Source organism: Podarcis raffonei, chromosome 3 (genome assembly GCF_027172205.1).
Source record: "Podarcis raffonei isolate rPodRaf1 chromosome 3, rPodRaf1.pri, whole genome shotgun sequence".
NCBI classification, from domain to species: domain Eukaryota; kingdom Metazoa; phylum Chordata; class Lepidosauria; order Squamata; family Lacertidae; genus Podarcis; species Podarcis raffonei.
The window spans coordinates 19,231,747-19,375,925 of record NC_070604.1 but is presented as its reverse complement, the minus strand read 5'-3'; the positions used below and the strand labels follow the sequence as shown (position 1 = coordinate 19,375,925).

General features: G+C 44.2%; 2 protein-coding genes across 2 annotated transcripts; both read left to right on the top strand.

The window, feature by feature from the left end:
- Positions 1-45,862: 45,862 nt before the first annotated feature.
- Positions 45,863-68,220, top strand: TMX4 (thioredoxin related transmembrane protein 4). Its single transcript, XM_053380728.1, has 8 exons — positions 45,863-46,121; positions 51,660-51,775; positions 56,252-56,297; positions 57,743-57,871; positions 60,509-60,554; positions 63,747-63,848; positions 66,636-66,693; positions 67,842-68,220. The coding sequence occupies exons 1-8, from the start codon at positions 45,889-45,891 to the stop codon at positions 68,093-68,095; spliced, it is 984 nt and encodes a 327-aa protein (XP_053236703.1). The 5' UTR covers positions 45,863-45,888; the 3' UTR covers positions 68,096-68,220.
- Positions 68,221-72,457: 4,237 nt separating this feature from the next.
- On the top strand, positions 72,458-116,354 carry HAO1 (hydroxyacid oxidase 1). The gene is made up of 8 exons (XM_053380726.1): positions 72,458-73,373; positions 77,429-77,580; positions 99,029-99,284; positions 102,958-103,133; positions 108,718-108,809; positions 114,622-114,780; positions 115,395-115,464; positions 115,985-116,354. The coding sequence occupies exons 1-8, from the start codon at positions 73,237-73,239 to the stop codon at positions 116,053-116,055; spliced, it is 1,113 nt and encodes a 370-aa protein (XP_053236701.1). The 5' UTR covers positions 72,458-73,236; the 3' UTR covers positions 116,056-116,354.
- The last annotated feature ends 27,825 nt before the right edge of the window (positions 116,355-144,179 follow it).

The following is a 144,179-nucleotide window of genomic DNA, read 5'->3' as shown; positions in this document are numbered from 1 at the left end:
AGCCTGGAGATGACCGTCGCATTGATCACTGTGGCCAGGTCGGGGCGGGAAAGGTAAGGGATCAACTGTAATAGATTAATACACAAATGAATGTCAGCTTCAATGTGAGGCATTCATGTGTGTGCGTGTGTGTGTGTGTGTGTGTGTGTGTGTGTGTGTGATGCCCATTGTTATGATGGGGACCAGCCCAAACTCAGCAGCGGATCCTATGTCAGATAGTCCCAGATTCATTCTCTGGCACCTCCAGGTTGGGTTGAAAAGACCCCCTTCTGAAATCATAAAGAGCGCCTGAAATTCAGTGCGGACAAGGCTAAGCTATACAGGCAAGTGGCCTCACTTGGTATAAGATAGGGTTTGTATGGGTAAGATAGATTCCAATGTGTGGGATATTTCAAGTGCAGTCAAAACCAACTATTCATGTATTGCTAGATAGGCACATGATAGCAGCTGAAGCTGCTCACAGAGTTTTCCTGTAAGTTTGTTAGAGGGAACTCTGTTGAGAAACATTCCCACGGTGTCCCAAAAAGGGGAGGGCATAGCTAAATATATTGCCCTACCTGCCTGGGCACACCCTCTTTCTTCTCTTACTCTTCATCTCATCACCAAGCCAGCCGGGTAGAACATCTGCTATATCTAAGCTACAGCTCAGACACCATTTTAAACTAGACTAAAGTGTGTCCTTGTAACTGGATTACCATTTTAAGACAGCCTGAACAAAGCTGCTGTATCTGTTACTCTTCAACATGTATTCTGGGTGAGTAAATGTTATTTTTTTACTTTTTACAAGACTGTGCAATTATTTTTCTAAGGGGGAGAATTGGGGAAATACTGAGGAAAATCAATCTGTCTTAAAGCAGCCTGGATTACTTAAACTATAAAAGGCTAAAACTAGCCAATCTAAGCTTCCTTTTAATCTGCAAAGGGATGACACTCTGTGGAACTCACAAACGCGAGGAAGGAAGGATAATATCTAATAAATGCAGCGCTTTTTTCTGGGGGTACGCAGGGGGTACGCACACCCATAAATATTTTGTGACTCTAAGTTTGGCCTCATTGAGGGGCAGTATTTCAATAAGAGTAGGAAAATGAGTAGGGGAGGGAAACGTATTCTTTTTAGGGAAAAAAGCACTGAATAAATATATCCTCTCCTTGCATCTATTCACATCGCTACTATGTGGACTCATCTGCGTTATCAATCAATCAATCAATCAATCAATCAATCAATCAATGTTATACATGCGTTATAACACCCATTATACATCTGCGCTGTAGAACTGAAATCGGAACTCTGAAATTTTCCATTGTGAGCTTTAGAATGTTTTTTCCCCAGAGCATTTTCATAGCGTTTTTTTAATAGCTGTGTAGATGCAGCCTATGTTCCTACTACGATGGATGGATGGGTGGTGGTGGTAATGGCAGGACCTGTACATTAAAAGGGCTGCTTTGTTACTGAAGGACACGAGATGCAGCATGAGGGGTGGGGTGCCATTTTTCTCCCACGGCAACAGTGTTGCCTCCTGCTATTCATTTATATGGAAGGAAGAAAAGGATACTTGTGACACTCAAGTCCTGTGGCACTTGATGAATGTGCATTGGAAGTGTGGGGCGGCAAGGAGCCCTTCACCTTAGCCGATGAGGCTGTCGGCAGCCAGATATCCTGTTTTAGAAGCTTAAAAGGCTCATGTTGAACCACAACTGTTCTTATCACTGACCATTGGCCATGCTGGCTATGGCTGGTGGGAGTTGGAGTCCAACAATATCATACCCCTCAAGTGCCTAGATTAAATTGGGACATCCCATTTTTGCTGTGCTCTTGGACAGGTCATGTGACTCACGCGGGTCCCAATTTTCCACTGGGACATATTGGAAGATATGCAATATCTGGAGGGCATCAGATTCCCCAAATCTAAGTCAATGGCATCAAGAGAGGATGGAGAGGAAAGAGTGGCTGATTGGAGGTGATTGTATGGGGAATTGGAAACACAATCTATGATTCAGATGAGCCCTTAGCAAGATATTGGCAATAGGCAAGATATTGTCAACAGCATCACAATGGCTCCTTGTGAAGCATTATTGCTTTTACCTTACCACAAAGCACTGGCTGGGTCCTTGCGTCCGCCACCCCAAAGAAATCACTTCCTAAACATTCTCTGCTGAAATGGGAGATAGATCATTAATTTTCAGGTGCTTCTCCTGCCGTGTCAAGAAGGTTCCTAAAAATAGCCCGACGTTGATAACAACAGTTTCATTTGACAAATGTCAGACTTTGCTAAGTGCCTCTCCTTGTAAGTCACAGGGCAAGCCAACATTTTCATACTTGTCAAGTCACACTCTCAAGCTGAAACACAGTGCAGCGAAAGTTGATGGAGAACCACTTTGGCACCTAAGTGCTGGTTATGCAAGATACCAGTATAGGAAAATGAGTGCTGTTGCATATTAGCTTTAACGTTGAAGATGGTGCCATGAATATAATTAAGACTGATGCTTTCATGCTGCAGCTGACACTGTAATGTGGCTATGCCACACAGAGCAATGAATACAGTGCTGCATGCTAGAGCTGAAGGGACTATCAATAAAGAAAAAAGAAAAGGGTCTCTAGTTGCCAGGAGGATAATCCAGAATAACTTGCTTACCTTGAAGAAAGAAATCCCTGGCAGTTCATTCTGAAGAAGGCTGGACTAATTCACCTAATTCTGTCCCATTTTGAATGAGCTCACACCCAGTCATAGGTCCAATCCACCACGTTTTGTGTGGCTTTACTGACAAAAGGGATGGAAAGTCTGCATTTAAACTGCACATTTTGTACACATTTTTTGTGCAAAATGTGGAAAAAAATTATCTACAATTTATGTAAAGTACGTATTTTCCATTGCATTTCCCCATAAAGTGTGCATCTTCTACACACTTTAATGTAACACAGTATTGTTTTTTTCTAGAAAAAGAGGTGCCAGAACTCACCATGAACTCCTCTTATAATGGCAATTGCCCCCACCTGAGAGGTGACGGAACTGAGTTCCGGCTGGAAAAAAGCCCTGATGTAAAGCACATTTCTTTGTGCACACTTTTTGCATTTCAAAATCCAGATAAACTGTGTCAGCTGATTGGGAGTTGCATTCCAATCCACAAGCTAGTTCAGGAGGGTTGGATTGGATGCAAAAAGTGGTACAAACTTTTTATTTGGTTGGTTTTTGCCTTGCTCAGTTCTGAATACTGTTTTGCCTCACCTTTAAACAGAACACTTTGGCTAACATGCTTTCCCCCCATAACCTGGCAGCCCTGCCTTCTTCTTCCACCGGGAAATGTATAGTTTCCCAGGAAAATGAAGCCATTGATGCGAAGCCATTGACGCGTGAGACAGGGAAAGAAAAAGCACTTGGGTATGGTGGAAATCTACAAAGGTCAAAGACCCAAACTGGCCTCTTTGCTGGGGACAGCCCTTATTTCATTATTCAACCCTGAAACAGTGGCGTAGCGTGGGTTGTCAGCACCCGGGGCAAGGTAAGTAATTTGCGCCCCCTAACCCGTGGATTTTAGCACTGATTTTAGCACTGCGAGTGCGAGCACGCCCCCCCCCCCAGATGTTGCGCCCAGTGCGGCCAGCCCCCCCTGCACCCCCCCACGCTACGCCACTGCCCTGAAATATTTAAAAAACAAACAATCTCTCTCCTCCACCAATCCCTTCCATTGCTACACCTTCATTGTTTCTTGAAGGAAAGGTACATTTCACATACAATGCAGTCCTATGCATGTCTGGTCTGAGTATGCACTTCTGAGTTCAGTGGGGTTTACTCCACACCCCACTTTTTCTACTGAAAATCCAGGACACCCTCCTCCACTATGCTGCTGCCCTCTCAGGCCGCCTCAGCCTGCCAACGCCACCTTTGCCAGCCAGGCTCTCTCTCCACCACCTCCATTGCTGTGAGGCCTCCACCTCATCCATAGTTGCCACGATGATGCCACCGCCTCCTCCACAGCCGCCACTGCGAGTGCGCTTCTGGAAGCATGGCCCGACTTCCTGAAATACACCAGCAGCCTTAGCAGGCCTCAGCTCATCCTGAAGGAATTTTCTCTCTCAGCTCCCCAAATTGCAGTGGTAGTTTTTGGGGTCTTAAATTTCAGGAGCACCATGTGTGACATCAACATTCGGCACGCCTCCAAGTCTCACACTCCATTGTAAATCTTTGTTGTTACGTGCTCACTGGTGCCCCCAAGGCTCTGTGCCCAGTGTGACCAAACCAGTTGTGCTCCCCTAAATCCGCCGCTGAAAATTGACTGAGAGAGGTGGCCAGAAGAACCCCAAGAATAGTTTTTGGGGTGATTGCTTCACCTGGTAAGCTGACATGCTTACCCTGATGATTGTGTTAGTGTGTTGCTGAATTCCCCCCATAGTGACTAATAACCACTGATAGCAGAGGCTATACTGGGCTAGGTGAGCAAAATGTCTCCTATGAAGGTATTTATGGTCCCTAAATTTCTGGTCCATCAGCAGCATGTATTCTGATGGGATTGTTTGATGCAGGAGGCACTGGGGAAATAAACGTATGGGCCTTTTATCTTATAGCACTCACCTAGCTAAAATTAATTTTGGTAGTTTCTCAAGTCAAGAAGGATGAGGCGTTCAGAAACTAATTAGAGCATTCCATAAGCAGGATCATATGGAATTCATCTAAAGAAGTGCACAGCTAACTCCTTCCCGATATTATTAAGCATCCTGGTTAGTCTAAGAGATGGCAACTCTTCCGCTGTGCACTTATTAAAGTTTCAGTGTTGCTGACACAACCGAGCAAGCACCCAATAGATCAAGTGCAGAGAGCAAGGCTAGTCCCAGGATATGGCTGGAAGCTTTTCTTCAGATATGAGGAAGTAAAGGATCTGTCTGTGGCTTTCTGCTTCCAGTGACCACTGAGAATGAAGAAAACATGTGTGTGTGAACAGCTTAGCCTGCAGTGCCCTCTTCTGTGATTTGTTCTTACACTGCTATAGGGTTGGGGGTTTTGTTGCTTTTATATGTTACATTAGCCTGATCTAAATCCCATCTATGAGAGAAAACACTTCCTTAACCGGTCCTATTCACACCTTACGTTTTATCAATGCTAATCTGAGATATGTTAAGCACATGCCTGGAAAAGTAAAGTCAATGTGACAGAAACATGCTTACAAACCTGTGTTAAGCAGATGCACACACTCCAGAAGGAGACTTGGGTTGCATGTACAAGCCCAATAGGTTTGCTATGGCATGATGTGAAATTGATTTTCTACTTAGACATTTGGCCCTTTTGTCATTTAATTATTGGGAATTCCACAGCGTAAGACCCTGCGCAGAGGAAATAGAGTAGGAGTCTTTTGTAACACTTGCCTTTTTTTGGTAGGAAAAATAAAAAATAATAATAAAAAAAGATTTAGCAGAGGATTTTTTTTTAATTATAAAGCTGGTCAAAGTTGGCTGAACCATTAATGTACCCCTCACATCTATGAGAATAAAAACTGCATGTTTGGCCACTTAACTTGTGCTTTTAATTCTGTTGGGAGCCAGCCAGAGTGGCTGAGGAAACCCAGCCAGATGGGCGGGGTATAAATAATAAATTATCATCATCATTATTATTAACTTATCTATGTAAGGCTTCAGCCAAAACTTAGAATCCTTAATTGTATGGATACAGTGTATTTGGGACATACAACATATTCTGTAGTTATGCATCTCTTCATTATTATTATTATTTGTCTGTGGCACTGGAGTTCCAGATTGCGGTTTATTTTCATTGCACTGGGTGGGATGTTTTAATAATTTGGTTGACACGACGATGCCATGAACAGAGATATCACAAATAACATAACCTAGAGCAGATGATCCTCTCAATAGGAGTTGAGCAGGTTGCCTATTAAAGTAGGTACGTGTGTTGAGTATAGACAGCTGAGGAAAGTGCTACTTAATACCATTTAAAATAATGGCACAGTTGGCTTTCTGGCTCAAGTGCCTGATAAACTGATGAATGATGCTGCATGAAATGGTGGCCATGAAGAAGTAAATTCACCATGAATCATGCTCCACACCATACTGGAGCAAAGAACATTACAGAGCTGATTTGTGAGCTGATGTTGCCCTTTAATGGGGTGTCCATCAAAGTTTTCATAAAATTCATGGCTCCAGCTCACCTCCATTACTGTGTCCTTGTGCCTTCTTCTTGAAAACAACTTGTTTATAATGCTGAAAAAGAGTGCCATAGTGATCTTATGTAGTAAACTGAGTTGGCGCTGGGAACCCATATAACAGGTTTATGAATGGCACATTACATGCTTGGATTGCAATTCCCTCCCTGCAAGTACACTGAGGCCAACGAGGTCTCCAAATTTTTGCACATGCATCACAGAAAGCTCTCTCCTCTGGTGAGACACTAACTATATGGGTGTGTTCTCCATGTTGGAAGAATTCTGAAAATGAAATCTGTGAATCAAGAGCAAGTGTCTGGCACTGAGACATAATCGATGAGCTCAGGGTGGTCTGGGGAGAAGCAAGCAGGCAAGAGCATCATGTTGGGATGGGATGGTGGTAAGAAGAAACCTTTGATCCACGAAGAATATCATATAGTAAAAGGCCAGAGGCATTCCTTTTAGGAATTTTAAATGATGATATTCCAAAAGACAAAACTAATTTTTTCTTATACGCAACGTCTGCAGCAAGAATCCTGGTGGCTAAGTACTGGAAAGGGAATCAGTTACCCACTAGGGGAGAGTGGTTATGTAAGCTTTCAGAATACTTAGAATTAGCCAAATTGACAGACATAAAAGTCAGAAACCAAAAAGTGAAGTAAAAAAAGAATGGGAGTGCCTAAATGAATACCTCAAAAGTCAAGGTTCGAGGACAGAAATCTGGCTGAGTCTGGAATAACCTTGTGAAGTGAAAGGATAAGAAAGAGAGATTTATATCTAGATGTTAGAATAGAGATGATAAGGAAAACAGGAAAACGAGAAGACACAATGAGAGATAAAGGCGGTGCTGTGGGATTGGTGGAAGTCAATGTTTTGCTGTTGTTTTTATAGTGTTTATATTATTAACTTGTAAGATATGGATTTGTGTTGTTGTTTTTTAGTTGTTGTTGCTTTTAAAGTTTTTTGAATGTTGGTTTTTGTGTGTTGTGTATTGTTACTTTTCAATATTTTTCGTGTTGTTGTTGTGTGGAAAATACTAATAAAATTTATTTTTTTAAAAAAGAAGAAGAAACCTTTGAAAGAGCCGAAGAAGCAAGTAAAGGAAATGAATGAGAAAGACAAATCTTTCAAGCAATAACAGAAGGAGGAGCAGAAGAAACTGGATAAATTGAAGGCAAAAGCCGCTGACGAGGGCCCACTTACTGGTGGTGGGATGAAGAAATTTGGTAAGAAGTAGCAGATTTGATGAGACTGTTGTTGTTGTTGTTGTTTAGTCATTTAGTCGTGTCCGACTCTTTGTGACCCCATGGACCAGAGCATGCCAGGCACTCCTGTCTTCCACTGCCTCCCGCAGTTTGGTCAAACTCATGCTGGTAGCTTCGAGAACACTGTCCAACCATCTCGTCCTCTGTTGTCCCCTTCTCCTTGTGCCCTCAGTCTTTCCCAACATCAGGGTCTTTTCCAGGGAGTCTCATGAGGTAGCCAAAGTATTGGAGCCTCAGCTTCAGGATCTGTCCTTCCAGTGAACACTAGGGCAGATTTCCTTAAGAATGGATACGTTTGATCTTCTTGCAGTCCATGGGACTCTCAAGAGTCTCATCCAACAGCATAATTCAAAAGCATCAATTCCTTAGCGATCAGCCTTCTTTATGGTCCAGCTCTCACTTCCACTTCATTTTCATCTCACTTTGATGAGACTACATGGCAAGAAAAGCATTCATTCTTGTTGGGTGCTTGGGGGTAGGATGGATTTCCAGGCTGATGTTGTGGGAAACATTAATTTGAGCACTTTTATACATTTTGTTCAAACAAACTTAATGACTTTTTGTTGTTGTTGTTTTTAAAAAACAACACACCAGTGAGCCCCATCGAATATATCTAAAATAAGATTTTATCCTGGAATTCTCTCAGAGATCCATGCCCTTGTTCTTGCATTTACAAATCTCTCTGCCTGCCGTTACAGTTGTGTCTCACGAGTATGTATCTGTGTCCTCATTAAAAAGTAATGCATTTGGACTACTGCAACGTGATTTTTGTGGTGTTACCCTTGAAAATGGACCAGAGGCTGGAGCTGGTGCAGAATGACACTGTCAGGCTGTTATGTGAGGCAGCAAGATGGGATCACATTACAGTGGTACCTCGAGTTAAGAACTTAATTCGTTCCAGAGGTCCGTTCTTAACCTGAAACTGTTCTTAACCTGAAGCACCACTTTAGCTAATGGGGCCTCCTGCTGCTGCCGCGCCACCGGAGCACGATTTCTGTTCTCATCCTGAAGCAAAGTTCTTAAACCGAGGTACTATTTCTGGGTTAGCGGAGTCTGTAACCTGAAGCGTCTCTAACCCGAGGTACCACTGTACACTATTCTTTAAATCTCTGCACCAGCTGCCTGTTAGCCACCAAGCCCAATTCAAGGGGGTAGTTGTTGTTGTTGTTGTTGTTTAGTTGTTTAGTCGTGTCTGACTCTTCGTGACCCCATGGACCAGAGCACGCCAGGCACTCCTGTCTTCCACTGCCTCCCGCAGTTTGGTCAAACTCATGTTGGTAGCTTCAAGAACACTTCCCAACCATCTCGTTCTCGGTCATCCCTGTATATAAAGCCCTAGACAATTTGAAGCTCAAATGCCTTCCCCAGTATCTGCTGACTCGTGCTTTAAGATAAATGGGGGAGACATTGCTTGTGGTCCCATTGGCATGGCTTTCTCAGTGGTGGCACCAGTCCCGGGAAATTTTGTTGCACCTGCATTGGCAACATTTAGCCACAAACTAAAACTGTATTTGTTTGGCCAGGCATTTGTAATACAACCAGCTGGGAGCCTTAAACAGTTACAGTTTTATTGTCCGCTGTGTTACGTTTTAACCGATGATACAGATTTTGCTACTATTGCTAAGAATATTTTTATCTCATGAAAAGAAGGAAATAGAAAACAATGTAAAAACAGTTAAGCACAATAGTCGTAAAGTAATCATAAGATTTAACGAGATTCACATTACAATATAGCATGCAAGGCTTTATTCTGACAGTTGTTCCAGACATTAATAAACAAAGACCATCTTTCAAAATATTTTTTTTCTTTTCATGAATGGGAGGTGCTGATCAATCCAAACCTTCCCTTACACTGGGATTTTGACTGAGCTGAGAAGAGAAGAAGAGTTTGGATTTGATATCCCGCCTTTCACTCCCTTTAAGGAGTCTCAAAGCGGCTAACATTCTCCTTTCCCTTCCTCCCCCACAACAAACACTCTGTGAGGTGAGTGGGGCTGAGAGACTTCAGAGAAGTGTGACTGGCCCAAGGTCACCCAGCAGCTGCATGTGGAGGAGCGGGGACGCGAACCCGGTTCACCAGATTACGAGACTACCGCTCTTAACCACTACACCACGCTGGCATTCCTCCTCTCAGTTCCACTCACTGAGATGGCCTCCTCCTGAACGTCAAGGTGGGTGGGATCTCCACAGGTGAAGCCCAGCATGAACCCCAAAATGGGGTGTTCCAAAGGCAAGAAAGGGGCAGAACTGAGTTGGCCTAGGGCAGCAGTTTTCAACCTGTGGGTCCCCAGACGTTGTTGGACTACAACTCCCATCATCCATGAGCTCTGGCCTTGCTAGCTAGGGGTGATGGGAGTTGTAGTTCAACAACATCTGGGGACCCACAGGTTGAGAAAGGCTGGCCTAGGGTCTGTTGACCCCCCGAGCTTGTCTCCTTGCCACCTCTGGTTGGCAGCAGACCCACTCTGGGCACCACTGCTCTGCCACTATGCAAAGCTCCATCTGTGGGGTGGTTTCGATGGATTGCACTCTCAGTCCATTTAATTAAGAATACGACTGCCCTCTCTTCAACATTCTTCGGAGAGACCTACAGGTGACCTCCTCTGAAGCTTAAAGTATCTATTTACAAAGAATCTGTAATCCAATATTTGCTGAGGGATGGAATTCTCGAAGCCACTGATATTGTTTCGGGATATTTAGTTGAGATTTTAAAAGTCAAATCTAAAACTATTTAATTTTACTTAATGGTGGCTACAAGGTCTTTTATATGTTTATGTGTTTAATATGTCTGGATTACCAATGTATTATGGATAGGGTTTTTTCCCCTCTTTTAAGATTTCTATTTTCTGAATTATGTCAATAAAGGCTGAATGAATTAATGAATGAACAATACTGTGTCTCACATTTTTCAGTACCAATACAGGGTAGTGATGGGGTTGTGTACATTTCCATTTTTTGTGAGGTGAACTCACAGATTCCCCGGCCCAATATAGATCTATATCTATATCTCTATATGCATACATAAAGAGACACATATATGTCTTATATCTCTTACCTTTGGATTGTCTCACCGAGGTCTCTTGGTAATTATAGGATTGCTTGCTGGTTCTTCTGAAATAAGCAAAGCTACACATAGATTGCTGTCTGTTGCATGCATGGTGTCTGCAGTTACTGCCCCATTCTGATGAATATGGCCAAATCAAACTGGGGGGAAAGTGCTGTACATTGGAGCCCTCAGGGAAGTTTTCTGTATTGCTTATTTACGGTAATTCATTTCTTCTTTGCTGCAGTTATTTACTTTGGAGCATGTATAATTTATATCTAAAATATTGCATTCTTATACTAAGGAAAGCAAGAGAACGACAACATACATACTTAAAAGCTTACAGCTAGCAAAGCCAAACTATAATTGTTCTCAGATGCCAAATTGGGGAAATAATATAATGGCAGAGTACTTACGTGTGAGTTTCAGGAAATAGAACTGACACTATAAACCTACATCGTGAAATGTACCAGTTTTTTGTTTTTTTTCAAATAAAGACTCTCCTGGCCTTTTCTGATTAGAACCCCAATTAATCTGGAGCCCTGGATATAATGCATACATTATAAATGCATTGCACATCTTCTAGACTTTTTGAAAATACATATCGTGCTCGGGATAGAATATATTAAGTTCCTCTCTAATATCACTCAGAATGTTCTTGGACTACAACCCCCATCATCCACACCCAGGGATGGTGGGAATTGTAGATCGAAAACACCTGGAGACTCAAGATTGGAGATGGCTGCTCTAGGTCAGGGTTTCCCAAACTTGGGTCTCTCTAGCTGGACTACAGTTCCCAACATCCCTGACCACTGGTCCTGCTAGCTAGGGATGATGGGAGTTGTAGTCCAAAACCAGCTGGAGACCCACATTTGGAAACCCAGCTATAGGAGGTAGATTTGCATCTTTAAGGACCAGTCACTTAGCTCTGCTCCCCTTCACACATGCACTTTCAACATGGGAACAAAACCACTCACAGGATTGTCCCTGCTCAATCACACATAATCTCCATTACACCACAGAGAAGCAGTGTGGAGGCGACTATGGATTTGTGAAAGCAACCTTTGTTCAAGAGCAAAGCCAAAGGACAGCGCTCCAAAGACTCAGCCTGGACTGCCATGAAGCAGAAAAAGGGGGAGCTATTCCAGATTAAAACCACCATAAAGTTTATTTCCAAGGAGATGCTCTAATGCAGGGCTGGATCCTCCTTCACATATCCTAACAGGCTACAGAACTGACAGGAACATGCTGTCCACCTCAGTACTGCAGGCTTCAGTCACATGTGCAAATAATATCAATAGATCATATTTATTAACGCTACAACAGCCTCTGTTACATCTTCAGTTCTCCGAAGGAACACAGACCCTGGTTGAGGGTCAAGCTTCGGCTCGGCCTGTAACAATATGATATTACCTTCTCTGCCCTTGAACTGTGGTATTAGTTGGATTAGAATAGATTTAATTGGCTATTGTGCTTGAGGCCTACCCAACCTCTTTACTGAAAGAGAGTCAAAGCAATAAATGGATAGGGGGTGGCAGTGGCAGAATGATACAAATAAAAATTGCTTGTTTTGGAGGGATGCTTTTCTCTTAACAGAACTCCTGTCCCCGGCTATATTTAATGAAGGTGCATTTCAGCTGTTCCCGTAAGAGTGGGAAGAACATTGTGTAATGGAAATGGGCTCAACAGAAAAGGTTGCAGTCATTATATGAGGTTTTTAAAAATTCCCAAGAAATCTATTTAAACGTTAATAAATTGAGGCGAGGGCTGACACAGGAGCAGTGTTACAATGCAATGTTACCAGCTATGCAAAACTGCCATCTACGCTTCTCCCTCCCTGCCCCTGGTACATATTATTGATTTTTAAATTACATTGTCTTTTTATTACTTTTTTTTCAAAATCTGTCACTGTAAGGACTGACACAAAATCTAATCAAAACGTAAGGAAACCATCCATTTTATCCAGTTATTCAGATAGCTGGCAGCCAACACGAGCCGCCCCTGGTCCTGTTTATACAGTAATGAGATCAAGCGGTGAGTTGTATATTGGAAGCAATATGTATCTGAATAGAACACCTGTTTAGGGATATGAGGAAGACCCAACGTGGGAGGAAACAAAATGACTGAAAATCATTTACCGTATGAACCTATCCTTGGATTGCACTGGCTGGATGAAGATGGAGTGGTTACTAAATCACCCCATGAACCAGTGGAACATAGAACTTCATTAACGTGTGACCCCAACATTCTGGATCCCCCCCAACTGAGGCCAAAGTTTTGTGCTAAAGTTTCATGGCATTTTGTGCTGCAAATCCCGCATTTTGTGCTGCCCCCCCAAACCAAGTAGTTGACAAAGCAAAGCAGCGTCACAAGTTAATGCCCCAAAAATACAACCTTGTCCAATTGACTCCAAACCAATTGCCAATTAGTCCAAAAGCAGATAAGATTAGACTGCTGAAGCAAAGGAGTCTGGCCCAGAGCAGGCAATGAATGGGAGAGTCTTCTTATAACATGTAAAGGTAAAAGGTAAAGGACCCCTGGACAGTTAAATCCAGTAAAAGGCGACTATGTGGTTGCGGTGCTCATCTCGCTTTCAGCCTGAGGGAGCTGGCGTTTGTCCACAGACAGCTTTCTGGGTCATGTGGTCAGCATGACTAAACCGTTTTTGGCACAACAGGACACCATGACAGAAACCAGAGTGCATGGAAACACCGTTTATCTTCCCACCACAGATGTACCTATTTATCTACTTGCACTGGCATGCTTTCAAACTGCTGGGTTCGTAGGAGCTGGGACAGAGCAATGGGAGCTCACCCCATCGTGGGGATTCAAACCACCAACCTTCTGATTGGCAAGCCCAAGAGCAGGGGTAGGCAACCTAAGGCCCAGGGACCAGATGCGACCCAATCACCTTCTAAATCCGGCCCGCGGATGGTCCAGGAATCAGTGTGTTTTTACATGAGTATAATGTGTTATTTTATTTAAAATGCATCCCTGGGTTATTTGTGGGGCATAGGAATGCGCTCTTTTTCTTCTTCAAAATATAGTCTGGCCCACCACATGGTCTGAGGGACAGTGGACCAGCCCACAGCTGAAAAAGGTTGCTGACCCTTGCCCAAGAGGCTCAGTGATTTAGACTACAGCGCCACCTGGGTTTAGTGTAAACTGAGCTGAACCCCTCTGAAGAACTGCAGGGTGTCGATACAATAAAATGCAACTCCACATCATTATTATAGTGGGAGAACAGGCAGTAGAGAGATTTGGTATCAAAATGTGATATTTCTTGTGGCAGATTATATAGTGCGTTCCCCTGTGTGAAGGTCACTGTACAAGATTGCATTTGAACCATGGCTATCTTGACATTGGCCATGTGCCAAGGCCCAAAGTGTCATGTTCAGGGCTTCAGCAAATGCAGAGACGCCTCCTCCTTTATGCGGTACCCGGCCCCCCCATGCTTCTTAAAAAGAACACCAAATAACTCCTGTGTGCTGGAAGCCTTCGAAGCAACCACAATAATGCAATCCTAAAGAAGTGCAGTTGGAACACAAAATTGGTCAAGCCCCCGAAAGAAACATTTGTAATAATCCATGGGACACTTTGGATCCTGGCCATTTTGTTTTATTTAAAATAAATACATTTTTATTTTTTATTTTTGCATGATGTCTTAACCATTAGAGCATTTTTGTGTTTTAATAGGCAAATCGCAACACAAGTAAGCATTAGATTTATAATGTCTTGAATGGTTCTGATTTCACAGAAACACATGTGAAAGAAATTCTACCAAGGCTAAATTATTTTAGCAGCATGAATGCTGGTGCAATTATTTTAAGAGCATTTACAACTCTATAAAATGTTGCTAAAATAATTTCATGAATGACTCACGTGTTTATGTGTATTTAAATGAGACAAACATTTGCTCAAAATACATTTTTAATGTCATTAAAGAATGACAGAAGTTACTGTCAAATCATCGGCTAACTGTTCAGGAACAGAGAGCAATAAGCGGGAACAAATCAATTCTGTTTTTGGTCCATTTCAATGAAAGTTGGGAACTCTGGAAAAGAAATATACAACCCACTGCCCATTTTAGGAAGAATCTATCAGTGTATGGCATAACTTTGGGAGCCTACCATATATGAATTAGGAGAGTGAGAAAATTACATAACATCAGGACCAGTGACATAACATGAGACAAGCAGTACTTGTGATGATATATTAGCACTCATTCCTGTAGTCTTGGCTAACATCCAAAAGGGGATTAAAATGGAATAGGCAGAGTTCAATTAGATATTTGCTTCCCGATCTTTGTTAAAAGTTTAGAGAAGGTCTGAGGTGAACTCTCTTTCATAAGTCTGTTCTTCTGAGTTTTACTCTGAGGACACATTTGAGTGTACATCTTTCTTAAGCGAACAAAATCTAGGCAAAATTTTGTTGTACTCCCATTCAGATGAATGTGATCACTGGGGCTTAAAGAGAGTTTAACTCAGTTCTGGTCTAGCTGGTTCAGGATCTCAGGATGATTTGTATAACTAGTCCAATAAAACATTTTTATTGCCTAATAACCTCTTAGTGGCAAGGAAGAGATGTTGTGAAGGTCAGCACTTTGCCATAGCACAACGTTAAAGAAAATTTAGACATTTGCACAGAGATGTGTTCCGTTCAGTGAAAAATCATACCTTTATTACAGCATGGTTTTCTTGGGTTGATGTTCATACTGTTTTAAGAATCCTGAGGAAAATCCTACAAGCTCAAGCTCAGCTCCAATTTGTCGTCTCAAGGCACAATCAGCTTCCCTCACTGGGCCAGCACAGCCATTAGGCAGAAGGAGCTGCCTGCCTCAGGTGGCAGATCCTGATGATAGGGGAGTGGACAGAGCTAAGTGTAGATGGCCCTGTGCCCCCTAACCTAGCCTGTACCCTCAGGTTCACTAAGGACACTGTGTCAAAACAGTAGCACAAGGGGTGAAGTGAAATTGAGTAGCCCCACTACCCAGCCCCACTGCTTACTTACCTGAATGGGGTCAGTGGGAGCCCCCTCATAGGCCTGGTAAGCAGCAGTAACACCTGCGTTGGAAAGGCAACTCAGCCCCACCACAAACACAGCTACTGCTGATCCATCAAAGTAAGATTGATCTGCCCACTGGTTGGCATTTGTACATGGAACAGGAGGAGGCACCATATTGCTCTTCACCTCAGGCAACAAAATGTCTTCAACCGGTTCTACTCTTTTCCTGTCTTCTTCTCTCTTAAGCACACATGCGCACGCACACTGTCTGTGTTTACTTTGGGCTCACGCATTCTCCCTCCCCTCTTTTCTCCCAATGTGAAGAACACAGAGGTGGTAACACATGTCTAAGTTGTGTTCCACCTTTGCACCACTTCAGACAGCACCGCAGGGCTCGTCCACAGAGAGAGATCTACCTATTGAAAAGATCTACCATGCAAGCTAGACCTTTCCATTGATGTGCTAATTCTTCTATCAGCAGGGCATTTTTTGTATGGATCATCACTGGGCGAGGGCTGCAGATCAGTGGGTCAATCCGCAGAATCTCTGGCTAGAACTGGAAAGGGACCTTGTCTAACATCCTGGAGAGCTCCTATCAGTCAGTGTTGACAATACTGAGCTAGATGGACCAGTGGTCTTCCTTGGTGTAGGAAGTTCCTAGGTAAGTCCTCATCTGAACTGGTACTGGTACCACTCAGGTACAGGTTTGCCACCAGCTTGTCCAGGCCAAAGATGCCATTGAAGGGCTCTGAAATTCTGCTGGAAGTCCCTCCTGCAAGGCAGCAGTCCTTCTACAATTTAAGCAATGTTTTTCATCCTTGATGAAATATAAAAGGTAAAGGGACCCCTGACCATTAGGTCCAGTCGTGGCCGACTCTGGGGTTTTGGCACTCATCTCACTTTACTGGTCGAGGGAGCCGGCATACAGCTTCTGGGTCATGTGGCCAGCATGACTAAGATGCTTTTGGCAACCAAAGCAGCGCACAGGAACGCCGTTTACCTTCCTGCTGGAGTGGTACCTATTTATCTACTTGCACTTGACGTGCTTTCAAACTGCTAGGTTGGCAGGAGCAGGGACCGAGCAATGGGAGCTCACCCCGTCGCGGGGATTCGAACTGTCAACCTTCTGATCGGCAAGTCCTAGGCTCTGTGGTTTAACCTACAGTGCCACCCGTGTCCCTTTGATGAAATATAGATTTTTAGAATTAACTAATTAATCTGTTTGGTTTCATTATGAACCATGTATCTAACTACTCTGAACTCTGGCTTGTTGGCCTGCAGCTAATATCCTCCCCCTGCAACCCAGTTTTTGTCATGGTGCACCATGAGTCAGAGTCTGGGTTAGTGGTCCCAGTTGTGTGTTTCTTGGGTGTATGTGTATAGTTGCATATAGCGCACCTGATAACCCTGATGCCTCCTTCCACAGATTCTTATGACTCCCATGGAGGATTGGAGGATACTGTTGTTTTAATACTTTATTTATTGCTGGATACTTTGGGTGAGGAGGAGGAACTGCCAGACAGTGATTGTGTTGCATTTATATATCAGACAAGACATGTTTATTTGCGTGGAGTGCTTCCATTTCCAAGCGTTGGTTCAGATGTTGAGTCACAAAACAAAATAACATTCAAGTGGCATATGACTCAACAATCGCCATTAATATGCTAATTCAGACACTTGAGTGTTGAATTGACATTTGAATCAACATGTTGAAATGAAATGTTTCATTTCATCAACAATCCCAAAGTGAACATTTCATTTCCATATGTCAAAATATCTGGGTTTTTGTTGGAAATGTTAAAATATTCATTTTTGTACATTGACAAGTCAAATATTTTTGGCACTTTACATTTGAGTTTAATATTACAGGTTTTTGTTTCAGACTGACAAGGAAGTTTGAACTGTTAGAAAGCCTTTCAGAAGGATGATGGGATCAATTCTGTTTTTCGAACGTCTTTCATATATCTGCAAATGTTTTCTTTTGCTGTGCTTTCCTCTCTTTTTGTTGTCGCCCTTTACATTGTCATCATCATTCGGAACATTTTGACATATCAAGTTGTCTTAATTGTTCTGTTGCTGGTGAACCATGGCATTGATCACAAAGCCAGGTAAATTAATATGTCTATAAAATATATGAATTATAAATACAAAATCAAACATTACAAATTAAAGGTAGAACTGGGATCCACCCTCCTCAGAGGAAACAGCCCCAGGCACAGACACTCTCTCACATCAGGAAAAGGATTTGATTGTGGAAACACTTCCTCAAACTTGTTAGCAGAAGTTCCGTATTCCTCCTCATAGAGCTACGATTCTCAGAGTGGTTTAACAGCCAATCTTTCTTGCCCCTGGGGGAACTATAGCTCCGTAGGGGAGGGGGACATGGCTCTCCTCAGAGCATGCTTAACAAAGTACAGCTTCCATAATTCTTTGGGGAAAGCCATGGCTGTTTAAAGTGGTGTGATACTTCTCTAAATGCATGGTGCAGGTGTTTCCTTCTGAGTAGGAAAGGCAAAAGGAGTCCTCTCCACCATACACTGAAATGCAGAACCATAAAAAAATATATGCTTAATCTAGCTTAACAGCTTCTCTTAGCACACATAGACATCTTACAGCAGCCAGAAAGGGGGCAAAGTTATGTTTTCTCACACTGAAGTGTCTAACTGACTTATATACAGTGGTACCTTGGTTCTCGAACACCTTGGTACTCAAACATTCCGGCTCCCAAACACCAAAAACCTGGAAGGAAGTGTTCCAGTTTTTGAATGTTTTTCGGAAGCCGAACACCCAATGCGGCTGTTTCCGGGGCGCCTGTTCCAATCGGAAGCTGCACCTTGGTTTGTGAACGTTTCGGAAGTCGAATGGACTTCCAGAACAGACTAAGTTTGAGAACCAAGGTACCACTGTACCGCTTTATGAATACAGACAATATAATACACCTAAGCTTAGCATCTACTATAAACCACTCGCTAAAAATGCCTAATAGAAAACAGCGTTCCATTATTAAGGTAAATCTGAGAATTATTTTTTAGAAACGTAATCCTTGGTATTTTAGAAGCTAATTGCCTGTTTCGGAAATGAAAAATGATTTACCAGCAGCAGTTGTGTGTTCCACTGATTCTATGGCAGTGATCAGTGCTAAATTATTCTTCTGAAAACAACGGCACATGCTGCAAGACTGGGTTTTTCACATTTTGCACCCTTTCTGTTTTAGTGCAGGACAACAACAAAATTCTTTTAACCACCACAACAAAAAACAAGGCCTATTAAGCTAGAAGAAGAAGAAGAAGAAGAAGAAGAAGAAGAAGAAGAAGAAGAAGAAGAAGAAACCCTTTCAAAGAAATAAGTAAAATGCCGGCACATAATAGCATAGCATATCACAGCCCACTGTCAGAAGCTGTTCTCTAATCACAGAATTCATGTACAGAAGTGTAAATGATAAAGTAGACAAGGAGAAACCAGAACTATATAAATCTGTCACAAATGGGCACAAATGAAGGGAGCTAAATGCAAGCAGACTGTAAATACATTCACATAACAGCCTGTGGCAGGGGGGGAAAAGTTTACCAAGAGAAAAAGGATTGCAATAAAAATGGCAGGGTGCCTTTATCCAGCAGTCCTTTCATCTTGATCTATCTCCTGCTTCTTCACTGAAATCCTCGAAAATATTGCACTGAATGTACTGCCTTTCAAAGAGGAAGTAGATGTTGCATGCGGCCCCAGCAGCTTGCATCGATATCAAGAACAGAGAATCTTCCCGTGTGCTCTTTTAGGCAACGTTAACTCCCACCTCTTCATATTGCTTTCTTTGCACTTCACTGGCACACCTTTGTAATAATTTGTGATCTTATAAACAACCCAAAGAGGAAGAATCGATCAGTTTAGAAATAGTGAACTTAGATTCCTGGGACGTTCTATTGAAAGGAGATATTGTGCCTGAGTGGATCATGGGCATGTTATCAATTGTGAATGGCTTCCATGGGGCTATCTTGGTTATCAATACCTGGCAGAAAACGGCATGTATGCCAAACAAAGGAGATGCAGCAGAGTAAAGACACATCACATTATTAGTCTTCATTTCTCCTCGGAATACAAAACAGTCGGCAAACAGTGCTGTCACCACCGTACCGTTAAAACAAATGAAAACATCTGCAAAGCACTGCTTAAAAAGCCAGCACTGAAATAATAAGTAACCCAGCATAACATAACCAACCCAGCCTGTAACACCATTTCTATAGGTTTGAATTAGGCTCCCCTCCAAATCCCTTTTACAAAGGGCTGGGAAGGAGGGATTGGACTGAATAGAGCAGGCATAGGCAGACTCAAGCCTCCAGATGTTTTGAGACTACAATTCCCATCATCCCTGACCACTGGTCCTGTTAGCTAGGGATGATGGGAGTTGTAGTCCCAAAATATCTGATGGGATGGAGGACAGAACTGTGTGTGCTGCATAGTCCACCTTGTGTCTAGTTTAAATGCTTTAAAACCTAGCCTGTGTGGAGGACGTTGTCCCATTGCCAGCCTTGAACTAAGATTCAATTGCCAATACTGGTCAGCTTCTATATCAGCATGTGCCATTTTGCCCTTTGCCTCAGGTAGCAAAATGTATTGAGCTTGGCTTGCAGCTAAAAATTGTCAACAGGCCCATCTAACACACCAAACCCTTTTTCTAAGGCATCTCTGGGTTCTGTTAGGATATTTCCGTTCCACCTTAAAAGGGAGCAGGCTGTGAGTCACAGAGTCTGCGTATTTCCTGTTTCACAGGATGTTTCTGTTGTGTCTTTGCTTTCGTTTCTCTTGTTGCCTGAGCATACCGAAGCAGGCAGTCATGTTTTTTTCTTTGTTCTGCCCAACGCTGAATAAACTTGGAAAAATGCTCTCCTGCTGTGCATCTTTCGCTGTGTGAATTCTGCTGATAGAGTGTGCACCAGCCTAAGAATGTGGCAATACCGTTTCTGAGGTTTCGTGTCGCTAATTGCTGATACTGCCTGTTTACGGGAGGTCGATGGATCGTCCGGCAGCCGGCTTGGGGGCTATGATGGACTTTGCCTCCCTGGCAGTATCCCAACAGGTCCAACTGCACCCCACAATCAAATGCACAGACACAGCTGCTTTCCTACCCATGGAATCTTTTTTTATGGGTGATGTCTGAGGGAATTTGGAATCATCTGCTTTCACTGGACAAGAAGGCTGCAGTGTTTTCTCTGGAACTTCCCATTGGCTTGTTCGTGGAGGAAGAGGATGTGATATATAAGAAGGTTTTGAAAGGTAAGTGGAGACGGCAGTTTCAGTGAGAGAGGGGCTGCATTATAATTCTTCATGGTTGCTCCCTAGGCAGACGACCTGTGAGGTCTATGGCAGGAGTAAATTAATCTCCCCTGGAGTGTATGCTTGTCCAAAATTGGAATTTATACCTTTGAAGAAAGAAATGTATGCCTCCAAAAATTTATCTCTTTTTGTCAGATTGTAAGTGATAAAAATGACAAGGGCAATGCATGTACAACTCATCTGCAATGGGTGATGTGATTTATACTTTCCCTGCTGAATGGAACTATGATTATTAGCATTAATCTCAAGGGGCCTCTCAGGCAAGGGAGTCTGAAGTGATGAGCATGTGGAGAGTTCTAGAGTTTTGATTTCTTCATGTTTCATAGAGGGCGAATTTAAAATGGCAGAATTTCTAGGCCTGGATAAGAGTCATTGAATCGAACAGCCAGGAAGGGCTGAGAGCACAGGGAGCCATTCATAAACAAAAATATTAACAACAGCGACAGGCTCTGGCTCAAGCAAGATGGCATACACCAGGGCTAGCCAAGGGGTGCCCTCCAAATGTTTTGGACTACAATTCCCATCAGCCCCTGCAAGCATGGCCAATGGCCAAGGATGATGGGAGTTGAAGTTTATAACATCTGAAGGGCATGGGTTTGCTACCCCTGATATGCACAAACACTTCCTGGGGGCAGGGGATAAGCTCTAGCTAATTTGAACCAGAGAGAGATCCTTTCCTTGAATGGGGGTGGGAGGAACCCTCACAAAATGAAATACGAAGGATGAAGGAAACTTTATCACAGATCCTGCTGTTCTATTGGAAAAAAATCTCCATTTGGGAAGGATGTGAGGGTTTCTACTGCCACACCTCGCATTTTTGCTTTCTGGTGCTGCCTGTTCTCTCCTTTAGCTTTTTCCTGGCACAATCAAGTTAGCCAGCAATCCAAGCCCTATGCTTCTAGGCAGTCTTCACCAAACATGGTGTCATCCAGCTCTGTAGACTCCAATTTGTTCCAGGTTACATCCACAGCCTCTATCATTGAAAGCACTCTATGATGCCACTTTAACAGATATATTGGGAAATGTAGTCCATTAACGATGCTTAGAGCTGGCAGCCCTTCACTGAGCTAGTTCGCAGCATCCTTAACAAACTACCCTTCCCATAGCCCTCATAGGCGTTGCTTTCAAATAAGTTTGAACGGAGCCACTACCTGTGGGGTCCTATATGCAAAGGTCATGATCCACCTGGAAATTTTTAAGTGCCATTCTGAAAGGAGTAGAAGCTATTATTTTAGGTCTTTTTTATGTAAGCCATTAAAAACCATTATCATCATCATCTTTGTCATCTTCTTCATCATCATAGTTTTCACTCTTCTGAACTGCTGTTGCTCCTCTCAACTTTCCTGAATAAAAATGCAACATGAGGCATCAGCCGTTGAACCTTAGTGACTTTTCCTGTTTTCAATCCATCGTCATGACCCATCAAAACCGAAATTTGCAGAATCAATGCTCCCTGCATGAGGAAATGAGATGAACAAGCCTTTCCTCCACCTTCCATCCCTTTACTGCCCAGTGAATCAGCAAGTGTTTGCTGTTTCACTTTGCAGGCTTCCTGCTACCCCCCCCCCCCACTCCCCTCCCAAACATGAAACAGATGCTGCGATAAGAGGGAGCAAGTGAGGCTTTGTGTGAAGTGCAGAGAGCGATCAACTTTCAGGAGGCTCCTGTGCCCTGACGTTGTGAAATGTCCACATTGCAAGAACGAATCTTTCGGCCGTACGGAAATCACAATTTTATATCTAAAAACTAAACTGTGGCTTTTGGTTTACGCTTCCAGTCAGGAGCCTCGTTTAGGAACTATGTAGACCTCTTTGCCATTAAGGTGTCCTGGCTGTTGTGTGACCTGCTTTTGTGTTCCCAATCCCAGGACCCAAAACAGCTGAGAACCCCTGCTGTAAACACATTATAGATAAGGAAACCTGCCCCCCTCTCTCAATGCGATAATAATTCCAGCTGGAGATTAAGTCTTGGTGCAGTTGAAACTGACCTGCTTTCGTGTGAAATGCAGCCTCATAATTTCACGAAAATATCCTTTAGGTGCCAGTAAGCAGAATGCAACAGTGAAGGAAATGGAATGCTGTACATTAGTGACTGCGCATTTCTTTCCAGCTAATGCAGGCTGCATTTCCCCTTTGTTATTATTCAGACAAAATAAAGCAGGCAGGCAGGCAATACAAGGATTAGATGTTGACCTTTATATTTCAGGGTTGTTGTTTTTCATCCAAGGTGTCAAATATGAAGAATGTAAGGATGTCTCAGTTCCCAGGAGTTTAGACTCTAATACTTTCAGTAACTGGCATGTGGAATGTGACCAAGAATAGACTTGGGTTAAATGCCTCTTCCATTCATTGGCTGAATTCAAGGTCAGGGCTGAGGTCATTAGCAGGACACAGTAGGAAAACCTGCTGCAGATGTCCTTAGCATCTGTTACTTAAGGACAAACAATACATTTTGGTCTAAAGCCTCTCTGCTCTTTAATCTAATCGAGGAGGAATGCTAGGAAATGATATAAAATGTTTTGAAAATCTCAGCCCCCTTCCACTTCTCTGGCCTAAACATGAATCAAACACAGTGAAAAACATTGGTCTGTACTGAGTAGCCCGTTACAACACTGGTTTTCAGCTGGTAGATTGCACCCTGAGCTGCAGTGAGCTCAGTCTTTCAGACAGACAGACAATTCAGGGATAAAAAGACTAGGAAAGAAAGAGAAAGGCAAGCGACAGAAGGATGGATGGAGCAAAGTTAAGATTAATGCATAAGTGGCTCTTGTGGAGTTAGAGCTAGGCAGAGAATATTGACTTACTTCAAGCATAGTATTCCTAACACTAACCTTTGACTTAACATTACACCAGGGATTGAGAACATGATGTGACTAGACTCCCAACTCCCATCAGCTTGAACCAACAGGCCAGTGGTCTGGGAGGGACATTGATTCCCCATCCCTGCTTCACACAGTCCTAGCCCCTCCAGTAGGCATTGTGTGGTGGAGGAGAAGACAGCTTCCAGTCTCTTCCTCCACAAACCTTGAAGAAGAGATGATCTCCACTCTGCTCAGATGCCTGCTCACATGAGGGCCTTATTATCATGGGAGGTAAAAGCATATGAACAGCCAGGGCCTCCTTGCAACTGAGTGCCAATGTTGGACACCTAGCTCAAGTGTTCTTTGAAGACCATGATTGAAGCACCTCCTTCTGCCAGCATGGTGTAGTGGTTAAGAGTGGTGGACTTGTGAATGTAAGAAAGTGAAAGGCTTCTGGGAAATGATTTATAATGAGATGAAAAAGATGTTGAAATACACATCTATGAAAAAAACCAGAAGCATTTTTACTTGGTATTGTAGGCACTGATATTAAAAGACAAGATAAAAAGCTGTTTTTATATGCGACAACTGCAGCAAGAGTATTATTGGCACAGAAATGGAAGCAGGAATAACTACTGACAAAAGAAGAATAGCAGGTGAAATTGATGGACTACGCAGAATTGGATAAGACGACAGGGAGCATTTGAAACCAGCAGGACCAGAAATTCTTGAAAGATTGGAGTAAATATACGAGTTATCTGAAAGACAATTGTAACCAACTGACTACGCTTGTAGGACTACAAGATGTTTTGTAAGGAGAACTATATGAAATATTGCAGAAAAGAATTATGAGAATGGATTTTAAGTTGTGGGTTATTAAAAGTAATAGTTAGGATAACAAATGTAAGATTAAGAGATGAGGTCTGAAAATCATCAGACATGGTTGATGGAAGTCTCAGGCTAAAATAGCCAAAATGTTGCATAAGATGAGATGAGATGTTCTGTTTGGAAAATATATTTAAAAACTAATAAAAATGTATATTAAAAAAAAGAGTGGTGGACTCGTAATCTGGTGAACCAGGTTCACTTCCCCCCGCATGCAGCTGCTGGGTGACCTTGGGCCAGTCACACTTCTCTGAAGTCTCTCAGCCCCACTCACCTCACAGAGTGTTAGCCGTGGGGGAGGAAGGGAAAGGAGAATGTTAGCCGCTTTGAGACTCCTTCGGGTAGTGATAAAGAGGGATATCAAATCCAAACTCCTCCTCCTCTTCTTCTTCTTCTTCGCAGGAGCAACCACCTCATCTTTTAATGGATTAGGGTATTACGTGGTTCAGTAATATATAAACCAGGACACCAACGTTAGCAAAGAGAGTCCAGTGTGTCTCTACACTGAATCCAAGTGCAAAGCATTTGTAGCATTAAGTAATATACACGTGTGGATTTTGCCTTGTGATATTTTTGAATTGCTCGCAATTATGCCAATTTTGCCATTCAATTCTCTCGATAAATCTTAGAGCACAACTTCCTACTTAAAAGGTAAAGGTAAAGGTACCCCTGCCCGTATAGGCCAGTCTTGACAGACTCTGGGGTTGTGCGCCCATCTCACTCAAGAGGCCGGGGGCCAGCGCTGTCGGGAGACACTTCCGGGTCACGTGGCCAGCGTGACAAAGCTGCATCTGACGAGCCAGCGCCGCACACGGAAACGCCGTTTACCTTCCCGCCAGTAAGCGGTCCCTATTTATCTACTTGCACCCGGGGGTGCTTTCGAACTGCTAGGTTGGCAGGCGCTGGGACCGAGCAGCGGGAGCGCACCCCACCACGGGGATTCAAACCGCCGACCTTTCGATCGGCAAGCCCTAGGCGCTGAGGCTTTTACCCACAGCGCCACCCGCGTCCCTAACTTCCTACTTACTGTGCATAAATTTAAGATTCTGTCAATGGATGCTCAGAGGAGTATACCCCCTCCCTTTTGTTTCCTTCGCTAAAGGTTTAATTTCACAAGGGTGACTAGCAGTTAACATGATAGGACTGTCATAGCTGAGATGACAGTGCATCACAGTGAGCTCCTGTCAGCAACGAACTGTCCAGCAAAAGAAAAACAAATCAGCGCTGTCACTTTCTAAGCAATTAGCTTCACCACTGAAAGCCAACCATCACGAGTAGCATTAGCAGCAATGAAGCTTGCACACTGCAACAAAGCCATATACTCTGGCAATTGTGTATGCTGGAGGAATGCCAAAGAGACCCAGAGGCAGCAGCTGAAAGCAGCTAGCAATTGTCTATGTTGAAAAATATTTGGCAATATCCCATATGATACAAGCATCATCTACCTATCTATTGAGCCATCTTAATCCTATATGGAGCTGGACCATAAAGAAGGCTGATCGCCGAAGAATTGATGCTTTTGAACTGTGGTGCTGGAGGAGACTCTTGAGAGTCCCATGGACTGCAAGAAGATCAAACCTATCCATTCTTAAGGAAATCAGCCCTGAGTGCTCACTGGAAGGACAGATTGTGAAGCTGAGGCTCCAATACTTTGGCCACCTCATGAGAAGAGAAGACTCCCTGGAAAAGACCCTGATGTTGGGAAAGATTGAGGGCACAAGAAGAAGGGGACGACAGAGGACAAGATGGTTAGACAGCGTTCTCAAAGCTACAAACATGAGTCTGACCAAACTGTGGGAGGCAGTGGAAGACAGGAGTGCCTGGCGTGCTCTGGTCCATGGGGTCACGAAGAGTCGGACATGACTAAACGACTAAACAACAACAATCCTATATGGCACATTGGTAGAGGAGCCCATGTGGATTATGGGAATTTTAATACTGACTCATAGTATGGGTGACTCTGTATGATGGGTCATATCATTGGCTTTTCTATTTGTCATTCACAACTGTGAGTTGTATTGAGCAAGAATCCATTGTTGAGTTGGATCTAGATCAACAGAGCAGTCCCAACTATAGTTACCCCTATTCCAAACTCTGTTAAGGAGGGATTTAACCAGGCTTCCTCAACCTCGGCCCTCCAGATGTTTTTGGCTTACAACTCCCATGATCCCTAGCTAGCAGGACCAGTGGTCAGGGATGATGGGAATTGCAGTCTCAAAACATCTGGAGGGCTAAGGTTGAGGGAGCCTGGATTTGACTAAACCATTCTTTTTGCTGGATAAGTTCCACTGGGTTGCCAGCTCATATGACCAAGCTGAAAGAGGGTTTGAGTCTCTCCTTGACCTGTCCGGCCCCTTCACCCACAGAATTTGGGGGGTGTTATACCAGCGTAGGTTACACTGATTTAGGTTCTCCTAGCTGAGATTCCTTGAGCTGCAATGAGGGACATACAGGGGCAAAGCCTTGGAATAAATTCATTATTACTAAATTCCATTGATTTCAATGTCAGCAAAGACCTGTTGACTTAGTCTGGATCCCACCCAGTAATTGGTTTGAAGCAAGGTAAATTAGCAGGGACTAATGCAATTGTTTCATCTATCCATCTACTAACACTAGCAGAGATGTTCCTCTAAAGGGCTCTCTCAGAAGAATGTGTTGTTGAAACCAGGTACAGCTCTCCTCTTAACCAAACCCAAGGAAGCTGTGAGCTGCAAATCTTCCATGACTCTCCATTCCTAAAGCCATCCAGCAATGTAGTTCCATGATCCATGATGCAACCTTGTAAATTTTGTAGTATCAGGAGTTCTGAACAGCACCATGTAGGTTAGATTATTGCAATGCGTGATACATGGGGCTGCCTCTGAAGATGGTTCAGAAATTTCACCAGGCGCAGAATTCAGCAGCCAGGTTGCTCGCTGGGGCAAGATGTTTTGATCATATAATGCTAATTCTGACCTGACCACACTGGCTGCCAACTAGTTTCTGGGCCCAATTCAAAGTGCTGGTTTTGGCCTATAAAGCCTTAAAGAGCTCAGGACCACAATACCTCAAAGACTGCCTCTCCACATATAAACCTACCTGGACCCTGTGATCATCATCTGAGGCCCTTCTCTGTGTGCCTCTTCCACAAGAGGTCCAGAGGGTGGCAACCCAAGAACAGGCCTTTTCTGCAGTGGCTCCCCATCTGTGGAATGCTCTCCCCAGGGAAGTTTGCCTGGCACTTTCATTGCATATCCTTAGATGCCAGGCAAAAACTTTTCTTTTCTCCCAGGCCTTTGGCTAATTAAACAACCTTAAACTGTGGGTAGCATTGTTTTTGTTTGTTGCCTAGTTGTGTATTTTTGCGGTTTTCTATTGTAAACCACCCCGTCATCCTTGAAGAGCAGTTTAGAAATTTAATAAATAAGTAACTGAAATAAAGGTGTAAATAACGTCAGCTCATTCTAACCACAGTCAAGCATAGTATCCTTCCAAATAAATAAGCAAACAAGTAAAATATTCAGCAGTCTTTAGCACCATCTAGCAACCTTGCAAGGTAAATCACTATCTTGAAAGATCGAAGCCTGAATGTTCATTTTGGGCCTATCAGCTGAATAGCAACATGAAAAGCCCTTTTTCAGAAATAGACAGGTCAACCTATTTCTGGTCAATATCCATTTTGCATGTGAATAATAATAATAATAATAATAATAATAATAATTTATTTATACCCTGCCCATCTTTCAATCCTAAGTCCATGCCAGTTTCTTCAGTGTTCAACCATGAAGCTGCAAAAAATTTTTTTTAAAGAAATCAGCAAATAAAAAATCAATTTCAAATGTATGCTTTCCCCCCTAAAGAAGCACTTGTGTACCCATTTCCCGCTAAAATGTACATTTTATATGCATTTTGCCTAAAACACGTATATAAATAAATACTAACAATAATATCTGTCTGTACTTCTGGCAGTGCTTTTTTTCCTAAAAAAAATAATGTTTAGGTGTACTCTCATTTTGACTCAAGAAAATCACCATTTTATAGTTCAAATCAGGAAAAATAAATATAGTAAATAACAACGAAACTGACCAATCACCATGCTAGATTCCAACTCCTACTTCACACATTAAACACTCGCTTCTGTCTGAGACCCAGGAAACAGCGTGAGAGGAAACGAGGCCTCCAACAGGGGTAGCAACGGAAGTGACGATTCACCGTGCTAGAAAAGAAACTTTTTTAAAAAAAAAAGTTTTTTCTCCCGTTAGAAAAAAGCACTGACTTTTGGTATATAATTTGTGTGTGTGCGTGTGTTTGTGTGCGTAGATACGGGTCAGGATCTAATGAACCACATGCACAATGCGACTCCTGAGCTTGATGTTCAAAAAACAACAGCCCCCTCGTCCACCAGAGAAAATCACTTTTGAAACTGAGGGGATTTTTAAAATGAAGCTTTTAAATTTTATGTAATAGCATGAAGTCCTACCGTTCAAAGTGAAGTGAGGGCAGGCAGGGGAGTCACTGGGAATGCCCCGCTCCCCTGGGTGCCCCTAAAGTACTTCTTTGGCTCTCAGCCAGAGATAGCAAGCGAGGCCGGACTACTGCAAAGTTGTACAGTGTCAGTGGAGTATTTGTAAATGTGTTTCTTTCAAAATCCTGTCCCCTTTTTTATTTTTTCTCTTAAGGGTGCATTTTGATATGATGATGGAGATGCCATTGTGTTTGATGTGAGATGAAAAGGAAAGGGGTGGTTTTTGAGGCAAAGCCTGAGGAGAAGGAAGGAAGGAAGGAAGGAAGGAAGGAAGGAAGGAAGAAAGAAAGAAAGAAAGAAAGAAAGACAAATAGATGGTTGTTCATTTCATTTCAGAGTCTATAGGCCGCTACCTCCATAATCACACTGAGCCAAAGGTAGCAGCCCAGATGGTCATGGTTGATAAAGCTTGCCTGAGGCTGAGGAGCTGTTCTTGCTTACACCACTGAAATGCAGCCTTAGATATTTGGAGCTCAATTGCTTTTATCCCCCCCCCCAATTGTAAACTCTTCAAGTTAAAAGGGTGAAAGCTCAATTTACCAACAATATGTCAGAAGTCCAAGTCAGCTCTCCCCTCCCTCCTGCTTCATCCAACCCAGCCTGAGACTCCTTTTTGATAAAAAGAAAGAAAGAAATCTTTTAAAAAACACTCCGTTCACAAGCTCACCAATCTCATCTTTGCCCATGCAGTTCAAATCAAGGCACAGCAGATCTTTCTTATTAATGCACCCAAATCATGCAGATGTCCTTTTTCTGCCCTCTTTGAAGTGACATATGCTTCAATTTATTTTTAATCTTCTAAGTGATGTTGTAAGGAAAGCCGCCCTGTGCGACATATGAAGTTACTATATATGGTTAGGCTTTTTTTTTTCTCCCCTCCTCCTCCATTGCTCTTGTTCTGGAAAACCCGGTCACTAGAATCCCAGCCATATCTGAAGGCAGACCCAAGAGCCATGCAAAAAGAAAACAGCTTTTAACTAGCAAAGATGCCTTTGGATGCAACTGGAAAGAATAACTGGAGAGCGCAAGACAGGCAATCTACTAAGCATTTGGAAGAAAAACCTCTCACATCTTCCCCTTTTTGTTTTTTGCTGTTCTTTCCCCAAGTTTCATTAGCAAAGCAAGCCCCTTAGTCCTGCTCTACAGAGCAACAGTGTCATCCAGTGGTGATCCAAATAGCTGCACACTTCCAAAAGCCCTATGAAGATGTCGAAAGACAGGCCTCCTGTGTGGCTGTGGTTCTCGAGGAATGACAGCTTGAAAATCAGGTGGCATGACATTCTTGCAGGAATAGTTCACATGCAAGAATTGCAAAATGAGGCCATGTTTCATTTGCTGTGGAACTAAACATGAAGTTGTTTAGTGCATGCTTATTTATGAGTGGGGACGCAGGTGGTGCTGTGGTCTAAACCACTGAGCCTCTTGGGCTTGCCAATCAGGTCAGCGGTTCGAATCCCCACGACGGGGTGAGCTCCCGTTGTTCTGCCCCAGCTCCTGCCAACCTAGCAGTTCAAAAGCACACCAGTGTGAGTAGATAAATAGGCACCGCTGTGGTGGGAAGGTAAACGGTGTTTCCATGCACTCTGGCTTCCGTCACGGTGTCCCGTTGCACCAGAAGCTGTTTAGTCATGTTGGCCACATGACCCAGAAAGCTGTCTGTGGACAAACGCTGGCTCCCTCAGTCTGAAAGTAAGATGAGCGTCACAACCCCATAGCTGCCTTTGACTGGACTTAACCATCCAGGGGTCCTTTACCTTTACCTTCCAAGTGTGAGGATACATCTCAGATGCCTTTTTTTCCTCACTTAGGTTTTTGCATGCATACCCTGATACAACATGCACACATTTCACCATCAAGGTCTGTGTGTATTTTGTCACATTCCTCCATAACTCAGCTATAAAATTAAGTGGGCTTGGATTATGTGCTACCTGAACAAAGAGGAGCATGTGCAATAATAGGACAACATTGTTGATGTGGATCTGATTGGGTATGTTTGCTTTTCTTACATTAAAAAAAAACACTTTTAAAAATTATCTCAAGATCATCTGAAACATTTTGGTTTTCTAACAGCCAAAAGTAACAATCTAAGATCTTTGAGTGGGGAGAGAGGAATTCAATAAAGTGCACTTTATTTATTTTTATTTTTTGAATATTTTTAATTAGGAGTTTCAACATAACAATTTATCAAAAACACATCATCCTCATTCCCCCCCCATTTTTCCCTCCCCCTCCCCAAAAAGGAACACACACACCCCGGACTTCCCTCAGCTCCTCTCTCTGGTTTTTCAGCACATGTTATTCTCTACATGTTATAAAATTGTAAATATCCTTAATTTATCTATCTATATATTACCAATAAAAGGTTTGTGTATGTTTATTCAAAACCCAATAAAGTGCACTTTAAATATTACATTTAAATTTGTAGCTGAATTATTTTCATTACAATATGAGCAAATATTTTAAGTCTCAGTAGCATATACTTCCATTATGTTATTTCAATTTCAAGAAGAAAAGGCAGAAAACTATTAACATACTAAAGAGCTGTGCACATAAATGTACATGTCTCGTTGGGGCAAAATATTTTAGATTTGAGTAGCTTTCTATCCGTTCCAGTAGCCCGATCTGATTTGTGTTGTGTTCATTCCTTGTGCTGCTGAGGGGTTTTATGATACAACGCATTTCCAAAACTGGAAGATTTCCCACAGAAAAATATAATAGTGGAAAACCTTCCATTTTGGAAACAAGGTTTTTGCGTAAGTTTTGCCAGCGAATATTACAATCAGCACCTGCAGCAGTCAAAGGTGGAATTGACTGTGTGTTTGCTTCTTCAGTGTAACACCTGAAGCAAAGCTTTATAGATCACAGCTATATGAGTCACAGTGACCAAAAATGTCAAAGGGTCAAACAGGGCCTTCAATGGGCACACAGTAGCATCTGCTGCAAGTATGCTAGAAAGTTTCTCTCCAAAAAGCAAGGCTTTAAACAGTAGGGAAAACACTGCCACCTATTGGTACATACTGAGCAAAACAACGGAAAATGTCAGAAGCCCACCTGCGTACGTGTATTGTGTTTCTCAAAAGCACCACAGGACTTCAGCTGTACAATAGGATTTCTGCATGCATCTGAAAAGAATGATCCCCATAAATGTGTCTCCTTCGTTGGTCGGAGTCTTGTGTCAATTGCAGGGTCAAATTAACCTTAATAAAATTAGATAGATTTTTGTATTGCAAACGTATAGGAGAGTCTGTAAATTGCCTTCCCTCACCTTTGCTCTTTTTTTGCAAAGCTGCTCACAGGCAAAGGATACAGGTAGAGGAGACACAAAGACCTGGTTGTTGTTTTTTTCCTGAAGAGCTCACAGCATGAGCAGCAGAACGTTGAGACAAATGGAGCAAAATGGCCGCTGGAAACATAGCATCCTCTGAGAAGCGAAGGCTCCGTCAAAGAGGTCGTGAACATCTCCCTAGACTAGATTGGCCTTTCTCCAGCAGAGTTCATAAAACCATCCTATTAAGCAATTGCAGATAAAAAGGATGGGGTCCTTAGGAAGGTTTTCCAGCTTGAACTTGGCCGAAAGGAAAGCGACGATGCAAGATAAAGCCATCTGTTCATCATTCTCATCAGAGTTGCGGTTTGTGCTGAAGACTTATCATCCTTTTACTCCTTATTGCAGTTACAGCTCTGCTCAGGTTTGGCGTACATTGGTGTTCTCTTCCCATCTCCACTTTATTTATTAGTTTATAGAAATATTTATATGCCACTTTTCATTTTTTAAAAAAATCAGAGCGGTTTACAACAATTGTACATAAAACCGTATACAATTTTAAAATCAGAGACCAGCTATTACAGAAGGATATTATCTTAATTGCCAGTGCAAGTTTGTTTTCTTAACATTATCCTCACAAGAACCCTGTGCAGTGGGCTGGACTGAGAGTCAGTGACTGGCCCAAGGTCATCCAAGGTGCATAGCTGTCAACGTTTCCCTTTTTTTAAAGGGAAATTCCCTTATTCTGAATAGGATTTGCTGTTTCCTAGTTCTGCTGGATCTCTCAGCGGCGTTTGATACCATCGACCATAACATCCTTCTGGACCGTCTTGAGGGGCTGGGAGCTGGGGGCACTGTCATACAGTGGTTCCGCTCCTTCCTCCTGGGCCGTGTTCAGAAAGTGGGGGGGGAGATGAGTGTTCAGACCCCTGGGCTCTCACTTGTGGGGTGCCTCAGGGTTCTGTCCTCTCCCCCATGCTTTTCAACATCTACATGCAGCCGCTGGGAGAGATCATCAGGGGGTTTGGGCTGGGTGTTCATCAGTATGCGGATGATACCCAGCTCTACCTCTCTTTTAAATCAGAACCAGTGAGGGCGGTGAAGGTCCTGTGTGAGTGTCTGGAGGTGGTTGGAGGATGGATGGCGGCTAACAGATTGAGGTTGAATCCTGACAAGACAGAAGTACTGTTTTGGGGGGACAGGAGGCGGGCAGGTGTGGAGGATTCCCTGGTCCTGAATGGGGTAACTGTGCCCCTGAAGGACCAGGTGCGCAGCCTGGGAGTCATTTTGGACTCACAGCTGTCCATGGAGGCACAGGTCAAATCTGTGTCCAGGGCAGCTGTTTACCAGCTCCATCTGGTACGTAGGCTGAGACCCTATCTGCCTGCGGACTGTCTCGCCAGAGTGGTGCATGCTCTGGTTATCTCCCGCTTGGACTACTGCAATGCACTCTACGTGGGGCTACCTTTGAAGCCGACCCGGAAACTACAACTAATCCAGAACAAAGCAGCCAGACTGGTGACTGGGAGCGGCCACCGAGACCATATAACACCGGTCTTGAAAGACCTACATTGGCTCCCAGTACGTTTCCAAGCACAATTCAAAGTGTTGGTGCTGACCTTTAAAGCCCTAAACGGCCTTGGTCCAGTATACCTGAAGGAGCGTCTCCACCCCCATCATTCTGCCCGGACGCTGAGGTCCAGCGCCGAGGGCCTTCTGGCGGTTCCCTCATTGCGAGAAGCAAAGCTACAGGGAACCAGGCAGAGGGCCTTCTCGGTAGTGGCGCCCGCCCTGTGGAACGCCCTTCCAGCAGATGTCAAAGCGATAAACAACTACTTGACATTCAGAAGACATCTTAAGGCAGCCCTGTTCAGGGAAGTTTTTAACGTGTGATATTTTTGATCAGGGATCAGGTTCCATGGCAACCCTGTTCCTGACAGGGTCATCGATGACCTGTTCTTGTGCCACACGCTGTTCTTGTGCCACACGCAAGCATATGAAACATGAGTGTGCACGGTGGCTTTCCCAGCAATTTTACTGTATTTTTGGTTTCTATGGAAGCCGCCCAGAGTGGCTGGGGAGGCCCAGCCAGATGGGCGGGGTATAAATAATAAATTATTATTATTATTATAGGATTCCTCGCAAGAAAAGGGAAAAGTTGACAGCTATGCCAGGGAGCTTCCTGACCAAGTGGGGATTTGAAGCCTGGATGGGCAGGTTCAGGTCTGACACTCTTGCCACTAAACTACACTGGGTCTGTGTTTTTAGTTGAGAGATTAGAAGCATAGCTCCAAGCATACAAGGAAAACAGTAGGAAAACACAGGATGGCAGAGAAACTTCATCCGGTTCACATTTAAAGGTGAACTTACTGAATTCCCATTTTCCTAAACAATACGTGAACTCCAACAAAGCCATCCTTTGAAATCCACAATTCTTTGAATTTTGCAATGTGCTTGTCAGGGAACTGCCATCGGAACTAGAGGAGGAGGCGAGGCTCCACAGCGATGCTGGAGAGGGGCCAAGCAGGGAGAGAGGCAGGTCTCCAGTTGGGGAAGAAAATCAGCACAACACCAGGGATAGAGGGGGGCCAATGGGGAAAGCAGAGAGCAGGCTCCGGGACTCTTCACTGGACACCAGCGGGGAGAGCACAGGTCCTCCACTACCCACGCCCTCCCTGCGCAGAAGACTTCCGCGCAGGGAGAGTAGGAGGAGACTGGGCGTCAAACAACTTTTATGTTGGAAAAGGTTGAAGAAACGCCCACTGACGGATTCTGCCAGCGACTGAACAGCCACGGAGTGGATGGCTGTCCAGCGAGAAATGGTTTAACCAGCCAACCTAGCCCAGAGCGGCAGCAACTTACGCACAAGCAACCCCTAAAGCCATTACAGTGCTTTCCCAGTCAAGTAATGGGTACAAAAATGCATATACTGTGGTGAAATGTGCAAATGACAGTAGCATACAGAAAGGCATTATATTAGGGGAAATTGCTTTTCGAAAATGTATATATTCAGAGAAATTTGCACCAAAATGCTAATGAATTTTCATGAGGACTTTCCCCCACAAAAAAAAAAGCAATCGTATGTGGAAATGTAGAGAACCAAACTTAAGATGGGGGGGGAAAGAGAAACTAAAGGCTTATCCACACTTACCTTTCCTCTGCTCTTTCCAGGTACAGTCTGTGCTTTAAAGCTCCATGTCCAATCACTCTTTTCGTGCCCTGGAATTTCCCCCATGAAAACCCACTTTCTAAAGCTCAGTTGGAGCAAACGACAATCCACAGAAGACCTGAATGGATGCTTGTTCTGATTGAGCGCTAAAGAGGGGGTTTTCATGCAGTTCAGTGATTTTTTTAAAGAATAGTTTTATAAGTTGTGTGCCTTACGTTTCTGAGTTTGAGCCTCTTACATGGTTTGGTATGTATTGTGGTATTTTACGCATTGTGACTTGCAGTTATTTTTATTGATCACAGTTTAGTAATTATTTATTGTAGTTGTTAAGGATGAATTTCTGATCATTATTTGCTGATGTTGTGAGAGTTAATTTTATGGTGTGCTGTTATATTGCGTGGACAGGCGGAGTCCCCAGATCCCGCGCGCCCCCCCCCCGTCATGTGGAATAATGACTCAAGACAACATGCTATGGGATTAAATTGGCCACAACTTTATTAAATTTCAAATGTGGGTAGACCTTGGCTCAGGCATTGGGCGTTCTCCCTCCCCAGTCCCCAACCTAGGGAGCATCAGGGTTATCCAGTGGGGGGGGGATGGGCCGGCTCTGGAGAACATATGTTAAAGCAGAGATAGCCGCCCCCGTAACGCCGCCGCCGCAGGGGAGAGCAATGACGACCTTTCGGCGTACGGTCAAAGCCTCCCTTCAGAAACCCCTTTAACGGGGAACCCTGGTATTGCCGCCGCAAAGAGGAAGATGGACAAAAGGATTCCGCCCAAGGCCTGATACCGCCAAAGTTGTGACGTTTTGCTACGGGAAAGGCGAAACCTGCCAATGCAGGGAAATTCCTTTCCGGCCCTTTAACAGCGACCTTAACGTAGCAGCGCCCGCATACCTGTGAAGAAAAGTTAACCTGCAAAACCTGTGAAGAAAAGTTAACCTGCAAAATAAGACATTAACTGAGGGTGGGTAGGGTGGGAGAAGCTCTGGAGCCAAGTGAGGATTCCCAGGTAAGATCCTACCTCTATTGTGTGGGCAGGTAATCCCTCCCCTACCTGGCCTGGTCTCCTTGGCAACGCTTCCCCCAGGTGGGATTGGACAACTGACTGAGGTAGGCGGAGACCTCCAGGTATCCCACCTGAGGGAAGGCAAAGCCAAGCCTATGCTGTTGGAGCCGCTCCAGATCTAGGGGCTACACGCGCCCAATTTCTCTCTCTGTTTTCCCTCTTGATTTGACTGTTCTTCTTCTCCCCCCCCCCACACCTATTCTCAGGTTTTGGGTTTCTTTAATTCCTTTTCCACTCTTTCCTCCTTTCACTCTCTTCAAGATTGTGCAAAGTTTCCTCTTTCCTTCCAGCTCCTTTTGTCTCATGCTTTTACACTGGTAAGCCCAAAAGGAGGAGGAGGATTTCTATATGGTAACGTGTGGGAAGGCACTGAACCGATTTGGAGGAGAAGGGCAAGAAGAGCTTGCTATCCACATAGCAAGGAGGGTACTGAGAAGTATTACTATGCTTGGGAGAACTTGTGTTTTGTGTGTGTGTGTGTTTGTGTGTGTTTGTTTGTGTGTAATGCACTTGGAGGGAAGAGCTGGCTGGAACTCTAAACAGAAGCAGCAGAACGCACTGCAACATTTGGTTGCAGGTCCCATTTGTGACATACCACAGATGAAGTCCCTACTTTGAAGCATTTACCATATAGAAGCATTTACCTTCTCCCAATCCAGAGCTTTTCATACCCTTTCCTTTTTGAAATATACCAAGCATGCCCCCCCAACATTTCTCTGATGAAAAGAGGGACGCCCCATTCGATAATGGTAATTTTATTCTTTCTACCCCACACAACTGACTGGGTTGCCCCAGCCACTCTGGGCGGCATCCAACATGTATAAAAACATAATAAAACACTCGACGTTTTAAAAAAAACCTTCACTGTACAGGATTGCCTTCAGACGACTCGGGAGTCGGAGAACTCCATACCCCTCAACATTTCTCCATTGATAATAGGGACACCCTAAGGAAAAGAGATTAACAGTAATCCTTCAAGTGGGTTGATTGGTTTGGCTATGCGTTGGTTAAGTGGTTAATTGGTGAGCTATGAGATGAAGGGGAGGGTCAGATGCCTTGTCAATCAAAGAATGCCTCGTCAACCAATCCCAGGCATCTTTGTCAATCCCAGCAGCCTTGCAACCAATCCCAGGCAGCTTTGTCAATCCCAGCAGCAGGTATAAAACAGCATGGCCTGGCCTGCGCTCAGGCCACCCAATTTCTCTCTCTGTTTTCCCTCTTGATTTGACTGTTCTTCTTCTCCCCCCCCCCACACCTATTCTCAGGTTTTGGGTTTCTTTAATTCCTTTTCCACTCTTTCCTCCTTTCACTCTCTTCAAGATTGTGCAAAGTTTCCTCTTTCCTTCCAGCTCCTTTTGTCTCATGCTTTTACACTGGTAAGCCCAAAAGGAGGAGGAGGATTTCTATATGGTAACGTGTGGGAAGGCACTGAACCGATTTGGAGGAGAAGGGCAAGAAGAGCTTGCTATCCACATAGCAAGGAGGGTACTGAGAAGTATTACTATGCTTGGGAGAACTTGTGTTTTGTGTGTGTGTGTGTTTGTGTGTGTGTGTGTGTGTGTTTGTTTGTGTGTAATGCACTTGGAGGGAAGAGCTGGCTGGAACTCTAAACAGAAGCAGCAGAACGCACTGCAACATTTGGTTGCAGGTCCCATTTGTGACATACCACAGATGAAGTCCCTACTTTGAAGCATTTACCATATAGAAGCAATTACCTTCTCCCAATCCAGAGCTTTTCATACCCTTTCCTTTTTGAAATATACCAAGCATGCTTCAACCGGTTTAAATCGGTCTGGACAGGTTCCAACCGGTTTACACCGTTTCAAACCGGCATCAACCGGTTCGCACCAAATCTGCTTCAACTGGTTCCAACCGGTCTCGACCGCTTCCAAGAAGCTTGGACCGGTTACGACCGGTCTAGACCGGCTGAAACTTGTTTCAACCGGTTCAAACCGGTTTGGACTGGTTCCATCCGGCTTAGACCGGTCTGAACTGGTTCCAACTGGCTTTGACCAAATGATACCGGCTTCAACTGGTTCCAATCAGTCTAGACCCGTTCCAACCAGCTTGGACTGGTTTCAACCTGCGTCAACCGGCTCCAACCAGTCTGAACCGGTACCATCTGGTCTAGACCAGTTCAGACTAATTTGGACCGGTTCCAAGTGGCTTCAACCGGTTTAAATCGGTCTGAACCGGTTCCAACTGGTCTACACCGGCTGAAACTGGCTTCAACTGGTTCCAAGCAGTCTAGACCGGTTCAAACCAGCTTCAATTGGTTCCAACCGGTCTCGACCGCTTCCAACCAGCTTGGACCGGTTCAAACCAGTGTCAACTGGTCTGAACCGGTACTATCTGGTCTAGACCAGTTAAACTAGCTTGGACCGGTTCCAACTGGTCTAGTCTGGATGAAACCGGCTTCAACCGGTCTGAACCAGTTCCAACCAGTCTAGATGGGTTCCAACCGGTTTGAACCGGTTTGAACCGGTTCCAACTGTTCTGAACCGGGTCCAGACCAGTTCCAACCAGCTTGGACCGGTTACAACTGGTCTACACCGGCTGAAACCAGCTCCAACCAGTCTAGATTGGTTCAAACTGGCTTCAACCAGTTCCAACTGGTCTCGACCGGTTCCAACCAGCTTGGACCGGTTCCAACTGGCTTCAACCGGTCCCAACTGGCTTCAACCGATTCCAACCAGTCTAGACCCGTTCAAACCACCTTGGACTGGTTGCAACTGGCGTCAACCGGTCTGAACCGGTACCATCTGGTCTAGACCAGTTCAAACTAGCTTGGACCGGTTCCAACTGGTCTAGTCTGGATGAAACCGGCTTCAACCGGTTTAAATCGGTCTGGACCGCTTCCAACTGGTCTAGACCGGTTCCAACTGGTCCAGTCGGGATGAAACCGGCTTCAACCAGTTCCAACCAGTCTAGACCAGTTCCAAACAGCTTGGATCAGTTCCAACCAGTCTAGACTGGTTCAAACCGGCTTCAACCAGTTCCAACCAGTCTTGACCGATTCCAACCACCTTCGACTGGTTCAAACCGGATTCAACTGGCTCCAACCAGTCTGAACCGGTTCCAACTGGTCAAGACCGGTTCAAACTGGCGTCAACCGGTTCTAACCGGTCTAGACCGGTTCCAACTGGTCTAGTCCGGATGAAACTGGCTTCAACCGGTTCCAACCAGTCTGAACCGGTTCCAACCAGTCTAGACCAATTCCAACCAGCTTGGACCGGTTCCAACTGGTCTAGACTGCTTCAACTGGTCTAGACTGGTTCCAACCAGCTTAGACCGGTTTCAACCAGTCTAGACCGGTTCCAAATGGTCTAGACAAGTTCGAACCAGCTCGGACCGGTTCCAACCGGTCTAGACCGCCTAAAACCGGCTTCAACCAGTTCAAACCGGTCTGGACTGGTTCCAACCGATCTAGACCGGCTGAAACCGGCTTCAACCGGTTCCAACCAGTCTAGACCGGTTCAAACCTGCTTCAACCGGTTCCAACCTGTCTCGACCGGTTCCAACCAGCTTGGAACGGTTCAAACCAGCTTCAACTGGTTCCAAATGGTCTAGATTGCTGCCCGTCATGCGTTCTACCACCAGAACCAAGCAGAGCGGGAGTCAATTAACAACTACACCGCCGCCCTCCGACAGGCTGCAATGCACTGCGAGTTCCAAGACTTAGACAATGCCCTGATGGATCGAATTGACTGCGGGATCCGGAACATCCCTCTGCAACTGGTGACTGGGGGCGGCTGCCGAGACCACATAACACCTGTCTTGAAAGACCTACGTTGGCTCCCAGTACATTTCCGATCACAATTCAAAGTGTTGGTGCTGACCTTTAAAGCCCTAAACGGCCTCGACCCAGTTTCCCTGGAGCATCTCCACCTTCATCGTTCAACCAGGACACTGAGGTCCAGCTCCGAGGGCCTTCTGGCAGTTCCCTCCCTGCAAGAAGTGAAGCTACAGGGAACCAGGCAGAGGGCCTTCTCACCCTGTGGAATGCCCTCTCATTTGGCTTCAAACCAGTTTGAACTCAACCAGTTCAAACCGGTCTGGACAGGTTCTAACCGGTCCAGACCGGTTCCAACTGGTATCAACCGGTTCTAACCGGTCTGAACCGGTTCCAACTGGTCTAGACCGGTTCCAACAAGCTTAGACCGGTTCCAACTGGTCTAGTCTGGATAAAACCGGCTTCAACCGGTTCCAACTGATCTGAACCGGTTCCAACCAGTCTAGACCAGTTCCATAAACCTTGGACCGGTTACAACCGGTTACGATGGGCTTCAACCGGTTCCAACCAGTCTGAACCAGTTCCAACTGGTCTAGACTGGATGAAACCGGCTTCAACCAGTTCCAACCAGTCTAGACCGTACCAACCAGCTTGGACAGGTTCAAACTGGCTCCAACCGGTTCGAACCGGTCCATACCAGTTCCAACTGGTCTAGACCGGTTCCAATTGGTCTAGTCCAGATGAAACTGCTTCAATCAACAAGCTTAGACCGGTTTCAACCAGCTTCAACCGGTTCCAACTGGTCTGAACCCAATTCCAACCGGTGTAGACCAGTTCCAACCAGCTTGGACTGGTTACGACCGGTCTAGACCAGCTGAAACCGGCTTCAACTGGTTTAAACTGGTCTGGACTGGTTCCAAATGGTCTAGACTGGATGAAACCGGCTTCAACCGGTTCCAACCAATCTAGACCTGTTCCAACCAGCTTGTACTGGTTCCAACTGGCGTCAACCGGTTCCAACCGGTCTGAACCGGTTCCATCTGGTCTAGACCAGTTCAAACTAGCTTGGACCGGTTCCAACTGATCTAGTCTGGATGAAACCGGCTTCAACCGGTTTAAATCGGTCTGGACCGGTTCCAACTGGTCTAGAACGGCTCAAACTGGCTTCAACCGGTTCCAACCAGTCTAGACCGGTTCAAACCTGCTTCTTCTTCTTTTTTTATAATATTTTTATTAAAGAATTTTTTATAACCACAAAAACATAACATTACAGTACAATAAACACAACAAATACACAAACAAACAGAAACAAAAACAAAAAACAAGTACAATTTCAGATCTTAATTTCTTATACCTTTCTTCTCCGACTTCCTCATGCCTCCCTTTTCTGTATTCCAATTTCTAATCAATTATTCAGCAAATCTTCCCTTATTTTAATTTAATTTAATCTTCCTTATTCTCCTTGTCTTATCCATTACTAATAGTAACCATTTATTTTCTAATCCAACATCATTTTAACTTTCATTAATTTTATAATATTTCTTTAAGTAGTCCTTAAATTTTTTCCATTCTTCTTCCGCTGCTTCTCTTCCCTGGTTTCGGATTCTGCTCGTCATCTCTGCCAGGCCCATGTAGTCAATCACCTTCATCTGCCATTCTTCCAGAGTGGGTAGATCTTGTGTCTTCCAGTACTTTGCAATAAGTATTCTTGCTGCTGTTGTAGCATACATAAAAAAGGTTATATCCGTCTTTAACACCCCTTGGCCGACAATACCCAAGAGAAAGGCCTCTGGTTTCTTAGGAAAGGTATATTTAAATACCTTTTTCAGTTCATTATAGATCATTTCCCAGAATGCCTTAATCTTCGGGCACGTCCACCAGAGGTGAAAAAATGTACCTTCCTTTTCCTTACATTTCCAACATTTATTATCAGGCACATGGTAAATCTTTGCTAGCTTGACTGGGGTTATGTACCACCTATAGATCATTTTCATAATATTTTCTCTTAAGGCATTACATGCCGTAAATTTCATCCCGGTGGTCCACAACTTCTCCCAGTCAGCAAACATGATATTATGACCAATGTCCTGAGCCCATTTAATCATACTTGATTTAACCGTTTCATCCTGTGTATTCCATTTCAGCAGCAAATTATACATTTTTGACAAATTTCTAGTGCTGGATTCTAACAGTTCAGTCTCCAATTTTGATTTTTCCACCTGGAAGCCAATTTTACTGTCCATTTTAAACACTTCATTTATTTGATGATAGTGCAGCCAATCTCTCACCTTCCCTTTTAGTTTCTCAAAACTCTGCAATCTCAGTCTGTCCCCTTCCTTTTCCAAAATTTCCCAGTATCTTGGCCATTTAGACTCCATATTTAACTTTTTCACTGCCTTAGCTTCCATTGGCGACAGCCACCTTGGGGTTTTATTTTCCAACAAATCTTTATATCTAATCCAGACATTCAATAGTGCTTTTCTGACAATATGGTTTTTAAAACCTTTATGTGCTTTAACCTTGTCATACCACAAATATGCATGCCACCCAAAAATGTTATTAAAACCTTCCAAATCCAAAATATCTGTATTTTCAAGAAGTAGCCAATCTCTTAACCAGCAGAAAGCTGCCGCTTCATAGTACAGTTTAAAGTCTGGCAGGGCAAATCCCCCTCTTTCCTTTGAATCCGTTAGTATCTTGAATTTAATTCTGGTCTTTTCGCCCTGCCAGACAAACTTAGATATGTCTTTTTGCCACCGGTTCAAACCTGCTTCAACTGGTTCCAACCGGTCTCGACCGCTTCCAACAAGCTTGGACCGGTTACAACCGGTCTGGACCGGCTGAAACTGGTTTCAACCGGTTCAAACCGGTTTGGACTGGTTCCAACCAGTTTAGACCGGTCTGAACCGGTTCCAACTGGCCTAGACCAGATGAAACCGGCTTCAACTGGTTCCAATCAGTCTAGCCCCGTTCCAACCAGCTTGGACTGGTTTCAACCTGCGTCAACCGGCTCCAACCAGTCTGAACCGGTACCATCTGGTCTAGACCAGTTCAAACTAGTTTGGACCGGTTCCAACTGGCTTCAACCGGTTTAAATCGGTCTGAACCGGTTCCAACTGTTCTACACCGGCTGAAACTGGCTTCAACTGGTTCCAACCAGTCTATACCGGTTCAAACCAGCTTCAATTGGTTCCAACCGGTCTCGACCGCTTCCAACCAGCTTGGACCGGTTCAAACCAGTGTCAACCGGTCTGAACCGGTACCATCTGGTCTAGACCAGTTCAAACTAGCTTGGACCGGTTGCAACTGGTCTAGTCTGGATGAAACCGGCTTCAACCGGTCTGAACCAGTTCCAACCAGTCTAGATGGGTTCCAACCAGTTTGAACCGGTTCCAACTGTTCTGAACCGGTTCCAACCGTTCCAGACCAGTTCCAACCAGCTTGGACCGGTTACAACTGGTCTACACCGGCTGAAACCAGCTCCAACCAGTCTAGATTGGTTCAAACTGGCTTCAACCAGTTCCAACTGGTCTCGACTGGTTCCAACCAGCTTGGACCGGTTCCAACTGGCTTCAACCGGTTCCAACTGGCTTCAACCGGTTCCAACTGGCTTCAACCGGTTCCAACTGGTCTAGATCCATTCAAACCGGCTTAAACTGGTTCTAACCAATCTAGACCCGTTCCAACCACCTTGGACTGGTTCCAACCAGCGTCAACCGGTCTGAACCAGTACCATCTGGTCTAGACCAGTTCAAACTAGCTTGGACCAGTTCCAACTGGTCTAGTCTGGATGAAACCGGCTTCAACCGTTTCAAACCGGTCTGGACCGGTTCCAACAGGTTTAGACCGGTTCAAACCGGCGTCAACCGGTCTGAACCGGTTCTAACTGGTCTAGACCGGATGAAACCGGCTTCAACTGGTTCGAACCAGTCTAGACCCGTTCCAACCAGCTTGGACAGGTTCAAACCGGCTTCAACCGGTTCTAACCGGTCCGGACCAGTTCCAACTGGTCTAGACCGGTTCCAACCAGCTTAGACCGGTTCCAACCGGTCTAGACCGGATCCAAGCATCTTGGACTGGTTCCAACCGGCGTCAACCGGTCTGAAACGGTTCCAACTGGTCTAGTCTGGGTGAAACCGGCTTCAACCGGTTTAAATTGGCCTGGACCGCTTCCAACCGATCCAGACCGGCTGAAACCGGCTTCAGCCGGTTCCAACCAGTCTAGACCGGTTCAAACCTGCTTCAACTGGTTCCAACCTGTCTCGACCGGTTCCAACCAGCTTGGACCGGTTCAAAGCGGCTTCAACCGGTTCCAACCGGTCTGGACCGATTCCCACCAGCTTGTACTTATAGTGCCTTATTGGCACGAAGGTGGAGAACAAGTCTAGTACCCACTAAGGAAGAATGGCGGTGTAAACTGTTTGAAGACGCCTGCTTCTTGGGAGAAAAGTGATGACAAACCTAGACAGCATCTTAAAAAGCAGAGACATCACCTTGCCAACAAAGGTCCGTATAGTTAAAGCCATGGTTTTCCCAGTAGTGATGTATGGAAGTGAGAGCTGGACCATAAAGAAGGCTGATCGCCGAAGAATTGATGCTTTTGAATTATGGTGCTGGAGGAGACTCTTGAGTACTTTGGCCACCACATGGGAAGAGAAGACTCCCTGGAAATGACCCTGATGTTGGGAAAGATTGAGGGCACAAGGAGAAGGGGACGACAGAGGACGAGATGGTTGGACAGTGTTCTCGAAGCTACCAGCATGAGTTTGACCAAACTGCGGGAGGCAGTGGAAGACAGGAGTGCCTGGCGTGCTCTGGTCCATGGGGTCACGAAGAGTCGGACATGACTAAATGACTAAACAACAACAACAACAACATGCTGAACTGGCTGGTCTGATGAACAGGATAAGAGAAAACGAAGATGAGGAGGAATATACAAGGAGGAATGGATAATGTTTATTGAATATATTAAGAACCAATATAGACAAATACATAGCTTAGCAGGTCTCGAAGAAATCCAGAAGAGTTGAAATAGATAAGTTTGTAATAGATGACAAATCCAGACGAGTTGAAACACGTAAGAGTTTTTAATAGATGACAAATTGCATTATTGAAAAGATGCGGATTACGTGGACTAGCAGAAAAGGAAAGGAACCAGGAAAAGGATGGAAGGGAAGTCATATGTAGACATCTTGTATTTGGTACGAAGTTGCAAATGGGACACGGGGAGGGAGCTAAAGACGCTCTCTGTTCTTGAAAATGCAAATAAAAACAAATTAGAAGGAAGAAAGCATTGGGTAACAGCACACATGACGCTTCACGCTACCGAAGCCCCGCCTGCCACCAAGGTCACGCAAACGCCGAGACGTCCGGTACCCATGCGCAGCCGACTGGCCTATATACAGCCATGCAAAAAAACATGCCGGGCTAGATCTTCCCTGTTAATTGCGCAGGAGCCTGGTCCTCACAAAGAGAGAGGAGAGGCGCGCTGCTCTTCAAGGCACTCCACCCCCCCTCACTCCAAGCTCGTCGCACGAATAGGCACTTCCGCCACTCGCTTCCCCGCACATGGCGGAGGCCGCCCAATGGCAACCGGAAGGGAGGCTGCGTCGTTGCGTCACTGGAGCGCGGAACTCTACGGGGGTTTTTTTTTGGCGGCGGTTTGATTCCTCCCAAGATGGCGGCGGCTTTCCCTCAGTCGCTCGGCTCTCGCCGCAGCCGCTCAGGCTGGGACGGGACGGCGGGAAGGAGAGCGGCGGCGGCGGCCGCTCCGGCCTTGGTGGCGTTGGCGGCCGCCGTCGCCGCCGTCGCCTCGGCTTCGCAGGACCCCGGCGCGGCGGGGCGGCCAGTGAGGGAGCTGAGCGGGTCCAACTGGAGCCTTCTGCTGCAGGGCCAGTGGATGGTCCAATTGTGAGTCGCGGCGGCGTCGCTTGCGGCTCTCCGGGGGCTCTCGGACTACGACTCCCGTCGGCCCCTGCGCGAGCGCGGGCCTCCGGGGCTAGTGGGAGTTGTAGTCCAAAGCTCCCAGGAAGGGCGGGGCGGGGACACCACCAAGCAGGCTGGTCTCAAAATTGCCCAGTATCGCAATGGAGGAAACTGGACCTTGGTGGGTGGCAGTCGGTGGGTTTGGAGGCTCCCTCCCTCTGGCTCCTTTGGGCTTCACCGGGTACATTTATTTTTTTTACATTGATTAAATTTATACCTGGAGAAAGGGGAGGGCCCCAGTGGGTCATCTAGTCCAGCCCGCTCCCCTGCCCTACAGGGATATTAAGATGCCGGCCCTAATGTGATTCAAAACCATACCAGACCCTTCTTCTAGAGTTGATTCAGACTCTCTGATTGTCTTCTGCAATACAGTTAAGGTCATTTCCTTTTAGGTGGTGTGGGGGGGGGGTGCGCAGGAGGCACAAAGGTTCATAGTTTTCTTGATTTGATGCTGGGGATTAAAACAAGAAAACTATGGAATCCGTCCTGACAAGTCAGCCTGGATAGCTCAGTGGGTTGGAGCGTGGTGCTAATAACGGCAAGGTTGCAGGTTCTGATCCCTGTATGGGATGGCTACGTATTCTTGCATTGCAGAGGGTTGGGCTAGATCAGACACGTCCAACTCCCAAGAGACTGCAATCTACTCCCAGTACTGTATAAAAAAAATGGCAGTGATCTACCTGTTGTCACTGGAGGGAGGAGGAGTGTGTGTGTGGGGTGGGTGGGTGGATGGATGGAAGGGGGGGATTTTGAGCTTTTTGGGGGGGGGAGGCAACTATCGTCAGCAGCAAACTAAAACAGATTGCCCTATTGACGCTTCATAGGGACAGAGTGAGGGGGCGGGGCTTTTAATCCCACGGTTGATTAGGATGCCACAATCGACCAAGATCACTCAGGGATCTACCTGTTGATTGCAGTCAACCGGTTGGACATCGCTGGGCTAGGTGATTCCTTTTCATCCCTTCCAGCTCTACAGTTCTAGGGTTCTAAGAGGTGTCCAACTTAGAATCATAGAATTGGAGAGTTGGAAGGGGGTCCTTTCCACTGTCGAACAGTGTTTACTGTCAGAAAATTATTCCTGATGTTGAATCGGAATCTCCATTCTTGTAAATCCATGGGTTCAGGCCCTAGCTTCCAGAGCAGCAGAAAGCAAACTTGCTGCATCCTGTATGTGACAGCCCTTTAGATATTAGAAGATGGCTATCCTATCTCATCTCAGACTCCTCTTTTCCAGGGTAAACACAACTAACTCCCTCAAAAATGTTCCTCACATCCTGCCCTTCTTCCGGGTTATTTTACGGTGCTTTGTTGGTCTTGTTCTGTTTGCTGGTCACTGATTATCAGGCAACATCACTATCACCTGGTGGTATGGCTTGCGTTTCTTACCTATGCTCCCATCTCAGGGCTGGCCCACTCAGGAGGCCAGGTGAGGTGATGGCCTCAAGACAGCAGCATCCACAGGGACAGCAATTCCCAATTTCAGTCTCACCATCCCACCTGTGTTCCTGATGTAAATCTTCACTCGCTCCTTCTTCCCTGTTGGGGAGAGTGCTCTTTTTGTGGGGATCAATCGTCTCAGGTGCCCAATGTATTAGGCCGGTCCTGCCTATGAATCTTCATGGCATTTAGAGATGTGTACGCCCATGGCTTTTTTTAATTATAAGGATGTCAAATCCCTTCTTAAAGGTAAAGGGACCCCTGACCGTTAGGTCCAGTCGCGGACGACTCTGAGTTGCAGTGCTCATCTCGCTTTATTGGCCGAGAGAGCTGGCATACAGCGTCCGGGTCATGTGGCCAGCATGACTAAGCTGCTTCTGGCAAACCAGAGAGCGCTTGGAAACGCCGTTTACCTTCCTGTCGGAGTGGTACCTATTTATCTACTTGCACTTTGAAGTGCTTTCGAACTGCTGGGTTGGCAGGAGCTGGGACCGAGCAACGGGAGCTCACCCCGTCACAGGGATTCAAACTGCTGACCTTCTGAGCAGCAAGTCCTAAGCTCTGTGGTTTAGACCACAGCGCCACCCGCGTCTCCCATAGCTTCTTAGCTACCTAATAATGCGGCACAGCATTTCTCTTGCCTTGGTAGGCTGGTTGGAGGTGTATTGAAAAAGGAGACACCTTTTTAGGAATTTACAGAAGAGCCCCATTGGGTCGGGCCAAAGGTCCAGCTAACCTAGCATCCCTGTTTCCCACTGTGACACCCAGCTGCTTATGGGAAACCCCTAGACATGAAGGAAACAGCACCCCCCAACATGCTCCCCAGTCATGAGTATTCAAAGGCATATTCTGCCTCTGCTACTGTGAGTAGAAACCATTGATCTCCACATTCTCTCTCTCTCTTTTTCTTTGCATTTAGGGTGTAACTGTATGTAGAGTTTCTGTAGTCATTCTGCCAACTTTGTAAAGTAAATAACTATATCTCTGTATTGCAGATTAGAGGCTAGATGGAGGAAGAAAGGAGGATCTGCAAATGGCCACTTACTTTCTGAATTCATGGCAGAGATTGCTGCTTTAAGAGATCTGTGCTATAACTGGTCATTGAGTACATCTGACTGGGACAGAGAAGGCTGTCTTAGTTTAGGCCATGCAGGCATAGATAACTTTTTAAAAATAAAAATAAAAAGAGAGCAATAGACAGCTTTAAAAATGTTTCAGCTGAACCATTTGCATACACATTTTCTAGAGGATGTCTGTTAGCATGGCAGCTGGTAACTCAAGCACAGCTTCCTTTTCCACATTTTGGGCCTTCATAGGATGGAATCTAATTTGTATGGAAACTGCTGAAGTGTTGTAAAACCACTTGTCAGAAACTGCAAGACTGTCAATCTGCTTACAGCTCTGGTTGATTTAAAAAATAAATTAAAAAAATTGAATAATAGCAATTCAAGAGAGGGATCCACTACAGTTTAAAAGCAAAAAAATATTGTGTGAGAAGCCACTCGTTCAAGAACTTAGCTGTTTTCTAGCAAAGAAATGACAACCACATCTGAAGAAATGTGTTTTATGAGTATAGAGAAGGTATGGCCCCTTTGCGGTTTTCCTGCTTGAATCAGGATCTATAAACGGAATCTAGTTAGACTGCCCAGAGTTATATTTTTGTATAACAGTTTTTAAGGCACTGAAAGTGGCTGTAGTTTGGAATCCAAAGTTTGCTGCAGTTGTCCTCTAAATTTGTCTTTATTCCTAGATGAACAGTTATTAGAAAGTGTGTGCAACACAAACGCTGCTATTAAATAGCAGTAAATCCTTTGGTAAACCTGAACTCATGTTAGTTTACGTTGTGCACAAAGAGGATATTGACAGGCATGTTCTTTAATTATTTATTTTATTATATTATAACAGAATAGTTGGCCTTAAGGGGACGTTAGCATTGGCCTCTGTCCAGCAGCATATTATCCTGACACTTTCTGCATGGGTAGGGAGCTTCAGATGTTAGCAATTTTGGTGGGATATACACTGAAGAAGAGGAATTTGGAGGTGGGAACTGTCTAATTCAACGAATGTAAAGGAAGAATCGCAAAATGGTGAGGCATAAAAATGTTCAGTGCAACATTAATATCCTTAAGTTGAAAGGTTAAAATTGGGAGCACACTATTCTCAAATTCTTTTTCATTCAAAGGAATATTTGCCAAGCTCTTTGGCCAAAAGGTTTCTCAAAGATCAATAACAAAGACATTCTCAGCATTCAGGGTTACAGTCTAAAAGACATGAATTTGCTTGTTCAGCTTGCCTCCCACAATGGTACTCCTACCAAATCACTGTTGCTGCTGTTGATACACAATGGTAACTATGGTTGAAGGTCAATCCAGGCGAGACTGGAGCAATTCATAAGCGTGTGTTCTCACTCACACACTTTCTCAATAGTTTGCTTCAAAGTAGAAACCCTCCTTGCTAGAGCACACAGCATGTACGTCTGCAGCAAAGCATGTTGCAGGTGTGTTTGTGGATGCCACTGATCTATATTCTGGCAGTGTGTAGCTGAGAGCATGCATGCGCTCTCATTTATTTCCCAGGTCTTGTTTCACCTTACCCCACCACCAGCCCATCATGTATTATCCAGCTGCACATTACTGAGCATATGAGGATTTGGTTGGGCTCATGTCACCCAGCAGCCCACTTGGCCCCAGATACATGTTATATAAACATCAAATATTGAAAAACAAAATATCCTATACGAGCAACAAACAAACCAATAAATCAGTAGAAACTAATAATAATAATAATAATAATAGCGTCTGAAACAAGTGTTGACATTTTGGGTCTGGAAGAGAGCCCAGGCTCTGGGTCATCATCATAGAAATAGTCAGTTGTCTTGGATGCCGATACAATGACCTAGAAATAAATTTCCTATCCTTTATTTTCTGGAAATTGCAAGAACTGCATGGGGAGTGTGTGTAGAGGAGGAAGGCAGAGAAAGTTATGTTTCTGTTTGTTTAGTTTAGCTTGTGTAGTTTGCTTACCATATACCTTTCATCCGTCAAGACAAAGTGGCTTACATTAAAAGATAAAAATACACCAAAACAAGAATTTTAACTATCGTTCTGTTATGTACACTAGATTCAGCCACAATGGAAACAATTAGAATACAGCAACTTAGTTTAAAAAATCCAATAGATAGCTTTTGATATGTGAGAGGCAGCTGCTAACAGTCTGAAGATGGGCAAATAGGGCTCCAAGTGTATATTCATCAAGAGGGAGATTTGCAGTCTTGCTGCCTCCAATGAGATAGCCCTGTTCTTGTGCCTGCCTGCTGGATCTCGTTTTTCAGGCTGGGGAACCTGGATGTTGTTAGACTCGATTCCCATCATCCTCAGCCTGGCCAATGGTCAGTGATGACGGGAGATCTGGTCCAGCAATAGCTGGAGGGTCACACATTGCCCCCCTTTGTGCCAGTCTTATATGAATGGACACCACAGCTGAGCTTAAAAGGCCAGCCAGGTTCATATGGGACTATTTCTGAGGTGGCCTGGTCTAAAGCCATTAAAGGCAAACACCAGGGCTTTGAAACAGGCCAGGAAACAAATGGGAAATCCATGCAGGTGATACAAGACTGGAGTTGCTTGCTTTCTTGCTTCTAGTGCCAGGAAGCATTTTGTGCCAGGTGGAAGTTTTAGGACTACTTTTAAAGGCAGCAAACATGACAATAACCTACTCTGGAGTAACGTGGCGGAAATATACAGACAGCTCCCAATTTACGTGGGGGTTATGTTCCAAAGCACTGTGCGTTTAAGTGAGATCATGTATATTTGAAACACCCCACTCCACCTTGTTTTGTGGCATTTTTGTGATGTTTTCAGGGCCACTTCCGGGTTTGGTGTGATGTAGCGCACACATTGGACATGCCTAAATTGTTCTCTGCCTGTGACTGATATTCCTCAGGGAATTTCCCATTGGTCATACATTGCAGACTTTCCAGATATGGAAATGTGTGCAGTCATTAAATCATGTTGTCACTTTCCTTAGCTATGCCCCTTGGTGTCCCGCTTGTCAAGAGATGGAATCGGCATGGGAGGCTTTTGCAGAAAACAGCAAAGACCATGAACTCAGTGTGGGCAAGGTGGATGTCACTCAAGAACCAGGTAAGCCAAAATTATCTTTTTAGTGGGGAACTTTAATACAAATATATTTACATGCTTGTTTTCAATAGGGTATTCCTTGTGCATTGTTAATTTGTGGAACTGAAAATCCAGCATTTCATGTCAAATTCTAGACGTTACTTTTTCAGCAGGTGTGGCGAACCTCTGGCTGCAGACATGGGTTCCCATCTGGTCTAGGAGGGTGTTTTCCCCAAACCACAGCTGCCTTTTTTGTCATATGTGAGGCAGATTGAATGAATGAATGAATGAATGAAACTTCATTTGCATCAGCCATTGGCCATAGCAACAAAAGAACATTGTGATATACACAGAACAAAATAAAAAGCCGATTATATAAAACACAGTTTAGGGTCCTGAATCAGCCGTCAAATAGTGGACCTTATTCTGATTGCTCCAGCTAAAAACCTTGCAACCTTTGCTGTCCTCTGTTCCTCTTGATCTGCCAGGAGAAAGGACACTGTGGCAGTGGTTGGGCGACCCAGAATGGACAATAAAAGAGGGGTGGTAATCTTTGTAAAGGTCTTTGTAAAGATTGCACGCCAGGAGGGCATGTGCCAGTGATTCGGTACTGCCATCTCCGCAGGGACATAAGCATTTTTCGTGTGGCATCTGTTGGAATCGTCCCTCAAGTACAGCCGAGGGCAATACATTCAGTCATGCGAGGGTAAAAGCGTGTCTATATTTGCCCACCCAGCAGTTCGAAAGCACGTCAAGTGCAAGTAGATAAATAGGTACCGCTCTGGTAGGAAGGTAAACGGCGTTTCCGTGTGCTGCTCTGGTTCGCCAGAAGCGGCTTAGTCATGCTGGCCACATGACCCGGAAGTTGTACGCCAGCTCCCTCGGCCAATAAAGCGAGATGAGCATCACAACCCCAGAGTCGGCCACGACTGGACCTAATGGTCAGGGGTCCCTTTACCTTAACTTTACAGATAGGGTGCCAGAGAATCAAATTGGGAGGATGGAAAATGGTCACACCATGGGCTAAATTTCCTCATTGTGGCCCAGTTGTTCTGACGCTCGATATCATTTAGGCGTTGACAAATTAGACTGGGGCAGATAGAGATGCAACTGCAAATACGCAATCATGAACCTTAAAGGGCACTCTTGAATGTGCAGTGGCAATTGATGCACGGAGAACTTGCACAGGCTTAAATTCACCAGTGATGAATTGATAGGCTGCAACTTTAAGCCTTTCTTGACTTGGCTTTTCTTTTGCAGCCATATTGCAAAGGACAAACTGGTCATCTGGCATCAAAGCAGTGTCAGGTGATTGACAGGTGGGCAGGCCCCAATCCAACTGTCCAAAGTGGCATGCTTCGGTTAGGGGAAGCAGCCAGGTCCCAAACTCTGTACTACGGCATGCATCGTTAACTAGACATATTTTAAGTCTGTACTGGAACATTACTGCTATTGTGGGAATATGATAACTTAACTACAAGTTAACTTGAGCATTTGGCTGGACGAGCTGGAACATGGTGTCCTTTGATGTATTCAATTTGTCCCAGATGGCAAGAGGTCTGGGAACCCTTTATGTAAATTTTCTACCCTTGACCTGAGTTGTGCTACTGCTCATCTGCTCACTTAAAGTTAGCAGTGCTTTTATGCATGCTAACTAGAGGATGTTCAGGGTTTTGCTGGAGGACATCTTAAAAGTTATCCATTAAAATGTGGAAATAATTGAATCTGAAGAGTAGGAGTTGTCACCTAATTGTAAGTGAGGCTTTGAGGCTTGGGCAAAACTATCAGTATGAATTTCAAGAGAAGCTAAAAGAGTTTTGATTAGCAAAAGTTCTTGCTGGGTGCGTGTGTCTTTTGCCTTAACCATACATGCTGCTGCAGGTAGCTCACAAAAACACATACTGATAACATCTTTGCATTTAATTCAGTGATTGGTTATTCATGCTCCAACTTCACTTGTTGCTCCTCCCTGGGTGATGGTGATTAACATTTTCAGCCATTCCACTTCATGTCACTAATTATTAGTTTTTTGATCCGTTTGTTTATGAGATTAGTTGTTCCGTTTGTTGTAGAGATAAAGCCAGATGTGCAGTAGCTGCAGCTATAGTTCCACCCCTCCTTTGGAAGGCAATTGCTGTCGCTCAGTTTAATAGCAATCTGTGTGGCCTGCTCTAAGTCGGCCCATACAAATCTATCATATGCTGATTAACTCTAACCAGATTTTTTTATTTAAATCAGATTTTTTTGATTTAAATCAAATTTTTAAAATAATATTCTTTTGGAGGAAAAATCTTTCTAAAGACAGTTTTCTATTTAAGTTACATTATAGGCTATTCATCAGGAAATAAGGATTTGTTTTAAGTTTTTCATGTGTGTTAAAACTCAGTCTAAAGTGTTTTTTTTAAAAAAAAAATGTTTAACCTGTTTGTTAACATCAGTTAACAAACAAAGATACATGTCCTATAATGTTACTGTTTTAGTTAAATAAAATGTTTAAATTGTTATTAAGGAAATGATTATTTTTCTCCTTCCAATAAGGTACAGCAGAAAAGTTGTCCAAGTGTAAACAGTTAACTTATTAAACCTCACAATAATTTCATAATTATCTGTCTATGTATTTCTAATAATATAACCAAATCAGTAAAACTACTCTGAAAATTTATTATTCCAAACATGAAATCTTCATCTGGTTGTAAGTATTAAGATTATACCAGCAAGAATGAGTCTTTCTGTAAAAAAATGATTTAAATTGTGATTTAAATTGTGATTTAAATCCACCCTGAACCTAAGCAGCACTCTGCTCCTATAAATATAGTCATACTTAATTTACTACATCCTTGCTGCCAGATTGTGCACTTAATGGTGCAATCCTTTGCACGTCTACTCAGAAGTGAGTCCCATTGAGTACAGCGTACTCATGCATGCATATAGGATTGCAGCTTAAGTTTCACTACAGCTGAAAAGTTACTCAGTTACGTAATCAGTGTTGCTGACAACAAAATGAACATTGGTTCCATCATTTGCTCCCACACCGCTTGCTCTGTGGAAGGGGTCTCTTTACTTGCCTAGCAGTTTTGGGGGCCCCAGGCTTCTGTAAAATGTATCATGGCTAAAATCCTCCATTGTAGATGAAAACTGAGCTGGGAAAGGGGGTGGCTACAATAGTGCTAGAGGAATTGTTGATAGCTGTCAGTAGTTCTTGTACAATGGTACCTTGAGTTACAAACGCCTCAGGTTACAAACTCCACTAACCTGGAAGAGTTACCTTGAGTTGAGAACTTTGCCCCAGGATGAGAATGGAAATCGTGTGCTGGCGGCGTAGCGGCAGCAAGAGGCCTCATTAGTGAAAGCATGCCTCTAGTTAAGAACAGTTTCAGGTTTAGAACGGACCTCTAGAATGAATTAAGTTCGTAACTAGAGGTACCACTGTGCTAGTAGTAGTAGCAGTAGTAGTAGCAGTAGTAGTAGTAGTAGTAATAATAATAATAATAATAATAATTTTATTATTTATACCCTGCCCATCTTGCTGGGTTTCCCCAGCCGCTCTGGGCGGCTTACAGCACATAAAAAATGGTAAAACATTAGACATTAAAAATTTCCCGATACAGGGTTGTCATAGCTACAATCGTACCTCGGCTCCCGAACGTCTTGGGAGTCAAACATTCTGGCTCCCGAACAATCGAATACCGGAAGTGAGTGTTCTGGTTTTTGAACGTTCTTTTGGAAGCCGAATGTCCGATAGGACTTCCAGTTGGCTACAGGAGCTTCCTGCAGCCAATCAGAAACCGTGCTTTGGAAGTCGAATGGACTTCTGGAACAGATTCTGTTCAACTTCTGAGGTACGACTGTATTTATTTTTCAGCAGCAATGGCTGACTATTGGCAAGGCTGGCTGGGGCTGCCCTTCTGTCAAACTGCAGGCTCCCCATCCCAGTGTTACAGTAAAAAGATAAAGGGACCCCTGACCATTAGGTCCAGTCGTGGCAGACTCTGGGGTTGTGGCGCTCATCTCGCTTTATTGACCGAGGGAGCCGGCTTCTGGGTCATGTGGCCAGCATGACTAAGTCGCTTCTGGCGTACCAGAGCAGCGCACGGAAACACCGTTTACCTTCCCACCAGAGCGGTACCTATTTATCTACTTGCACTTTGACGTGCTTTCGAACTCCTAGGTTGGCAGGAGCAGGGACCGAGCAACGGGAGCTCACCCCGTTGCGGGGATTCAAACCGCCGACCTTCTGATCGGCAAGTCCTAGGCTCTGTGGTTTAACCCACAGTGCCACCCGTGTCCCAGTGTTACAGTACTGATGTACTAAACAGTAGATTTTTAGTTATGCTCAATCACCCACAGGCTGGAAACCGAAATGGACAACTAGTTTTGGGGACCAGCTTCACACACAGCGTAAAGTGACGGTATTAATTTGGTTTGTTATACAACTGTGTTTAGGAAAGCAAAATAATGTCCTGGGGGAAAACTACTGAAAATACTTTTTTACTTCCTTAGGCGTAAGTGGTCGCTTCTTTGTTACGACACTCCCCACAATTTACCAGTAAGTATCTCATTTCATTTGTCTGAAAAAGGCAAGTGTTTGCTATTGGACGACAGTATCTGTGCCATTTTTGGGGGGTTGGGATATTGTGAGGATAAGCAGAACGACAGAGGACATTGAAAACGTGGGCCAACTGTTGGTGTTCTGGAGAATGTAGCAACTATCTCCTGGTATGCCCCGCGGAGGACCTTAAGGTCCATAAATAACAACACTTTTTTTAAAAAATAAATTTTATTAACTAAATAAATAACAACACTTTGGAAGTCCCGAGCCTCAAGGTTAGATTGGCCTCAACCAGGGCCAGGGCCTTTTCAGCTCCGGCCCCGGCCTGGTGGAACGCCCTACTGTAGGAGATCAGGGCCCTGCAGGATTTGACACCTTTCTGCAGGGGCTGCAAGATGGAGCTGTTCTGCCTGGCCTTTGGGCTGGACTCAGTCTAACCCCACCTCTCATTTAAAAAAAAAAAATTTTTTTTTTTTGGATGGAACCCCTTATATGGGATTTGTATATACATTTTCCCTCGGCTCTTTTTGCTGGCCCATGTAGGACCAGCATGGATAGTTGGCCCTGGTGAATATTTGACGTTTTCTCCTCTTATGGCTTTGATCTATAGGCTACCACTAAAACGAGGCTGCATTTTAAGCTGCATTTTAAACTGTATTCTAACTTACATTTTAATCAACTGGTTTTTTAAAAAAATGTTTTTACTGTATTTATATTCAGTGTTAGCTGCCCTGAGCCAGTCTTGGCCAGGAAGGGCAAGGTATAAATAAAATTATTATTATTGTTATTATTATTTATTTATTTCCTCGGTGGAGCTATAGCTGAGGCTCTGTGTTGGAATTAAAGGTTTTTCAGGTTCAAAGGCGCACTGTTCTCTCCACAGTTCCTGGCACAGATAAAACTGGAATCCCTTTAAATAAAGTAACTAAAATGAGGCAACACTGAATTCACTGTGCTACAGTGAGGGACCACAAATGATTCTCCCTGCAGCAACTTCTATTAACACTGCAGATGAAGCGACACAATAGTTGCTCCTCCTCCTCCTTCAAAAAATGATTTTTATTAAAGATTTTCATGAACTACAAAAGAACATGCAATCCCTCTTTTTTTAAAATCAAATTATAAAGTGCTTTGGTTACTTTCAATGTAAGACGATATGATATCCAGAGGTAGGGGGAGAGAGTGGGTGATAAACTTGCACACTATTTCCCCCCCTTGTTTTTCCAACTTGCTATATGTGTGAGGTTTTTATGTCAGCATCATTTGGGTAGGTTCTCTTCTGTACGTTGGTTGGTTTACATGGGCAGTGAGAGGGGGTCCCAGGGTGTGGTTGTTGGCCTTTGATTGACTGCAGCGAGATTCGTTTCCATGTGTGGAAGGGGGGTAACCATAGCTCCTTCTGTGTGTTTTGGTTTTATACAATTACCTATTTTTGATTTCAGCGCAAAGGATGGAGTGTTTCGAAGATACCGCGGCTTGAGGACGCTGGAGGACTTAGAAGCCTATATCCTGGAGAGAAAGTGGGAAGCTGTGGAACCTGTGGCTGGATGGAAGTCCCCCTCATCTATTACGTAATTGCGTTACAGTACCTTGTCTTGTCGAAATTGCATCTTTATATATTTTTGCGGGGGTGGGGGGAGTTGAAAACTAGCTTTAATTATTCTAGCTCAGGGGTCAGCAAACTTTTTCAGCAGGGGGCCGGTTCACTGTCCCTCAGACCTTGTGGGGGGCCGGACTATATTTTTTTTTGGGGGGGGGAATGAACAAATTTCTATGCCCCATAAATAACCCAGAGATGCATTTTAAATAAAAACACACATTCTACTCATGTAAAAACACACTGATTCCCAGACCGTCCGCAGGCTGGATTTAGAATGCGATTGGGCCAGATCTGGCCCCCAGGCCTTAGTTTGCCTACCCATGTTCTAGCTCCTTAACATTTAGGGTGACTTTCTGTGGTGTGTATTTTCGCAGCCTGGCTACCACTCACTGGTAGGCAATGTGCCGCCCTTGTGACATCAGAAAAGAGGTAATTGTTCTAGATGTCATGGAATGAGTGATTTGAACGTTCACTTGCTGTTCGGACAGTAGCCACGTGCTTGTAGCAACTAAGTGTATTAATATTATTTTTAATAAATTTATTCATTTGGTTTTTTCAAATTAAAGTTTTACAATCAGATATCCAACATACATCATAAAAAGAAGATGTCAAAGAATCTCCTGGACTCCCCTCCTCTCCTTTGTGGGTCCTATTGTTAATCATTTCCTCCTGCATCTTTTATTATAATCCAGATCTTTTACATCTCCATTATATCTAGAGAGCCAGTGTGGTGTAGTGGTTAAGAGCGATAGACTCGCAATCTGGTGAACCGGGTTTGGGTCTCTGCTCCTCCACATGCAGCTGCTGGGTGACCTTGGGCTAGTCACACTTCTTTGAAGCCTCTCAGCCCCACTCACCTCACAGAGTGTTTGTTGTGGGGGAGGAAGGGAAAAGAGAATGTTAGCCGCATTGAGACTCCTTTGGGTAGTGATAAAGTGGGATATCAAATCCAAACTCTTCTTCTCTCTCTCATCTAAAATTCACCATTAAAACTACAAGTGTTATTCCACTCCTACTATCAATTTTAACTGTTACAATGGTATTTAAGATAAATTATAATCTCCCCCCATTCCTTATTAAAATTTAGATCTTCCTCATTTCTGATTCTTCCGGTCATTTTTGCCTTCTTGGCATAATCCATCTGCCATTCTTATGTAGTCGGGACTTTATCTTCTTTCCATCTCTAGGCAAGTAACATCCGTGCAGCCGTGGTCGCATACATAAATAATCTTTTCTGCTGCATTGGGATTTTGGCACCTAGAATTCCTAAAAGAAAGCCTTCAGGTTTTTTAAGAAAAAGTTATTGTAAACATTTTTTTCAATTCATTCTATATCATTTCCCAAAATTCTTTTATTACCTTTAAGTGTATTAATATTGAGTAGTGAGACCCAATGAGGATAAAATATGGTGATAAAATGGTAATGATAAAATATGAAGCACAGTAGAGCACAATTGAGTAATGAGGCACGGTTGTTGCAGTTTTTATGTAAGAGCTGAGAAACCGGCCGCTTCTCTGTGAAAATCTGTTTAACTGCGCGAAACTGTCATAGGAAAGTAAGAACCTTCTACAGTGATCTATGAACTATTACATACAGTCAATTGACTTGTTCTAGTCTTCGGAGCACATCACCTAGCTCTTGTTGTTGTTGTTTAGTTGTTTAGATGTGTCCGACTCTTCGTGACCCCATGGACCAGAGCACGCCAGGCACTCCTGTCTTCCACTGCCTCCCGCAGTTTGGTCAAACTCATGCTGGTAGCTTCGAGAACACTGTCCAACCATCTCGTCCTCTGTCGTCCCCTTCTCCTTGTGCCCTCAAGCTTTCCCAACATCAGGGTCTTTTCCAGGGAGTCTTCTCTTCTCATGAGGTGGCCAAAGTATTGGAGCCTCAGCTTCAGAATCTGTCCTTCCAGTGAGCACTCAGGGCTGATTTCCTTCAGAATGGATAGGTTTGATCTTCTTGCAGTCCATGGGACTCTCAAGAGTCTCCTCCAGCACCATAATCCAAAAGCATCAATTCTTTCGCGACCAGCCTTCTTTATGGTCCAGCTCTCACTTCCATACATCACTACTGGGAAAACCATAGCTTTAGCTATACGGACCTTAGTTGGCAAGGCGATGTCTCTGCTTTTTAAGATGCTGTCTAGGTTTGTCATTGCTTTTCTCCCAAGAAAAGAAGATGAACCTGAGGGGCTCATCTTCCAGCGTCATGACTTTTATATGCCTGTTGTTTTTGTCCATGGAGTTTTCTTGGCAGGGATACTGGAGTGGCTCCGAGTTCTTGCTCCAGGTGGCTCACGTTTGGTCAAAACTCTCCACTATGACCTGTCCATCTTGGGTGCCCTGCTCGGCATAGTTCATAGCTTCTCTGAGTTATTCATGCCCCTTTGCCATGGCAAGGCAGTGATCCACGAAGGGGACCTAGCTCTTATAATGGTTAAAAAACATAATTTCTGTCATTATCCTCTACTACACTGTTAAATTATGGTGTAGATGGTCAAAGATTAGTGCAGATCAAGAAGGATGTGACATAGAACATGTAAGAATACTTAATTTGTCGTGCCTTATCCATTGACATTGGTATAAACCAGATATTTGTTCTTTATTAGGATGCATGGAATGGCAGGACTCTTCCATTTATCTGCATGGATCAGGGTGAGTAAATGTTCCCCAATTAATTCTATATCACAAGTAGCTTGCACAATGCATTGTCAATGGCATTGTCATGAAACTAATGGTATAACCCCATACTTAATGCTAATGAAATGTGAGGTTAGCTCTGTATCCCGTGGAGAAGCTTTTGTACTTTTCAGAACTCAGTTCATATGCTGTTGGCTGATTTACCGTATTTTTCGCCCTATAGGACGCACCGTCCCATAAGGCGCACCTAGTTTTTTGGGTGGGAAATAAAGGGAAAAAAATTATTTCTCCCCCCAGGTGCGGGCTGGGGCGGGGGAGGCCCGTGCTTCCCCCGACCCCAGCCCCCAAACAGGCAGCTCTCTGCAAGCCGTGGGAGCCCAGCACTGGCTCCCGCTGCTTGCTGAGAGGTCCGCGAAGCCTGGACGGCTGAGCTCAGCGAGGGCAGGCTTCAGCATGCAGGCAACTCTCCGCAAGCAGCGGGAGCGCTCCCGCTGCTTGCGGAGAGGTCCGTGAAGCCTGGACATGCTGATCTCAGCGCGCGCAGGCTTCGGCATGCAGGCAACTCTCCGCAAGCAGCGGGAGCGCTCCCGCTGCTTGCGGAGAGGTCCATGAAGCCTGGAGAGCGAGAGGGGTCGGTGCGCACCGACCCCTCTTGCTCTCCAGGCTACAGCGAAAGCCTGCATTTGCCCCATAGGACGCACACACATTTCCCCTTCATTTTTGGAGGGGAAAAAGTGCGTCCTATAGGGTGAAAAATACGGTACTTTCTTTCAGCTATATAGTAAATTTCAAAACGGTGGTGGCTTATCATATCAGAACGTCTATACTCTGGTAATTGAACACTAGCTGTTGGAATGGGAAATTTATGAGGCTGTCACAAGCAAACCCTTGGAAATGACTCATATTTACCATATTGCATGCTTAAATTCTAGTCACCAGAATATGCTGCAAGAGGCTTTTTTTAAAAAAAGCAAGGAGTACAATTTCTACTCTGATAATTACAGTGTGCAGTGACATTAACTATTTTGTAACTGGCTTTAATTTTTTACCAACCTGCATTTATTTATTTTCATAATTTATATAATGACCTTCAGTGTAAGTTTATGTTCCCAGGGGGGTAACAGTGCTGTAAGAAACAATCACGGGGAGACGTTGCTAGTCCTGACATAGTTAGGTTTTAGGTGGAAATTAAAGGCATGCCTGTTTTTCCAGGCTCTTGGTAGTTAATATAGACAAGAATTTACTGCAGAGAGTGTTGTTTATCTTTTGCTGTTTTAGCTGCTGGTTGAGTTTTTATTTTTTTAAATAATATTATTGCTGTATTACATTTTATCATGTTGCACTCTGAGAAAGGAAGCCTGGGGTGTTGATGTTCTTGTTGATGACAATGCTGCAAAAAAATAGAAAATAAACCATGCAAATTAACACAGCAGCTGTCCATCCAGATAGAGTAGCTTAGGTTTTATTATTTACCATACTTTTCCGTGTATGACTAGGTTTTTTTTTTACTAAAAAAAATGTTTAGAAAGGGGGGTTGTCTTTACATGGGGGCAATCTCCCCCCATTTTCTTAATTTTGAGTCCCCCAAAATAGGGGGCGTCTTATATATGGGGGTGTGTTGTACACGGAAAAATACGGTAAGTTAAAAAATGTGGGTATAGCCAGTTATGTCAATCCACGAGTGGGAAAAAAATGCCTTTCCTCTCCTGTCCTCTCCTTCCAGCCCTGCCCTTGTAACCCCTCCACAGATTTGGGAGAATAAAGGGAAGTCTTGTTACACAAGTAGGTTTCAGCACAGGTTGTCTGCTAATGTGAGCCGTCCTTAAAGCCTGGACAGCAGAGATGTGTTAAGTCTGTATGATAACAGTAGTAAAATTTGTATCTGAGCAGCATGGACTTGGACTGCATGGTTTTGCTAGACCTGCTAACTGTACTTCCACACACAATGTGTGTTTTACTGCATGTTGTTGTTGTTTAGTTGTTTACTCATGTCCGACTCTTCGTGACCCCATGAATCAGAGCACGCCAGGCACTCCTGTCTTCCACTGCCTCCTGGGGTTTAAATTTAGAATTCTTTGTACTATTAAAGTTGTAATGGGAAACATGGTCATAATCCCCCCCCCTGCAAGCAGAAATGCTTGTTCAGATGACTTCATTGTGATAGCTGTTTTTGTGAAAGAAGTCTTGCCATCCATCCAAAACGTAATATGGGAAATATCAGTAAATATGTATGGTTTCTATTCTTATCTGTGGAATATAAACCATGTGACATTTTTAGACAGACCCGAAGGCAAGATTGCATGGCATGAAATTATGATTATAATAAGTGCAGAGCTTGTCACTGCTTTCTGAGAGGGTGTTCATCCAGAGAAATCTATCATTACATCATTCTGGCCTGCCTACGGTCAGATTAATTTTCTGGCAAATTGTAACTGTGATGGTGCTTGCATGCAAATTCAGGGTTTAGATCAGCTTGTTTTCCAGTTGGTGTTGAACGGCTGGACCATGGTACAACAGGTGAGGTGTAAGGAAGCATTTTATCTATAAGCTGCACATTTGTATATTGAGTGAGATGATGAATACTAACACCAGCTATCTTGATACTATTCTGTTTCCTGGTGTCTGTGAGATAGCATTTTTGACCATTTAAACCGCTTTAAGTTAGAGAGAACGTGGAATTCTACAAATGTGTTCTATAACCACATGAATTGCTACTTCAGATTGTTTCTCAGGATGGAGATGGTCAGCTTGATATTGATTGATATTAATTGTTAATGATGAATTGGGGGGAATGAAGTCCTCAGGGATTACTTAAAAAATCAAAAAGCCTCGTTAGGGAGACAAAAGACTAAAGACCCAAAAGAAAAAAAGAATAGATTTGCATATAATCTGTGTCCCAATTTGTATTTCTGGTCTAAAAGAATTCCATTCTGTCTTCTGGTGCAAAGTATATAGGCTTTTCATCACAGAAATGCCAAAATGACATTACTTTGCAGTCATCCTAGCAAATATTAGTTTTCGATGGATGTTCAGACTGTGTGCAACTCATTTGAAACTGCTTCAGACTAGTAAGAATTTGTTTTCTCTTTTGGTTAGTGACTAAGGATTTTTTTGAAAGTAAAGACAATCAATTGATTTGTCTGAATGTCATGTCCGGTACTAAAATTCCACTTTTATTTTAAGCTGTTTCTTTGTCTCCTTTTATAGCAAATCCACAACTACTTAACAGTCACTCTTGGAATTCATGTTTGGGGTTCTTATGCAGTCTTCATATTGGCCACTTTATTGATTGGTCTAATCCTGGGCTTGGTAAGTTTTTTATATATATATTATTAAACAGAATTGTAGGCAGTCTTTACTGTAGATAATATAGCAGTCACATCAGCCTGGAAGTTTGTAGTGGGCTTAGCCATTTGTGATTTTTCAGTGTTAAGGTTCACCTTCCATCCTACCATTCAAATAAGAATTGTGGAAGATACATGGGGTCTAGAATACTGACACTTTACTAGAGAGGAAGAAGAGATCCTCAGTTCATTAGGGGAGTAAGGGAAAGGCCGATTCCATGCACTTGGTCCATGTCACAAGAAATGCCAGAAGAACAAGCGCAGATTCAGGCTTGAGACAGTTTTGACGCACTTTCCCCCATGTGCTGTCCCTGAAACAAAATGGGCAAACTCCAGGCTAGAACACCTTAAATTGACATCTAACAACTGAATCCTGTGTTCATTTCCCCCCCAAAAACGAGTCAGACTATCTCCCAAATCAGCATGCATGTTGTTGTTGTTGTTCAGTCGTGTCCAACTCTTCGTGACCCCATGGACCAGAGCACGCCAGGCCCTCCTGTCTTCCACTGCCTCCCGCAGTTTGGTCAAACTCATGTTGGTAGCTTCGAGAACACTGTCCAACCATCTCGTCCTCTGTCGTCCCCTTCTCCTTGTGCCCTCCATCTTTCCCAACATCAGGGTCTTTTCCAGGGAGTCTTCTCTTCTCATGAGGTGGCCAAAGTATTGGAGCCTCAGCTTCAGGATCTGTCCTTCCAGTGAGCACTCAGGGCTGATTTCCTTCAGAATGGATAGGTTTGATCTTCTTGCAGTCCACGGGACTCTCAAGAGTCTCCTCCAGCACCATAATTCAAAAGCATCAATTCTTCAGCGATCAGCCTTCTTTATGGTCCAGCTCTCACTTCCATACATCACTACTGGGAAATCCATAGCTTTCACCATACAGACCTTTGTTGGCAAGGTGATGTCTCTGCTGTTTAAAAAATTAATCAGCCTACCATTTTAAAGCAAAGAGTAGCCTTTCAGGAGATAGTTCAAGGTGGGCTTGGGCACCCTCCAGCTTGCAGGCCAAGTTGGGTACAGCGGGGGTCAGTTTGGCCCATGAGGCCATTTCCCCTAAGCCAGGCCCACCTGCCCCACACCTGAAGTCATATGTGACATTGGGTGGGGCAACAAAAGATGTGGCTGCAAAGGAACAGTAAGGAGTGTGCACTCCTCATGGTTCCTTGGTGAGTAGGGCTTGGTGACAGTGCTGAAGAGCTGATTGGTGCGCCACTAGGATTGACTGTACTGCCATGTTCCTTCCTAGGGCAGTTTGCTCTTGATGCCAGACAGTTGCTTGCCTCTAAATGCTACACGCGAGCAAGGGACAAACACACTGAGAGCCATACCCTCTGCATTGCTCTGTCTGCCATCTTATCAGGGACGCGGGTGGCGCTGTGGTCTAGACCACTGAGCCTCTTGGGCTCGCCGATCAGAAGGGCGGCGGTTCGAATCCCCGCGATGGGGTGAGCTCCTGTTGCTCTGTCCCAGCTCCTGGCAACCTAGCAGTTTGAAAGCACGCCATTGCAAGTAGATAAATAGGTACCGCTGCTGTGGGAAGGTAAACGGCGTTTCTGTGGTCTCTGGTTTCTGTCACAGTGTCCCATTGCGCCAGAAGTGGTTTAGTCATGCTGGCCACATGACCCAGAAAGCTGTCTATGGACAAATGCTGGCTCTCTCGGCCTGAAAGCGAGTCGAGCACCGCAACCCTATAGTCGCCAGACCAGGCTTCCTCAACCTTGGCCCTCCCAATGTTTTGAGACTACAATTTCCATCATCCCTGACCACTGCTCCTGCTAGCTAGGGATCATGGGAGTTGTAGGCCAAAAACATCTGGAGGGCTGAGGTTGAGGAAGCCTGGGCTAGACCTAACTGTCAAGGGGTCCTTTACCTTTTCCTGCCATCTTCCATGAGGTTGAGGGCGAAGTTGGAAGGAGACAGCCTACTCTGCCTGTGGAAACTTTTTCTACACAATTTAGACCGCTGAACTCCTCAGGGTTCTCAACTGTGTGAGTAGTCTGCAGGAATTGATTTGTGAGTTGCACATTAGAGTAAGTCATTCCACTTACTATGAATCATTTCTCCTTATTTCCTGTGGTCCTTGTCATACATACCTGATTTAATGTTATGTTGCTTCATTCCTGTAAAAACCCCGCTTTTCCTCTCTAGAGGATACCATAAAATGCTTTCACAAATGTTAATGTTCTTCTTCTGTTGCAGAAGTAAGGTGCATGAAGGCTAAAATTAGTAGATCTTTTGCATTTTTAATATGTGGGGATTTGGCTAAGCTTGGTTTGTATCCAGTTTTTGCTGATGCACCTGGAGTTGTTAAAACCCAGCAAAAAATGGAACAATTTAAGGGGAACGCTTTAGATCACCTCCCGTTGCATGCAAAAGGGTGGAGGTCATGTGAGCCTAGGGCTCATCATGGCTCATTCTTGTAACACTGGCAATTTGATGGAAGTTTGTTCAAACAGAACATGCCAATCTGTATGCAGTTGAAAATGTCATGCTCATAAGAACAAGCAACAGCGCAGTATAATGTGCATAATTGTCAGTTGTGTTCATGGTTTTCCCCAGGAGCTGAATAAAATTAAATTACAAGTGTGCTAAAGATACAGCCATTGCACCTCTGTGGATATGTAGCACTGAGATACAGGTGAATGGTAAAACCCCAACAACTTCTTAAAGAATAGCGTTCAGACGTGAAGAAACCTGGTTCTGGTTGGAGAGCTTGTGGGTTGCCTTTGTAATACTTTTTCCTTTCCTTCAGATACTGGTTTTACTTACAGACTGCATTTTCCCACCTAAGTCCGAACTGGAAGATTCTGGTAAGTATGTAATAAAAAACTAAGCTCAGTGTACAATTTTGCAAGGCAAACTGCATCATTAATGAAAGGTAGATAACCTAAAATGTAATGTTTTCAGCTGTTCATGTAAAGTGATCAGATTTCTGTATACAAGTGTTAAAGGAGTTGACACGGCCAGTTTTTGATATGAAGGTTTGAATAGTACTTGAATTGTGGGATACCAGTTAATTATATTAAGCAAGTGACATTGGGCCTGTGAAGAGATGAGTCCTTTTCCAAATTGGTGCAATGTTTTTCAAGTACTGTAAGCAGCATGAGAACAGCTATTGGGCTGATGACACTGGAAATGTGTCTTCCTAACCAAGTATGAAGAAGTGTGTGCATTTATAAAAATAGAGTGGAGTTGAAGGTAAATAGTTTGCTTGGGCAATTGGGATATTCAAGATCTGTGGCACATTAATAATCTGCATTTTAAAAAGACATTACAGTGGTACCTCAGGTTAAGTACTTAATTCATTTCGGACGTCCGTACTTAACCTGAAACTGTTCTTAACCTGAAGCACCACTTTAGCTAATGGGGCCTCCTGCTGCTGCCATGCTGCTGGAGCACGATTTCTGTTCTCATCCTGAAGCAAAGTTCTTAACCCGAGGTACTATTTCTGGGTTAGCAAAGTCTGTAACCTGATGCGTATGTAACCTGAGGTACCACTGTATTGTAATGTCAACTGTGTTCCATAAAGAATGCTACCAAAGGAATGTATTGCCAATAGGTTTGCTGAAGACTGCAGCCTTATTTTCAACTGGGGAGAAATATTGGACGGCTGGTAGAAGAGGAAAAGGCAAAATCAGGGACTTAAAGCATTTCCACTCGCAAAGGAGGATGAATAACTTGCATTGAGCGTGTGAATGAGTATCTGCGCGTGGGATAGATATTAGGAGGTAGTGGTCTGGCCCTTTTAGGTAATGCCAAGTTGCAAGGTGATGCAGTTAACATGTAATCCCATTAGCAAATACATGGCACGGTGTAGTCTGCTTCTTCACAGCAAGCATAAGAAGAATGACAGAATACAGGAGAGCCACCAGATGGAGGCTGTTGCAGATTTTAAGTTTAATAGCAACTTTAACATAATGTATATCAGTGTTTTTTTCTCAATTCTTCCTGCCAACAGACTTGGTGGACCACAGTGATGATAAAACAGAGGAGCAACAGGAGACAGTAGAGCATATAGCCGAAGAACCAGTTGCCGAAAAAGGTTTGTCTGGTGGAGAAGATGAGGAAGATGAGTCTCAGGGAAACTCTTCGGAGGACTCTGCAGTTGAAGGATCCGAGACTGAAAATGACTCTGAGCACCATGCACCTGACAAAGTGGAGCAAAGCTCTCTAAGGCAACGTAAAAACCAGGTGGAGGCCGATGAACTATAGTGCAATTAGCTGTGTATGTACTTTTATCTGGACCAAAGAAGCATCGGGGACCATCCTTGATTGCAGCTGACGCCAAACACTTGACCTGTAAACTGTTACAGTTAAATCCATGCTTTGTGTCGGAAGGCTGCTTGCTGTCATTGTCTTTAGGGCCAGTAATTTCTGGAAGATACATTTTTAATGTTCAGATAGAAGCCATGACAATCACGTAACTTTGATTTTGTACTAGATGCAGGGGTGGTGTCGATGAGAGGCGTTAACTTTTGGCTAGGATGCCATAGGCAAGGCACACTGTACACAGATGCAAATTGTGTGTTTCAGTATTATGTGCTTACAGATTTTAGTTAATCTAAGGCATGCTTTGGTCTTTGTTGGCACAAGCTAGTCAGCCATGGAATTCAAAGCTTTCTGTAAAAACCCTATAGTAGTTCCTCGTTAGATATAAGGCAGCTTCAATTATTATCAGTGAAGAATTCACTTGCATATACATGCAGTGCATCGTTATTTTTGAAGTGGTTAAATGCATAGATTGCATATAAGAACACATTGGAGGTGCTTACCGTATTTTTCTGTGTATAAGACGAGGATTTTTTATTAAGAAATCATGTTAAAAATTGGGGGTTGTCTTATACACAGATAGTGCAGAGGGGGGATGGGCGATTGGTTGCAGTCGCGAGCAGGAGATTGTCAGCAGCTATTGGGCGATTGATTTGTGGGCGTGTCAAGGGCTGTTGTCAGTTGGCTGCCCCTGCGTCAATTGGGCGGGTGATTGGCGGCTTTTGCGTCGCTTTTGATTTTAATCGTTGTTGAGTAGTTGGGTGAGTGTTTTTCGGCAACCCCCCCCAAAAAAGCTAAACAATTCTACACTACAACTCTTGACAATCTCCCCCCATTTTCTTAATTTTGAGTCCCCCCAAACAGGGGACATCTTATACACGGGGGCGTGTTATACATGGAAAAATACGGTACTTGCAGTTGCCTAGTGTACATCTGCAACATGTAAACAGCACAGCTCCCAGTGCCACAAATAGTGTAAGTTTATAAACCTACAAATTTTATTTTGGATGTGCTGACTTGTCTCGAAAAAGCATTTAAAAACTATGCACTATCTGTTTCTTGTTGTTAATGTATCGGGCTTCCATGTGGGTTGCCCAAACACTTGTCTGTAAGGTGAACTTGCTTCCTAGTTCTTTGACCATATATGAGGCTCTCCAGGTTACTTAATGTGGCTTTGATCATGTTGATACTTAAAATGCATTCCAGCGCAAGGAAGATGCAGAATTAGAAAACCTTGCTTAGTTTAAAAGAATGGATGATACCTGAAGTGACTTACTTGCAGATGATCACTTATTCTTGATGACCAAAATACTCATTTGATTTAAAAAGGTTTAGACTGCATTAACAGCTTAAACATAATGCTGTCTGAAAGAAACATCCGTAATGGTTTCAGTTGATTTATTTAATGAACAGCGGTTTGTTTCTAAGTGTTTAAGAATGTTTACTGACTTCATACATCCCATATATTGATCAGTGTAGTATAGCTGTGTAAATATAGCTTCAGTGTAGCAGTGACTGTTGTCACCCTACCTAAATGCTCTCTGCAGTGCATTGGAGTGAATTAAGCTTACAGGGCGAAACAAAAGCAATTTAATGGCAGCATAATTGGATGGCTTGGCTAAGAGAATAAGGAATGCAGAGCAGAGAATGAAAGGCAGCTAATTGCTGGATATGATCAGCTGACATGGCAAGAGATCATTCTGTTACACCAAGGGTAGCTAACCTGTGGCTCTCAGGATGTTGTTGGACTGCAACTCTCATCTTACCTAACAGGCAGCATATGGAGGGCCACAGGTTAACTACCTCTCTAGTAATTAAGTGGTAGGTTTAAACTAACAGTAACAAGCATACATAGTGTCACAATGCCCATCCTGTGGCTCTTGCCAATAGAGCACCTTGAATTAAAGTCCTTCATAACCCTTCATTGCACTAAATCAGGAGCGGGGAACATGTGGACCTCCTTGTTGTGTTGGTCAGACCAGAACTATTATCTGTAGCTAGCACAGCCTCAGGGATGATATTTGCAGCCCAGCCCATCTTGAGTTCCAAAGGCCAACCACGTGTGTATTAAGCTATGGCAGCTTCAGAAACCCTGTGCTGTCGGTTCAAAACATGCTGAGGTCAAAATTCTAGTTGCATCTTGATAGCATTGCTCAAATCCAAGTTGTCCTGAACATAAGCCAGATCGGCTCAAGTGCATAAAATGCATTAAGTTTTAAAACTACTAGGTGCTGTATAAATTGCTAGAATTGCTTTAATGTGCACATTTAACGTATAGCAAAAATATTGATAATCTGAGATGATGCGACCAGAAAAGCTTAACAGAACCAATTAAAATGATGTGTAATTGAGAAGCCTAAATTTAAACGTCTTGGGAATGTTTCAGTTGTGCACCAAGTGCACTTTTCATGCGATTGAAGTGAAGTATCAAACGAAATAACATGGTCACGCTTCTCGATTTGATTCTGAAACCATCCTAGCACAATGCCTTAGCTGTGTGGCTTATTTTTCAGGTACATGAGAAAAGGATTAAAGCATTAGAAGTTGACCTCTCCATGTTCCTATGAAGGACAGCTAGACCATAGTTAATTGACTGTTGTTGCATTGTTACAGGTAGAGTCTGTCGTAATTACAATCTCAACTAATAATGTATGTGCAGCATTTTATTATTTAATAGCATTTTCTTGTTTCAGAAGGTCATTTCATGCACATAATTTCTAAATAAGTGCAGTTTACCTAAAACTCAATGCCATACTGGCATTTTTTGTCAGGAGAAAGTACATCAAGCTTTCAATTCTAAGCATGCATAATTGGAGGTAAACTCTGTTGAATTCAGTGAGACTTAGTTCCAAATTAAATTATCATGGTCTCTTAACAAGACAATCATCAATGCTGTACAGTGCTATCTTGGTTCTCAAACTTAATCCATTCCGGAAGTCTGTTCCAAAACCCAAGCGTTCCAAAACCAAGGCATGCTTTCCCATAGAAAGTAATGCAAAACGGATTAATCTGTTCCAGACTTTTAAAAGCAACCCCTAAAACAGCAATTTAACATGAATTTGGCTATCTAACGAGACCATTGATCCATAAAATGAAAGCAATAATCAATGTACTGTACTATAAAATAAATAAGACAGCATTGTATATGATAAAAATTAAAATTATTTTTTTCCCTTACCTGTACTGATGATCGTCATTGTTTGGATGGGGGGCTTTTATCCATTTCCACAGTCACACAATCAATCAATCAATCAGTGCCAGTGCCCCGGAAACAATAGCCAACAGTCGCATTGGACGTTCAGCTTCCAAAAAACATCTGAATACCGAAACACTTCAGGGGTTTTGGCGTTTGGGAACCAAGGTATTTGAGAACCAAGGTACCACTGTATATTTGCCACTGCCATACTTAGGATTCATCCTCATGTTGCAGTATTAGATATGGAATTGGCACTTTAGAACTCTATTGATCAGGTTTTCCAACTCTGCTGGTTTATCCTAGAAAGTTTGCTGTAGGGATGCAGATACGGGGTAGGGGGTGTTACGGAGAATTGCTTAAGTTAGTTTAGGACACAGATATCCCAAAGGATGCTATTGAAGTACCCTTTTTCAACATGTGCAAAAATGAAGTGTTGAAACCGATGGTCACATAAACTACTATGTATAAATAAATGCACTATGGTCCAAAGGGTTGCATCAGGGTTTTAACTTGCATGGATGCCAGGTTTTCAGTAAATAGAGGGATTAATTGGTATTGGGCCAAGCAAATGAATCTCAAGTTTAAAGCAAATCATTCTGAATAAAGGCAATATTATTTTTGTGCTTCTGATTGTTTAGTCGAAACGGTTAGTTTAGTTTGACATGATTTTTATGCAAAAATATATATACTAAAAATGTTACTGTTTATTTCCTTACTCGCTATATAAAAATTATTTATTACATGTCCTGTGTCCATGTAATTTAATGGTGTTAAAAACATCACATCATTTCTATATATTAATATTCCATCCTTCAGGTTCCCAGTTGATGCTGACCAAAATGTATTGTGAAGTAGATAGCATTTAGTTCTATTGATGAGAATGTCTTGATTATCACAATGTCGTTTTCCCTAGTAACTCTAAAACAATCTGCTCTACTTACAAAGCCTCAATTGCACACTTGAAGTGAGTTTGTTTTCTTGTGCCCTGAAGATGCCAGGTGGAAAACCTAGGACCAATATGTCTGCACTGCAGACTTTGCTATGTACCTTTAAATTGGTGCTACTTTTGAATATGCAATCTATTTTATCTGTAGTTTTGAAGGTCAGTGGAAATGGTTCTCTTTCAATCATTCCGTGAAACAAAGGTGGGTGTGAAGGTCTTGCTGTACTTCTCAGATTCAAAAGTTTATTGCAACAAGATTCTACTAGGGATGCACAGCACAAGCTCTTGAAGAGGGGAGCTGTGTTAAAGCTGAACTTGACTTAAAGGCATTTTCAAGATGGGGTTCCAGTCCCTTGTGTACTAGATTGCAAATTTATTTATAAACTAGGTTCATTTTCCCTCCCGCTATGTTGCAGTGACCCGTTACATCCCTAACAAGAAAGGAAATTTAAATTTAGCATTTTGCAAAGTTGGTTACTATTTTCTCTCTTCCTGTGTTCTCTCCAAATTCCACCTTGGCATGCCTTAATTCTAAAAGTATTTTTGTTCTTGCTTTTTCTCTTTTTTGGCCTAGACTTCCTTTTAAAGGTCTTTTGTCTTATGTAGCCTCCTTGAGAGCCTGTAACTTTTTTTAGACTTGTATGTTCCTTTTATAAGCTGTGGTCTATCTGAGCCCTCATAGCAACTTTTACATAACCTCCAAGCATGCTTCTAGTTTAAATGGTTGATATGCATTGGCACATGTCCGAATTCAGTAAATGAGAAATAGATGCCAAAGTCCAAAGCAGTTGTCCAGAAATGTCAACAGGGGGCTTGTATTTTGCTTGAGTTACTTAAAAAAATATATACTGAGTTATCTGAGCTTTGCTTTAATTTAATGATTAACAGGCAGAAATGCAGAAACTTTAAATGATCCAAGTGCAACAAAACTGAGTAACCTGCATCATGTCTGAAAAACCCATTTGCATTGCTGACTTTGAGGAACATGCTAAGAAATTTCTTCGAAAATCTGTGTATGACTACTATAAGTCTGGAGCTGATGATCAGCAGACCTTAGCTGAAAATGTATCTGCATTTTCAAGGTAAATAAATAAGTTTGCATGTAGTTAAACAGGGCAGTGGGGAATATGAAGATCTGAAGCATGTCTGTAATGGAGTTAAGCTGCAGTGATAGTGGACAGCTTGGTTGTCTACAGGAGTCATGCTTAACTGCTGCTGGAGCTTCTGGCTAAATAATTTTAACTTTCCACTTTCACTGTGTCCATGTCTGGTGGGTACTGAGTTGGAGTAAACAGTTTGGACAACCGCGCTGTGCCCCAAAGGCCGCTTTTTGAGTGACTGATAAGGGTGAGGTTATCTTGATAAGCCTGTTCTCTCAACCCAACAATTTCTCCCTTCTTTCCTTCAGCATGGAAAGAAGCAACAGCTTCATTGCACCCCTCTTTCTCATGCTTCAAAACAGTCCAGGACATGGGGGTGGTGAGGCTAAACAAGTTAATGGCCAACATAGGTGCATTATGCATGGAAGGAAAGAAGAATGTCTTCCTGAGGGAGGCTTGCACGCCCCCTTCCCTGTATTTCTTAACACACCTTTTTTATTCATCCAAGCCTTTTAAATTACAGTTGTACTGTTATGTGCTGGCATGGTTGCTCAAGAGCGAAGAGGCAAGACTCCCACCAGTCTTTTCCAGGCTTTATTATCTGTACAAAAACATTTACAGTGCAAAGCGTCTCAGGTCCATGTCTGCTCAGTCGCTAGCAGAATCTGGGAGTGGGCAGTCCTTAAACTTTCCCCAGCATAGCAGTCTTTTGACCCCCATCCTTCTCCTTCCCTCTCTGCACGTAAACCGACTGCGCACAGAGGGTGTTGGCAAAGGGGGACTTGCCTCCCCCCCCCGCTTTGCTCAGGCTCAGTGTTGCAGCATCTTCTCATCCCTGCATCCCTTCCCCACTGGAGGCATGGGTTCCCTCCTCGCCGGAGGAAGAGCTCCTTCACACGATTTTCAGAGGCTCCCTGTAACCCAACTGCCCTTCCACCTCTCGCCTCTGAGCTGATGGCAGTTCCCTGACACGTACCTTGGATCTCAAACGCCTTGGCTCCTGAACAAAATCAGCTCCTGAACGAAACCTGGAAGTGGGTGTTCCTGTTTTCAAACTATTTTTGGAAGCCAAACGTCCGGCAGGGCTTCCGTAGCTTCCAATTGGCTGCAGGAACTTCCTGCAGCCCATCAGAAGCTGCGCTTTGGTTTCCAAAAGCTTTGGAAGTCAAATGGACTTCCAGAACGGATTCCGTTCGACTTCCAAGGTACAACTGCACCGGATTTTCCTCTGGTTGAATAGCTTGATTCCTCTCTCTCTCTTTTTAACGTTTTGTTCTTTAAAGTATTGTGCGTATTGAACTGAAATCCATTTTTGGAAAAAGGACATAGTAGGTAAACTTTTAAATAGATGAGCCCACGAGATTTGGCAGGCATCGTGCTATGTCAGGGTTTTCAATCTTGCATTCTTGCAAATATCTTCACTCTAAACTCTAGATCAAAGGAAGTAATAGTGCCACTGTATTCTGCTCTGGTCAGACCTCACCTGGAGTACTGTGTCCAGTTCTGGGCACCACAGATCAAGAAGGACACTGACAAACTGGAACGTGTCCAGAGGAGGGCAACCAAAATGGTCAAAGGCCTGGAAATGATGCCTTATGAGGAACGGCTAAGGGAGCTGGGCATGTTTAGCCTGGAGAAGAGGAGGTTAAGGGGTGATATGATAGCCATGTTCAAACATATAAAAGGATGTCACATACAGGAGGGAGAAAGGTTGTTTTCTGCTGCTCCAGAGAAGCGGACACGGAGCAATGGTTCCAAACTACAAGAAAGAAGATTCCACCTAAACATTAGGAAGAACTTCCTGACAGTAAGAGCTGTTCGACAGTGGAATTTGCTGCCAAGGAGTGTGGTGGCGTCTCCTTCTTTGGAGGTCTTTAAGCAGAGGCTTGACAGCCATATGTCAGGAGTGCTCTGATGGTGTTTCCTGCTTGGCAGGGGGTTGGACTCGATGGCCCTTGTGGTCTCTTCCAACTCTATGATTCTATGATTCTCCCTGATCGGCAAACGATCAGCAGCTTTGTTTCAACACCGACTTCCCTCTTTTTCTTTCTTTTTTTTAAAAAAGCACAATCTGCTTTTTGCCCCTCGGCAATTCGGCTGCAGGGACCACACATTCACTCCATAAGACGCACAGACATTTCCCCTTACTTTTTAGGAGGAAAAAAGTGCATCTTATAGAGCGAAAAATACGGTACATCCTACAATGCAGGCATATTGTCAAGCATTAGGGATTTCGGGCTGGGACTTTTGCCATCGCCGAGGCTGCGCAACCGCTGAAAGGAATCAGAGGCCACATTCACACCATGCATTTAAGGTGCTACAGTGCCACTTTAAAACATCATGGCTTCCCTCAAAGAATTCTGGAGTTTGTTAAGGGAATTGCGAGTTCTTATGGAGCCCCATTCCCCATCACACTTCCAATTTTCATTTCCCTGTGAAGAGGAACTTGTTGTTAAACCACTCTGGAAATTGTAGCTCTTGGGGCAGGGAACAGGCATCTCCTAACAGCTTAACAAACTACAGCTCCCAGAATTCTCTGGGGGAGTCATGAGCGCTTAAAGTGGTATCATAGACCTTGGTATGGTGTGAAAGTGGCTGCAGGCTTAACTGTTGCTAACTACAGAAAGCATTTCAATAACATCACAAGCTATACTCCTATTGATGCAGCCCAGAATTGCATTGGCTTTTTCAGCTGCCGCGTCACACTGTTGGCTCATGTCAAGTTTGTGGTCAGCCAAGACTCCTAGATCCTTTTCACATGTACTGCTCTCAAGCCAGGTGTCACCCATCTTGTATTTGTGCCTCTCATTTTTTTTGCCCAAGTGCAATACTTTACATTTCTCCCTGTTAAAATTCATCTTGTTTGTTTTGGCCCAGTTCTCTAATCTGTCAAGGTCGTTTTGAAGTGTGATCCTGTCCTCTTGGGGTGTTAGCCACCCCTCCCAGTTTGGTGTCATCTGCAAATTTGATCAGGATGCCCTTGAGTCCATCATCCAAGTTGTCGATAAAGATGTTGAATAAGACCGGGCCCAAGACAGAACCCTGTGGCACCCCACTAGTCACTCTTCTCCAGGATGAAGAGGAACCATTGATGAGCACCCTTTGGGTTTGGACAGTCACCCAGTTACAAATCCACTGAGTGGTAGCATAGTCAAGACCGCATTTTACCAGTTTCTTTACAAGAATCCATGCTGACTATTGGTGATCACAGCATTCCTTTCTAGGTGCTCACAGACTGTTTGCTTAATGATCTGCTCCAGAATCTTCCCTGGTATTGATGTCAGACTGACTGGGCGGTAATTATTTGGGTCCTCTCTTTTCCCCTTTTTGAAAATAGGGACAACAATTGCCCTCCTCCAGTCTGCCGGGACTTCGCCTGTTCTCCAGGAATTCTCAAAGATGACTGCCAGTGGTTCTGAGATCACATCTGCCAGTTCTTTTAATACTCTTGGATGCAGTTCATCTGGCCCTGGAGACTGCTACTTGCCCCAAAATGGAAAGAAGCGGAAGTCCCGGCAAAGGAAGAATGGATACAAAAACTTGTGGAATATGCAGAAATGGCGAATCTTACCAGAAGAATAAGAAATCAAGATAAAAAACTTTTTATAAAATAATGGAAATGGTTTATTGCATATTTACATATAAATTGCAAACATATGAAAACATTGGCAGGATTATTGTAATAACCTGCAGTTTCATAAGAGTTTATATTTGAAGTAGGAGCAAATTCAATGAATTTGGATATGCAGAAGATATTAACAAAATAAATTTAAGGAACTGCAAAGAGGGGGGAAATCAAACTTTGAAATGTTAAAATGATTGTAAAATTAATGAAATGTATAAACTTGAAAAGTATAAGTAAAAACTTTTTTAAAAAAAAGAAAGTTAAGGAAGAGCTGGTTCCAGTCCGTACTGGTGAGAGCATTAAATGATAGCGTTTGCTCAGCAGTAAACAAAGACAAAAAGTGCAGTGCAAACTCTGGAGTATGATTCCCGTCTGCCTGATAAGTTGACTTCTCCATTTCCATCTGTGCTAGGTTAAGACTGTACCCTCGGATGCTGAGGAATGTGTCTGCTCTGGACCTGTCGACTTCCATCTTGGGCCAGAAACTCAGCATGCCAATATGTGTAGCAGCGACAGCCATGCAATGCATGGCTCATGCGGATGGAGAAATTGCAACCGCCAGAGGTATGTTGGAAAACCCAGCTGTGAATAATATAACCCAGGAAGGAGCTCAGCAATGTTAAAGAAACCTTGGGTGGAATTCCCCTATTGAGCTCCATCAGCGAACGCCCTGTGCAAGGATTTCCATTTGTGTAGTGGGGCTTCCCTCCTCTTCCTCTGTGTGCTCCCCCATTCATCCTGAAAATGACTCCTGGGGCGTTGGGAGGAACCCCCAGAACTTCTAGTGCCTCTTATCAGAAGATGTATAAATAAAGCTGTCAATAATAATTAATGATAATTTATTACTTATACCCTGCCCATCTGACTGGGTTTCCCCAGCCACTCTGGGCGGCTCCCAATAGAATATTAAAAACACGATAAAACATCTAACATTGAAAACTTCCCTAAACAGGGCTGCCTTCAGATGTCTTCTAAAAGCTATGTAGTTCTTTATATCCTTGACATCTGATGGGAGGGCGTTCCACAGGGCGGACGCTACTACCAAGAAGGCCCTCTGCCTGATTCCTGTAACCTCACTTCTTGCAGTGACGGAACCACCCTCGGAGCTGGACCTTAGTGTACGGGCTGAACGATGGGAGTGGAGACACTCCTTCAGGTATACTGGGCCGAGGCCAAAATTGCCTCTCATTGTTTAAGCAGGAACCCTGAGAAAATGAAACTTGAGGATTTTCTAGTTGCTCTATCCACAACCCTGAGCCAAAACAACCATAAAAATCAGTACCTTCAGGGCATATAAATAGTGCCAAGAGCAAGACTTGAATGAGGCGTTAGTTTTCAATTAGAGGACTGCTACTATTCTTGCTTTTTAGCAAAACGTCTAGCTTTTTGCTCACTCTCACTGCGAGAAGCCAAGTTACAGGGAACCAGGCAGAGGGCCTTCTCGGTAGTGGCGCCCTCCCTGTGGAACGCCCTCCCACCAGATGTCAAAGAGAACAACAACTACCAGACTTTTAGAAGACATCTGAAGGCGGCCCTGTTTAGGGAGGCTTTTAATGTTTGATGTAGTACAGTATTTTAATATATTTTTTTGGAAGCCGCCCAGAGTGGCTGGGAAAGCCCAGCCAGATGGGCGGGGTATAAATAATAAATTATTATTATTATTATTTGAACACAGATTGGATCAAAATGTGAAAAAACACACCCATAGGAGTTTTATTGATGAAATTTGATGCCAAGGTGGTTGGTTTGTCCTGCAGTGTCTCAGACCCTTCCCAAAATCACTTGTTTCTGGCAGAAGTGATCTGGGGTTTAAATGTGAACCTAGAATTAAAAGCTTCAGTTGATTGAACTAGTGTGTTGTTGTTTTTTAAGAGGAACAAAGCTTTCCCCACTTTGTGGCATCTCAAAACAATATCCTAATCATGGGTGACATCAGGTGTGAAGTAGGTAGAGATATGCCTATCAATGCAGAGTTGGGAAACTGTAAAACACACTCCTGATTGGCAGTGAGAGCAAGGCTCCCCTTTGCCAATGCACAATCAGCTGGTTGGCAGTGAGAGAGAGCCTTCTGGCAAACCCAGTTGCTGTTGACCCTTGCCCCAAACGGGGCACAAGGAATTCTGGTGAACTCACAGTCACCGCCCATCAGCTGGCAGGTTGTAACTTCAAGCTTAGCTTGACTTGGATTTTCTTCCCACACTGCAAAGGAAACGTTTGGTGACACCAGATGATTGACAGGAATAATAATAATAATAATAATAATAATAATAATAATAATAATAAGCATATTATATCTCAGATCAAAGATTATTTAGTACCCCATTCATACTATTTTGTGGCCTTGACAACAATGGCATTCATAGTGGAAGGAAGTGGGGCACTGAAATTTATGATTCAGCTGTCACTAGCTTGGTCCATATAATGCTTTATCTTTATTTCCTTATTAGAGGCTTTTATGGGGACGCGGGTGGCGCTGTGGTCTAAACCATTGAGCCTGCTGATTAGAAGGTTGGCGCTTTGAATCCCTGTGATGGGGTGAGGTCCCGTTGCTCTGTCCCAGCTCCTGCAAACTGAGGAGTTCGAAAGCATGCCAGTGCAGGCTTTTAACTGAAACCTAGAAGATGAGCTTTGAGAAATGCCACAACGGTAGAGCTCCACAAAGTGATGTGGAGTCCTGGAGACTTGCCTACTTGCATATTTTGAATGGCACCTTCTATCTCCTGGTCAGATATTTTACAGTTCAGCATAAGTTTACTTTCTTGTGAAATTTTTTGTAATCCATTTATCTTCAAGAATCGATCTATGTCCATTTCGTTCTGTGGCCCTTGTGCATATAGTTGTTTAAAATACTTCTGGAAGCAGTTTCTAATCTCAATTGGGTTATGTATATCTTTTCCTTCCACTTCCAGATTTGTAATTGTATTTAATTTTTGTCTTTTTTTCAGTTGCCAAGCTAGTAGTTTCCCACATTTGTTTGCTGATTCAAATGTCTTCTGTCTCATTTGTTTAATTTTCCATTCTATTTCCTGGTTCATCAATTCCATGTATTGTACCTGAAGTAACTTTATTTATTTCAGGATCTCCTGTGACTTTGGCTTTACTCTCAGTTTTTTCTCTCCTTCTTTTATTTTCTCCAGAATTTTATCCTTTTTCTCATTTCGGCTTCTCTTCTTTCTTGCATTCTGTTGAATCAGAAACCCTCTCATCACAGCTTTACTGGCATCCCAGATTACTCTTTTTTCAACATTAGTAGTCATATTTATTTCAAAATAATCTCTCAAGGTTTTTTGGGCCTTTTTATATACTTCTTCATCTCTAAATAGAGTGTCATTCATCCTCCAACTAAAGGAGCCGGGTGTCATTTGCTTCATCTCCCTCTTTACTGCATTATGGTCTGAGCAAGTTTTAGGGCAGATTTCCACCTTTTTTTATCTTTGGTTCCATTCCTCTAGTAATCCAAATTTGGTCAATTCTAGTCCAGGTCATTTTAGCTTCAGAGAAGAAAGTTCCCTCTCTCCCTAAGGGGTTCTTAGTTCTCCAGATGTCAATCAGGTCCATATTGTCAGTCAGTTCAAAAAAAGTCTTTGGTAGTCTACCATCTTTAGTGATTACCTGTCTTTGTGCCTTGTCCATATTTGTAGAAACAACTCCATTCATATCTCCCATTAAAATTATATTATAGTCCATGTAGTCCAGGAGAACTTCATGCAACTTCTTAAAAAATTCAGATTTCCCCTCGTTCGGTGCATACACCCGTACAATCAGAAATTTCTCTCCTTGAAGTTGAATTTCAATAGCCAAGTATCTTCCTTGTTCATCCTTAAAAATTTGTTTCGGTGAAAGTTTCTCCTTTGCATATATCACAACTCCTCTTTTTTTGACCTTATCAGATGAAATAAATTCTTGTCCCAATCTCTTATTAATAAGCATCTTCCTGTGTAGCCTCATTACATGTGTTTCCTGTAGACAGATCAAATCCAATTGTTCTTTTCTTAATATGTGAAAAACACTTTTTCTCTTTCGAGGGGAATTCAGTCCATTACAATTCCAACTTAGAAGTTGCAGAGCCATAGTGAATTACTTACTCCTCCCACCAACTGCACCAAGTTGTTGTTCTTCTTCTGTCGGTGGTGTATCTTTCCCCGGTTCAGGAAGTCCAAATGATAAGTTTGCTATGTCTCGAATTCCTTCTGATGCGGTTGGCTCCTCTCCAGCTTCCACCCCCTTCTGTAGATCCTCCTCGAGGTCATTAAAAAATTTGTCTTTATCATCCACTGTCCTTATTCTTATTTTCTTTCCTTTAAATTTGAAAGATAGGCCTTGGGGGAATTCCCATCTAAAAAGAATTCTATTTCTTTTCAATAGGTCCACCAGATCTCTGTAGTGGGCCCTAACATCCAGTATAAGTTTAGGTATATCCCTGAAAATCTCCACAAAAGAATCTTCAATTTCCAGAGATCTTTGATACTGTAGATTCAAAATTTTATCTCTTTCTTCTTTTGTTCTTAAAGTTATCAGACAGTCCCTTGCTCTATTCTTTCTTTGTCTTCTGCCAATCCTAAATGCACTCACTATCTTGAATTCTTCCTTCCCCAGGTCTTTTTGCCAGAAGTCTGTAAATTCCTTTGTAAGATAGTCCGCCAAATTGTCCTTCTCCTTTTCCGGTACTGCCCTGAGTCTTAAGTTCCTCTCTTTCCCTTGGAGTTCGATCATAGACAAGGTCAAGTCATGGTCCTCAAGTTTCTTCTCCTGGACAGCAGTTGCAATCTCCTTCGCTTCCTCAGCTAATTTCCGAGTCGAGGCCGATTCCTCCAATAACTTATCAATAGACTGTGTATTAGAGTTCACCTTCTTTCCCAGTTCAATTATACTTGTAGTGTTCAAATCAATTTTTGCTGAGGTCTCAGCTACTTGTTTATTTGTCTCTGCAACCTGTTTGGCTAGATTTTCCAGTGATGCATTAATTTTACTAAGTGCCTGAGCCAATGGATCTTGTGATGACATAACCTTTGGCCTTAGTTGTGAAGCCGCAGCTCCTACTGAACTTACTGGTCCGGATGTTGAGGCCCTTCTCTGCTGAGCAATATCTATTTTGTATTGTTTACCAGACCTGAGCGTCTTTTCTTCCGTCTGTTCTATCTTGCCCTTCTCATCTGCCATAGCACTCCCATAAACAGTCCAAGGTCAGTCTCACGCCTAGTCACTTTGTTTTGGAAAGGAATTTTCCAGGCTCAGTTGTTTAGTAGCTTGGTGCTTGCTACAACATAATCTCCTCTAGGGGGACACACTTCCAATTTCAGTTGCAACAAATAAAGTCCTAGTAGCTCTCCTTTGTTCTTTAGGTATACACAATTTCAATCAAAAGTTACTTTTAAGTCCAAATCCATTCTAAAAGCAGTTGTATCCTTTCACAGAGTATCAATATTCTTTGCCCTTAGCACTTTGACAGCTGTCAAACGCAGTCCGTTCCCAGATTTTAGAGGCAGCAGGTAAAACTTTACTTCTCACTGTCTTTGCTCCAAACTCACCCCTCCACCCCTGCTAAGAGGAGGGGGATCCTTCTTTTTTGGTGGTGGATTTAAGGTCTTTAAAAAACATCTTCCAAAGTTACTGCTTTACAATCTCTTTGCTTTGCTCTATCTACAAGCCGGGAGAAGCAGACTTCCTGTTTATACTTCTCCCGTTTCGGTACCAAATTTAAATCGTTATTTTAAAATTTTGGCTTCTTGCCCCTAGTCACGGGTAGTTGCTTTCAGTTCCAATTGTCCAGAAAGGAATCGGCGCTCTCCGACAATGGCTTGCGGCTTCACCCCGCGAAGAGGGTAGACGACTCTCAGCTCCGCGCCGCTCACCCCCGCTCCGTTCAGAAGCCTTTAAAAAGGCTCATTTGCAGTCGGGGGGGCGCAAATGGAGCCCGCCAAGTCTCCAAGCTCACAGGCTTCACCGCCTGTGATTTCTTCGGGTCTCCGCTTCGCCGCAGCGGCCAGACCCAAGCTTCGCGGAGCCGGTTCCCTCCGGAGCTCAGAGGGAACCCGCCATTAATCGCTGGCGCCGACCGCAAGTCTCGGAGCCTTCGAATACTTAGTTATGCCATTCGGATTACAGTCCGGCTCCGCCTGCTTTCAAGGTTTCATGCACCACGTGTTGGGGTCCCTGCTGTACAAAAACTGCGTAGCCTTCTTGGACGACGTCTTAATTTATTTTGACAATGAGAAGCAACATGTCAAAGACGTCAGGGAAGTGCTAAAGAGACTGCAGAAGCACCAGTTGTGGGTTAAGCTGGAAAAATGCCAATTTCACACAAGGGAGGTCGAGTTTCTGGGGTACAAGTTGTCAGACAAGGGTCTAGCTATGGACCCCAGCAAGGTGCAGGCGGTACTGGAATGGAAGGCCCCCAAGACCCGGAAGGACGTGCAGAGGTTCCTAGGGTTCAGCAACTTTTACAGGAAGTTCATCAAGAACTTCGCTCATTTAACAGCACCCATCACAGACTGTCTCAGCAGCAAAAAGAAGTTCGTCTGGACGGAAGGGGCCCAGCAATCCTTTGAAAGGCTGAAGAAAGCGTTCGCGTCGGAAGAGCAACTCCTGCACGTGGATCTGGAGAAGCCCATGAGGCTAGAGTCCGACGCGTCAGACAGGGCCATAGGAGCCGTACTTTTGCAGCCAGGAACCCAGCAAGAGTGGAGGCCATGCGCCTTTTTCTCGAGGAAGCTGAACAAGTCGGAGCAGAACTACACGGTGTATGACCACGAACTGCTAGCTATCTATGCAGCGTTTCGCCGGTGGAGACATCTGTTAATAGGGGCGTGGCACAAGATCCAGGTTTGCACGGATCACAAGAACTTGGAGTACTGGAGGACTGCGCGAGTACTCAACCAGAGACAGATTCGATGGGCACAAGAGTTCTCCAAGTTTTCCTTCGAGATCCGGTATGTGCTGGGAGCGGAGAATGTTAGAGCTGATGCTCTCTCCCGGAAGCCGGAGTACATGGAAGGAGAGGGACCGCCGGAAGCCCGACACGTGTTCCCCGAGGACAGATGGGTGTGTGGGGGAGTGTTGGTTGGGAAACGAGAACTGGCCGGTCTCACCAGGGACGACGAGTTCGCCCAAACTAAAATCAGGGAACTATGGGAAGGAAGGGAAAACCAGGGAGAATTTGAGGAAAAGGAAGGGGTACTGTACTTTAAGGGAGCGCTGTACGTACCGGGGGAGACCTTGAGGGGAAGGGTACTCAAACAACTCCACAACAACCCAACAGCGGGGCACTTTGGTCAGCACAAGACCATGCTGCTTGTCACCAGGCAGTTCTGGTGGCCAAGGGTAAGGGAAGATGTATGGGAGTACGTACGGGGGTGCAACCGCTGCCAGAGGGCAAAGGGGGAGAGGGCGGCCCCTGCAGGGTTACTGGAACCCTTACCCACACCGGGAAGACCCTGGGAGGTGGTCTCCATAGATTTTATGACTGATTTGCCCAAATCAAGAGGGAAGACAGCAGTCATGGTAGTAGTCGACCTGCTGACAAAAATGTGCCATTTCATAGCTTGCTCGCATGCGGTGACGGCAGAGGAAACGGCCAGATTGTTTGTAGATCACATATTCAGGTTGCATGGGGCTCCCTCGAGGGTCATTTCAGATCGCGGGAAACAATTTACTTCAAGGTTCTGGAGAAAGCTAATGAGCTTGCTGCAGGTCGAGGTGGGGTTCTCGACGGCGAGACACCCGGAAACCAACGGACAAGCAGAACGAGCGAACAGTACATTCTAGCAATACCTACGCTGCTACGTCAGCGAGAGACAGAATGATTGGGTAGAGAAACTAGCACTGGCTGAATTTGCATACAATAACGCTGAACACGTGTCCACGGGAATGAGCCCGTTCATGGCCAATTATGGGTGTCACCCCAGGGCCTTCCCGGGGAGAGGGGAGGAAGGGTGGAGCGTACCCGCAGCAGAGCAGTTTGTGGAAGAAATGGAGGCCTTGCACCAGCAACTCCAGATAATTTGGAGAGGGCCAAAGAAATTTACAAGAGGCAGGCAGACAAGCACCGTCGGGAAGGGGAGACCATACGGGTGGGGGACCGGGTGTGGTTGTCAACCTGAGGGTTACCCTTTAAGGGAGGGTGCAAGAAGTTGCAGCCGAGGCGACTGGGACCTTTTGAGGTAACACAGCAGGTGAACCCCGTGGCATTTAGGCTCAAGCTGCTTGACAGCATGAAGTTACACCCGGTGTTCCATAGATTCCTACTCTCTCCATACAGGGAGGGGCGGGAATTCCCGGGACGGGAGGGAGAAGTCACCACACACCCACAAGTAGAGGAGAAAGAACACCACAACCAAGCCACGGAAATACTCGATTCCAGGTGGCGGGGGCGCAAGGTAGAGTACTTGGTCGCTTGGGAGGGGGAACCCCGGTCTGAAGACACGTGGGTTCCCGCGGAGGCAATCAATGACAGGTATCTAGTGGAAGAGTTCCACAGTCAGTTCCCACGCAAACCAAAACCACCAGCAAGATTCCGGGAGGAGCAATTTGGCACCACCGACGACGAGGAGGAGTTCGAGGGTTTTCCTGACTCCGAAGAGGAGGGAGGAGAAGCGTCGGAGAGGGAGGATTCAGACTGGGAGGCCCACCCCGCGAGGAGAGATCAGAGAGGGTGGGAAGCGGGTTTTGAATCCTCTGAGGATGGCGACAGCTCCTTCCGAGGATTTCCCGCATTGTCGGCCGAGGACAGGGACGAAGTTGGATCCAGAGGTCGGGCCGGGGGTGGAGGGGGTTCTGGGGGGGAGATGGATGTCAGGGAACTGCCATCGGAACGAGAGGAGGAGGAGGGGCTCCACGACGATGCTGGAGAGGGGCCAAGTAGGGAGAGAGGCAGGTCTCCTGTTGGGGAAGAAAATCAGCGCGACACCAGGGATGGAGGGGGGCCAATGGGGGAAGCGGAGAGCAGGCTCAGAGACTCTTCACTGGACACCAGCGGAGAGAGCACAGGTCCTCTGCTACCCACGCCCACCCTGCGCAGAAGACTTCCACGCAGGGAGAGTAGGAGGAGACTGGGTGTCAAACAACTTTTATGTTGGAAAAGGTTGAAGAAACGCCCACTGTCGGATTCTGCCAGTGACTGAACAGCCACGAAGTGAGGGGCTGTCCAGCCAGGAAAGTTTTAACCAGGCCACCTAGCCAGGAGTGGCGGCAACTTACGCACAAGCAACCCCATAACCATTACACGTATGTAACCCAAGGTACCACTGTATTAGAATTGGATTGCGTGGAGGCTAGCTTGGCGGATATTGTTGGAGCACAGCTTCCATCAGTTCCACCCAACAGGGCCAATGGTGTAGGGATGCAACACAGCTCTTGCCTGTCAAAGGAACTGCTTCCTGCAACCCAGAATGGATTGCTCACCATAACCATCCCCCTAATGCTTTCAAGTGAGGAGGGACAGGATATTTAAGTTTCTGTGACTGTGAGCATAGCATCATATTTAAAAGTTGTGTTTATGTGAGAAAGGTAGTTTATAGTTCTCGTTTATTTTAAGGAAGGTGGTTATGTTTAGTAGGGAAAAGCTTCTGAATTTTTTTTTAAAAATCCTATGAAATAGGCATTTCATTCTTACACTGCCCATACATAGACCTGTGGACTTGGTCATCTGGTTACAGATGTTTGTTGGTTATGAAGAATTTGATGAGTTTCCCCGTTCATTCTTTTTTTAAAGTCCTACCTGGAAGGAAACTTGGCAAAAGGCCTCAGTACCAGTGTGTCTGTCACTCTGAGTAGTGTGCTGTCAGTTTTGGCCTCAGTTTACATCTTACACATTCTTAAAGGTACTTGGGGATAATATTCTCTTAGCTTTCCCCGCTTCACTTGACTGCTCACATCACAGGAATCTATTGACACAGAACATCCACTCCTTTTTGAGGGCAAGAAATTTCAAGTGCCTGACAAGCCAGCTCCCTCTAGTGGTCAACCTGGTTTGAGATGTTGCTTTCAAGTTGACATTGTGGTCATTTTGAGAGGATGCTTTTTAGAAGGAGCTGAAACCTGATGGAGGTAAAGTTTACAGATGGAGAGAGAAGGAGCACAATCGTGTTGTTACAGGTTCTCAACTTCTGTGCAATGGGAAGTTCCCGGATGGCAGTGTTGAGCTGCTTTCGGGTGATAGTAATGAAGAATTATGATGAATCTACAAACCAAAACAAACTTAGACAGCATCTTAAAAAGTAGAGACATCACCTTGCCAACAAAGGTCCGTATAGTAAAAGCTATGGTTTTCCCAGTAGTGATGTATGGAAGTGAGAGCTGGACCATAAAGAAGGCTGATCACTGAAGAATTGATGCTTTTGAATTATGGTGCTGGAGTCTTGAGAGTCCCATGGACTGCAAGAAGATCAAACCTCTCCATTCTTAAGGAAATCAGCCCTGGGTGCTCACTGGAGGGACAGATTGTGAAGCTGATGCTCCAGTACTTTGGCCTCCTCATGAGAAGAGAAGACTCCCTGGAAAAGACCCTGATGTTGGGAAAGACTGAGGGCACAAGGAGAAGGGGACGACAGGACGAGATGGCTGGACAGTGTTCTCGAAGCTACCAGCATGAGTTTGACCAAACTGCGGGAGGCAGTGGAAGGCAGAAGTGCCTGGCGTGCTCTGGTCCATGGGGTCACAAAGAGTCAGACACGACTAAACAACTAAACAACAACAACAACACAGTTGTACCTTGGTTTTCAAACACCTTGGTATTCATACGTTTTGGCTCCTGAATGCCGAAAACCTGGAAGTAAGTGTTCCGGTTTTCAAATGTTCTTTGGAAGCCGAACGTCCATTGCGGCTTCCACGGCTTTCGATGAAGTGCAGGAAGTTGCTGCAGCCAATTGGAAGCTGCGCCTTGGTTTTCGAACGTTTTCGGAAGTTGAACGGACTTCTGGAACGGATTACGTTCGAGAACCAAGGATGACTATATTTGCTTTATTTTCTAAAAGTAGACAGCAGATCCCTCAGAGGAGATGCAATAATATATATTTCTATAGAAGAACTAACAGAATCCATTCTAAATATTCACGTAGCAATGGCTCCTCTCAAGGGCACTTCTATACAAATCAAATTTTATTAAACGGTCACAGACCAGATTAACTCGTACAGCTAGTCAGCAAAGCATAACACCGGAAAAAACATAGGACAATTTCAATACAGATTAGGCCATAACAGCAATTTAAAATTAGACAGCATAAATAAAATTAAGTATTTGCCTTCGCCTGCATATTGGCATTGGAAAGCTCTTGTTTCCTGCGCCTAATAGCGGCTACACAGAATTTGGCAACATTGATCGTAATTTCAGGAACCTTATCTTCTACCAAGGCTCTCATACGTTGGAGTTCTGGTTCATTTTTAAGCTTTTGTAGAACTGGGGCAATAAGGGTCAGGCGTAGATCCTCGTAGTAACTACAGTGCAGCAATACATGCAGACTTGTTTCCACTTCCGATGAGCCACATGGGCAAACACGTGACTCATATGGTTTGCCCTCATATCTGCCTAGCAGCAGGGCAGAGGGCAGAACGTTAAATCTGGCCAGGGTAAAGGAATGTCTGTACTTAGGTATTTGTAAATCAGCCAGATAATTTGCGGGTGAGAACCCTCTCCCAAAGTCTCTAATTGTGGACACTTCTATACAGTCTCAGTCAGTTTTATTGCACATAGCCAAAGGCTGCCGCAATGTACACAGAATTATTTGACAATTAAAAGAAAATATACTGAATTGGTAAAAAAAGACTTAAAACATTTATATTATTAAAACATTACGTACTCTAAACAAAGCTATAAAAGTACCCCGATGTACAAATAAAAACATTAAACAATAAAATTCATAAGCTAAAATCATCACATGGTCACGAATGTTAAAAACAATATCAATTAATACAATGTGCAATTTATACTCAGAGTTTGGTTACAAAGATAGAGCATAGCCTGAGGTAGATAGATAGGATCAAATAAATTCATCTCCTTTACAGTTAATGGCTACCTTGGCTATATAATTTGCTCTAATTTTCCTAGCAGCAGTTGCAAAAAGTGCTACCCGCCAGGTCACATACTTATCTGTGTCTGCAAGGAGATATCATATCAAGGGGGTTCTGGCCAGGGGACCCTGTCATTATAGGTACCAAAAATCTTTTTCTTGCATCATTATATAACGGACAGTGCAAGATATAATGCATAAGGTCCTCTCCTTCAGAACATCCCCTAATGCAAACACGTTCGTTTTTTGGTATGCCTCTATGTCTCCCATCTCTATAAGCAGAGCTTATTGTATTTAGTCGTAGCTCTGTAAAAGCTTTTCGAAGCTGTGCAAAAGTCAATTCATTAAAATAAGATATGTGTTCATTGACCTCTCTAAGTTTAAAATACATTGGGGCGCATGTGGATGTGCACATAGAGTTTAGATCGTTTTTAGTTGCCACTGCCCTTATGGTTCGTTTAAAAATATTTTTCTGTGAATATAAGGGGAGTTCTTTAATCTCAGTCACTGAGAGGTCATATTTGCCCATCAGTTGAGCAGCATGATGTACCCAGTTTTTAAGGGGTAATCCATTTGAGAGCTCAATCAGGCATTTTTTTGGTAGCCTAGTGTTATCCATCTGTTGAACTCTAAACCAGTAACAGAGAATTCTTTTATCTATTTGGCTCTCTATGCTCAACATGCGAGTTTCCAACCTGACCATGGCAGATTGCACGTCTTTGGGTAAACCTAAAAGAACTCTTAAAAAATAATTCTGTGGGGGTTCCAGACCGGAGACCTTTGAGGTACACCAAACCTCTGCACCATATAAAATCTGGGCCATTGTTTTTGCTTTATACACAGATAGAGCCGGGTTGACCAGATTTCCACCTTTACATGCAGCAAATTTCATAATGGCTTTTGCTGATTTAAAGGCTTGCAATTTAATATTGGATAGCTGTGTATTCCAATATGCCGTTTCTGAATAAATCAATCCCAGATATTTAAACGTATTTACTTGGTTTATGATGTGTTCATCCAGGTGCCAAACATGCTTTTTAGAACGCTTCCCAAATACAATGACCTGCGTCTTATCATAGTTTATAGATAAAGCATTCCTCATGCAATATGAACTTAATTTTGCAAGCAGCCGTCTCAGGCCCACCTGGGTTCTAGATACCAGTACTAGGTCATCAGCATACATTAAAACTGAGAGTTTTTGGTCGAGAATTGTGACAGGGGCAAACTGTGGGCCCTCCAGTTCTTTAACCATGTCATTAATATAAAAATTGAACAGGTAAGGTGCCAAAATGCATCCCTGTTTGACTCCAGTAGTGGTCTTAATTCTAGTGGTGAGATGGCCAGCCAGATCCACCTTTACTTGTATTGATGTGTCAGTATATAATGTTTTGATGAGAAATAATAGACGGAGGTCTATATTTGTCTTTTCCAATTTTTGCCACAATGCGTGTCTTGGGACCGTATCAAAAGCTGACTTTAGATCGATAAAAGCAACATATAATTTTTGCTTCAAATTATGGATGTATTTACATAGCAGAAAGTTCAGCACAAAGCACTGGTCCAATGTGGATTTCCCTCTTTGGAAACCTGCCTGGACTTCAGATATCACCTTATTTGTTTCTGCCCATTCTTCTAGTCTCCCAAGAAGGAGCCTGGCATGTAGTTTGGAGGCTACATCTAACAAACTAATGGGTCTATAATTGGCAGGGTTTTTCTTATCGCCCTTTTTATATATTGGGGCAATTATACTCAACTTCCACCCTTCAGGTATACGACCTGAGCTGTTAATGTATGAAAACAATTTTGCAAATATGGGTGACCAGAAATCAGGTCTTATCTTATAGATCTCCATTGGGATCATGTCTTCTCCTGGAGCTTTATTAGCTAGTTGGCTTGCGATTAGCCTCTTAATCTGATTGGGCGTGACGTCTGGCCATTCTGGCAGTTCTGATAACTGAGTATAGTAAACTAGTGGGGGTAGGTCAGGACAGGGGCCATATATTTCTGTAAAATATGTCACCCAATCCTTTCCTTGGACAGATGCTTCTAACGAGTAGCCCAGCCCATTTGTGCCTTGGGCAACCAGATGCCAAAATTTCCGTGAGTCCTTCTGAAGTGCTGCATCTCCCAATTCTTTCCACTGTTCATAATATATTTGTTTCTTGCTTTTAAGTAATAATTTATAGTTGTTTCGTAACTGGGCTACCTCAGCTTGTAGGGCAAGATTGTGCTTATCCTGTTTTAACTTCAATTTTCTAAGTACCCTAGCTAGGGATTTTTTGCTATTCTGACATTCCTTATCAAACCAAGTCTGTCTCTTAAACTTTTTGTTTTTTATCACACTAGCTGTGGTCATCAGTGGGCGCATTCGGTTGATTATGTTCTCATAAAGTCCAATTACGTTTCCTGTTTCTAACAACATTTCCCCCTTTAATAAAGCAAATTCATAGGAATCCAGGATCTGAATCATTTTTTCTTGGACCTGTGCATTCTATTTTAGCCTTCTATTTCCAAGTATCAGATATTCTGTTTCATCCAATAATTTAGGAAAGGCAGGAGAAAAGAATAATGTCAGAGATAACTCAAGTGGAAAGTGGTCACTTTCAGCTCTGGGAATTATCCTGAAGGTATCTCGGTTAACTGGCACATTATTAGATGTTAGGATATAATCTATGGTGCTAGTAAATCCTCTGGGGGAGATAAAAGTAAAATAACCCTCTTGATCCCCTTGACTGTGCCCGTTGGATAACAAAAGGTTATGCTTTATTATAAGTTCACAAAGATGTTTCCCAGCGCGATTAGAGGTGGTGTCCATTGCTGCCCTCTGACTGATTTCAGGTTCGTCCTCCAAGTTTAGACCAGAAAATATTGTATTTTGTGGGGAAACAAGGCCGATCCGGGCATTAAAGTCACCTCCCAAGATAAACCGAGGGTTAGGTGACAGAGAGTCTATGCTTTCGAGTAGTTGGTCAAGTTTATCCCAATATGATCTCAGTTCCCCACAAGACTTTACTGGAGGTATATACACACATATGCAATAAGTATTTCTCAGGAAACTATCAGAAAGGGACAACACTAAAAAATTAGGGGTGGTCAACGAGGGACACTGTTGAATTGATACATTAAGAGAGGTTGACACCAGCACTGCCAGCCCCCCTCTAGGCCTTCCATACTTTACTGTTTTAAGAGCTGGTTGAGTGTAACTTGTAAAACCCTGTAGTTCAACCATAGTGCCCTCTTTTGCCCAGGTTTCTTGAAGAAAGATGATATCATGTGTTTGTAGATAAGAACAGAAATCACTGTCTTGGATCTTGTTCGCCCACCCTGTTACATTCCATGAGAGAAGTTTAATTGTTTTACAGTGATTTACTCTTAGTCAATTGTTGGCCAATGTGCTCTCGGAGTTTACCGGTTTTTGAGGCAACAGGTTATTGCTAATGCTAGTGGAATAATCCAGATGTTCGATTATTTCAGTCGTCGTACATAAAGTGCTCACATTTGTAATCACTGGGCCTTTTCTTTGCAAATTGTTTGCCAATGGGGCTTTCTTGGGTGTATTTCCTGACTCCTCCTCTTCTAAATATCTCATCTTTGTCCAATGCTCCGGTGGTTCTATAGTTATCATTCTGTTGTGGCCATTGGGTCTATTATCAGTCTCTGCCTCCGGTTCTTTAATCTCTTTCAATGTCTGGCTCATAAGATCAAGCCTCTTGATAACTGTTTGTTGCTCTTCCTGAGGGAGATTCCTAAAGGAGCTGAGAAAATCCTCTTCCAAAGGATTTACAGAGTGCTCAGATTCCTGAAGATGATTGTCTAGAGGAATCGGCTGTTCCTTTTGGCTCACCTGGTTATTTTGATGTTGGGCATGATCCTGCGGATTCAACTCAGGCATGTCTGTTTCCTCCCCACCAGCCAAGTTTTTTTGTGATGTCATTACTTCCATTGGGGATCCAGGCTTTGGTTTTGCGAGCCCCTCTGAAGCAGCAGTCCTCATCTTACATAAGGGTGCAACAATAGAATTGCGAAATACCCGGGTTGGAAAAACTCCTCTGCTTGACAATCTTGTGAATTAGTGAGGGCAGTCTAGTAGAGGAAAAAGTTAACATAATTTTTTGGCTTTGATTTGTGGTACTCAAGAGTTCAGTCCTAACGAGGTCGATCTCTGTAAGTCCAATGCCAAGTAAATCTGATAAATGTCGTTTGGAACGCCGGGCACCTTTCCAGCTAGGAGTTTGATCTGGCCTTCCACAAATTGTCATGCAGATCTTTTTTGGTTGGAAGATTAAATAAGAAGAGTTTGTTTTAAGAGCCTCTGCACGTTCCATGTTGAGCTTAGGGGTCTGCTCTTGTTGTCGCCAATTTCCTTTGGTACTATGGTGTTCTGTTGATGCCTGCTTGTTATTAACTGATAAACTGTGAACCTCTTTGGATAACTGGGTTATTTGAGAGGCAATACCTCTAATTTGCTGGAAGATACGCTCAACCGTTCTTGCAATTAGAGTTAATTGGGTGCTCTCCCTACTTGTTATTCCTTCCTCTCTGAGGAGCACAGGATCAGCTTGCCCCATTGCTGGATCCAGTTCCACGCTCTCACCTTGAATACTCTCCCCACACTCACAATCATCTTCAAGAGGAGAAAACCGGTTTTTTGTTGGAACTGTAAAAGCAGATTTGTTAAAAAAGTCCTCTATTTTAGATTGTTTGGGAACCAGTGAGAGAGCTACATTTTCTGGATCCCTGTGGCGTTTACTAGCAGGCATAGCGTCACCGTGGGGAGTAAACAAGGAGAGGTTTCCCCAACCAGAAAAGAGAGAAAAGAATAGAAAGTGCTCAGTTTGTTCAATTTAAGAGCTTCTCTGTGTGGAGACTGCCAGGAGTTTCAGGGACAAAGTATAGAAGGGAGTTGGCGGTTAATAGCTAGCAGCTGGCGGCCTGCCCAGGATGCTTCACAGAACTTGCCCAGGATGTTTCTCGTAGCATAGACGAGAAGGTGCTGTTAGACTCTCAGTAAGTTAAAAAGTAGAGAAGTAAAAAAGGAAAAATTACTTCCCTGGGTGGCAGTCAATGCTAATTACATTCCTGTTCTCTGCGGAGCTCCGAAGCCTGCTTGCTAAGCCGTCGCCATCTTGGACCCACCTCCTTCTATACAGTCACTATTTTCAGGTGGACTCAATCACATCCCGACAAATTCAGGCTACACAATTAAAGCTGGTTTGGAGCTGTTTCAAAACAAATTTCCTGATGCAAAAGATAAGACTTTTTGCAGTAAGGAAAGTGATGGCAAAATGCACTGGAAATTGTGGCGTCACACCAACTGACCTCCTTGCAAATAAATCAGGCTGCCATCTAATCTCTCTTGCAAACAAGCTGGCTGAATGCTCACTAAACAGGCCACCTGGAAGCAACCTATATGCCCATCTTGTTTTGATTACATGGAGTCTCTGCCCCAGGGAGCTCTCAGGAATTTCCTTGGGAGGTTCTGCTCCACTCAGGTGGGAGTGTTGCGCATGGGGAGAGGGCTTCAAATGTTTGGGCCGCAGCTTGGAGCCACCGCTACATGGATTCTGTGAATGTTGGAATGGGGACATTGTGGGGTTTTTTTTATAAAGCAGCCTGCATAAATTCTCAATAAGAGCATGAGAGATTGGGGGGAATGGTTTGTTTAGGAAGTGAAGTAAGTTGCAAGAATATGCTATGATTAAGTAGATGCTCCACATGGTGGAGCTCTAATACCTTGAATAGAAACCCAGTAATCCCAATCAACACAAAGGATTATTATAATGGCAGTCACTAGGGACCAATACAAGAATCTCAGTATGAAATAATATTGCTTAAAGTGTACTTGGGACAGTCTGCTATGCCTGCAATATAGTACATAATCTAGAAGTTCATGCATTTGTATCCTAAATGGTGATGCTATCCTGAGGACAAAAAACCCTATGTCTAGTGAGATACAGTATTTCTCAATAGGTAAGCATTTTAATGTTAAGCTGTCACTCAGGTAACCACCGTAGGTAAATACATAACACAGTGCTTATTTTTTTATTTTCTGTTTAGGTGATCTTTGGTACATTGAAAAGTTTCAGAGAAATCAGTGTATTATATAAAAGGCAAATTACCATAATATTGATGACATCTAAAGTAAAAAAGTGTTTGGTTTTATTCTAAGCCTTAATTGGAGCTTTAGTCACCTTACCCAAACAGCATATTCTGTTCAGTTATGAACACTATTTATGTAAAAATTAATAATAATTGGGGGGGGTGTTATTGCGTTATTGTTTTTAACTTTGATTTTGTAGATTGTCATCTTTTCTGTGAACCGCCCTGAGACCTCTGGGTATAGGGCGATATATTAATTCACTCACTCACTCACTCACTCACTAAAATGAATGTACGAGTTCCGCCCTGCGGGGGGATGATGGAGGTACAGTGGTGCCTCAGGTTACATACGCTTCAGGTTACATACGCTTCAGGTTACAGATTCCGCTAACCCAGAAATAGTACCTCAGGTTAAGAACTTTGCTTCAGGGTGAGAACAGAAATCGTGCTCCAGTGGTGCGGCTGCAGCAGAAGGCCCCATTAGCTAAAGTGGTGCTTCAGGTTAAGAACAGTTTCAGGTTAAGAATGGACCTCTGGAACAAATTAAGTACTTAACCTGAGGTACCACTGTACTGAGAACAGTGTTGAAATAAATGGGGTAGTTGAATGACTGGGATGATAAAAGATGGAAATAAATGTGGAGAAGACCACCTACAACGTTCTGGTCCAAGTGTCCTCTTGCCCCACAGAAGCCACAGAAGCACTCATGCATTTGGTGGCACCCAGTTCCGTGACTACTAAGCTAGAAATGTTCTTCTGACTTATTCCTTGCGAGGGTGTCTAGATAATTAATAAGTGTGCAAACTTTCTCCCAATGCGCTGTAGGTAATTCAGGGAATAGAACATAAAGCAAGGGTGACTAAGCTGTGGCCCGTCAGCTGTTATAGAATCATAGAATTGTAGAGTTGGAAGGGATCCCAAGGATCTTCTAGTTCTCCCCCGCCTCCCAACAACGCAGGAATCTCAGCTAAAGCATTCATGACAGAAGCTGTTGGACTCAAACTCCTATCAGTCCCAACATGGTTGATAGTCAGGGATGATGGAATTTGTAGTCCAATGACAGGTTAATCATCCTTGTTGTAATGCAGGCATAGGCAAACTCGGCCCTCCAGATGTTTTGGGACTACAACTCCCATCATCCTTAGCAAGCAGGACCAGTGGTCAGGGATGATGGGAATTGTATTCTCAAAACATCTGGAGGCCAAGTTTGCCTATGCCTGTTGTAATGTATTGTGTCAAACGAGCATCCCACAGGATCTGGATGGGAGATTTGTTGAGGGCATTTTCTGCTATGCTTAGTGTAGGCAGCCATGGATCAGGAATTGCAAATTTTGGATGAGGAACATGTGACCTTCACGATGTTCTGGGACTAAGCACCTCCCACCATCCCGGGAAGCCATGTTTTCTTGGGCTGATGGCCATCGGATTCCAAGGACCACAGACTTTCCAACTTTGGGTTACAGAATTTTTCAGAGAAGCCTCAGATAAATATGGCTAACCGTATAGGAATGTGGAGACCCAATGTCACAATTAACATTTGAAGGCACCCTAAAAGGAGGCAGACGGAATCTACCTTTTAAGTTTCCTTGAGTTCCATGGTTGGGTTGGAGTTAAAGATAAGTCGGAACTTGCTTCCCAAATAGGTCACGTTCTCCCAAACAGCCATTTGGCAGTTTGTCATGGAAGGCATAGAGCACCCCAAACTTGTGTTGACTCCCTGTTTCTGAAGTGTGTGGGAAGAAGCCTCCATGAATTCAGTCAGCTTCCGGGTACAGTCCATAGCTGTCAACGTTTCCCTTTTTTTAAGGGAAATTCCCTTATTCCAAATAGGATTCCTCGCAAGAAAAGGGAAACGTTGACAGCTATGGTACGGTCAGTTGTGGAGGACGTGTAAGAATGTGATGGAGACAATTGGGAATGTGGTGGAGGGGAGTGCAAGTGTGCTCAGATCCACTTCCTCATCTACTTAATTAAGCGTAGCCAGATAATCTTACAGAAAGCCACAGATGGAATCAAGTAACCTGTCCAGGCATTCTCAGAAGAGGGGTATTGCATGTTTGGATCCTAGGCCTTTCAGGAATGGAAAGGAGTTGGTAACTACCTGCTTCTGTGTATAATGGAGATCTAGAATTTGAAAAAGGTTCCAAAGGAGCTCTAGCACTTGTGAGTCATCAGCTCTGTGTCCAGCAAGTACTTCTGCTATGTCGTAGAGCTGGCCACCATCAGCCTAATGTAGAGTTTGGATTTGATATCCCGCTTTATCACTACCCGAAGGAGTCTCAAAGCGGCTAACATTCTCCTTTTCCTTCCTCCCCCACAACAAACACTCTGTGAGGTGAGTGGGGCCGAGAGACTTCAGAGAAGTGTGACTAGCCCAAGGTCACCCAGCAGCTGCATGTGGAGGAGCGGAGACGCGAACCCGGTTCCCCAGATTACAAGTCTATCGCTCTTAACCACTACACCACACTGGCTCTTGATGTACCATCAGAGCTTGGCAAAGCTGATCCAATTGTTATCGGAGAAATGGAGTTTGGAGCTTCATCACCAGCCAACGCTTGCACAAAATATAAAAGTTGACTTAAACTTGCATAAATATTTAAAAATGCTTTTTAGGAGAATATCGATGACTGAAGTCATGTCCCTTATTTAGGACTCCATGACAACCCTGTGTTAACAATAACAGTTTATTTACAAAGAAAGGTAGCTGAAGTCCAGTAAGTGCTGAAATCAAGGCCAGGGCAACAAATATGTAGGTTGTAAGCAGCCAACGCCAATTCTGAAACCATCGAGGATTCAGTATTTGAGAAATTAAGTAAATGGTTAAAAAATGAACTGAAAACCAATCTGCTGACCAGAGAGGGGAGGATCTGTCAATTTTGTTCTCTCGGTTTCTCATTTTCCCTAATCTTAAATCCAGTTTTCCAAGTTTCTTCAGAAATTTGCATTTAAACAAACACCTTCATGAAAATTATTCGGCATTTTGGCGTGAATTTCTCCCAATAAATGTCTTTTTCTCTGCAGTTTTGACTAACGTACACATTCTTTGCAAGCAATTTCTCCCAACTGTATATTATTTTCATATACTCATTTTTATACATATTTTACCATAGCAAATGCATTTTTGTAAATTTTGATGGGCTGACGAAATGCACTGTGGCTGTGTTTTGGTTCTCGTGTAATTTCAGAAAATGCTGATTTGATAAAATTCACACTTTTGGCTGCTATAAAGAAAACAGAGCAATTAGAAAGCTCAAGAGATTTTTTTCCAGCCTGTAATATAAATGTGTAGTACCTAGTTTCTTGATAGGGTCTTGAACTACTTGTGCTCTACGTGGGGCTACCTTTGAAGGTGACCCGGAAACTACAACTAATCCAGAATGCGGCAGCTAGACTGGTGACTGGGGGCGGCCGCCGAGACCACATAACACCGGTCTTGAAAGACCTACATTGGCTCCCAGTATGTTTCCGAGCGCAATTCAAAGTGTTGGTGCTGACCTTTAAAGCCCTAAACGGCCTCGGCCCAGTATACCTGAAGGAGCGTCTCCACCCCCATCGTTCATCCCGGACGCTGAGATCCAGCGCCAAGGGCCTTCTGGTGGTTCCCTCATTACGAGAAGCAGAGCTACAGGGAACCAGGCAGAGGGCCTTCTCGGTAGTGGCGCCCGCCCTGTGGAACGCCCTCCCATCAGATATCAAAGCGATAAACAACTGCCTGACATTCAGAAGACATCTTAAGGCAGCCCTGTTCAGGGAAGTTTTTAATGTGTGACATTTTAGTGTATTTTTGGTCTCTGTGGAAGCCGCCCAGAGCGGCTGGGGAAACCCAGCCAGATGGGCGGGGTACAATTAATAAATTATTATTATTATTATTATTGAAAATATTTGGGAGGCACTTACTTCCTGATCTTTAGCTTGCAGATCAATGGGAACGGGGATGATGCTGAGTTCGTGGTCCACAACATCTATAGAAGAAGTTGCCCAGGAGGCTCCAGAGACAATTCGTTGGTTGCAGCTCTATATCTATAAGGACCGTGAAGTCACCAGGTCCTTAGTGAAGCGGGCAGAAAAAGCTGGATACAAAGGCATCTTTGTGACTGTAGATACACCATTTCTTGGGAAACGCTTAGATGATGTGCGCAACAAATTTCAGCTTCCCCCGAATCTCAGGTACTTACAGGTTGTTGTTTCTTATAAAAAATATTTTTTATTAGTTTTTAATTACAATCCAATAATAGCCTCATTATAACAATACCAATTTATAATACAATTATTAATACCAATCATTCCAATACTGAATTAATTTAGATAAAGTGCCACCCCCACCCCCCCGTGTGCTAGATTTGATTCTTTATTTCTGCATTCTAAAAGAACACAGGTACTTACAGGTTTTGGTCATCTTCCAGCATTCTTCACTTCTTTTGGTGCTCAGATCCTATACACCAGGGCTCCCCACAGGGTGGATTTGATTTAAATCAAATCAATTTAAATCACTAGTGAGTAAAAGGTAAAGGTAAAGGGACCCCTGACCATTAGGTCCAGTCATGACCGACTCTGGGGTTGTGGCGCTCATCTCGCTTTATTGGCCGAGGGAGCCGGCATACAGCTTCCGGGTCATGTGGCCAGCATGACTAAGCCGCTTCTGGCGAACCAGAGCAGCACACGGAAACGCCGTTTACCTTCCCGCCGGAGTGGTACCTATTTATCTACTTGCACTCTGATGTGCTTTCAAACTGCTAGGTTGGCAGGAGCAGGGACCGAGCAATGGGAGCTCACCCTGTCGCGGGAATTCAAACCGCCGACCTTCTGATCGGCAAGTCCTAGGCTCTGTGGTTTAACCCACAGTGCTACCCATGTCCCATAGTCCCACTACTCAGTAAGACTTGATTTAAATCATTTTTTATTTTTATTTTACAGAAAGACTCATTCTTGCTGGTATAATCTTAATATTTACAACCAGATGAAGGTTTCATTTTTGGAATAATAAATTTTCAGAGTAGTTTTTACAGTTATATCAAAAATTACTGATTTGGTTATACTATTAGAAATACATTGATGGATAATTATGAAATTATTGTGAGGTTTGATAAGTTAACTGTTTATATTTGGACAACTTTTCTGCTGCACTTTATTGGAAGGAGAAAAATAATCATTTCCTTAATAACAATTTAAACAATTTATTTAACTAAAACAATAACATTATAGCGTATGTATCCATGTTTGTTAACTGATGTGTTTAAACAATTTTTTTTTAAAAAAAACCTTAGACTGAGTTTTAGAACACATGAAAAATTTAAAACCTTATTTCCTGATGAATAGCCTTTGGACTATAATGTAACTTAAATATAAAACTATCTTTAGAAAGATTTTTTTCTCCCAAAGCATTTTATTTTAAAAATCCAATTTAAATTAAAAAACCCAATTTAAATTTTTAAAAATCAGATTTTTTAAAATTTTTATTTTTAAAATCAATAAATTTTATCCACCCTGGCTCCTCAACACTTTGGGGACAGTGGGCACATTTGGAATTTTGAGAGAGCACCATGGGCAGTGGTCACAAAATGGCTGACATGGGTGCAGGGCATAATACCAAATGGCTTCTGTGGAGTGTTGCGTAATACAAAGCGGATGTCGTGTCTCCTGAAAAATGTAGGAAAAGAGACAGGACCAAGCAAGGTTAAAAAAAAAAGAAAAGGTAAAGGACCCCTGGATGGTTAAGTCCAGTCAAAGGCGGCTATGGGGTTTGGAGTAGTTTGGATTTGATATCCCGCTTTATCACTACCCTAAAGAGTCTCAAAGTAGCTAACATTCTCCTTTCCCTTCCTCCCCCACAACAAACACTCTGTGAGGTGAGTGAGGCTGAGAGACTTCAGAGAAGTGTGACTAGCCCAAGGTCACCCAGCAGCTGCATGTGGAGGAGCGGAGACGCGAACCCGGTTCACCAGATTACGAGACTACCGTTCTTAACCACTACACCACACTGGCTCACATCTTGCTTTCAGGCCAAGGGAGCCGGTGTTTGTCCACAGACAGCTTTCCAGGTCATGTGGCCAGCAGGACTCAACCACTTCTGGCCACCCGCGTCCCTAGACAGGACCAAGCATGTCCCCGTTTCAACGCAAGGGCAGACATCTACATCAGCACCCACCATGCTTGCTGACGGATGGAAACTCTTTGTATATCTCCTCTCCATTCAGAACAGAAAAGAGGGTAGGTGTCCACTCCTGGTTTCCGGATGCTGAAATCCTGAACCGTAGTGCAAAACAGACACCGCTGGCTCAGTTGAAGAATCCATCTAGTTCAGCAAGCTGCTTTCAGCCATGGCCAGCCAAATGCGTACAAGGCGGCCACGATGAGGGTATATGAGAGAAACACCCTCGTGGGGCACCTCAGTTTTGACATCCACAGCACCAGGTTGTCAGAGGTATACAGTGGTACATCGGTTTAAGTACTTAATTATTCCGGAGGTCCATTCTTAACCTGAAACTGTTCTTAACCTGAAGCACCACTTTAGCTAATGGGGCCTTCTGCTGCAGCCGCACCACTGGAGCACGATTTCTGTTCTCATCCTGAAGCAAAGTTCTTAACCCGAGGTACTATATCTGGGTTAGCAGAGTCTGAAGCGTCTGTAACCTGAAGCGTCTGTAACCCGAGGTACCACTGTACTGCCTCTGAACATGCAGGTTCTATTTGCAGTCATGCCCAATAGCTGCCAATAACCCATTGGCTAATGTCCTTTTAAAGCCAGTGGCTCTCACAATTTCATATGGTAATGAATTCTGTGAGTTAGTTACACGTCATGTGACGAAGTACTTTGTTTTAACATAATAGAATCATCGATTTGTAGCGTTGGAAGGCACCCCAAAACCATCTGGTTCAGCCCCTGCAATACAGGAATCCTTTGCGCAATTTGGGGCTCACACCTACAGTTCTGAGATTGATGATGGTGGTGATGCTGATGATGATGACGTCAACAGCAACAACAATGACAACAACAATTTTATTATTTATACCCTGCCCATCTGGCTGGGTTTCCCCAGCCACTCTGGGCGGCTTCCAGCAGAATATAAAAGCATAATAAGTCTAATAATAATAATAATAATAATAATAATAATAATAATAATAATTTTATTTATATCCCACCCTCCCCAGCTGAAGCCGGGCTCAGAGCGGCTAACAACAGTAAAATGTTACAACATTCTAAAATCATTTCATTATAATGACATGTGCCTCAATAATAATAATAATAATAATAATAATAATAATAATAGAAAATAATTTATTATTTATACCCCGCCCATCTGGCTGGGTTTCCCCAGCCACTCTGGGCGGCTTCCAGCAGAATATAAAAGCATAATAAGAGTCTCATAATAATAATAATAATAAAATTTTATTTATATCCCGCCCTCCCCAGCTGAAGCCGGGCTCAGAGCGGCTAACAACAGTAAAATGTTACAGCATTCTAAAATCATTTCATTATAATGACATGTGCCATAATAATAATAATAATAATAATAATAATAATAATAATAGAAAATAATTTATTATTTATACCCCGCCCATCTGGCTGGGTTTCCCCAGGCACTCTGGGCGGCTGTCAATGACCACAAGACCACCTCAAATATTTAGGATGCATTGCTCCACACCATGGTAGAGAAATCAGTAGGTGGTACCTCAGAGGCTTCCAAGTCCATTCATTAAATATGAAGTATGTGATTAATTTATTTTTTTAAAATAGCCATTTGAGAGGTTTTGTTGGGAGTTGAAGCTGTACTGGCTTTAAATTTTGCCGCATCCAGCTGAGTTTTCTGAAAGTGTTTTCTCCCCCACTCTTGAACTCCAGAATGAAAAATTTTGAAACGAATGACCTGGCATTTTCATCGGAGACGGGCTATGGCGAAAACAGTGGCCTGTCTGTTTATGTAGCGGAGGCAATTGATCCATCAATCAACTGGGAGGATATGAAGTGGCTCAGAGGATTGACTTCGCTGCCAATTGTTGCCAAAGGCATCCTTAGAGGTTTGTTCAACTTGAGTTAAATGTAACTATTGAGGGATATCGGACGAGGCTTACAGAAGGTTGAGAGAGAATGCAGAGGCTATTTTTGATGACAAACAGAATATATGTTTTTCTCAACAGCCCTGTTTATTTTTGCAGTTTGATTTTATATCCTCCTCCTTTCCTTCTCTCCTCACACTTATCACCTTGGTTCAAAGTGTTTCCATCTTGTGGATCGAGGGCCCGACCTATGTGAAATAAACACACAAGGACACGTGATATAAGGTTAATGGGCAAGAAAAGGCCACAACTTTATTGATTACAGCAGTGAAAAGGTATTGGCTTAGGCATTGGATGACTATAGGAGGTGGGTTTATTCAACAGTAGGTGGAGCCTGTTGATGCTCATCCAACTATAGGCTCACCCCTGATGTCACCGAGGGTCGTGCCATGGCCTCCCGCCAAGCAGGCATCGGACGGAATACACGACCGCCAGATTCCTTTAACAGAATAACCCACGGTAGATAGCATAGGCGATGGCCACACCTAGCCCTTGACACACATGAATCCAATGCCTAACCGACCCACCAATACCACAAAAGTTGTGACGATTGCTATGAGGTAGGCGAAAAAACCAAAAAGCCTAATGCCAAATGGAAAAATTCCTACCAGGCCCCCCAGACAACCGGGGCGACCAACTTAAGGTCCATAGCAAGGCCAAAAAACCTAGACCCTGAGCTAAATGGGAGTGGAGGGTGGGTGACTCGCTGTGGGACGATGACGACTGAGGAGGAGGCGGAGCTGGAGCCGCAGCATTAAGCTGCTAAACACGCCCCCCGGAGACACCTGGTTGGCTGCCTCCGGTGGGCGTGGGCGCCAGCCAGGTGAGGAGGGGCGGGGGCTAAGGCCCCCGGCCAGGGGCGGAGCTTGGGCTCCCGCCCACAACCACTCCCCTCTCTTCCAGGGAGGAGAGTCTTTGTCTAGAAACGGGAGCTGCTAAAAATCTGGCAGGCCAGGAGGAGATTATGTTTCCTACCAAACCTATGTTTGATTGGCTAGGAAGCACTTCAAGATTTCAAGTGTCCTTCACAAAAGGGCTTTCAAGTTCACCTGAAGGCTGGATCTCCCCCTATATTTTAAGCAGGAAGCTAAATTGTCTTTCTTTTGTTCCCTTAGCTTTGAAGATGCAAGCTGAATACCAGGCTCACCAGTCCTGAGTTAGTGTGAAAGCTAATAAAGGGCTTAATAAAGAATATACATTATCCAGACGTTGGCTTATGTATTAGCAGTGCTGGTCTGAATCATCTCTTTTTTAAAATGAATGCTACTATATGTCCCTATCTGCACACACCCACACCCAACCAACATGTGCATGAGCTCCAGCGCCGAGGACCTTCTGGCGGTTCCCTCGCTGCGAGAAGCCAAGTTACAGGGAACCAGGCGGAGGGCCTTCTCAGTAGTGGCACCCGCCCTGTGGAACGCCTTCCCACCAGATGTCAAAGAGAACAGCAACTACCAGAATTTTAATATAATATAATAATAATAATATAATAATATCTTTATTGTCATTGCCCCCTCTCAGGGACAACGAAATTACTTGACTGCTCCATAAAAACACTAATTAAAACAATACAGTATAGTACAACAAGGAAGATTAGATGACTTTCAAAGTCCAGGCTTCCCATTCAGGGCCGAGATCGCTCTGGAGAAGAAGCTGTTCTTAAGACGGCTCGTTCTTGTCTTCATCGTCCTGTATCTCCGTCCCGACGGCAGGAGCTCGAAGAGACAGTGACCAGGATGCGATGGATCTTTTACTATGTCCAGTGCCTTCCTATGGCACCTTGTGGCATAAATCTGCTCTAAGGTGGAGAGTGGGCAGCCAACAATGCTCTCTGCTGCCTTAACAACTCTGCACAACCCCATCCTGTCCTGGGTAGTACAGCTTCCGTACCACACACATAAGCCATAAGTGAGCACGCTCTCAATGGCACAGTGATAGAAGGCAAGCAGCAGTTTCTGCGGAAGATGGTTTTTCCTTAGAATTCTCAAAAAGTACAGTCTCTGCTGCGCCTTCTTCACAAGCCCCCTTGTGTTGACACTCCAGGACAGATCCTCTTGTAATTCAATGCCCAAAAATCTGAACGTTGTTACCCTCTCCACACAGACCCCATCAATCAAAAGTGGCTGGATATTGCTCTTCTGTCTCCTGAAGTCCACCACAAGCTCCTTTGTCTTTCTTGTATTTATGAGCAAGTTGTTAGCTCTGCACCACTCTGTCAGCCGCTCCACCTCATCTCTATAGTCCGTTTCACCCTCCCTTTCAGGGATGAGCCCAATCACGGTTGTGTCATCTGCAAATTTGACAACCCTATTACTAGGGTGAGCAGCGACACAATCGTACGTGTAGAGAATATAAAGGAGCGGACTGAGTACGCATCCCTGTGGTGTTCCTATGTTAGTCTTAAGCATTTTAGTATAAGGGCCCAACCGAACCCTCTGGGAGCGGTCTGACAAAAAGTCCAATATCCACCCACAAAGTGATAACGGAAGCCCCAGATCTTCCAGTTTAGACATCAGACGCTGTGGTAGAATGGTATTAAATGCCGAGCTGAAATCTAAAAAAAGCAGTCTGGCATAACCCCCCCGCTGCTCCAAATGTGCAAGGACGGCATGGAGGGCAATCACCACAGCGTCCTCTGTCGATCTTTTCGTTTTATAAGCAAATTGGAATGTGTCCAGTCCCCCGGTAGGCAGGCAATGACATGATTTCGTACCAGCTTTTCAAAGCACTTCATGATTATAGGTGTGAGTGCTACTGGACGAAAGTCATTCAGATCTTCCGGGTTAGGTTTTTTTGCTATTGGAACGATAATAGAGGACTTTAGGCAGGATGGAACAATAGCCTGGGCTAGGGATCGATTTAAAATCCCAGTGAAAACTCCTGCTAGTTGATCTGCACAGTCTCTCAATACCCTTCCAGCTACCCCATCTGGCCCTGTGGCCTTCCTTGGGTTGATTCCCTTCAACACCTTCCTCATCTCTTCTTTTTCCACAGAGACTACTACATTCCTTTGTACTGATGATGGTAATGGTGGTGATGATGGCAAAGCCTTCCCAGGGGGTGGTGGTGGTGGTGGTAAAGCCTCAGCAGGTGTTGCTGCAGATGTTACTTCAAAACGGGCAAAAAAGGCATTCAAATCCTCTGCGAGGGATGCCCCTCCCTCGTCTGCCAGGGAATCCTTAGATTTATACCCTGTTAATTCTTGTACACCTTGCCACACCTGCCTGGTGTTGTTACTTTGTAGATGATTCTCCAGCCGCTGTCTATACGCCTCCTTTGCTACACGGATACCTCTCTTTAGATCCGCTCTAGCTAAGCTGTACAGCGACTTATTTCCACTTCTGAAAGCAGTATTTCTTGCCTTTAGCAACCCCTGGACCTCCCTTGTCATCCAGGGCTTCCTGTTTGGGTAGATCTTTATCCGGCGCCTCTGTGTTACATTGTCAGTGCAGAACCTGATATAGTCCAACACTTGCTCAATATTTAGAAGACATCTGAAAGCAGCCCTGTTTAGGGAGGCTTTTAATGTTTGATGTATTGCGGTATTTTAATATTTTGTTGGAAGCTGCCCAGAGTGGCTGGGGAAGCCCAGCCAGATGGGCAGGGTATAAATAATAAATTACTATTATTATTATTATTATTTATTATTATTATCATGCACTTTGAGCTCAAAGTCACAGAGCATGGCAATTTATTTTGTTCAGTTAATTTAATTTATTCAGTAAGTTGCAGTACAGTGGACGGTCGGGTTGTGAACGTGATCCGTGCGGGATGCACGTTCGCAACCCGCAGCGTTCGCAACCCGCAGCTGCACATCTGCGCATGCGCGGGTTGTGATTTGGCGCTTCTACGCATGCGCAAAGCGCGATTTAGTGCTTCTGCACATGTGCGACTGCCGAAACCCGGAAGTAACCTGTTCCTGATACTTCCGGGTTTCGGCTTTCCGTAACCTGAAAAAACTCAACCTGAAGTGTCTGTAACCCGAGGTATGACAGTACACCTTAGAAGATGAATGTTTAACATACAGTTGTAGAAGAAATGTGCAACATTCTATCTCGTAAGTGTGTAAATTGTTAAAACAAAGCCAGCTTTTTCTTTTTATAAACCGTGAATGGCACATTCTTTAGCTGGTTGGAGCTTTGGAGCATTTTAGATCATGAACTCTTTTTTTCCTAAAGGAATTTGTTTGTTTGCCTCTTGTTTCTTGAGGGGTAGGTTGGGATCCCTGGTCTTCCAGGAAATTAAATCTTTTGGTTAATGTAACACTTCTTAAGGTTTAGTCCAAACCCATAAAATAAGCTATAAAGTGTTGTTCCTTTTGAAAGCAATTATCTTTAAGCGGATGTCAGAACTGACATTTGCTTGTATCTAACTTTGAGGGAAGGTACAATAGGAAATGGATTGTGTCTAAACTTGCTCAATATACTGTACAAACAGGCCCACGTTCTCCTCTGGGCTGCATATGATATATGGAATTATGAGGCCTCTTCCTTTCTCTGTTTTTATAATGAATCGAAAGCCATCGGAATACGAAATGATTACATTGTGTGAGAGAGAGATTAAGGTAATCGTTATTGTCTGTGTACAGTAAATCTCTGAGCCAAAGGGCTAGTTTTGATGGGGATCAGTAGAATGAACATTTACCAGCTCTTCGGAACAATAATAATAATAATTTATAATAATTTATTATTTATACCCCACCCATCTGGCTGAGTTTCCCCAGCCACTCTGGGCAGCTTCCAATCAAATGTTAAAAACAATACAGCATTAAATATTAAAAACTTCCCTAAACAGGGCTGCCTTCAGATGTCTTTTAAAGATAGGATAGCTGCTTATTTCCTTCACATCTGAAGGGAGGGTGTTCCACAGGGCGGGTGCCACTACTGAGAAGGCCCTCTGCCTGGTTCCCTGTAGCCTCACTTCTCGCAGGGAGAGAACCGCCAGAAGGCCCTCGGAGCTGGACCTCAGTGTCCGGGCTGAACGATGGGGGTGGAGACGCTCCTTCAGGTATACAGGACCGAGGCAGTTTAGGGCTTTAAAGGTCAGCACCAACACTTTGAATTGTGCTCGGAAACGTACTGGGAGCCAATGCAGATCTCTTAGGACCGGTGTTATGTGGTCCCGGCGGCCACTCCCAGTCAGTCACCAGTCTAGCTGCCACATTCTGGATTAATTGCAGTTTCCGGGTCACCTTCAAAGGTAGCCTCACGTAGAGCGCATTGCAGTAGTCCAAGCGGGAGATAACTCTGGCAAGACAGTCTGCAGGCAGGTAGGGTCTCAGCCTGCGTACCAGATGGAGCTAGTAGACAGCCGCCCTGGACACAGAATTAACCTGCACTCAGGGTCTTCCCATAGCAATATAAATGTTGTCTTTGACTTGGGAGACAGTCACACAGTGAACTTTAGTTGCTGAATCGCATTCCTCTCACAACCTTCTTCAGAAAAGCTGGCCTTAGTTCTATGTGTTCGTTAAAGAGTTTTATGGATGTTGCAATTCCCACAATGACAGCTGCAATTTGTAAAGGCCCCATGTTTTCTTCCCTAGCCGATGATGCTCGAGAAGCAGTGAAGCATGGCGTAAATGGGATCCTGGTGTCAAATCACGGGGCGCGCCAGCTGGATGGCGTTCCAGCCACCGTAAGTATTAGTAAAGCAACTGAGAGTTGGCCGCAATGATTGACAAATTTATTTAAATGCGGTTTAAGCAATTAACAGCTGGGTTCCCACCCCCCACTCACAAATAAAAATGTGGCTTTCAAGGGTGCATTCTAGGCATATGTGCTAGCCTATGGTTTGCCTGGGGACGCAGGTGGCACTGTGGGTTAAACCACAGAGCCTAGGACTTGCCGGTCAGAAGGTCGGCGGTTCGAATCCCCATGACGGGGTGAGCTCCCATTGCTCGGTCCCTGCTCCTGCCAACCTAGCAGTTCAAAAGCACGTCAAAGTGCAAGTAGATAAATAGGTACCACTCCGGCTGGAAGGTAAACGGTGTTTCTGTGCACTGCTCTGGTTCACCAGAAGCGGCTTAGTCATGCTGGCCTGGAAGCTGTATGCTGGCTCCCTCGGCCAATAAAGCGAGATGAGCACCACAACCCCAGAGTTGGTCATGACTGCACCTAATGGTCAGGGGTCCCTTTACCTTATGGTTTGCCTGATCGTTGGAAAATGAGCTCAAAGCAGCCTTTCATTGTGTTGCCATATGCTCTCAGCTGCAGAGTTTTTTTAAAAAAAGGATTGCTTCCTGATTTACTCCTAGGTTCCAGAGCATAATTGGGGGGGGGGGCACACAAAGGGACCGTGTCCCCTAGGAATTGGCTCCTATGATATTGGCAAAACCCTGCTGTTGCCATAAGTTTTGGCTGTCAGGGTTTGTGGGTGAAAGGTACTCATAATTTATAGATTTAGTAAATTCAGCCCCGAAAACTTTAAACTGTATATGTCAGGGATTGAACCTGGGATCTTACGCATGTAAAGCATGTATTTTTTGCCCTGGAGGGGAAAATATAACTATTTAGAGTCTGATTGAAAGCCTTACGTTCTTGAAACCTGACTACATAGTTTAGCTTTATTTTGGTTTTGAGAACAAATCAAGTCCAAACTGGTGAATGTTTCCTTGTGTCTTGTTACACATTGATGAAATGTGCGCTTTAATTATGGCTTGTATGAGACTCAAGTTACAGCACTTGGCACAATCTGCCTGGATGTGAAAGTGAGCATACATATGCGGAAGTGGAACCAAAGTATTTCTGGCAACAAAGCAAAACCTAAAGAGGAAAAACAAGCCCTTTTATTGTGTGCCAGATGACTAGAAACCTCAGTCAGAAAGAATATACAAGCAAATTGAACTTGCAAGTTTTGATTCCCTCTGGCCACTCTGTTTTGCCTTCAAAGAAATGAATATTGCCTCTGCTTGTCTTGTGCAGCATCGTTTTCTGTGTATGAAACATGGGTTTCTACTTGCATAAGCTCCTTAGCCATCAACACATTAGACTTTGCAGGACTCTTTGAGACTTTGAACTCATCTAGCATCTATCATAGCCTTGTTATATCCAGTGGCCCTGTGCATCTAGTTAAACTGCCTGATCACAGGTTTATCATCCATCATATCAGCTATCTATCAGTCATCTGTCATGCCACATCCACCTGTCCTGAGCAAAGAGCTGAATTGCCAGATCTCAGGTTTTGGCGTGCAATATAAAGTGGTTTTGCTGCCTTGCCGAAACAATCCAACAGTCTGCTAGCATCTTATTATTTTGCCCTGTTCAAAAGAGAGGCATCTAGTCTGAGGAACTGGAGTTTTGTCAACATTTACAATTGATGCACAGCATAGTTTTCCCTATCTGTTATCTTCACTGGAGCCACAACACAGTTCTTAAACAAGAACTTTCCCCCTCCCATTTCGCAGTCATATTTCACAAAATGAGCTAAATGTTCACCTTGCAATTAAGCAACAGCAACAGATAAAAAAATAGAATCTTAGCTGAATTCTGCTCTTTTTGTTGCAGTGTAGTATCTTTTAGGAAATTTGTTCTCATATAACTTTTCTTGTGTTTCTAAAGTCTGCAAATGCACCTGCCCAAGCCACTGTTGTTGCTGCAGAATGTCTCACTACCTGGGTTTCAGGGGCATAATATGTGGGTGCCAGGGAAGCCCTGGCCCTGGATTTTTGAGGGTCCATGAAGCAGGCTCACTGCACAGTCTGGCCCGGCCCTCTTCTCCCGGTGTTAGAGGAACCAGCATTCAAAGAGAGGAGCACTGGGCCATGCCATGCTGGGGGCGCCGACATGGGGAACCTAGTTTGCGCCTGTCAAGTGCGGTGTCGGCTGACTGGGCTCCCCCCTGCGCAGGAGGTGCAGCATGGCCCTGTTTGGCTCCAGTGCAGGGCGAGGTTGCTCCAGCTGTGTTGGCAGTGAGGGTTGGGGTGCTGTGGTGGGATCACCCTCCGTGCGCCCCTCTGGCATGCATATGTGCCTGCACCAGGTGCCGGGAGCTCTGTTAAAAACCAACCCAATGCACCAAACACAAAGTGCAATAGAGTTAGGGCTCGCTCCAGGATTTGGGCATGCTTGGGCGCAGTGTCAGTGGTTCCCTTGGGTCCTTCCTTTCCACCTCAAACCACACCACTCCCTTTTGGTTCCGCTAATTACCACCTATTGGCAAGTGTAAAAGGGGTGCCTATTGAGCAGACATTTAAACCGTTCAGTCATACCTTGGTTTATGAAAGCCTTGCGACTTGAATGTTTTGGCTCCCGAACGCTGCAAACCCGGGAGTGTTCCAGTTTGTGAATGTTCTTTGGAACCCGAACATCCAACACAGCTTCTGGTACAACTGTATTATTTGAATTTCATTGCCATCCAACTTCCACCTATTAATCTTCTTCTGAAAACTTCTGTCACAAAAAGATTTGTTTTTCTTTGTTGTTCTTACTGAGAATTAAAGAATTCTGAGATGAGGAATTCATTCTGAGTAACTGAATGGCACCCATAGCACTTCAGCACAAATATCCACACAAATATTTTTGGATCAGAGGGGGAGTCATTCTGCTGATCTTACTGCTATGCTGTTTGAATCATAGAATCATAGAGTTGGAATAGACCACAAGGGCCATCGAGTCCAACCCCCTGCCAAGCAGGAAACACCACCAGAGCACTCCTGACATATGGTTGTCAAGCCTCTGCTTAAAGACCTCCAAAGAAGGAGACTCCACCACACTCCTTGGCAGCAAATTCCACTGTCGAACAGCTCTTACTGTCAGGAAGTTCTTCCTAATGTTTAGGTGGAATCTTCTTTCTTGTAGTTTGGAACCATTGCTCCGTGTCCGCTTCTCTGGAGCAGCAGAAAACAACCTTTCTCCCTCCTCTATGTGACATCCTTTTATATGTTTGAACATGGCTATCATATCACCCCTTAAACTCCTCTTCTCCAGGCTAAACATGCCCAGCTCCCTTAGCCGTTCCTCATAAGGCATTGTTTCCAGGCCTTTGACCATTTTGGTTGCCCTCCTCTGGACACGTTCCAGTTTGTCAGTGTCCTTCTTGAACTGTGGTGCCCAGAACTGGACACAGTACTCCAGGTGACGTCTGACCAGAGCAGAATACAGTGGCACTATTACTTCCCTTGATCTAGATGCTATACTCCTATTGATGCAGCCCAGAATTGCATTGGCTTTTTTAGCTGCCGCGTCACACTGTTGGCTCATGTCAAGTTTGTAGTCAGCCAAGACTCCTAGATCCTTTTCACATGTACTGCTCTCAAGCCAGGTGTCACCCATCTTGTATTTGTGCCTCTCATTTTTTTTGCCCAAGTGCAATACTTTACATTTCTCCCTGTTAAAATTCATCTTGTTTGTTTTGGCCCAGTTCTCTAATCTGTCAAGGTCGTTTTGAAGTGTGATCCTGTCCTCTGGGGTGTTAGCCACCCCTCCCAGTTTGGTGTCATCTGCAAATTTGATCAGGATGCCCTTGAGTCCATCATCCAAGTCGTTGATAAAGATGTTGAATAAGACCGGGCCCAAGACAGAACCCTGTGGCACCCCACTAGTCACTCTTCTCCAGGATGAAGAGGAACCATTGATGAGCACCCTTTGGGTTCAGTCAGTCAGCCAGTTACAAATCCACTGAGTGGTAGCATAGTCAAGACCGCATTTTACCAGCTTCTGTACAAGAATATCATGGGGCACCTTGTCAAATGCCTTGCTGAAATCAAGGTAGGCTACATCCACTGCGTTCCCTTCATCTACCAGGCTTGTAATTCTGTCAAAAAACGAGATCAGGTTAGTCTGACATGACTTATTTTTCAGAAATCCATGCTGACTATTGGTGATCACAGCATTCCTTTCTAGGTGCTCACAGACTGTTTGCTTAATGATCTGCTCCAGAATCTTCCCTGGTATTGATGTCAGACTGACTGGGCGGTAATTATTTGGGTCCTCTCTTTCCCCCTTTTTGAAAATAGGGACAACATTTGCCCTCCTCCAGTCTGCCGGGACTTCGCCTGTTCTCCAGGAATTCTCAAAGATGACTGCCAGTGGTTCTGAGATCTGAGATGGTTTGGAGTCAGAAAAATTCAAATGGAGTTGTCCCTTTTAACTCCAATAGAATTAGTCTAGGCTCAGCAGTTTAAGGCTTCATTCTTAACAGTCTAAAGTTGCAATCCTAACTCCACTTCCCTGGGAGTAAGCCCCATTGAATTCAATAGGACTTGGTTAAGATGGTGGATGCATGCAGACACAAATCAGGCAGCCAAATGAAAGGAGGATAAAACAGCTCAAGCACTAACCAATCCTACAGTTTGTTAAAACAGCCAGTGCCATAGGAAGGAGGCAGTGCACAGGGCACAGAGGGATGGTGCTGTCTGGGACACACTTTCCCATAAAAGATGCTTGTGTTTTATGGGGATGGGTTACAACTCAAAGGGATGCATGCACTAGAACTGTTCTACTCCTTCCTCCCTGCAGTGCCATTGTGTCATTGAAATTCTACTCAGTATTGATCCAGAGCTGAACTCCAACGTATAGTTAGCAGAGTGAAAACTTAAACACGTTGCAGGATTCCCCAAAAATAGACAAGGAGCGATTGTATTTCATCAAGCAGAACTTTACTGTTGCTGAAGGCAAATGAGCATCATGATCACAAATCCAATACATTCAGGATTGGCACTGTCCATAAGAAATCTAGTTGCAGCAGACTTCACTTAAACTTACAATAACTTATGATAAGTCTAAACCTTTACACTAAGCATGCTATGTACAGAACACCACACCAGAAGGAAAAGTGATAGAAAGAGAAATTGAAACCCAGGCTCCTTCTGGCCCTACTTTTATAGTCAGCATGACCTTGTCAGAAGAGATAAGAGAACCAGTTTAAACCAGCTGTACTCAGCTTCTCTGAAGGAATAAGCCAAACATCATGAACCTTCTGCTTGTTTCTTTCACACAAGAAAGCTTCCAGAACCCTCTTGAATTAATCAATACTTTCTGCACTAAGAAATGCAAACTGACACATTGGACTCCCAGAAAGCTGCTCCCAAGTGCTGGTGGCAGTGGACCTTCCAGAGCAGTGTGCAATATAGGATCAGTGATATCCCAGAGTATGTGCACAAGTGCTTTCTGTCACAACTGGGTCTCTTTGGCGCCAGGTGTTGATGTTTCAAATCAGGGATGGGGAACCTGGGGTCTTCCAGATGTTGTTGCTCTCCAACTCCCATCAGTCCCAGCCAGCAATGGTGAAGGCTGATGGGAGCCATATTTGGGCAAAATCTGGAGGACCTTAAGTTCTCTGTCCCTGCTTTGGATCATTCGTTTTTTAATTAACATTTGCACTTGCCAAACTTACAATCTCACACATGTAAATAAAAATGGTGGCTTGATAAAAACAAACAAACGTTGGGCCCCGGTAGTTTGAAAGTGTTCAGAGGCTGTTGCCACCCCCTGTCCCCTTTCCTTTGCAGGTTGAGGTCCTGCCTGAGATCATTGAGGCCGTGGGAGGAAAAGTGGAGGTGTTCCTAGATGGTGGAGTAAGGAAAGGCACAGATGTTCTCAAGGCCCTCGCCCTTGGAGCCCGAGCTGTGTTCGTAGGACGGCCTGTAATCTGGGGACTCGCCTATAAGGTGATTTAAAGCAGTAGTACGAATGCCTGTTCTGTAGCTTCTGCTAGTTTACTGGAAAAGCAGATTGCACATTAATTACTGAGTTGGACTCATAGGGAGGGATTCGGCTCCTAAGTCCTGCTGGCAGGATGCATTGGATTTTCAAGACTTGTATATTGTGTAGGTTAAAATAGCTATAAATCTCCTTTCCAATACACTGATACAAATGTTCTATTTTATGCAAAGCCTTTTCTGCTTTTTGACTAATGGATGGAATTCTTTGATCTGGATCTCTCTCTCTTCCCCACCTTTTAAATTGAAGACAGATGAAGGTTAGTTCCAATTTCGGGATGGAATTCTTTGCTGTCCAGTGTCTGTTTTTCAGCATTCATTCATGGTTTGTTTGTTTTAGCATATGACCGGTCTAGCCGTCTTAAACTATAGGGGACAAAGCATTGTAATTATAGCAGAACTCATGCTATATCTCACTGTAGCAGCCAAGTGGCAGGATTTGGAAAGACCACTCAGTGTTTACTGAACAAACCGATATTTTTGCCACCACACTTGAGGGCATTGCCTGACTTAAAGCTGAAACCTCAAAATCTATGTTTATGTGATATGCTTAACTTAATTAGGGTGAAGAAGGTGTGAAGGAAGTTCTTAAGATATTGAAAGAAGAGTTCCAGTTGGCAATGGCACTTTCTGGTAAGATGCAAAATATATTGGAATTATTGGCTGTTTCTACACTGTACCTTTAAATCACATTCTAAAGCACATGGGATGGGGTTGATAAATTATCGAGATTGCAAATAAGCATGGATGGAGAGCTTAACTCTTTCTGCCCATGCTGTGCTCCTGAGGGTGGTATTTGCCTCTGAAGGTGCTATTTGTCTTGTGGGTGGGAATCTCCCATTGGCGTCAATATCACTGGAGACAGCATGGAAAAATGAGTTCTTTACTTGCCACTTGGAAGTTTGATGTGATTATGGAAAATGGGCTACTTTGAGAGGAGCGTCCAGAGACCTTGTTAGTGGTCACCACCCATCTAAGCTCCAGAAGGTGGTGGGGTCTTTCAAAACGTGTCCTGATGCTGATATGATTGAACAAGTATAGGAGAAGACCCGTCCCCCAGGTAAAATTACTGGAGCAGTCGCTGGGAACAGAAAATAATTCAGACTATAAGTTGCTTTTATCTCCCCTGCTCTTTCCTTTTTCTCCCTTCTAGGTTGTCAGAATGTGGAAGCAATAGACAGAACATTGGTGCGAAGAGACCCATGCGCTGCCTCCAAGATCTAGCCATGTTTGCTGCCGCCACTGTAACTTGTCCAGTTGGTTACAAATTAGTTGACAGCAAACTGCAAAGTGAATTTATGCCTCCAGTACAGGTTTAGGCTGGATTAACAGGCCTAATCTTCCACAAATATATATATCAAATATATCAAGGCATCATTTTAATGCCTAAAGTACAGTATTGGAAAATATTGGCAATACCTTGATAGATAAGTTTATATCCTTTTTATTATTATCAGTGTTCAGTCATTTGCAATGAAATGTGAGTACTTATTGCCCAAATAAGAGCTGGCATTGTTCTTAAATGGGCTGATCTAAATACATCATCATTAATTACCAAAGTTGCACGTTTTCTGATGGGAACTGCTGAACTGCAGTTGCACAGATATTAGTGGTGTTGCTTTGAAGTTCTTGGCTCGCATGACTGGGAGCGGCATAGCTGCTAAAACGCTAAGCAGATGTTTGGAGGGTGCACTCGATGAAAAGAACGGTTCCAGTGTGAAGGCTGAAAGATACCTCTTTGCCATTGCTTTTAACTATCTAATCCTACCCAAGCTGGGCTCTAAACATAGCAACCTGAATTAACTCTACCCTTGGCAGCTATGAATACAGGAAGGCAATATGGGTTTCTAGAGGCTGGCAAGCTGAAGATCTGGGGAAATGGAGGTGTGGGAAAGGCCTTTTTACATGGTACACACCTAGCTGCACTGAAAACTAGTTATATCAGGGGAGAAGAAACTCAGGCCCAGGCAGTGGGGATGGTCCAGGCCTCTTTTTCAAACCCTCAGGTCTTGGCCCAGGCCACACTTCTCATGGGCCTACAGTGGTACCTCGGGTTAAGTACTTAATTTGTTCCGGAGGTCCGTACTTAACCTGAAACTGTTCTTAACCTGAAGCACCACTTTAGCTAATGGGGCCTCCTGCTGCCACCGCGCCGCCGAAGCACGATTTCTGTTCTCTACCTGAAGCAAAGTTCTTAACCTGAAGCACTATTTCTGGGTTAGCGGAGTCTAACCTGAAGCGTATGTAACCTGAAGAGTATGTAACCTGAGGTACCACTATATTCTGCATCTTCCTGGATGGCATGCAGAGGAGATGTGCAGTGAAATTTTCCATAGGGGAATAGTTAGGGCCAGAGATGCCATCTTTCGAGGTCGGTTGGGGTTGGGGCGCTGACATCGCATCTCCCTCCTAAGCTGGACAGAAGCTTCCCAGACTTTGGGAAGGAGGTGTCAGGCCTCTGACAGGATGCTGAAGCCCTGCTGCCTCCTTCCCAAAGAAAGCAGGCTTTGGGAAGGTGGCGGGAGGGCTCTTGGACCCTTCTGGGGACTAGTCCACTGACCGTACACCACTGATGGGGTGTATCTTTGAAATATAATAATGCCTTTTGTTTGGATGGAGGGGAAAGCAAAAGAGAATTATGTCCACACCTAAAAGCTTTTGGCTTGAGTGGTTCAACAACATCTGGAAGGACAAAGAGAGAGCCGTTTCACCCACTTTAATCAGGAACATAGAAAACTTCCTTTGACAGAGTCAGGCCACTGGTCCACCTAGCACCGACTGGCAACTGATCTTCAGGGTTTCAGGCTAGTTTCTCTACCTGGAGATGCTGGGGTCTGAAACTAGAACCTTCCATGTGCAGATGCTCCAGCACAGAGCTATGGCCTTCCCATCATCCTGAAGTTCTGGTATATGCTTGAATCCTTCCCACAACACGAGGATAGTCTGAAGGTACACTTGATAGCTATTGACTGGGACTTTCAACATGAAAGAGCCCATCTCAAGAGATGACTAGACAAATAGTTGTCCATCATAAAGGATTTGCTGAAAAATGAGAGCGCTGGAAAACCCACCATGGCTAGGTCTTATTTCTTAGCAATACAGTGGTACCTTGGTGCCCGAACTCAATTTGTTCTGGAAGTCCGTTCAACTTCCAAAATGTTCGCAGACCAAGGCTTCTGATTGGCTAATTGGCCCCGGAAACAATGCCAACAGCTGAAACGAACATTCGTCTTCCAAAAAATGTTTGTAAGCCGGAACACTTACTTCCGGGTTTGTGGCATTCGGGAGACAAGCCGTTTGGGAACCAAGGTACCACTGTACTGTGTTCCCTGCTCTACCTTCCATTAGGAAGTTCCTTACCACTTTCTCTCCTGTTTCTCTCATAAAAGAGGTTCTGGGAACCTGGCCGTATGGAAAGAGCTGCGGGAGAGAGAAGGGGTCATACTGCTTTATGCTTCCCAGATAAGAGATGGCTGCCAACCCTGTCATTCAAATCTCAGTAGTTTAGCCACTGATTTTTTAAAAAATCTTTTTTAAAAATAAATATATATAAAATACATAAGCTCAGAGCAGATCACTTGTGCACTAATGTTGACTTGCTTCTCACTGAGGCAGTCAATCAGTATGTGGGTTCTGCCACTTCATGCGGCAGGTGAGGGCTTACATGACTGAATGTTCTTCACCCCCACATCCCAAGCCCCACTGCATAGAAAACTAGCTGTCAGAGGAACGGAGAATTCTAACCTAGTTTTGTGTGTATGTGTATGTGTGTGTGTGTGTGTGACAGATCAGTCATGTGAGCCCCACAGTCTGAAAAGGCAGAGCCCCAAACACAGGCTTATTGTATCGATGAGAACCAAGCATTTGTCAAACCAAGTATCCTGGAAGATGTTAGCGGATTGTTGGCAGTAATATAGCATTGGCGTCTATGGTTTTCCAGATTCTTTAGCCAAAACGTAAGAGGTGCCTTAAGACTCTCTGATATTACTCACTTCTGCTCTAAATGGTGCAAACTAAAGTGCTTATTGTTGAAACAAGAGTATTATAATTCTTTTTAAAGAATGAAGCCTTATCAAGTTTGGTTTCCTTTGGAAGAAGGTATTACAGTGGTACCTTGGGTTAAGTACTTAATTCATTCCGGAGGTCCATACTTAACCTGAAACTGTTCTTAACCTGAAGCACCACTTTAGCTAATGGGGCCTCCTGCTGCTGCCGCGCCACCAGAGCACGATTTCTGTTCTCATCCTGAAGCAAAGTTCTTAACCTGAAGCACTATTTCTGGGTTAGTGGAGTCTGTAACCTGAAGCGTATGTAACCTGAAGCGTATGTAACCTGAAGCGTATGCAACCTGAGCTACCACTGTAAAGTAAAGGTACCCCTGCCCGTACGGGCCAGTCTTGACAGACTCTAGGGTTGTGCGCCCATCTCACTCAAGAGGCCGGGGGCCAGCGCTGTCCGCAGACACTTCCGGGTCACGTGGCCAACGTGACAAGCTGCATCTGGTGAGCCAGAGCCGCACACGGAAACGCCATTTACCTTCCCGCTAGTAAGCAGTCCCTATTTATCTACTTGCACCCGGGGGTGCTTTCGAACTGCTGGGTTGGCAGGCGCTGGGACCGAGCAACGGGAGTGCACCCCGCCGCGGGGATTCGAACCGCCGACCATGCGATCGGCAAGTCCTAGGCGCTGAGGCTTTTACCCACAGCGCCACCCGCGTCCACTACCACAGCTACCACTGGTACAGCTACCACTGTATGGGGGTTTAAAGATGCTTTGCAACGTTTGCAAATGTTATTTACAAATGTACAAGTTGAGTATGGATGGAGTCACACAGCCAAAACACACCAACAGCGAAACCCATTGCTCCACATCAGTTTCCCATTTATGCTTAGATGGTGTTAGCTTGTTGTTGTTTAGTCGTTTAGTCTTGTCCAACTCTTCGTGACCCCATGGACCAGAGCACGCCAGGCACTCCTGTCTTCCACTGCCTCCCACAGTTTGGTCAGACTCATGTTTGTAGCTTCGAGAACAGTGTCCAACCATCTCGTCCTCTGTCGTCCCCTTCTCCTTGTGCCCTCCATCTTTCCCAGCATCAGGGTGTTTTCCAGGGAGTCTTCTCTTCTCATGAGGTGGCCAAAGTCTTGGAGCCTCAGCTTCACGATCTGTCCTTCCAGTGAGCACTCAGGGCTGATTTCCTTAAGAATGGATACGTTTGAACTTCTTGCAGTCCATAGGACTCTCAAGAGTCTCCTCCAGCACCATAATTCAAAAGCATCAATTCTTTGGCGACCAGCCTTCTTTATGGTCCAGCTCTCACTTCCATACATCATTACTGGGAAAACCATGGCTTTAACTATGCGGACCTTTGTTGGCAAGGTGATGTCTCTGCTTTTTAAGATGCTGTCTAGGTTTGCCATCGCCTTTCTCCCAAGGAGCAGGCGTCTTTTAATTTCGTGACTGCTGTCACCATCTGCAGTGATCATAGAGCCCAAGAAAGTAAAATCTCTCACTGCCTCCATTTCTTCCCCTTCTATTTGCCAGGAGGTGATGGGCCCAGTGGTGTTAGCTTACAGAGCCCCAAAACTCAGTCCTCTCTGAGGCTCTCCCAGTCAGATTTAAAACTGCCGTTTCTGTTGTGTCCTTTCACACAGAAGGCCAAGATTACATTGTCCTTAGCTAGGGAAGTGGAGAAAGGTGTTCCGGAAACCCCAGCAGTCGGTGGTTAGCTTTGAGAAATTAATCTCATTCATGCCGATGCTGCCTGCCTGAAGGAGAGCCACAAGCATCCTCTCACCACTGCCTGAAGGACAGAGTCAGATGCCAAATGCTTTCATGGGAGATGTGCCTTCTGCATCCTAGATATTTCATAACTTACTTGCTTTATCATCCTTTCCAATGCAAGTTTCACTTCCCAGGCAGACAAGTCCCACTCTTTGCAGATGCTTTTTTCATCTGCCCTCTCCATCTCCGCCTGACAGACGATGTGAGCATCTTTTTACGCTATGTCCAGTTTTTTTTTTGCCCGCTGAGCATTGATCCAGTGCAGCAGTCGCCACTCCTTTTGGGCCCATTGCAACTTTTCTCAAGGTGGGTTTCTGATGCCTTTTCATCCTCAAAGGATGGCTGCAAATCCCTCAGTGGATCCCATTTCTCTAGAGCACTAACCTCCCCACAAACAAAACAAGATGGATATTTATTAAATAGCCGGTGCCTTTTAATCTCCCTGCAAACAAATCAAGATGGATGCTCAATAAACATGCCACTCTGAAGTGCCCTCAGTGAGCAACAAGTCCGTACAATCAGTTAATGCATTTACAACCTTTCACTGAACTTGCCAACTGCAGTTTAGCCCCCAGAGTGTAAAAATGCTCTTTGAGGTTAATCCTTGACTTGAACATCTCCTTCCCACCAGAGGGTGTTGTAGTAGTTAAATAGCATTTTTCGCCAACAGTTTTAAGAAGTCCTTGATGCTAAATGATGATGGAATAGAAAGAAGTCAAGCTGCGGCATGATCTGAGAGGGTCGATACAGCCCAATGCTTGTCTTGGTTTGTAAAATTCCACGCTTTATTTACTGTGGGATGCTGAGAGTTGCATGGCAACTGGATTTTGTATGCACGAAGGCTAAGCAAATGTTTCTCCGTGTGTAATGAAATGTAATTTCTATTGTTTACTGCACTTATTGTATTTGCTGCAATGTGGAATCCGTTGCATGTCAGTTACAGAAAACATCAGAAAGTGTTTATTTTTGATAATATAAATTCAGAGATTGGACAGCGAAGCCGTATGTTTATGTGCTAGGGGGTCTCATTCCAAAATTTTGCCAAGGGGATTTCTAGCATTTAGTCCAGTCCAGCTTGAGAAAGCTTGCCATGTTCTGGCTGAGCAGCAAATGGAGAGAGAATTAACATGTGCCCGATGCGAACCATTTGAGAATTATCGCTTATATGAGCTTATAGGTTTGTTGTTCTATGTTTCTTTGAGCCAGACTTCCTCAACCTCGGCCCTCCAGATGTTTTGAGACTACAATTCCCAGCCTCTCTGACCACTGGTCCTGCTACCTAGGGATCATGGGAGTTGTAGGCCAAAAACATCTAGAGGGTTGAGTAAGCTTGGTTAAAGCCCAAAGTTGATTGCCTTTCTGTGATTTTGAGTCCCTCTGCATTAAGAACAGCTGCTCTGACTGATAACCAAGGTGAAGGCTAATGGGGATTCTTAAAAAGTGTTTACTAACTTGAGTCAGTTAAACACTCTGATAATTAAGTGGAAATCACAAAGTTCTGCGACAGCTCATAGGTCACCATCGTTGGGCGCAATATCCCAGAAGTTTGGAGCAGTGCTCCTCTGGCTTCTAATTTGCACACTGACAGGCTAATTTGGTTATGATTGTGGTTGGAGTGAAAGGGTTTGGGGGGGGGTGATTCCCATTCCAGTGTCCCAGGGAGCTGAGTCTGAGATCAGTGTTCCTTCAAACGTTTTTTTCAGGCCCTCAGACTTTACAGCATCAATGTGGGCATCTGTTTTTAATGGGGTTGCTTAAGCTGAAACCCCACCAGCAGATTTGTACGTTAAGGTTAGAGGTCGCTCCAGATTAATAGCCATCCAACAAATAATGGCAAATATCTAATAAGGATGTGTGTAGAATTCTCTGCATAGGAAAATAATCCAAAGGACAAGATGGAAGGTGCGGATTAAGCTGTGGCAGTGCTGGACGTCTTTGTGAACAGCAGGTCAAACATGAGCTTACTATACAGTGGTACCTTGGTTCTCAATCCGTTCCGGAAGTCCGTTCCAAAACCAAAGTGTTTCAAAACCAAGGTGCACTTTCCCATAGAAAGTAATGCAAAATGGATTAATCCGATCCAGACTTTTAAAAACAACCCCTAAAACAGGAATTTAACATGAATTTTACTATCTAGTGAGACCATTGATCCATAAAAAGAAAGCAATAATCAGTGTACTCTAATATAAAATAAATAAGACAGTATTATAGATGATAAAAATTAAAATTAATATTTTTTCCATACCTGCACTGATGATAGTCATTGTTTGGATGGGGGGCTTTTATCCATTTTTGCAGTCACACAATCAATCAATCAATCAATCAGTAGCTCAACTGGGTTCCACACAGTCACAAAAACGAATGAACCGAAAAAATCCTCAAAAACAAAAATGCAAAATAAATAGCAAAAACAAAAGCGCCAAACTTAATCCATTCCGGAAGTCCGTTTGACTTCCGAAATGTTCGAAAACCAAGGCGCAGCTTCTGATTGGTGCAGGTGCCCCAGAAACAATAGCCAACAGCCATATCGGACATTTGGCTTCTGGAAACCTTTCGAAAACCGGAACACTTCCGAGTTTTCAGTGTTTGGGAACCAAGGCGTTTGAGGACCAAGGCGTTTGAGAATCAAGGTACCACTGTACAATGCTGTGGCAATAAACCCCAAAAGGCCAATACATTTATGGTATGGATAAAAACACATTGTTTTGAAGGCACAGGAGATAATGGCATTTCCCTACTTAACGTAATGATTACACACAGCAATATGTTTGGAACCATGTTTGATGCTGTCAGCAAATTTGTCAGTGTGATGTTCAAAATTCAACAGGCACTAGGCGTATTTTACACTTGGCTATTGTCCACTTGCAACCAAGTGAAGATGTCCAGGTTCCAGCATGGAACTTGACATCTCCACCATCTGGAGGTGCTTGCCTGGGGATCTTGACTGTTTCCACACACTAACACCACCACCTGTAGAATTCTATCCATTATATTTATCAGCGCCATCAGAACAAATTTCAGGGACCAAAAAAGTTTTGAAAAATACAATTTTTGAGCTGTCTTGCTCCAAAATGGTACCTAGATGTTCCATTTTGGCGACTGTAACCCTAGTATAAGGAGCCATTAGGTGCCCGGCTTATATATCTGAGTTCCTAACACTGCCACTGCCAATCGTTTGGTGGGCCTGATGTACCCCAGAGACCACAGGTTTGCCACATCTGGTTGAGGTACCTAATTGCAGTACTTTGTTGTTTTTTAGTCGTGTCCGACTCTTCGTGACCCCGTAGACCAGAGCACACCAGGCACTCCTGTCTTCCACTGCCTCCCACAGTTTGGTCAGACTCATGTTTGTAGCTTCGAGAACACTGTCCAACCATCTCGTCCTCTGTCGTCCACTTCTCCTTGTGCCCTCCATCTTTCCCAACATCAGGGTCTTTTCCAGGGAGTCTTCTCTTCTCATGAGGTGGCCAAAGTATTGGAGCCTCAGCTTCAGGATCTGTTCTTCCAGTGAGCACTCAGGGCTGATTTCCTTCAGAATGGAGAGGTTTGATCTTCTTGCAGTCCATGGGACTCTCAAGAGTCTCCTCCAGCACCATAATTCAAAAGCATCAATTCTTCGGCCATCAGCCTTCTTTATGGTCCAGCTCTCACTTCCATACATCACTACTGGAATTGTAGTACTTGGGTGAATGGAAGTGGCTCTTGCCAACAGACAGCAGCCCCTTGAGCTGACCTGTCCAGAAAGGCTCATGGCTGTTTCCCAAAAAAAGTCCATCTTTCTGCTGAATACACTTTTCCAGAATATTTGTGATATGGGGGACACAGGCCATGAGGAGTCTTTAGTCAAAGGGTTTCCTGTCCTCTGCACGATGAACATCCATCCCATCAGGCTTTTGTTGACCTTCACCTTACCCCTTAGCACTGAGCTCTTTTATTTTTTTTTTGACTCCCAAAGCCAACCTAAACAGAAAAACTCTGTTGCAAAGTACTATTTAATGTTACCATTTCCATAACACCAGAAGGGCTTTTAAAAAAAAAATAAAAATGCCGCTTATGTGTGCAACTTGTCTTTCTAACTGAGAACTACTGAACATTAATAAACTGGGGCTTGAGTAATTCCTTTTTGATAAATGAAGCAGTGTGGCTTTTTTTGGGGGGTCCTGTTGGAAATGCAAGAGACTCCGAGATGAAGCAAACTTTTGGGGAAGGAGGCAGGACTGGCTGTGCTTGTTTTGGCTTCCTTGAATGGCTTTCAGCCTGAAATCAAATACTGGGAGCACGGGGAAAGCTGGCTTCTGAAGTCATGATTGTACTCTGAACCTCATCCTAAGGGTCCTGCTCTCTTAATAGAGCTCCTTTTCATGTGGAACTCTGGCGTCAGGCAACATGGAAGCCCATTTGTAAACACTCTCTTCATCATAGGGCATCACACAAAAGTTGGCTTCCTAGAGTACTCTTAGAAAGCTAGTTGAACTGTGGGCACTTCCTGGGTTGGCGTAATCTGGTTACGCTGTATGATGGCTATACGTCCATTGAGAATGTATCCAGTTCAGAGCTTGAATGTTCTACATGTTGCATTTGTTGCCCAAACTGTAATTAAAAACAAGACACCCACACATTTTTTGTGGCTCTTTGCAACCCTCCCCCAAGTACATGTAGGGTTCCAGCCTCATATAATCCTAAAGGTAAAGGGACCCCTGACCATTAGGTCCAGTCGTGACCGACTCTTGGGTTGCGGCGCTCATCTCGCTTTATTGGCCGAGGGAGCTGGCGTTTGTCCGCAGACAGCTGGTCATGTGGCCAGCATGACTAAGCCGCTTCTGGCAAACCAGAGCAGCACACGAAAATGCCGTTTACCTTCCCGCTGGAGCGGTACCTATTTATCTACTTGCACTTTGACGTGCTTTCGAACTGCTAGGTTGGCAGGAGCAGGGACCGAACAACGGGAACTCACCCCATCATGGGGATTCAAACTGCTGACCTTCCGATCAGCAAGTCCTAGGCTCTGTGGTTTAACCCACAGCGCCACCCGCGTCCCTCATATAACCCTAACATGTCTAATTAGTGCCGGAGGGGGTTAAACCATAGAGTAAGCTGTCCTGCCAGGCTTAGCCTGTGACATCACTTTCCACCTTGAGCGGAAATGGGTCACCGAGCCTTTGTTAGGTCTCTTTCTCTCCATGTGGAATTCAGTATGCAAGGAGCTCTGAGCACATGCTTTAACCAACCTCTTTTTGTTTCAGACCAGAAAGGAGTCTGAAACAAGTGTTTTTCCCTACCAATAGTTTAAAAGCACTTATATTTCATAACTAACCAATGTTTTGACTGTGCATCTTTTCTGACTGCTGTGTAGGAAAGAGTTTTGTGTATTGACAATTTTGTAAGGAAACCGTTTGTGTGGGTCTATCAATACGCTAGGGGAGTGGGATAGCTTGGAAAGACCTTTTAAAAGGAGACATTTTGGGACTCACTGGAAGGGCACATTTTAAAGGTTTTACATACTATATTCCCATGCTTTTCTTTGCTGCATGTTTTGAGGTATTACTGCTGGGGTTTGAACTTGCAACCTTGGCGTTTTCACTTGCACTCTCACCAGCTGAGCTAAGGTTGAGCACACAGAGTCTTTGCCTTGCTTCCCTTTTCTCCATCCCAATCTTGATTGATGCACCTGAGCTTGTTCCAGCTGAGCAGCTTTGTCTCTCCACTTAACAAATGTGTGATCTTCACCAGCTGAGTGACCACAAGCCTCCTCCCAGATCTAACAAGCCCCATGATCTCCACCTGGTCCACTAGTGACCTGGGCTGTCTTCCCTTGCCTTCCTCAGTCTCCTGGAGTGCATTTTCCACTGTTCCCAGCACTTCAGAGCCCACCATGCCCACGGAGACAGGGACACCTCTGGTTCTGGTGGTGTGCAACATCCTCTGATATCCCGTGAGTACCTCCTAAATCCCCGACCTCCCCTTCCCCATCTTCAGGTTGTCCCAGTGTGTACCAATCATGGCTACACCCCTCGCTGGGATCTTGTCCCCCTTCCTTGGTGTCCTGCCAGTTCCTGAGACCCATTGGGTTTTGGGAGACTGGAGCTTTTGACTAGTGTTGCAGCTGAGATCTACTTGGTTTTCCTTCCTGCCATGACGACAGGCAAGAACACTGGGGTATAGTTAGAATCATAGAATTGGAAGGCACCCCCAGGGTCATCAATGCAGGAAAGTTTGCCCCAGGCGGGCCTTGAACCCACAAGCCTTGGATTGAGAGTCTCATGCTCCACCGACTGAGCTGTTCCTAGAAAGCAGATAGAATGAGTTTGCTCAGTTCAAAGAGTGGAGATATCACGTCTTATTGAGTGATATGGGAAGCCCCAGAAAAATAAGAATGGTAACATATGATTATAATTTATTTATTTTTTTAAGAAAAGATGTACTATGTGAAAACTTAATAAAAATATTTATATAAAAAAAGAATGAGTTGGCTCAGTCCGATTGCCATATTTATGATTGGCAATTGTGATCAGCCAGCTATGGTTGGTTAGTAGCAAACACCTTTGCATCATGCAGTTTGGCTCGCTTTTTAAAGCAACCACCAGCTATTTCCTTCCTTTAGTACCCCTGACCATTTGTCTGTGGTGCATTGACAGGGCTGGCCTTACTATTAGGCAGAGCGAGGCAGCTGCCTCGGGCGGTGGATGCTGAAGCGGACAGCGGTGGCAGTCCCCATGGCTGTTCCTTCTGATTGGAGGACAGAGTTGTGTGTGCCAGGCTGCCTTCTGTGCCCTCTCAAAGCTACCCTGCTACCCTTAGGAGGATGCTGTGGCCAGGGTTAAAATAAGATCCTGTTGCCAGTCCAGTACATGGAAAGGGGGGTTCCATGTTGTCCTTTGCTCCAGGCAGCCCTATGTCTTGGGTCAGCCCTGTATATTTGGGTCTGGGTTGATCCAAGCAGCTATTTTGTGCTCTTCTCTGGCGCCGGGAGAGAGCCAAGCAGCGGCTGGGCTTGTGAAGTCTTATTCTTTCTTGCAATTGGGGGGCTGGTGGCTTTTTGTGCCTTGAAGTGATTTCACGTGAAGTTTTATGGTCTCTTGAGTACTAAAAGAAGAAGAAGAAAAGAATTATTATTTAAGGCAAGCTTCAAGGAAGTGTGATTCATGTGTTTTCCCAGTGCAGCGTGGTTCCTTCTGACAGCGCCAGGTGGTTAAGAAAGCAGTATTAAGGGACACAGACCACTTGCTCTTCTGTACAATAACGCCATGTAAAGGTCTGTTTTTTGATTCAGGGAGGGGAAGCCTTGAAGCTTTCACATCCACAGTAAGAAACCCAGGTTAGAGCTGCCAACTTTTCTTCCTATTACGTCAAGGCATCACAAAGTTTAAAGCTTAGTAAAAGTCCAAGGTCCCCTCTCCCCTCTCCTTTAATCCCAAGGTAAATGTTAGGCAGACAGCAACTCTGCTTTATGCATTAACAAACCTGGCTGGGTCTTTCTGAAAAGGCTTTTGCAAGGGCACTTAGGGGATTCTGAAAGTGCTGCTTGGCTGTGAGGGGAACTCCGGGAGCTGCCATTTTGCCGATGGGGTGCGAGGGGGTAGCGCCTTGGCCTCCCTTCATAAATTCGCAGCTATTGCAAATATCAGCTGGGTTACTGTTTTGTTATCTCTGGCAAAAAAAGCGCCTGGAAACGGGGAGGGGGCCGCTCACGTTAGGCAACGTTGTTTTGAACTCCGTGGGGTTTCTTTACCAAATCTTTCCGCGCATGAACAGTAGCTGCTGAATGAAAACCTTGTCTCGAGACCCTGCGCAGGAAAACAACACACACACACACACACACCATTCCCTGCTGCTTTCCTTTCAAAACTCTGATCATTAGCACCTTGGACTTGGTTTGAACCTCAAACACTTGGTGGGCTCCAACAGGGAAACCCTGCTTCAAAATCAGGTTCTCTTTATGTGGATGTAATATTTTATTATGTGTTGACGAGCACGATATTACGTGCTCCCCATTTCTCCGAGCAGTGAGGAGTTCCAGGAGAAATGCTGTGAGGTTGAATGTCCTTGAGAGAGAGAGAACTGGAGACATTGGAATGTTTCCGTTCTTTACAAGTATCTAAGGAAAATCTTTAGCAAATACAAAGGGGAACTCCTACAAGGCAGAAGATTCACACATCAGAGAGAGGGGGGCTATCCCAGTCATTTTAGGTAAAGGTAAAGGGACCCCTGACCATTAGGTCCAGTCGTGCCAGACTCTGGGGTTGTGGCGCTCATCTCGCTTTATTGGCCGAGGGAGCCGGCGTACAGCTTCCGGTTCATGTGGCCAGCATGACTAAGCCGCTTCTGGCGAACCAGAGCAGCACACAGAAATGCTGTTTACCTTCCCGGCGGAGTGGTACCTATTTATCTACTTGCACTGGAGTGCTTTCAAACTGTTAGGTTGGCAGGAGCAGGGACCGAGCAACGGGAGCTCATCCTGTCACGGGGATTCGAACCGCCGACCTTCTGATTGGCAAGTACTAGGCTCAGTGGTTTAACCCACAGCACCACCCGTGTCCCATCCCAGTCATTTTACCTTCACCCAACTCTTGAGTACAAGTGTTTTCTCTGTCTCAAGATGATGATGCTTAAAGCTGCCCAGTACTCCTCCTTGAAAATCATAGATCTGTAGAGTTGGAAGGGACCCTGAGGATCATCTTGCCCAACCCCCTGAAATGCAGGAATATGGAGCTGTCTCATATGGGGATCAAACTTGCAACCTTGGCGTTATAAGCACCACACTCTAACCAACTGAGCTATCACCTGTGTTGGATTATGCTATTTCATCAAAGGGCCTGTGGTCCATCAGGTGTTACTTTTCAAAAGGGATGCAGGTGGCTGAACCACTGAGCCTCTTGGGCTTGCTGATCATGAGGTCGGCATTTCAAGTCTGTGTGATGGAGTTAGCTCCCATTGCTCTGTCCCAGCTCCTGCCAACCTAGCAATTCAAAAGCACACCAGTGTAAGTAGATGAATAGGTACCGCTGTGGTGAGAAGGTAAACGGCATTTCCATGTGCTCAGGTTTCCATTACGGTGTTCTGTCGCACCAGAAGCGGTTTAGTCATGCTGGCTGCATGACCCGGAAAGCTGTCTGTGGACAAATGCCGGCTCCCTCAGCCTGAAAGCAAGACAAGCGCTGCAATCTCATAGTCGCCTTTGACTGGACTTAACCGTCCAGGGGTCCTTTACCTTTTTAACTTTGCGGTGAGGTGAGCTCCCATTGCTCGGTCCCTGCTCCTGCCAACCTAGCAGTTTGAAAGCACAAAGTGCAAGTAGATAAATAGGTACCACTCTGGCAGGAAGGTAAATGGCGTTTCCGTGCGCTGCTCTGGTTCGCCAGAAGGGGCTTAGTCATGCTGGCCACATGACCCAGAAGTTGTACGTCGGCTCCCTTGGCCAATAAAGCGAGATAAGCGCAGCAACCCCAGAGTCGTCTGCGACTGGACCTAATGGTCAGGGGTCCCTTTACCTTCACCTTACATTTCAAATGTGACAGCAAAGTGCACCATCAAACTGCACATGGCTGGCATTCCTTTGCTCTGTATACCTTTCATTGCACTGACATTCTAGGTAGGAAGAGGATGCAGAGGAAAGAATCCTACTTTCAAAACTACTTTTGATTCTTTTCCCTTACACTTCTCGGTTCAACACACTGCACATAAAAATGAGCCAAGTGTGCTGAGACCACCACACCAGTGCCATGCTGAGAGCAGGACAGTTATCTTCACTCATCACTCAAATTTACAACTTTGCAATATAACAAAAACAGCTGCTCAGCTGAGGCAGGAAACCAATGTAATCCTTTTGGATGCTCGGGGTAGAAAAAAAGCTTGCAGCCACATATCCAGGAGGCGTTTTGCCTCTGAATGCCAGTTACTGGGGAGCATCAGGTGGGAAATTTCTGTCCTTGGAATCACATGGGTGTCCCATGGGTTTTTGGTTGGCCATTGTGAGAACAGGATGCTGGCCTGGAAGGGCATTTGGACTGGTCCAGCAGGGCTCTTTTATGATCCAGCCGGAAAAGGAGCGCAACTACTTCAACAGATATGTTACGGCAGCTTTCTAGTAATGCCAGAGTAGCACCTGCAGTTTACTAAACAGGCAAAGGCTGTCCAGTTATGCGTCTGTCATTGTCTTTAACAGCTGGCAATCGATTTGTGCGTTGGGTTTGTTTTCAAAATCTCCCAACAGAGGACTGGGGGGGATTATAACCTTTTACAACCTTAAGGATGTAAAAACAAGTTTGAAAGCCACCTTAGCTAAAACAAACATAACAAAGAGAGGACAAAGGTGCCCAAACACTGACTCTGGACACTTCTGGAAAGAAGAACAAGGTGACCTATTTTCCTTGGTCAAAGACAGCAGATTGAAGCAGCTCAGGGTCTCTTGTGTGCATTTTTGACATAGACTTCCAGAACTTGTGAGGCAATATTATGATGTGCTGTGTCTGCAGGGCCAGCCCACTCATAAGGTAAGGTGAGGTGACCCTGCTTCGGGCAGCAGGATCCACAGGGGCAGCAGATCTCAGTGTAGATGGTTTATTCCACCGCTTGTTGTAGCTCTTCACTCATCCCTTCTTCCCTGGTGGGGAGGGAGGCACCATTTTGTGGTGCCAAAATATCTTGGGCCGGCCATGGGTATCTGACTGATCATTCTGGATTTGCTGGGGTATAGTACTTTGGCAGGATACCTTTATTACTGGAGAGAGGAACAGGTGACAACCAGGGATGGAGGAAGGAGGGTGTCACCACTGAGGTGGGTGACAAAACGCCGGGCGGCACTCACCCACTCTGTGGAGTCAAAATATACGCCGTCATGTGATAGACAAAGATCCCATGACTGCAATCATGGAACAGGAATTCTAACATCTTCTGGGAGTGACGCGGTGGCTTAGGTGCCTGCAGGCTCCGCGCTGCCCCAAACGGTCCACCCACTGCCTCCCCCAGCTGAATCTGAATGGTAGGAGGCAGACAGACTCCCTGGAGGCCCCACGGAGTGTCCTGCCCCAGCTCACCCCACCCTGCTGGCAGCTGGCCCTGCCCCTGGGCTCAGGGCACACACGCTGCCCCAGGCGCCCAATCGGTTTTCTCCGCCGCTGGTGACATTCCCACAAGCCACCACCATGGCAGTGTCTAAATATTCCAGTAATTTCCCCTCCAAAACCAATTCTACTTGGCAAGGTAGACAGACAGACACAGACACACAGTTGTCTATATTTCTATAGCCCTAAGGTGGAATGATCAAAATTTGCAACATGCAGTTTTGGCCCTTGGAGAATGAAACCCTGTAGAAAATGTGAGACCCACAGCCCTGGAGTTTAATCCCACAGAAGTCTTACCTGTTACATGCTTCCTGGCACAAACTATTCTTTCTTTTAAAACAAACACATAATATTTTGAAGAGCTATTTCTCTCCCAACCCCACTGCCAACCAGCTTTTCCTTACTGGGAGACACAGAAGGGTGTTTTTTTTTTTTTTTTTTGAAAGCAATGTCCATGCACTTCAGTAAAAGTTGCTTTTTTGCAGCTGATTTATGATCTCTGGGGCTGTGAGGGAAGAGTTGCAATCCCAGCCCTCTGTGGTTCTGCTCCAGGAGTGCCCTAGAGAGGTAGGAGGCCCTAAAGAGGGAACGGCTGAAACAAACCAGGAAAACAAGTCAGAAACTCTGAATAGATTATGATGCAGCTACCACATTACATGCGCACAAACTCTGACATATTTATGGTGCTTCCAGTGGTAAGAAGCGCTGCTGCTGCTGCTGTTGTTACGACTGCTAAAGAAATAAGCGACATTTTTCACAAGCCAACAAGAGCAGCACACACAGTTGAGACTTTCTGTTGCTTTTGTTATAGATATCGCTCTTTTCACCCCAATTACCCCAATGGGCCACTTTTGTCTGAAATAACCCGTGGTGGAAGGAAACACAACTGTAATTTGTCACCTTTGAAAGTGATAAGGAGCTGGGAGTTGAGAAGCTGCCTGGCCACCATGTCAAGGGGCAGGCGGGAGGGAGAGAAACCAGTTCACATTACAAGTATTGATGCATAGAAAAGGAAAATATAGCCCGCTTTTAACTTTTGATGTCAGCACCTCCCATGCTGGTTTCAATGCATTACGGAATATTCTGAGTGAACACCTAATGTCAACTTGAGCAAGATATTGTTATAGATTTGGAAGGGTAAAAGGTAAAGGGACCCCTCACCATTAGGTCCAGTCGTGGCCGACTCTGGGGTTGCGGTGCTCATCTCGCTTTATTGGCCGAGGGAGCCAGCGTACAGCCAGCATGACTAAGCCGCTTCTGGCGAACCAAAGCAGCACACAGAAACACCATTTACCTTCCCACCAGAGCGGTACCTATTTATCTACTTGCACTTTGACAGGCTTTCGAACTGCTAGGTTGGCAGGAGCAGGGACCGAGCAATGGGAACTCACCCCATCGCGGGGATTTGAACTGCCAGCCTTCTGATCGGCAGCGCCATCCCCCTAAATACCAGAAGGGAGAAATACAAGCTACAGAGGAATTTATGGGCTAGCCTATGCAAAATGACCTGGCCACCATGAAGAAACAATACAGGGCCATTGACAATGCAAGAGAACTGTCCTCCCCCCTTGCCCTGAGGTGTGAGCAGAGGGGATTTCGAAGGTTGCCATGATATATGGGTGTGAGGTGACAGAAAAAGAGAGGTTTTTAGCAGAGTGTTCTGGGAAGAAGAAGGAAGAAGACAGACGGATCCATCTTGGGCAGGCTGACTGTAGGCTGGCTGGGAGAGATGGCTTGGACAAGCCCCTCTTGAAATGACCATACTGTAAGATCTGGACTCCACACTGTAATGAATCCACACTGTAATCTTGAAGGAAAAGGGTAAATGTAACGTTTCAGCGTTGAGGACCACCCATGTTTGGGGGAGAGCTTACATGATTTGGCAGCATACGCTTTCAGTTCATTGTCTAGCTAAGGAGAGTCTACCATGTAGACATGCTGCCTGTCTAACTCTTATTTATTAGCACACCCATTTATTAGGGTTTATTGCTATTTCTGGGCTACCCTGAGGCACAGGAAATATCACATGTGAAGCATCATAATTTACTTCTCGTATCTGACAAATAGTGCTTGACTACAGCCTGTGATGGCCCCATGAGCTCAAAGCATGTCCCTGTTTAAGGAGCAATCTTCTTGGATGAGTTGCACCACGTTGCCCTACTGTGGTAAAGGCTGCTTTGAATTTTGACCACAGGAAGCACACTCAATGAAGAAACGTTTAATCAGAAGATCTTCACTGAAACATGACACACGTTTCAAGGTTTGCTTGTTTTTATAGCTGAGCGCTGACAACCAGCAAGGTCAGTTTATGATTAAGTCTCTGTGACACCACCGGTCACTTGCACATAATTTGCATTTTTATTTGGAGATGGGAGTCCAAACAAGTTCCGCTCTTCCCTCAGAACCTTGAATTATTTGGCTTTGCCAATAGCATTATCCTGAGCCTCTCAAAATCTGGTTTGAAAAGTTCATGAACTTCACCAGAGTTGTTCAAGGCGCAGCAAGGAAAGTGGCTGGGACTGGAATTAAGTGATGAGGTCGCGGGATGCTTTCCTCCCTGCTCTCTCCAGGGCTTTAGCTGCCAACCTTCAAAAAACCCCAGTGGGAATGCAGCAGCTATTGAAATAAGATGGGTTCAGGTAGTCCAGGAAGTGGTGTGGATGATTCAGTGTGCGTGGTACATGCTTCTTTCTGGGTCACACTGAATAAACATCTTAGTCTGGTATTGAAGGTTATCGGAGACTTGAGACTGGGCTCATAATATTTATTCTGTCCTTCCCTCTCTGAATGTGTTGGAGAAGCAACTGACATGGCTAAAAGTATACATTGCAAACATGGATTGCCACATACTGCTTCAAAACAGTTTGTAGTTGTGATCTGGGAAAGGCAGGATATTAAACAAACATCTTTCCTTAAGGGAACTTGGGGAGCTGGACAGGATATATTCTGTTGTGTGGGTGTGCATTCAGAAAATTCAGGGGGGGGGGGAGTGAACCCAAAGCTGGAAAAGGGTGCCTTGGAAGGATTTGGGGCAAATCAGGATCTGTATTCTGAAGGAAATCAGCCCTGAGTGCTCACTGGAAGGACAGATCCTGAAGCTGAGGCTCCAATACTTTGGCCACCTCATGAGAAGAGAAGACTCCCTGGAAAAGACCCTGATGTTGGGAAAGATGGAGGGCACAAGGAGAAGGGGACGACAGAGGACGAGATGGTTGGACAGTGTCTTCGAAGCTACAAACATGAGTTTGACCAAACTGTGGGAGGCAGTGGAAGACAGGAGTGCCTGGCGTGCTCTGGTCCATGGGGTGACAAAGAGTCGGACACGACTAAACGACTAAACAACAACAAAGGATCTGTATGAGGCAGCATGAATAGAACCTCTGAAGTAAACAGTGCAGATCAGATTGGGATGAATCCTGAGAAAATGCAGGGTCTCTCAGAGGAATTTTTGGTTTGCCATAGGTAAACCATAGGCAGCACAGATCAAAGCAAGGAGTCTTCAAGTGCCTCGTTGATCCAGACATTTCAATAATGCTGCAGACAAACATCTGCTGAAAGGGAAATTAATGTCGTTGAGCTTCCAATGTAAAGAATATTTCTAGGGTGAGGAGACAGGGAAGAAAAAGCAGGTGCCACGGTGGGGAGAGCGTGGAAAGAGAACTCCATTGTGACTTTCAGGTCAAGCTTGTAATCAGAAATAGTTATTTTACCTGCAAAGTGAAAACTTTTAGCTCCACCGCCCCCCACAATCAGCTTTAAAAGTTCTACCACAAAAGACTCCACACATATTTACCCAAAATTTGCCAGGATTCTCACCCAGGGATACCTCTCTCCTGATAGCAATTTTCAGACCAGTTGACTACAAAATGCTAGAGGAGAGCAAGTGATTCCTTTCTATCCACCCCAAGAATTGTGATAGCTGCTGTTGTTGGGATACCACTGCAACTATCCTTCAGAAATTTGGCAGTATTTGTGTCGTTAGAAGAAGTGACATTGCCTGCAAATTTAATCCAATTCTGCTATAGATGTAAAAAAGTTATAGGCATATCTTTAAAAATAAATAAATATCAAAATTAAAGGTACCCAGCACAATAGCCCCTGGACCTATCTTCTTGTAATATCTGCTTGGCAGGCTTTATCTTCTCTGGAGGGTCTTCCATACCTGAAAACTTCATACAAATCTGTCAAAAGGGGAATAAAGTTTGAGCCTACAAAGTGCCTTGGACTAAGGTGGGCTAAACCAAATATTTTGGCCAGTGAAACCCCCTGTCCCGTTGTTTTCCTGGAATTATGCATAGATGTGAGAAGGTTATCTAGACCTCATGGCATCAGGAAAACCCTTTAAAAATCTTGGCTTTTATTGAATGAATGAAACCGAAACATTAAAGAAGAGATTCTCAAATTAAGGAGCTGCTTTCCCCCCACAGACAGATATTGCTCAACTAGAACGGTGTCTGTGTTTGAGTAACTTCTGATTAAGTCAAGGAATGAGACTTCCGGTATGTCTAATTCATGAACGTTTTACAGAATGTTGCAAGATTATAAATCAAAGCACTTATGTTAACCAGCCTATTTCTGTTACGAGAAAATGTACTTTCTATAAACTCAAGCAACCCCTGACAGAAAGCATGAGATTTCGTGTGATGTGACATAAAGACTAACATCAGACTTTCTGGACTCATACTGAGGAATCTCAGAAGACGTCTGGGGATGTGCTGTCTGACTAAGGCTGCAATCCTAAGAATGCTTATTTGGCAGTAAAGCCCATTGAAAACGAGACTTACAACCGAACCTGCGTAGGACTGGGTTGTTGGAATAACATGAATAGTCAGTGACAGAGAGAAGTCAGTGGGTGCAACTGCACATTTTGGAAAAGGAATGCAGAAATGTTTTTCCTTGCTTTGGGTTTAGCCCTCGAAGACTTGCATTTTCTCTTCTTTGGAAAAAAAACACAATTTGTGTATAGCTTCCCATTTTGAGGCTATTGTGATTTATATACATAGTTTAACGTACATAGAGAGCCAGCATGGTGTAGTGGTTAAGAGCAGTGGACTCGTAATATGGTGAACCGGGTTCGCTTCCCCGCTCCTCCACATGAAGCTGCTGGGTAACCTTGGGCCAGTCACACTTCTCTGAAGTCTCTCAGCCCCACTCACCTCACAGAGTGTTTGTTTTGGGGGAGGCAGGGAAAGGACATTGTTAGCCGCTTTGAGACTCCTTACAGGGAGTGAAAGGCAGGATATCAAGTCCAAACTACTACTACTACTACTACTACTACTACTACTACTACTACTACTCTTCTTCTTCTTCTTCTTCTTCTTCTTCTTCTTCCTCTTCTTCTTCTTCTTCTTCTTCTTCTTCTTCTTCTTCTTCTTCTTCCTCCTCCTCCTCCTCCTCCTCCTTCTTCTTCTTCTTCTTCTTCTTCTTCTTGTTCTTCTTCTTCTTCTTCTTCTTTGAATCCACTCAACTGCAAAGAATTTCCAGAGTGGTAAATGCCTTCCATTTGCTTCATGTAATGTATATGGCTCATAATAACACCTGAAATCTCTTGAACCATAATGGGATGGTAAACTGTTGTGATCTGGTGATATTTTTATATGTATATTTGGGGTGAGTGAGAGAAGGATTTTTGTATTCACATGGAATACTGACTGTATTCACTGACTGATCATCTCTCAAGGATCCAATGTTTTATCCTGCCTGGGATTTAGTAATGAATCCAGTGCAACGGGCTTTTACAGATGATCATGCTGTTTTGGTGAATCTTCACCTTTTAATAGGAATGCTCCTATTTGATGTTAGCCACCCCGAGCCCGGTCTCGGCTGGGGAGGGTGGAATACAAATAAAAGTTTATTATTGTTGTTGTTATTCAAGGCTAATCAGCCATGCCTTTCTTCCAGGTACTCCATTTCATTTACCTTTGACCCCATTTTTCTTTATCTTGAAAGCATATCTTATACTATATGGCCAAATTGTTTTCTGAAGTGCACAGGACATACATCATCAGCTTGTGATTGGGCTTGGGCATCTACTCATCAAAAAGAAAGAGAAAAGCTCACATGTCGTATGCCTGGCCCACAGGACAGACTTACAGCTCTTTGTATCCTGGACAATATCTGGAATATTTCTACTATGACCCAAGTGCTTTGTTCCCCGGTTTCATAGAAGTTCTAGATCCATTAAGTTTACCAGAAATAAAGCAACCCTCAAATGTGATTTTGAGGATAAATATGTTATCGGCTGGTGCAGGTTTGTTTTATGACATTGCCATGAGTGGTCGTTTTTCACATCTTCAACACTGTCCTGCAATTCTTTGAAAGGATTATTGAACTTCCCTCCGAGATCTCTAATCTTTGATGAAAGGGATATATTTGAAATGACCACTGATTTCACAGCTCACTCAGTTTATTCATAAAAGGGGGAAAACATTTTCCAATGAAGCTTTCACAGACAAGTGTGTGTCAATGTTTACATATAATATGCAATTGCTACTTTATTATAATGTATTCTTTAAGACCATACGTTTGTGTGTGTGATATATTTTATCTACCTCACAATTAACCCCAAACAATAAATAATGGAGATGTTCTTTAATTTACCCTGTTACTAAGTGATACTGAATAGTGGAGGTCCACTAATAATATGTAAAGTTCTATTATGGGAAGAACTCTTGTTCAAGAGAACTTCTGTGTTTGTCTTGAGTAATGTTCTTTTGTATTATTTTTGGCTTCCCCAATAATTTTCCTACATTATTTGGCCTAATTCAGCTGAGAGTTCTAGTCTGGTCAAACTAAGTTTCCAGACATAGGCTGTACAGGCTATTAGAGGCCCATTGAGTGGATTATTAACAAATGAAGATGGCTCCTCAATCCCTGACCACCACTGGTAAACAAACGTACTTTGTGTAATGTGACCATTTGCTCTGTTTGAAAGCACAGATGAGTTTTCTCTTTTTCTTTAAGTTGTTTTCTCCTTTGGGTCTGCCATTTCCATCACACAGACAGGCTACCCAAGTGCAATAAATTGAGATTAACATTTGGCTGAGATTGAGCATTTACGTCCAGTTGGCCATTATGGAAAATGAATCAAGCAGCCCCCTTTCTGACTGGAGCCCAGTCTTTCCATTCTCCACAAACAAAAACTTTGTTATACATCCCCATGCAGCTATTCAAAAACCATTTCATGGGTTGGATCAAAAGGTATCCTTCTGCATGCAGAAGTCATCTTCCAAGGGGTTGTTTTATACCTCGTGCTATAACATTGGATTGGAAAAGTGAAACTACATCCAAAGGTGTTCAAGTGTTTCTGCAAGGGCTAGTTCAGCTCCATCTGGTATGCAGGCTGAGACCTTACCTGCCTGCAGACTGTCTTGCCAGAGTGGTGCATGCTCTGGTGCATGCACTTGGACTACTGCATTTCGCTCTACGTGGGGCTACCTTTGAAGGTGACCTGGAAACTACAACTAATCCAGAATGTGGCAGCTAGACTGGTGACTGGGAGTGGCCGCCGAGACCATATAACACCGATCCTGAAAGACCTAAAATTGGCTCTCAGTACATTTCTGGGCACAGTTCAAAGTGTTGGTGCTGACCTTTAAAGCCCTAAACAGCCTCGGCCCAGTATACCTGAAGGAGCGTCTCCACCCCCATTGGTCTGCCCGAACACTGAGGTCCAGCTCAGAGGGCCTTCTGGCGGTTCCCTCACTGCGAGAAGCAAAGTTTCAGGGAACCAGGCAGAGGGCCTTCTCAGTGGTGGTGCCCACCCTGTGGAATGCCCTCCCACCAGATGTCAAAAAAATAAACAACTAACTGACTTTTAGAAGACATCTGAAGGCAACCCTGTTTAGGGAAGCTTTTAATATTTGATGAATTACTGTATTTTAATATTTTGCTGGAAGCTGCCCAGAGTGGCTGGGGAAACCCAGCCAGATGGGTGGGGTATAAAGGATGATGATGATGATGATTAATTTATTATTCTTAAAGTACTTCCATGCACTGTCACATCACTTTGTAGAGCTCTACCGTTGTGGCATTTCTCAAAGCTCATCTTCTAGCTTTCAGTTAAAAGCCTGCATTGGCATGCTTTCGAATCCTAGGTTGGCAGGAGCTGGGACAGAGCAACAGGAGCGCACCAGATGGGCGGGTATAAATAAATTATTATTATTATTATTATTATTATTATTATTATTATTATATTTTATTTATTTATAGCACATGCAGCGAAACTCCTAGAGTAGGACTTTGCATGCTGGTGACTTTCACCTCCAGTAATCTAATCCAGTGTTCATTTGGTTGCAATGGAGCATGTTTAGAAATATTCTTCCCTTCTTACTCACTCATACATTATCTGACTGGTGATTGCTCTCGGGTGGTTGTAGGTGATAGTTCCAATTTCTTTCTGCCACCGTGAAAGAGAGAGAGAGAGAGAAAGATTGTGCCTGCATATCTTCTGCTTCAGTAAAGGAAGGAGAAAGTGGACAATGTGGCCTCATGCTGATGTTACTAGTCATTGTGATCTCATACTGATGTTAAGCACCTTAAGAAAAGTGAGACTTTGGTTACATGTTGTAGCCAGCTGATTTTCATGAGAAAGGTTCCTTCTTTCCTTCCTTCCTTCCTTCCTTGTTCACTGGCAGGTAGGCAGGCACCATTATCTACTACATACTTTAGATCATGGGATGACTGCCTTCTGTATCCTTCTGCCTGCCAGCAAAGAACATGTGCTATGTCGACCTGCTGCCTGCCACAGATTTCTGTAATCAAAGGAGATCCATGAAAAGGTAAGCAGCCATTCTCTGGAGCTTCCAACAGAAAGCCAGCACTGGAACAGTTGAAGTTACTCCCACTGAAACTAAATTAAAACCAAAAACCTAAAGTATTTCCTCTTGAACACTGCTAAATAAGGGAATTCATGACCACAGTGGCCATCATCTTAAATGAGAGCATAAGAGGAGCAGACAAATGGATGGAGTTAGCAATGTGGAGCCTCCAAGTTCAGATATAGTGTGTCTTTGAGAGCAGGTGCCATTCTTGGAAGGGAGAGAACAACAGAGGGATGCTGTTTTCCTTCATATCCAGCTTTGTGAGCTCAAAGGCATTGGTTTGGCTGCTGTTGAAGGCATGATGTCTCGATGGGACTTCGTGTTGATAGAGCAGGGCTCTTCATAGCTTTGTCATTGAAAATGCTGGATTATTTTAGACCTCCAGCTCAATGAGTATACAACTTCTCTTCATATCCTTTGCCTCTCCATTCACCCTTTGCTACCTCAACCAAGTTACTAAAGGTCCCTGTGGTGATCACACACAGGGCCCCCGGATGTTTGAGGGTCTATTGACCCTGTGCCGCGATAGCTTTTTCCGCTGCCACCATCCCGTATCTCACGGGGACACGTGGAGTCCAGACAGTTGTTAACATAAACAAATAATCAAGTTTATTTTTAAATGCAGGAACAAGCTTATGGTTTCAGTTAATTTTTCTCTGGTCAGTTTCTTATTCTTAGTTCCTAACAACTCCAAACTGATTATTCCCAACTATCTATCTGACTCCACCTAACAATTCCTCTCACTCTCTCACAATACAACTCTACCAACCCACACCTAAACCTCCCTCTTCCTTCTTCAACTCCCAAACCTCAACTGACTTTCAAAACCTCCCACTCTAACTTTTATTCCCCCCTTGCATTCTTGCTGGCCAATCACATCACACCCATTTTAACCCTTTCCTTATGACCCATCCTAGGAGGCAAACGCCACAGTCCCCATCTAAGCATCCTGGTTTAACCAAGGAAAGCCCTGCCCTTTGGAGGATAGCTCAGTCAGTACAGCATCAGACTCTTAATCTCAGGGTTGTGGGTTTGAGCACCACCATGGACAAAAACCATTCCTGCATTGCAGGGGATTGGACTGTGTGGTCCCTTCCAACTCTATGATTCTAACTCTGATGGTGACTCAAGAGTGATTGAACTGATGGCACAACTTGTGTGAGTTAAAGGCTTTGCTTGGGAAGAGGGAGCCACCGGTTCACAATGCTATTTATCTTCATTAAAATAAGCCTTACCTATGGGCACTACTGGCATTCCTCTTTCTGAAGCCTGCTGTTCCGATAATTGAATTTGGAGTTCCAAGTCTGGTCTAGGTACATTGCATGCTCGCTTGTTTGTTTGGTGACCCAGCTTGGGAGACTAATTGTTTTCCGTTGCCTTGAGGAAAACAAATAGCATTCCATATTCAGTCTAGTTCTAGCTCATGTTCCCGTGCTTCCTTTAATTTTCCATGATGCCCTATGAGAAAATGGAATATAGGCTTGCTCAGTATGAATGGAGGCAACTGCAGGTCTTCAAAATGATGGATGCCGTCATCCCACCCTGTGGCAGGAGTTATATTTCTCAGTGTCACAAGAGGAAAGAAACAAACACTTTAAGAGGAGCAAGAACCCTCCAGTTCTTTAAAGATGCATTGGTATTTCCAGAGCTCAGATAATTTTTCTGCCAGAAGCAAATGTGACCTAACTTTAGATTTGGCCTTTGTACAGAATCCCCATTGTTAAAAGATGTGACTTTTAAGTATTGTAGCAAAGATGTGAATGGGGAGATCATCAAGCAAGGAGGTCAAAGTTTGTCTAAGTTAAAACAAGGCTTTGGACAGACAACTTGGATCCTGTTGCCTGTCTCTTGAGCCATCTGTTGTTATGTAGTTAGCAGCATATGTTTAAACATAACTTTTTACTGCTCCCTTGTATGGACTGCAATCCCACCTCCCCTTCATTCCAGTTGTCTTATTCTCCTTCTTGGTTACAACTGTTTGCTTACGAAAATGGTGCCTGTAGTATCTAGTGCAGGCATTGACAAGAAAAGTCTGTTGCATTTAGAACATTTTCAGAAGTGACTTATCAGAAGACGTTCTCCACCAAGAATGCATGCATTTGGTAAACAAGCGTCTGTGTTTATTGCCTCAGCTGTAAAGCACTCTCATGTGTATTTAAATGTATGTATAAATCTCACGTTCGCCCTTGAAAAATACTTGCCACTGGGCTCCTGGTACTTTCCTGTTGGCTGTCTGTGGGTATTTTGATGGGGAAAGCCAAGTTCATGCAAGCATGCATCTTTCAGTCCTCTTATTGGCCACATCTAGGTACAAAGTAGAGACATCACCTTGCCAACAAAGGTCCGTATAGTAAAAGCTATGGTTTTCCCAGTAGTGATGTATGGAAGTGAGAGCTGGACCATAAAGAAGGCTGATCGCCGAAGAATTGATGCTTTTGAATTATGGTGCTGGAGGAGACTCTTGAGTCCCATGGACTGCAAGAAGATCAAACCTATCCATTCTGAAGGAAATCAGCCCTGAGTGCTCACTGGAAGGACAGATCGTGAAGCTGAGGCTCCAATACTTTGGCCACCTCATAAGAAGAGAAGACTCCCTGGAAAAGACCCTGATGTTGGGAAAGATGGAGGGCACAAGGAGAAGGGGACGACAGAGGACGAGATGGTTGGATGGTATTCTCGAAGCTACCAGCATGAGTTTGACCAAACTGCGGGAGGCAGTGGAAGACAGAGGTGCCTGGCGTGCTCTGGTCCATGGGGTCACGAAGAGTCGGACACGACTAAACGACTAAACCCCACCAACAACAAAGGTACAAATATGGAAGCGATATTGTAGACCTGTCGCTGCCTGTGTTTTTCTGCCTTGCCATGTTTGTGGGTCAAACTGTTGTGATACTGTTTTATGTAGCAGCAAGGGGAAAAATGGAAATGAGCACCTAACAGTATAACCACCATCGGTGCAATAGATGAGTGCTACATGAATCTAGAGGACCTATTGGATAATACCTGTGCGATCTCTGAAGATGTGTTGCACTCTGTTCTCATGCACACCTCAGCTATGTCTGGTGGATTCTATTTTGTTTATTTTAGTATTGTATAAGATTTGGGCATATCTATGTGTGGACGAGCACTTTCCAGGCATGGAACAAGTGGAAGTGTGACTGAGCCCTGAGACCCTGGCAAACCTCTGTCTGATCCTGGTCTACTGGATCAGATACACCCAATGATTTGACCTAGAAGAAGACAGCTCTGTATGTTTGTAGGAACTTAACCCCGGCCCCGTTCTTTTCCGCTTTGGAATGCAGGCAGGAAATACGAAACTGATTCCTACAATTTCATTTGTTTAAGCACTTTCAAGATCCCCATGACAGGGAACGCATCGTGGTCAGCAGAGTATGTGGAGTGTAATGTACCAGCAGGGCAGAAAGGCTAACTTGAGAGTGGGATTAAAATTCACAGTTCAATTTACAGTGGCACGTACAGTTGAAACCCACTGCCGAGTGTGTATCCCACTCAAGACTTAAAGAGTTCTCTTTGTGAAGCCTACTGTGATTTTTGGCTGTGGAAGGGAAGTGGGTATGCAAAACAAAGCTCTTTTTACTAGTCAAACGTTTACAGTGCAAACAAATTCAACTATGCATTACTTCAAATTGAAAATTAACTGACCAAAAAATTCTATTCAAGTGTC

Excerpts from the sequence above, each read along its gene's own strand:
- TMX4 (XM_053380728.1), top strand. The coding sequence starts at position 45,889 with ATGGCGGCGGCTTTCCCTCAGTCGCTCGGCTCTCGCCGCAGCCGCTCA. Across the intron at positions 51,776-56,251 it reads GGATGTCACTCAAGAACCAG|GCGTAAGTGGTCGCTTCTTT; the intron begins GTAAGCCAAAAT and ends TTACTTCCTTAG. Across the intron at positions 66,694-67,841 it reads GTCCGAACTGGAAGATTCTG|ACTTGGTGGACCACAGTGAT; the intron begins GTAAGTATGTAA and ends TCCTGCCAACAG.
- HAO1 (XM_053380726.1), top strand. The coding sequence starts at position 73,237 with ATGTCTGAAAAACCCATTTGCATTGCTGACTTTGAGGAACATGCTAAG. Across the intron at positions 77,581-99,028 it reads AGAAATTGCAACCGCCAGAG|CTTGCAGATCAATGGGAACG; the intron begins GTATGTTGGAAA and ends CCTGATCTTTAG. Across the intron at positions 108,810-114,621 it reads TGGATGGCGTTCCAGCCACC|GTTGAGGTCCTGCCTGAGAT; the intron begins GTAAGTATTAGT and ends TTTCCTTTGCAG.